At 31.4% G+C, this 111,348-nt stretch overlaps 2 protein-coding genes across 6 annotated transcripts; one reads left to right on the forward strand and one right to left on the reverse strand.

Annotated features, from left to right (window-relative positions):
• Positions 1 to 19,569: 19,569 nt before the first annotated feature.
• On the reverse strand, positions 19,570 to 53,499 carry Agpat1 (1-Acylglycerol-3-phosphate O-acyltransferase 1). The gene is made up of 5 exons (XM_075371568.1): positions 53,315 to 53,499; positions 52,420 to 52,553; positions 42,421 to 42,602; positions 26,286 to 26,451; positions 19,570 to 19,755 (listed from the first exon to the last, which is right to left on the reverse strand). Exons 1-5 carry the CDS (start codon positions 53,497 to 53,499, stop codon positions 19,607 to 19,609), a joined length of 816 nt encoding a protein of 271 aa, XP_075227683.1. The 3' UTR covers positions 19,570 to 19,606.
• A 6,563-nt stretch (positions 53,500 to 60,062) lies between these two features.
• LOC142327992 (protein CutA homolog) lies at positions 60,063 to 109,136 on the forward strand. Of its 5 annotated transcripts, none has more exons than XR_012757137.1 (8): positions 60,063 to 60,180; positions 75,110 to 75,277; positions 85,453 to 85,512; positions 89,708 to 89,753; positions 97,284 to 97,333; positions 98,080 to 98,236; positions 106,956 to 106,998; positions 108,918 to 109,136. XR_012757137.1 is itself a non-coding variant. In XM_075371420.1 (7 exons), exons 2-7 carry the CDS (start codon positions 75,132 to 75,134, stop codon positions 108,972 to 108,974), a joined length of 402 nt encoding a protein of 133 aa, XP_075227535.1. In that variant the 5' UTR covers positions 73,321 to 73,492; positions 75,110 to 75,131; the 3' UTR covers positions 108,975 to 109,136. The 5 variants fall into 5 exon arrangements, 1 of the variants encoding a protein (XP_075227535.1); XR_012757138.1 differs by lacking the exon at positions 60,063 to 60,180 and adding an exon at positions 73,269 to 73,492 and having other exon boundaries at positions 75,188 to 75,277; XR_012757135.1 differs by lacking the exon at positions 60,063 to 60,180 and adding an exon at positions 73,294 to 73,492.
• The last annotated feature ends 2,212 nt before the right edge of the window (positions 109,137 to 111,348 follow it).

A 111,348-nucleotide genomic window follows, 5' to 3' on the forward strand; every position in this document is an offset into this window, starting at 1 on the left:
TTTTTTTATGATGAATATCTAGTTTTTTTTTATTTAAAAATAGTTCATATATTCATTACTCATTTGCTGTGTGATGAAACTCCCTTATAGTACTATTGTATGACAGATGTTAATAAACCACCATTTAGTGATATATATTAAGTGTTTCCCAAAACCCTATTCATACAGAATTCAACATGATTTTATACCGAAGAACATATACTGGAATATCCTATTAAATATGAATAAATTATGATCGATGATCTTGTACATGATATTTTATTAGAAATATTTACTTATTGATTACTTTTGTTAATTTTTGTCATTTATTTTTTTCTTTTGGTATTTGTAATCCACATTTTTAATATTGTACAAAGTATATGGCATTTTAAATGTTTAATATTTTTTGCATAAACTTGATAATTGTCGGGATTTTACCTGACCAACCCAGAGTTTTTTAACCTATCTGAAAATGAAGCTTAAATAAGGACTTATTGTCTTAATCTTTATAGAAAAGTAAAAGTTAAGAACACTGTTAACATGCTTCTTCCAAAGAAGAATGAAGCATTTAAATGCAGTGAATAGAGAATTTTCTGGTTAGGGCTTCTTTTTTTGTGGGATTGCTAAAGAAAATTTTTTATCCATACTTTTTAATGTTTCATAAGTTTTAAGATAAAGATAGGTTCTGTAATATTTTACACACTTTACATTTTGCAGAGAAACCTGAACCCAGCTGTTCCCATAAAACAAACATATAAATGCAGCCGGTAAATTGTCATATTTCACAGAACAATTGTCATACTGACTATACACTTTGTATAGACTAATGCATGTCCAGGAATGTCTTAACAGCCTTCTGAAGTTCTTCATTGGTGGTGAAGTGTTGTCCATCCAGCCATGCCTTCAATTCTCAAAAGAAGTGAAAATTGCTAGGTCTGGAGTATATGGTGGATGGTCGAAAACTTCCCGCTTGAATTGTTTGAGAAGGTCTTGCGTCACATTAGCATGATTCCCAGAGACAAAATAAAGGATGCTGCAACAAAACAAAAATCCAAACATCGTCGCAATATATAGCTCATCCAATTCCACCTGAGCTATATAAGCACCCTATGTGTTTAATTGTTCAAACTTAACCATCCAATGGATTGTGGTACTTATTGACAACTCTCAGATACAACCACAATCCCTATTATCTACAGAGTGCTTATGATCTTTTCGTAAACATTTACAATTGATACAAGTCAGGCCTTCTGACTTCTTTGGACAATCATCACTTTTATGCTCCTCAACACCACAACATAAACAGATTGCCAGCCGATCACAGAACTTAGCCCTTTGACTGAACTGACAACACTTAGAGCATTGTTATACATCAATGTATTCTTTTACTCTGCACGATGAAAAATCCAAGAATACTGGATCGCTCCAATTCTGATCCCACATTCAAGGAACATCCTTACCCCAAAGGGGAAGATCCCACCATGTGATTATTTTGGTCACCATGCCACCCCCTCTGTACCTAACCCTTATGAGCTTTACCAAAGGTCATCTTCTGAAGCCACAGACTGAATAACATCTCTTGATTAACAGCTTGGCCTCCATCAGGATGCCACCGATGTAAACGCCACAAATGACATTTCCATTGGTGTAAGAGTGCATTATTAATAAACATAAAACAAAACCAAAAACAAACTACTCAATCAGAACCGAGTAGAAATAAAATGCTTAAATTTTGAGTATAGCCTTACCAATGAAATAAAACTAACATCACAAGACCAAAACTACGGAGGCCTATCTTGGCAATAAGAAAACACCCAAGCGGTGGTCCCTAACCACCCAGGTAACTCAAACTCCCCATCCTACATGCCCTCTGCAACTTGCTGAAGAAAGTTTGTACAATTTACCATTCGGCCCAGCTTTTCCAGTTAACATTTAAATCTTGCATCATAACTGGTGATGAGAAATGGTTCTACAAGTTTTACATGCAAACAAGTCAACAGTCATCAGAGTGGAGGACAAAAGAGGAGCCAAAACCAAATTTATGGTTTGGTGCATCATGAATTCCAGAGGGACTGAATACTACTTGGAAGAACACTATTGGACAGAGGGAAGAGTACTATTTGGCCTTATTGAAGCATTTGCATAGAAAATCCATCAGATTTGTTGAAGAAAAATTGTGGATTTTACACGATAATGCACGATAGAATGACAATTGTGACCGAATTTAAGTCCAAAAACACAATAAATTCAATACAATCAATCATTATTCACCAGATTTGGCTCTGTGTGACTTCTGTCTGTTCCTGAAGCTAAAATTGCCACTTCAGGGTACTCGTTTTGACTCTATTAAAGCCATGAAGGAGCTGAAGTGCATACTGGTAAGCACCTACTATAAAAAGTGTTCAAAGACTGGAAAAAACATTGGCGTGTGTTTATTGTATCAAATAGGTTTCTACTTTGAAGGCGACAAAATATATATTTATGAATAGATAAAAATTGTGCGTTTTATTTAATAATTTCTGATACTTTTTTGACAATGCAGTATATCATAAAAAAATGAATTTTTTATATAGTTGCATTTTTTTTTTTAATTATAATATGTTTCAGTGGTTTTTTTGTAATTAATTTGTAACTTTTTCTTTTGCGATATGAATGTAATAAGTATACTTAAACTTATTGCTTGTATTAATATCGTAGGAATGAAAGAGTGGTTCTCATTGTGTAAAAATATATTTTATAAAATAAATATCCAAAATGCTCTTTCAAAAATAGCACAAATGAAAAGTATTTGAATAAAATTATAACTCATTGCTTTGATAGAGACAATTTGACCCTTCCAAGTAAGGGTTTTATCATCATCATCAAATGTTGTTACATCAAGAAAATCAGCCTAGCTTGAAAATTTTCTAGGCATCCATAAATGGATTATCAGTAACTGTTCCGTGATTCAAATGAAACCTTATTGTTTGTGTTTTATATGTTAAGGATATTAACAGAATAACTGACATTCACTGTTTCAGAGGTTTATAATTCAATTGCGTAGAAAGTTCTTCATGAAGTGATCTTGAAGTTTATGCCAGTGGCTTTCCTAAAGTCCTTTCACAAGACATAATGAATAGGCTTTGCTTTAATCTTGTTCAGGCATTATAAAACTGAATATATTTTACATAAAATTGTTAAGGAGATGAGATTTGGGTTCCATATTTGTTTTTTGTAATTAAAAATGTGGCAGTATCTTTTGGGATGAAAGAATTCTTGGTGGTTTATTTCATGGAATGTGGTATCACAATCAGATTTTAGCACTATATTTTCATGACATTAAAATTTCAGAACCCTAAAAATGCTCTGTGTAATTTAACTTTTCACGACAATTAAAGGGTCTGATCATCTTTTCTTGTAACTTGGACTTGGCAGTTGGTGAATAACATGAACAAAAATGGCTTGACCCTCAGTGCTTTGACGATGAGTAACAGTCCAATGTGGGAAGGTGGCTCAGTTGACCTGAAATAATTTTACGATAGTGTAATTCAAAAATTGTGAAATGTTTTGACAGTTGCCTTCATTTAGCTGGAGGCAATGAATAGATAAATCATTTTTTTTAGTTTGATCGGTTCATAATTGTAGAATTTATAAATACGAGGGTTATTTTTTTTCAAGGTCCGATCGGTCACGAAGTTAAAATCAGTGAAAATAAAAAAATTTTTATTAACTTGCATAGTTAAGCTATTTCTCTACATAGTCGCCACTCCGATTTAGACATTTGTATTAGCGTGGTACCCACTTTCCAATACCATCGTCATAGAACGGAGCCGCCTGTGTTTTCAGCCATGTTTCTACGCCGGTTTGCAGCTCGATGTCTGTGTCAAAATGTTGTCCTCCTAGCCAGCGTTTCATGTGAGCAAAGAGGTGAAAATCGGATGGAGCCAAGTCCAGGCTGTATGGTGGGTGATCAGACACTTCCCGACGAAAACACTGCAGGAGCTTCTTTGTTACAGCTGCAGTGTGCGGCCAAGCATTGTCATGGGGAAAGACAATGCCTGATGACAACATTCCTCTCTGCTTATTCTGAATTGCCCTTCGTAGATGTTGAAGAGTCACGCAATATGAGGCTGCAGTGATGGTCGTGCCACGTTTCATGAATTCCACCAAGAGAACTCCATTCCGGTCCCAGAACACAGTAGCCATACACTTTCTGTTGGAGAAGGTTCGCTTGAACTTCTTTGGTTTACTGGGAGAATGAGAATGCATCCACTGTTTGGATTGTTCTTTTGTTTCGAAATGGACCCATGTTTCGTCCCCTGTGACAATTTTGTTCAAAAAATCTTCATTGTGGTAGCGCTGGAGAAACATCAGGGAGGTGTCCATTCTCATTGTTTTGTGATGGTCGGACAGCATCTTGGGAACACATCTCGCACACAGTTTGCGGTACTGAAGTCTCTCACTCACAATGGTGTAGAGAGCTGACCTTGAAATTTCAGGAAACGAATCACTCAATTCAGAAATTGTGAACCGACGATTTTCTCGAATTGCCTCATCCACTCGCTCATCGGTTGACACTCGCTTCCTTCCCTGACCCCCTGCATCATGACTTTAGCAGGACGTACAGATACGTCCTGTAAAGTTCCTGCACCGTTGTCGCACTTTGCTGTCACTCATTGAAGTTTCACCGTACACATTACTTATTCGTCGATGAATTTCAGCCGCATTACACACCTCAGCCTGAAGAAATCGAATTACTGCACGCACTTCACACTTGGTGGGAGATGCTTTTGTTGTAGAGATGTTTACGTGCTGCGTGTTCAGAAGTAAACGAACTGACACGGCGTGATTGAAGGCCATACTAGAGATGCTGCGCAAAGGTTCATTCGATTTTTGCGCAGGTTTTTATTTCGCGACCGATCGGACCTTGAAAAAAAACCCTTATAATTACATATCACTATAAACTTAAATACCAGTACATGTTTATACTGTAGCACATGAAATAATGTTGAGGTACATGCAGAATACTTCTAAATTACTTATACACAAGTAACCGTTAACAACAAAAAAGTAAAGAACTTACAGAATTATTCAGTACACAATAAATATAACATATCTTCATGTTTCACTTCCAAATAAATGTTCAATCTGGCTACCTTTTGTAACATGGCAGATGTCGTATGTGTTGTCAATTTCCTACCAAATCCTTTCAGGCATGTCACCATAGATCATATGGTAACAGCTGTTTGTGTTATCCGGTACCACAACTCGTTGACATTGCCTACAAGCAGAGGAATGTAACCCTGGACAGAGAAATCCATTTGAGTTAAATCAGGTGACCAAGTTGGCACTTCGGTATTGAGATACGCAACAGCTGCACGATGATAGTGGTGCTGCGCTATCTTGCTGAAAAATGAATTCTGTGCCCATATCCTGTTGTAATTGTGGCATTAGATAATATTCAAGCATGTCCAGGTATAATGTACCAGTAACAGTTGACTCGGCAAAAAAGAAAGGACTGTAAATTTTGTGACAGCTCACACAAAAAAAAAACATTTACCTTAGGCTAGTCCCGTACATGTTCAATTGTGTGACGTGGTTTCCGCTCACCCGTATCCAAACATTATGTTGATTCGCTTTACCACTAATATGGTAGGTTGCTTTATCACTGAGCATAATTTTATTACGATAATTATCTGCAATCTCAATTTTACACAAAATTCAGTTGGTTTTTCTTTATCACCTTCACTGAAAGCTTGTATCAGTTGTAATTTGTAGTTTAAATTACAGTCAATTACGCAAAACCCTCAATATTGTAACGTTAGAAATATTTAATTCTAAGCAGGCATGTCCTCTTGATTTACCTGGACTATGAGTGAATGTGTACCACACTTGTTCGATTGCCGCTTCAGAAACTGAATGTCTACCCTGACTTGGTCTCCTAAGTGATACTCAGCCTGTTTCAAGAAACAATTATACCGTGCAATAGACTGTCCTAGAGGTGGTTGCTTGCAGTATTTAGTCATGAATTATGTCTGAAAGGTAGTAGCTGATTTGGATTCATGAAACCATAAACAACTTTGCACTCCGTGATGACTGATGGAATTATTAATTTGTGTGTGTCACCTAATGAGAACATTCAGAACTAACTGTATTAGGCGGGAATGAAACTTGAATATATACTATATTTAGTGATACATCAAACAATTCTGTAAGTTGTTTACTTTTTTTATTATTAAACGTTACTTTTGTACGACTAATTTAGAAATACTCTGTACATAGATATAAAAAAAAAAATTACTACAAAATAATCTACGCTTCAAAAGCCAGTAGTGAAAATTGATTACGCATTGAATGACTGGGATGCAGTAGTCATTCTTTAATTAATATTTAACAATTTTTAAAAAAATTTCAAAAGTAATATTGTTCAAAAGAAAATCTTTTGTATTTTAAATTAACTGATGGGGAAATTTTTCAAATGACTGGCTTTTTAGCCAAAGTTAAAGTATTGTTTATTTTATGAAACAATTCGGTGATCTAGTTTGGTGAAGGTGGATATTGTTATTATATAAAATTAAGTGACCATTCTTTCTAACAATAATTGCACGTTCATAAATATAAACACAAGAATAAATTAACATATGTAAATATCAGTTGCCACGATTCCTACTTATTATTACCGAACAGTGATCTGAATCCATTTTTGTATCTTGAAAAATCATTCAAACTTTTTTTTTTTTTTGGGAGCCCTAAGAACTAACATTATGCATTATACAGGAATATACAAGTATGTAGGCATAATAATTATTAAATAATTGATTAAAGTAACAAAAACTAGCTCAGATTTATATCTACCAGGTATCATTAAAATATAACAAAAAATTTCCATTACTTGGGTTGTTAAAAACAGAAAATTAGTTTTCAAAAAAAAAAAATGTTCTTATATTTTGTGATAATAGCCAAGCAATGCAGTTCACTTTAAAAAGTAAGAGTTTAAAATCAACAGGTTGAAATTGTAAACAGTTAAATTTATAAAACTCAAATTTTTGGAGTTGATTTGTAAAGGCATTTCCAGTGATGTATATGTAATATGTTAATTATTCGTATCTGTAAAGAATTATTAACCCTCCTTCCCCAGTTTTAACGCCTAAACATCTAACTGTACAAACAGGTTTATGAATATTGTGGTTTTTTAATAGGTAATTTTTCTTAATGTATACACATGGCTGGTGTAATCTAAGGATTATTCTAATAGAGTCTATATGGAAGGGGTTTTTTTTAAATATTTGCTCTAAATATATGTACTACTTATATTTTTAAGCGCTTGTGTGAAGTTGTCTATGTTAGGTAAGTTATTCTATTACAATTATCCATATTATACAGAGTGTTCCAGGAGGATTCTGCTGAACTTTATAGAAGTATTTCTCATTAAAATAATGAAAAACATTCATATAAATATGGGTCTGAAAACACAATTTCTGCTCCTCTGCTAAAATGAACTCCTGCTGAAATTCTGGAAAGGTAAATTTAGTGGTTTCTTATGGTTTTTGACCTGAAAAATAAAAAAAAATGTGGGTCCCAGAAGTGTATCACCATTATTTTCTATGCAATAGGGTGTAATAAACAAAAAAATTGAGTTGAAAACACAGTTTTTTAGTTTTAGCATATAATAACTTTGTTAAATTGCCAATAAACAAATGAAACGTATTGGTTAAATTGATAGAGAATTTAATTCTGAGATGTATATAAATAAATAATAGCATAGGAAAATAAAATATGTATTCTCTAATGCAGATCAATATGTATGTTTGGTATTGAATATACTGAATTACAATTTTATATTAAAATGAACAGCATTATATTATCAGATAAAGCTGAAAAAACAAATTAAACTTCTAAAACCAAGTAAAATAGCATAAGTTATTGTTACATTACATCAACTGTTCAAAATGTGTATGCCATCAACTTTTTTTTTCTTTCTTGTTTAGCATCCAGGAATCGCCGTCAAGTATTACTTCAGAGGATGATATGTATGAGTGTAAGTGAAGTGTAGTCTTGTACAGTCTCAGGTCGACCATTACTGTGATTTGTGGTTAATTGAAACCCAACCACCAAAGAACACCTATATCCATGCTCTAGTATTCAAACCCTTTCTCATCTGGTCCTCAAAGAGTTTTTACTTGTCATCGAGTTTGGCTAGAATAAGCGGATCAAGAACACCTCAGATGCCAAGGTGAAAATCCTTTACTAATGGAATAAGTAAATTCATAGAAATATGGGACAAGTGCCTAAACAAAACCTATGATTACGTTTTAAAGTAGCATTTAAAGTATCATTGTTAGTGAATAAATAATAATTTTTCTATAGTCAATTATTTCCATTTATTATTGAATGAACAACTTTTAATTTAAAAATTACTAAAGATTATTGATTTCACGATTACAAATTTAAAAAAAATAAATTTTAAATGGCACTACTAATTATTTAAATTCACATATAGAATAGCTTGTTTTCAAAACTAAGCCATACTAATTCTTGGGATCCAAATTTAGGAGTAGATTTGGTGGTTTTATATGAAATGGAACCTGAAAAATTGAAAAAAAAATGTGTCCCAGAACTGTATTTTTAGGTTTCAAGAAATCTTGGGTAACAAAAGATTAGGATCAAAAAACACTTATTTTATGTATGGCATAAAATAACTTTATTTAATGATAATGAACACATAAAAGTTTTAAACAGAACCTGTAGAGAATTTGATTCCGAGTAAAATGGTGTGAATAAAGTTATGTGGTTCACATAAACTTAATACAAATTTTAAATGTTTATTAAAAACAAAATGCAGTTTTTAACTAGTTCCCAAAAGAAATAAGATTTTCAATATTACAAAACAAAAGAAATAAATATTTTATAAAAATAACAAACAAAAGTAATAAAACAGACTTTCAATTAAAAAAACCAATGAAAATGCCCTCTGCCACATCAGATACACCACTTTGCCCAATAAACAATTTTTTCGGTGGCTTACCATGTTTCAGCAGAATTGTTTTATACTAGTTGTACTGCACTGAGGATTCTGTTACCTACCTTTTCTTTTAAATTACACTTTTGTTAGTATACTCCAGATTTTAGTCATGCGACGTTGAAAGCCAGTTTATAGGTCTGTCACGTCCAGCCCACTTGTTTACAAAAGGCACATTAAATTGTTCTCTAACCACTTGAGAAAAGTATACAGTTGCCCAATCATGCTGGAAAATCATCTGCCTTCTTGTCAATTTTGGTGTTTAGTATTTTTAACTTGGGATATTAAAAAAAAACAAAACATTGTGCTGTTGTATTCTATAACACCTGGCAAAGTAAAAGCAGCAGAAAAATAACTGTTACCTGTGCTTCAACATGATTTTCAAAATGGTATTTTTCCTTTTGTGTTTCTATAATGCAAAATGGCATACAGAAAAAAGTAATATTTTTGTATTAATTGATTCTCAGTACTACCTCATGAATACTATTCTATTGTAAGAGTTCTAATTAATTACTTCTCTGTCCAATTTTCTTTGCTCAAATATTTGCTATTTTACTTATTTTTATTTATTCTACATAATAATATGAATATTATTAGCAGTTAGTGAGAAAAAATGCAATTTAAATTATCTAAGGATTTTTCTCTTTGTATGACCACAATTAACTTTATATAACTCTTGTGTATTAGAATTATTAGCCATTTTTTTTGTTTCAGAAAAACACAAAAAGTAAGTGCAGGATAATTTGACAACACTGCTACTAGATATTATTGTACAAAAGTTAAAAATTAAAAAAAAATTTTTCTAGAGTATATGCTGCTTAAAGGTTTTATTCAGACAATTCATTTCATAAGCAGCCTATTGGCATAAGTGATAATAAAAAAATTACTTTTCAACTACCTTTAAAATTAGTATTTAACTTTAAAATGGTAAAAATGTATTAACTTGATTATAAATGTAAGTATTATTCCTGTGTAAATATTCTATTTCACTCCAGATCAAGTTTTATTATCTCCCACACCTTCATACTGTTACACTGTTTCCATCCTGATTTCCCTGTAAAAGAAGATACCTGCCTTGTGATGATCTGGTCACTACACACCCCTTCTATTCCTAGCTCTGATGGTCATTACCGGAGGTTATATAAACCTGATAACACATTACAGTCATCAGTTTGGCCTTTGTCAGGATGCCATCGATGTAAATACTCGGCAGACATTTTCATCAGTGTATTACACAACTTACTATTGCCTTTATGTGGCTTCTTCCAACCATTACCACCTACGATAACTTAACTCAATTATCAAATTAACCGATTCCCAGAAGCACAATCCCTGTGTTTTCTTCTGACACCAAAGATTTCATACAAAAACTGTTTCCATATCTAACTTCTTGCCAATGAAATAATTCATCTCTTTATGTTGTGTTCAGAATAGCACAAGGGTATCTTTTCCATCAACAGTATTTATTACATTTTAATAGGCATAACTCATTCACCATATTCCTGTCCATGTTCAACTTAATCTTCTTTTAACATTTTCCTTAAATTTTTAACATTGAATTATTTCTTGATGTTCAGCCTGCACCTTGCTTTTTAAAAACTTCACCTCTCTCATCTAATCCTTATTGTGTTCTTATATTACATGTATTTTTGCTCCATTTAACTTCTATGTTCATTAAAAGTATATTTTAGAAGCATTATTTTTTTTTTGTTAATGAATGTAATTTTTGATTAGTTAAATAATAAAACAACAGTTTTCTTACTATATTATTATAGTAAAATGAATAAAGTGAATTGTATAAATAAATAAGATATAAAACCCACTTACCAACAAATGCATTCAAGCGCTTTTGGAAACAAATTCCATTTTTTAATATTTTTCTTAAAAAACTAAAACTTTGTTGTCATAAGTAAAATTGTTATGTGAAGTGTATAAAATATATAACAGCGGTTTTCATGTGTTTAAAATTGTGTCGACTTAACATCCTATCATTATGAATGTCTCCATCGTTATGACCACTGTTATATATTTTATACATTTTACATAACAATTTTACTTATGACAACAAAGTTTTAATTTTTTAAGAATAATATAAAAAGATTTGTTGGTAAGTGGGTTTTATATTTTAATTATTTATTGTACAGTCATACCAATGGGCCATGTTTGATAAAATTATTATGGGTTCTCTATTATTAGAAAGCAAACAGATGTCAAAGGCATAAAAAAAGATATTAATTAACCGTAAAGTCTTTTTAATTTAACATTTAACAACATTATTAGATTGTATACAAATAAATTAACAATTACATGAATTAAAAACAAAAAAAAATAAATAATGACTAGTTTTCTGGATATAAATACTTTAAAAGTATTTATACATTATATGCAATGAGATAATGTGTAAATTAATTTAAAAATAAAATAATGTTGTACAAGAGCTAAGTGGGAAACAATATATTTATCATTATATTTACACAAATACGTCAGTGAAGCTGGAAAATTTAAAACTTCTATATTTAAAAAAGTTTTTATTTTATCACACAGTTTTCTTTTTAATAAGATGTCATATACACACTCTTGCAGTCTTATTCAAAAAATCTCTATTACTCGCTGAAACATGGTTGGTGTAACAAATGCAACTCCTTAAATTTTAGTTCCAATAATGTTTGCAGTTACTCAATGTCACACACCTTGCTCTTGAGCAAAACCAATGTTTACTCAATAGTCTAGAAAAAAAATGGTCTAATAATGCTAATGACAAAATTATACACCACTCTTGTGTCCTTCAGATATGTAATGGTTTCTCATGTAATCGAAATGGGTATTCAGCGCTCCAGTATCAACTTTTCTGTTTATTTACATAGCTGTTCAGGTGAAAATAAACTTCATCTAACATAAATAAGCGGCGGATTAAGTTTTCATCACCAATCAAATGCTGTAACATTTTTTGACAAAAATTCATGCAAGCAACCAAAACATTATCTTTTAATTCCTGAATAATTTGTATTTTATAGGGCTTATACTTAAGGCTGTAAACTTAAGTCCTTATATAATATTCAATAGATTGATGGTTCACTGATAGTCAATGATTATGTTTAACCACAGAATCTTTTGGACTACACGCTTCGACAGTTCGAACTCTATCAGTGTTTTCTAGTGTTTTAACACTTTTTGTTGCTGCTTTATGTTTTAAGATTAATGTGGACCTGGTTTCCTGAAACTTTCTAACTCGTAACATTAAGTACCCGCTCATAATGCAGAAAACTGAACCACCAATTGCGAAATAACTTTCATACAGCTGTCACCATTTTTATATAATGATTTAACACTGAAAGGATGATGTCCAACTGACCATAGTTGCATGTTAACTAAATGGCAATACACGATTGAAACACCATCAAGTTCCGTGCCCTCACCCAAACGTCAAATAAATAACCAAGCTTTAAAATTTTTCTGCTTCACTGACATTCCCAATATTACTTTGTAATACTTACACTGATGGAAGGGAAAGAATACAGGATAATTATTACATTAATATATTCAGAAATGTAAGTAATTACAATTACAATCTGCACAAAACCATAAATGAAAATTATTTTGTCTGGTTTGCATACCAATTTTTTTCTACCGCATTTAAATGTATTTAATTTTTAATATTGACCTAATCCTTTTACTGCCAAATTTCCTTTAATACATGAATTATATGTATATGTACAGTATAATTATGGAACAGCAGATGAGAGTGTAATACAAGAGTGTTTAAGCTTATTGTCATGTTATTTTTATGTTCAAAATATTATTCTGTGCCTATGGTAGTCATTTGAATAACCATTTGAGCTATACAAATTTATTTTTCTCATAGAGTAAATATGGTCACAAATTTAAACAGCTTTATACTGTTAAATGTTATTCAGTTATACTCATACTGCAGCCTTGTAAATAAAAAAATTATAAACAGATGTAAATAGAATAAAAATGACAAAAAAAATCCTATTTTCGAAAATAGCACTGTCAGTACATGACAATTAAATTGTACTTAAAGTTTTCCTTAATTTTCTACGGATTCTTTCTAAACAAATCAGTTTTGTTGCAATTAACTGTATTGTACTTGAAAACAATTTCTGAAGCACTCAATAATTAACAATTCATTTATTAATTATTTTTATGATAATTTATTATTAAATATTTTAATTATTGCTATTAAAATAATTAATGAGAGAAATTATTTTTCCATTTCAATAAATAAATATATATAATACAAGCTTCAATTTTCATTTTGCAATCCTCTCAAGAAATTTCAGATTTTGTATGCCCAATATAATTTATTACAATAACTAAATATTCAAACTCAAACAATTTATTTCATTGAATAATTCATAATGTTATTTAATTTAAAGAAATAATTAAGAAAATCTAAGTTTAAGTTATATCATAAATATTTTGTTCTTCTAGAGCTAAATGAAACTTATGTTGCTACAGTGATAACTTATATTGATGAAACTTACATTGATTTTGCTTAGAAGGAGCTTGTAAGTGTATTGCCTATTTCCATAATTTAATTCAGTTCAATAACAGTTTACCAAGGTAGTATTAGCATTACTATAATATTAAGTAGGCTGGTGTCTAATCCATTTGACTGTCACTAACTAGTAAAGCTGATAATACTGTTATGATATCGAAGCACAGGACATGGTATATACTGTAGAGTTAATTAGTTGGTATGTATGATATTATGTAATGTATTACTTAATATTTCTGTAAAGTTAGTGACATCTGTTTTGTTTCAAAAAATTTGAATATATGGTTATGCAGAATCATATACAAGTGAAAAAAAAAAAAAATTGTGTATGCTTAAGACCACATGGAGGAAGTGAAAACTTCTATGGCGATTTTAAACATTTTGAAGTTATATACATATATATCTATATATATTTTATATTAATGATCTTAATATTACGGATGAATAAAAGTTAATAATTAACAGATGTAATGTATATGCTGAAAGATATGTATATTATAGTTACATGAATAACTACACGCATATTGAACAGTTATAAATATATTTAATGTAAATGAAAAAAAATCAAGCACAGAAGCCACACAAAACTGACTGCTGTTTCTCCCTCACTTGGCTCCCTCCTCCCGAGTTTACCCAATGAGCATTTCATATCGGAACCTGACAGATCAGACTTATTCACTACCCAGTAGACTGTCTCCCGCGCACAACTAAACTCAGCTTGCCTGAGTTAACATGAATGACGGTTCAGTTCACAGTCTGACATAATCAATTTTTTCAATGCCCATCCAAAAGTGAGTGGGGGGCCTAAAGAAGTTTTCATTTCAAAAAAACAAGAATTGACAGAGAAAAAGAATATGTAGAAGGGCAGGAACTATATTTATGCAAGAAAGTAGTATGGAATGGAAATAGAGTTTGAGAAAAGGGATATTTACAGTTACACTCATATGTTAAACAATTATAAACTGTGCCGCCTCCTTCCTCAATATACAATCATGTGATATCAATGAAAATTCATAAACATATAGAATGTGAAAAAAAATTCAATTAATTCATACACAAACTTAATATAAACGTTATACTACAATCAATATCCTTCTAATTTGAATATAGTATTTATTATTTTTGTATAAATTTAATTGACTTTATGATTTAAAAAGGAAACATCTATGGTAAATGATAATAAATTTCCAGCTCCAACTTAACATACAAGTGGATTAATTAGAAATCTCATAGGAGGGCCGTAACTTCTGCTGTCAAATTTAACACTTACCTATTCAAAGAACTGGAAGAGCTTACATGCAATTTATTATAATCTATAGCAATGCATACATACTGATTCTATATCGATTGCACTTATTGTAAAAATTATGGGTTCACTTTACTTTATCTGATTTTTTTAGAGATTTCTCAACTTTCTGCATCTAGAGGTCATCGTATCAATAAGATTCCTAACTTTATTCACAGTTTGAATACTTTGCAAATATCTCTTCCTTACTTCTTTTCTTCTTAGCACTAAGATAGTAAAGGAATGTTTCTTTAGAGAATAAATCATTCTCTGCACATGTCCACATAATAATCAACAAGTCTGTTATTCTTTCAAATATATATGGTATAAAAAGTGCTAATTTATTGTTTATATTGTCATTTCTTATACATTCTGATCCTGGATCAGAATGTATAAGAAACCCTACAAGACCTTTAAAAACAATCCATTTCTAAAGCCTTCAGCCTTTCGCAGTTCTAAGAGCTTATTTTCTAATACTTGCTCCATTATTACCTATGGAATTAAGTACCACAGACTTAATTTAAAATGTGGATTTAATTTTCAGTGGTATTTTTCTGGAGTAGAGTAGGAATTCAGTTTCTAAAGAATATTTCATCTTGACTCAAAATTACATGTAATATTAAAGTAACATCATGAATTTAAATCTAATGACACTTGATAGTATTATTTTATCCACGAGAGCAATTGCTAAGTTCAAACATCAATTTTTGTAGAAGTATACCATTTAAATAAAGTGATGATTAATTCTTGTGATGAGGCTATCAATACCGCTTGTTGACAATCTGAATTATCTCAAATTTATCTATTTTTTCAAAACAGGTAAATACCCAAATAACTGTTTTGTAATGAAATGAAGTAATAATAAATTTAATATTAAAAATGAGATCATTAATTTTTTTATACAAAGATTTTGCATAATGCTGACTTAATCAGTATATGAGGGATATCTTGAAAGTAAAGACTGCTGGGAAATTTCTCTCCATAAGGTTGGTGAACCTGTGTCGTTTGTGTTCACGCTAGTAATGTACACACTGCATTGTTATCTGTAAGTTGTGTTGTGGTATCTTTGATTACATGTGTTTTATAAAATGAGTAGGAAAATTGATGTTGCCACCAACTGTGAAATACATGGAGTCATACGTTTTTAAATCATCAAAACGTTAAACCAGCTGAAATTCATAGGCAGTTGGTTTCTGTGTACGGTGTAAGTGTAATGAATGAAAGAAACGTCCAAAAATGGTGTGAAAGTTTTAGAAATAACAAAATTAACATGCACAATAAAGAAAGTTTGGGGTGGTTCTCGATCACCAAGGTTGAAACACATTGATGATGAAATCAGAAAAGATTGTCGCTCAACGATTTCCGACCTTCTTCTTTTTCCTATTTAGCCTCTGGTAATTACTGTTCATATAATACTTAACAGGATGAATGAGGATGATATGTATGAGTGTAGATGAAGTGTAGTCTTGTCCTGTCTCAGTTAGACCATTCCTGAGATGTGTGGTTAATTGAAACCCAACCACCAAAGAACACCAGTATCCACGATTTAGTATTCAAATCCATGTAAAAATAACTGACTTTATTAGGACTTGAACACTGGAACTCTTGACTTCCAAATCAGCTGATTTAGGAATTAATTCAATTGTCACAGGTGATGAAACATGGATTTCATATACATGCCAGAAAGAAAATGGCAGTCAAGTGCATGACATCATCCTCAATCACCAACCAGACCAATAACGATCACGGTTATTTTCATTTGGATACAAATTGATGACCACAGTCTTTTGGGATCGGTTTGGCATACTGATGATTGATTTCATGCCATGTGGAATGTCTATAAATGCAGAAGCCTACTGCAAAACTTTACATAAGTTACGACACACTGTTCTCAAAATCAGCGATGTGGGTGGTTGACCAATAGCGTCATCCTGTTGCACGATAATGCACATCCACATGTTGTGGGTCCGACATGTGATTTATTGATAACATTTGGATGGGAAATTTACGATCACCCACAATATAGTCTGGACTTAGCTCCTTCTGACTATCATTTGTTTGGGAAATTTAAAGAATTTTTGAGTGGTAAGCAATTTGCAGGAGATGATGAACTTAAAGATGCAGTTAATCAGTGGCTAAATAGACTGGCGGCAGAGGAATATGACAAGGGTATATTAAAGCTGGTGTGTCAATATGATAAATATCCTAATTCATATGACGATTATATAGAGAAGTAGTTTAAGAGAAATAAAAAAATATTTATAAAGTTTTCAGAATAAATCTTTTCAATGAAGCGGACTTTATTTTAGAGATAACCTCTCTAATACCTCTCTGATAACCTCTCTGATAACCTCTTCAGATAACCTCTCTGAATTCTAATATGCAGATATATTCTTAAATACATATTACACTATGGATATACTGAGATTATTATAATTTAGACATTAAAGTATAAATATCATGCATGTTTAATGGCCTATACTTTCTGGTTTGTTACTTTTTTATTTACTAAAATTAATTACTAATAGTTTTATTTATTAATTATTCTCAAAATGTTGCAGTTTTTAGTTGCATTCATAAAGTCACATGACCCAAAACTGATCCTATACTTATAAATTTGTTACTACAGGATTCCTAGCAAGGCAGGTGTTTTGCTGAGACTGCATTAGACAAGGAAAATACACTTAGATCATGTCACTCATTGCCCTCTGTTTGTGTCAGTTGTTTCACAACAATAAAAGTAAGCTGTTTTTCACAAACCCAGTGTTTATTTATTGTTTAACATTATTTAAACACTCGTTCTTATTCTGAATACCAGAATTTTTTTATGGCTAATTGTTCCAGTAGTGCAGTATCAAATAAATTTATTATTTTTTTGTTTAATGCTTAGATTTAGTAAAAGAGAAAATGCAGCTAATCATAAATGTCAAATATAACCAGTCATCTGTCAACGTTATAAATAGGTGACAGTTTGCACAACATTCATCAGTCGCTTTTATTTTCTGTATGGGATTTTGTCAAAATATTGGTCTTGCTGTCAGGGTTATTTATAAGGCTATAAAAAAATTCAAGTTACACCCATGTTAAATTAGAATAGTGCAAGAACTCAGAGAACCTAACTTTAATATATGACTTCACTATTGAAGAAGATTCAAATGTTTCATTCAAGATAAGGTGTATGATTTGAATTATGTTTTTTCTCAAATAAAATGAATTACTCCATAGTGTATGGAGCTCTGAGAATCCTCACATTTATCATGAAAGGCCATTCCATTCTCAAAAAGGTGGTATTTGATGCATGATTTCACAATAATGATTCATGAAATTATATAACAACATTAACTGCAGTATGTAATTCAGAAATTATTACAAATTTCACAGCCCTGTTTGAAACTGAAGAGCAGAACTGCTGGTTAAAACAACATGATGCTACATACTAGACTGCCAATTTGACTATGGAATTATGTGAACTATGGTCTCCACGATCCCTGGATTTCTCACAACCAGATTTTATTTACAAGGTCATCTGAAAAGTATTGTTTTCAAGAATGACCCGCACACTTTTGGTGAATCAAAAAAATGATCAAAGACAGCATCTCTAACATCAGTGCAGCAACTCTATGAAAAGTTGTACTGAATACAAAAAAATGAGTTGATACCTTTAACTGATGGTCACAATTGCTATTTTGAACATCTATTGGGACATGTAAATGGAAAAAAATTAAAAATTGAGTCTGCTTAATTTTCTGTATCATAATTAAAACCTCTTGTCATTAAAAATTAAATAAATATAATTTGCTTTTACAAGTGGGTTGGATTGACTTTATGAACACTATATTTACATCTGCATAACAATGAAAAATTAATTTAAAATTATAGGATATATATAATGTATAATTATTACAATAATAATATTATTAATAATTTACTGATGATTTCCAGTAAAAAATCTAGAAAAAAATTAACTGATAAAATTTTGAAACATGAATGAATCAAATGAATATTTATTCCAAGTTATGCATAATAAAATGTACAGTATACTGGAATTGCAGAGTGAATTGAGCACTGGTATTTGGATTAGATTTTGAAGGTTGTTTATGAAGTTTTAAAAGAATGTGTGAGGTTTAAATTGTTTTGGAAATGTCTAATGACAGATCACATACAACCACTATTATATATATTTAGCATACAGATAAATTATTCAGTTTTTGGTCAAAAGCGCTTAACTGGCAAGGGGATTGTGTTTGGATAATTTGAAAATCAAAGCTGGTCAAAATCTGATTGCAATTACAAACAGTAACTTTTTAACAAGAAATTACAATCTAGGTTTTTCTTCTTTCTGTATATATAATGCAGCCTTTTAGATTTTCATAGTTTTTTTTTTTTTACTTCAGTTCTTTATTTGATTGTACCAATAAAAAATATTCTTTGATCAAAATTTTAACTATTTACAATAAAAACTGAGCATAATCTGATAACAAATCAGATTATGTTAACTTTCACTTTTTCATTTGTATCTAGTATATCCTTTCTTAATGATTAATATGAAGTACTTGTAATCTAAACTTAACCGTAGTATATCTAATCTAAAATTTTTATAGTTGAATACAATCAAATTTATGAAGAATCACGATATTAGAAAACTTTTGACTTTTGTTCCTGATTTCCTCAACCACTTCTTTCCAAATTTTGGTCAAAAAGAATATTGCTAATATACATCAACTTACATTATGTTTTTTCTTACAGACAAAAGACAGGGGTTGGAGAAGAACTGGTAAAATTAGGATAGTTAAATTTATACATATCTGTAATCACAGATGTATATTTATAGAAGTAATTTATCTTTTAATGTTTTTGATGTATCATTAAATACATCTACCATAATATTTCTTGTTTTATTCATTAACTCGGGTAAATCAGATGATGTTAGACCTTCTGTTTCGATGGGTGGTAATACTGTTATAACTACTTGTCCTGTAAAAAAAAAAATTTTTCATGAATTCAAAGACATGAAAAAACCGATATTTTACACGGTATGGGAATACATTTTTTAAGAAATTTACTATATTAGTATGTTTATTTCATTAATGGGATTGTAATTTCTTGTAATGTGTATTGTTTTATTGTTGGAATATTTATAAATAAAATAATATTAATAATAAATTCATAGTAATGAAAAGTTATACGACCCTAAATTCATTACTCCATTGAAGTGGAAAATTTGCTTTAGGTAGGCACTAACAAGTGGATCAGTAATGCTTGACCTTGTAGTAATAACATAGATGAAGTAATCCACCAAGATGAAGTAATCTCTTCGTATTTTATCTGTCAGTGACTGGCAATAGGTGTACTATAAAAAGACTATCATGTGATTTACAGTCTTGATGTGGAATTATTCTTGAGTTATTTTAAATCACAATCTTTTTAAAATAGCAGGAAGATTGGTATAGTTTTTCCTCTAACAAACATACTCAACAAGTCAATGACTTAATGTGTAGTTACTCATACAGAAATCTGTATTGTAGATGAATGAAAATGGTCCAGCCGGGCGACAGTGTTAAATGATGAATCTTTAGAATGCATCCCCACATCCTTTGAATGATTACTTCAAAAATCTTTAAGAAGGCTATCTCAACAGATTGGAATGTCATACAGGGGTGTCTGCAAAGTCACCCCTCAATAATGCAACTCAGTAATGCAATTGGTTTATATCAGAACAACTGATATTGCAACACAAAGAACTCCAATGTGTTTTCCACAAGACTACATTACATTCAGAAAAGATCACGGTTTGGTGTGCAATTTTTTGGAAGAGAATAGTGGGTTCGATATTTTTTGACAGAAACAGTAACATTTGAATGCTATCAACAGATAATAACTGATATCATAGCGCTACTAGAAGATGAAAGCGGTTGCTGGTTGCAGCAAGATAATGCAACAGCCCGCACAGCAAATAACACAATGTTGTTGCTAGGCAAGTTCTTTGGGATGAAAGTCATTTTCTTTGGTCTATGATCACCTAAGTTGCCAGATTTATCTTCCACTGAATTATTCTTTGTGGTTATTTAATTTAAATATTTTTTTTTTTTTTTTTTTTTTTTGTTTAACCTCCGAGTCCACAGTTAAGCATTACTTCAGAGGATGAGCTGAATGATTTGTAGCGTGTGTGAAAATGCCATGCCTGACCGGGATTCGAACCCGGGACCTCTGGGTGAAGGGCTAATTGAAATATTGTTCTGAAATAATCCTCACACAATCGATAGTAGTATGTAAACTATACTAATAGTGCTGCAACAATAAAAAAAAGTAGCTTCTAACATAAAAAAATAAGTTGATGCCTGTACAGTTGCAAATGGAGGACATTCTGAACATTTATTATAACAAAATTACTGTAAATTATGAGTTTATTTAATATTTACTTCTTTTTTAAAATTTGATAAAGTTTTTTCATATAATGGTTTCCAATGTATGTTTTTTCCAAATGAGTTACTTACCCGTTTAGTTTTAACTCGATCTGTATTTTAATTTAATTTTCTTATTTATATTAGTTTTGTTTTATTTGTTTCAATATTAAGTATGGTGAAAGAGGTCATTTTCTATAGATAGAAAAACGTTTTTAGTTTTGTTTTTAATGGTAACAAAGCAGTCAGTTGATGTATAGATATACACAATGGCTCAAAATATATGTTATTAATCTCAACAGTAAAACTATTTATACTATTTTCATTGAATAATTAAGAAATTTTAAAATTAAAATTACTATAATAGTAAAACTTAATTACTTGTATGTAGTTATACTTTTGTCAATAGAGTCGACTGTAACATTAAATAATCTAAATACAATATAGAATATTAAAAAAATAATATATAATTAAATAAAACAAAAATTAGAGTGAAACTTTATTGATAAAAATAATAACCAATCTCCTGCTTGTAGTCATATTTCTTTTGATGTAGTTACTCTATGGTACTGTTACAGTTATGCCAGTGTTTTATATATATATCAGTTATAAGAATTAATTTATTCCATATAACATTGTGTGCAATATCTAACATTAAAATCATACAAAGTTGTTCATATGTACATCAAAGGTTTGACAAATTATATATCAAAAAGCTGGTTCACTGAATTTTTTAAAAATCTACTAGATATATTTTTGAATGTAGATGATAATCTTATTTCTGTACGTAAAGAAATGTTTGGTATGTTGTGTTCAATGATAGAGGTTTATACTACAAATTATAATAAACATATGCGTTAATGAATAATAATTTTTCATTCCATAAATTATATTATTATTGTTATTTTTCTTATAGAAACACTTGTTTTGTTGCAGTTTAATTTAGAACATAAGTATCTAATACTGTAATTTTATAAATAATGTTACAGCCAACTCAATTGTGAAAAATGTAAACTACAAGAGGTAGCTCAAATGTAATACTTAATTACTCACAATTCACAAATGAAAACCATACATTTTATTTGCTTCAAAAACTTACATTTATTTTTCCATATAGCAACCACTTACAACTACACACTTCTCCTGATGGTGAGCTGTATTTCTCATTCTGTCAATGAAGAATATCAGCCATCTCATTGATCCACCAAAAATCATGCATGTGGCCAAGCATCATCGGCTATGTGGATTGTTGAATATGATACTCACATATCCTAAGATGTTTTAATGTCTCTGTCGCACAGATTTACAGTTACCCAGCTTCCAGGTAGTCGGTTATATAAGGGGTTCATCCCTGATATTCACTTAACCAACTTCTGATGCACAAAATTTTATTACTTGCCTACTCACAATACTTCAATAGTGTCATTAGCATTTTTCCATTATTGAAAATTCAATTGTTGCATGTTATTTTAAACATCTTGACTTAACAGGTAGTTGACTTTATAATAATGGTGATCGACAGAAAATAAGAGGGTGTGAGTCAACAAGTTTGGAAACGTTAATAGTAGAAAGGGAATGAAACTACTAGATGATGGCATTTGTTGCTTTGTTATTCATTGCAACATCGTTATGTTACATTCCATTGTGCATTACATTTCAACTGTCCCTCGTAAAAAAATATAAATAATAGGCGATAAAGTTTTATTATTTATGCTAAACAAAATATATCCTATAAATCTTAATATATAAATTGACTCCATTTTTAAAAGATTTTAAAGGCAGATCTGCCATATAAAATGGGCTAAAATTAGAACAAGAAATCTTTAGATAAATACATGCATCATCTACTTTAAGTCACTGATGACAGGATCAGTAAACTGTTATCACATTATACACTCCTGACAAAATGCAGTAGTTTTTAAGTTTGGTCCACACATTATACAAATGAATATGAATAACCGTGAATGAAAAGCACACATGTTATGCTTATACATCGGTAGTAGTTAAAAATTAGTGATCATGAGCTTTCTCCCTTGGTTTACTACTAACAGATTATCGATGAATCACAAAAACAATATTAATTACTTTGAGAGATGTCAAGAGAGGAAATGGTGAGCGCTTAGGAGACAGAATTTTGGTTTTTATCAACCCAACTTTACCTCAAAGGGCTCAAATGTGCGTTAAATTATTTCAACATTAAATTTTAATGTTCACTCTGTACATAATATTTCTAATGTTTTTTAAAGACTGCTTATTTCATTTGTATTCATGATTTCTTAGATTATCCTATTTTACTAAATTATTATACGTCTTGTACTTCCTATGTGTAATGGTGGCTATGTTACAGGGATAACTGCTAACAAGGTTTATAAAATTACATATTTCCATTTTGCCTATCATGTATGTTCTTCAGTGTATTGCCTTTATATAATAAAACATATGAATCATGCAGTTAATCATAATATTCGCTCATATAACATGAAGAGCAAGAAATATCCCCATGTTAATTTTATTCTTTATTGTTTAAATAACAACAGGTATTGTGACTCAATTGTAGTTGTTGAAAGAATAAATTTTTGGTGTGTATGAAAAAAGACAAGCCAGATTGAAATTTGAATCCAGAACCTTACAAATGAAAAAAAGAGAAGCTACCACTCCATTTTGGAGGTCGGCAGAGCTTATTTTAATAAATTAAAGAGAATTAAAAAAGTAGATTCTTGGACAGAAGAATTTTATAAAAATTACACACAGATGTAAATATGCATTTTATAACACCATGTAGACTGAAGAAACTTGTTATCTTCTACTTGTAAAAAGGTTGACCCTTTTTTGGTTTACCCTTGTTTGCCACAAGTGTTTGCCCGGTGTATATTCTACAGCACATTTAATTTTTTGTGTAATTTTAATGTATATGAGTTATTTAGTTAGGTATGTTACAATTAAATATAAAACATTATGAAGGATGTTCAAAAATAACATTCATTTCAAATCTATAACTGCAAATAATGATTGGGCCTTCTCAGCCAGATCAGTATGATTCCTCCTCCTGTGTCAAATTGCACTATGTTGACCTCAGTTTAGTTTTACGGCCCAGGGTAATAATACATTAAAATAAGTGTCCCATTTTTAAACATTTACATCAACAGATGAAGGTGAATTCCCTGATCGGTTTTTATGAACCAAAAAATGTAAAACCTCAAAAAATTCATGAATCATCAGTACAAACATATATATTGGATGTCATGGATGTAAGAAATTTGTTGGGTGAAATGTTCAGTAATGTCTGATCATTCATATTGTATGAATACATGTCGGATAACTGGTCTCATAATTAAAAAACAATTTTTCTCAGAGGTGTAATTCTTATTGATCTTTTTAAGTGATAAACAATTATCAGCATTCATCACTATAAAGAGACTCTCACAAACCTTTATCACTCACATAAAAACAAATATCTAGGCGCACTTTTACGTGGAATCTTCTCTATGATAATACATGCTCGCATGTTCTATAAATTGTACGGGTGGGAGTACATGACTCAGCGAAGACTTTCATAAATATAAATACCCAGGTAGGCTAATATTTTTAATTATCAGTGTTGCAAACAAAATCAATTTGTTCACCGTAAGAAAATTTGACATCTAGTACAACATTCGGAAATTTCACTTTATGGGTACAACTAAATACTGTTGTTAATATTAATGGTAATCTATCTATGATTAGCAATGTTCTGTACACCTGAGGGGCAAAATTCTAAGATTTTATCCATTTTTAAAGTTATGCAATCAGGTTCCATAAAGTGAATAATTCTGTTAACATGGAATATTAAAGTCATTTAAAAAAATTATCTTCAGATATAGATACAGTTATGTCAACTTGAAAAGTAGGTGGCATTGAATATTTCAAGATTTTTGAAAAAGCTCATTAATTAGCAATAGGGAAAACAAGGAATGCAGTATCGTACACTACCTTGTTGTGCTCTGTATTCTACATCTTGAAGTGAGAATGTACATGTTACATATGTATTCTTATAAAAAAATTTAATTACCTGTTTACAGTTTGTAAAATATGACTTTAACCGATTGTCTGATAAACTAGCTACTAGGTATTTTATCGGTACAACATAAGTTAAATACTTTACTGAGATTATAACAAATTGAGTATAGAATTCTTTTGTTATCTATACCATTTCAAATCTAAAAACTGGGAAATGACAGTGATAGTAGACAATTTTTTGCTAAAATCATGCTGAAAGTTTGCCATTTTGAAGAAAGTAAATTTTTCATCACTTATTAAATACTTTAAGAAATACAGACAACAAAATTGACCTCTGATTTTGTAAATTAACTTCCTAACCTTTTTCAAGGATGGGAATAGCAACAGAAGTCTTACGATGGCTGAGAAATATTCCATTGTTAAAAAATTTGTAAATTACATTAGTAATAAGATAAATAACATTTACAACTTCTTTTAAAGTATAAGCACTGAACATAGCTGAATGTTTATCTATATGTAAAATACAAATATTACCTTTGTAGGTATGAAAGATGAATGAGTTCATCTGAAATGGATCAACATTGTTGTTGTTGCATGAAATCCTCTAGAATTTATTAAATTCCTTAGCTGCATGAATAGGAAATGAGATATTGGAAGTTGAGTTCTTTTGTATTTTTGGTGAAGTTAACTGACCTGTTTTATTTCCAAATCTGCTTTCACTGTTATTGTTTGTCCAGTGCAGATCATCCTTTAGCAATTACCTCAGTTAAGATATATGAGTGTTATTATTTATTTAACAAATGATATAGATTAAGCGTAAATACAAATAATAATGAAGAGAGACTAAGTACTGTGTTAATAAAAAACTCATTCGTGGTAATTTTAATAAATTATTTATATTTTAAAATTCAAATTGTAATAAACTATAGTAGAGAAATTACCATATATTAATTTTTGGTTCTGTTTACAAGTCAATGGCTATTGCACTTTATTGTTTTTTTTTTTAACTTTATTTTACACCCTTTTTATGTATAAGATGCACTTATAACTAATAAATATGACCAAAGAAAATTATAAAATAAGAAATGATAATAAAAAAGAGTTTACCTGGATTAAATCGTTTTTCAGATTTATGAAGAAAGTAGAACTGTGTAAAAACAACTGGTAAAATAGGCAGCTGAGCATTTATTGCTGTATGAAAAGCACCCTTCTTAAAACTATGTATTTCACCAGTATTTTTTCTTGTCCCTTCTGGGAAAATCCATAATTTCACCTGGCAAAACAAAATATAAAAAAATAATTAGTATGTTTTAAGAGAAAATTAAATAGCAACTACATTTTAATTACTTTTAATTGACAATGTAGCTTTCAAGAGAGCACCAAGCTTTCTAATTTGGACTGAAGGTTCAAATCAAAGAAAAGTGGTGACTTAATGATTAAGTTATCCATTTGTAATGGTTCTCATTTTTATTGATAGTAATAAGCCAGCTATACCAATCAATAAATATAACGCTGACTTTGAAATGAAGCAGAATCTGTAAGTTTAACTCTTACTTCTGAAAGGATAGAGCATATGGCTGAAGAAATGAATTACGGGAAACATCTAACAAAAAAATATAATTTTTTTTTAAGTTACAAAATCAATTTTTTGTGTCATGTTTGTTTTCAAGTATAAATAATATACCACATAAATAAATATTTCTCTAATATTCCTCAAACAATGGTGTTGGTATTAAAATATTGGAGTATGAGGAAAAATAATACTTTTAATACTATCAAATTTAGTGACAAATGAATTTCATGCTGAATGGAGGATAAACAAAATTATTTAATTATAATAATAATTTATTATTTATAATAATTTAATAATAATAAATTATTATTTAATTATTTAATAATTAAATAAAACTAGTAGTATTTTTTAAGTTTTTTAACATAAAATTCTAAAATAAAAATTTTTAAATACAAAAACAAAGGACTAGTTGTAGTCTGTATTTTTTTTCTTTAGCACATTCACATCCAAGTTATAGAATATGAAGCAAAAAATTTTATTACAAAATTAAAAAATCCCTTTCGGCATGCCATAAGGCGGAGATAGATTTCACCGGTGCTACATAGGGGATAAAAAAGATTTCCACCTTAAAGCTAAGAAAAACTTCAAATTTACTCAGTACAACAATAGTTGCATGTAAAAAACATTTTCACATGTTTAGCATATGACAAGCGCCATCTTCTTTCAATTCCAGCAACATTTTGGTTATCCCTTGCTGTAAGGGTTGGTCATATCAAAAATTGTTTCAGAGAAAGGTTTTAGGTAATGTTTAGAGGACTAACAAACACTTTAAACCGATTTGATACTAGGCCCATTAAGGAAGGTATGATTTTTTTGTCTTTGAAACTCCATTTTTTCAATCCCCTGGGCCAGTGGTTAGTGATATAAAAAAAACTTACTCAGTTAAGTTTTAGGCCCTTATCCAAAGAATAGTAGGAACTTTAAATAAATTCAATATTTTACTTAATAAGAAAGTTATAGTGATATTTTGTTTTTTTGAAAAGGCCCCCCATTTCCACCCCCACGGTCCAATTTTGGCCATTAATGAACTCGACTGAGATTTTGGGATTTTTAAGGAACAATTTGAAAGTGATTGGCGCAAAATTACGGCAGTTATCGTATCCTCAAGAAAGTGAAATATATATATGTATATATATACATTTATATATGCATTTTGCATATATATATATATAAATGTATATATAAACTTAAAAACGATGTTTTGGGGTGTGGGGGGATGCAAAATGCGAAGATATGTCAAAATTTTCCAGAAGTTGAATCATGGTACACATTACAATAAGTACCTTTCTTAGGAAATCTACCTAAAAACACACACAAGGTAACATTTTTTTTGGTACATACAAATACACAAAAATTAATTATTAGAAAAAATAAAATGAAATCAAATTTAATACACTACAGTTACAAGGGTTGTTTATAAATTCCAGTTGATTAATAAATTGAAAAAATGTACTACATACAAAGGTTACATAATACTTATATTACATCTTGACATAATTCTCGCCCAAAAGCGTATCATGACACCATCCCAACCCTGAAGGGGAAGAAACCCGCCTAGAGACGTTCTGGTCGCCACACCACCCCTCCCATTCCTAGCCCTGTTGGGCTTTAACGGGAGGTATCATGACATCAATTTGTTTATTCCCTCCTCAAAGAACAGTGCCACCAAAGTACCCCATTCATGGATTCATCACTGCTTCTGAAGTGTTGAGCAATCAGCCAATCTTCAATTTTTGCAAACAGATGAAAATAAGATGGTGCCAAATCAAGGCTGTAAGGGTGTGGATAAAAAATCTGCCAGTTAAATTTGTTTAGGGGACCCTTAACGCAAGCAGTGATGTGACGTCATGCAAAAATACGATCGCTTCATTAGCATCCCTCACCATTAATTAAATCAGTCTCCTGAGTTTTATCCATGCTTTCAATAAACATCTGCGGTTATTGTTGTACCCAGCTTCACAAATTCTGCCAACAAAATTCCTTGGCAAAACACAGTAGCCATAATTTTATTGTTTGCATTTTTTGGGCTTTTTTGATGAATGTGTTTGCATTCATTGTTTGGACTGTTCTTTTGTCTCAATATCAATGAACTGTATCCTTCTCTCATTTCCAGTAACAATATTGTCAAGAAATTCAGTTCCTTTTTTCAGGTATTCCTAAAGAAAAGTTGGTTCTGTTCCTATTCTTTTTGTTGGACATCTGTAAAATTGCTTCAGTATACACTGTTCACAGTATTTACAAAAACCTAATCTGTCTACAAAATTTTGTAAACAATGGGCCTTGAAATTTGAAGAAAACTTTCACTTAGTTCAGAAATTGTGAAGTGGTGTTTATCACGAATGTGATATTCAATTTTCTTTAATAAGTTCATCACTTACAATAAAATGTCATATGTCTTTTTTTCAAAATTGTTTCTTCCTAGCACTGAATTTTCATTTTCATACTTCTATGTTTTCAACTGAATGAACTGCTTTCTATTTTTTCATTATCTGTTTTTATAAAAAAAAATAACCCTGTCTAATGTTTATTACTAGTACAGAGTCTAGTTCAATTATTTGAACTAAATATAGCCTGCTAATAAATTCTACTCATAATTTATTTACTTTTGTTGTTTGAAGTATTGAGCTGATTCAGACATTGATTATTTACCAGGTGAAAAATAAAACATTAAAATAATTAAACTAAAAGGAGAGGCAATGGAACTGAATAGTATTGTTTTTATTAGTAATATTTATTTGTGAAGGCTGCTCATGTCAAATATCCTATTGTTAAATAATTAATTGTATTTCATTGCAACCGAGTTTGTTATACGTGACTTTTACTATAATGAAATATCTCTAAATTATAAGGGTTGTATGAAAAGTAATATACATTTTACAAAAAGAAACTAATAAAAATTTCTAAATAAATCTTTTTATCTTACTTGTATACACCTTAGGTTGTTTTCCAAACAGCCATCCTTAACATTTATGTATATATGTAAAAGGTTTTTTTTTTGTACACCTTGTCATACTTATCTACCACCTGTTCATTCAGAAATGTAGTAACGGCTTTTCTCAGTTCTTCATTTATAAAACATATGTTTCCTAATGAGTTCTTCAATTTTTTGAGAAGTTGAAAATCACTACAAGCCAAGTCTAAGCTTTAGAATAAATGGTCTAAAACTTCCCGATTAAAATAATTAAGGTTCATGTTGTTTGACCAGGAGTATAGGAGTGGGTGTTGTCATGAAGGATCAGAGAGGAGGCATTATCCTCCGCTGCAATCATTTTTTGTAGTAAACACCAGGACTTATTTTATCTTGTTTCTCTACTCAACAACAACTGGACCTTTTCAGTCCCAGAAAACTTCCACAACAATTTTCTGAGTAGAGAGCAACTGCTTAAACTTTCAGAATCTAGGTAATGAAGAAGGGTGATGCTGTTCTCCTGACTGATGTTAACCGGTAAAAAGTAGAAGAACCAAGTTTCATACTAACATAATTAATATTTCAAACTGAGTTTCAAGTGCGAATTCATCTCACATCTTGCATGAGAATACATCAACATGATCTCATCTCATCAACTCAAGATGAGAATTCATCTCAACATGATCATACTGATCATGTTGATCAGTATGAACTTACCTTATATAAATTTTTGTGTACTTGAGAAAAACAATAATAATTTGGTGGATTATAGGGCTAGAAAATCTGAAACTTTTCTCAATTAATTGATATAATGTATTAAATCATCCATGATAGCCAGACACACAGTTTTTTTTTATTGATATGGTTGCTTTCCTTCTCACATTAAATTTTCTACATTAATTTTCAAAATTAGAATTGTAAATTATCTATGACATCATTACAAATATCCTTAACCTGTTAATAAATTTCAAGTAGCAACAAATTTTTTAAATTAAGAAACTGATATCTCAAAACAAATCACTCTTTCAGAATAGAAAATAATAAATAAGTTACGGGATAAGGTGCATCGATGTGGCAAGGTAGTGTGTTAAACAATCAGGCACTATTTTTTGCACAACTTGCGTATTCTCAAATTTTATAAACCAATTTGTTATTTTTAAAATTCAATAAATAGGTAAACTGATTATTTATTTGTTTTGTTATTACTGTTTTTCTATGATAGTAAGAATGGTGAGGTCAAATTCAAGGAGACACACATTCTAATTTAACATGATCTAAATGGTTTTTTTTTTAAAGTAAATGGTCAGTTACGAGAATTTAATTAATTGCTTCACAGCAATTTAGATGTACTTTGTACAAGAACTCTTTAGATACATCATTTTTGACTAAATTTTTGTAAGAATTAAACTCCTACTCTAAGCATTATCTCATTTCTCAATAAAATAAATAAATGATAGCAGGGTGAGTAATAGCATAAGCAGATATTCTAAACCATGCATTAAAAAAAAAAAAATAAAACAAAAAACATATTAACTGATAAATTCTAAAGCTAGTAATATCTTAAATCTAACTTTTAAACAACTATTAATCAGTTAGTCAGAAAACTGAAATAAAAAAATAATAAATACCTACTACATTATAAATAACTGCTGATTTAAGAAGTAATTCCAAATAATAACTGTAAAAAAAAAGTTTTAAATAAGTACTGTTTAACAAATAAAAAATAAAACAAAATAAAAAATAAATAAAAATCTATATTACAATAGAAATCCATCAGCTTGGCAACTTCTTATGTACTGTACTGTCAACAAATCTTTAGGAAACCTAATTTAATACACTTTGCACAACATCTTACATTCTTCAGAACTATGTGGTTTAAATTCCTCCTACATTATTTCTACTACTACTGAAATCGTTCAGTAATATAGATCTATGTTTACTGTTACAAATGCAGCAGAGAATCTTACTTAACTGAAACCCATGTTAGTCAAACAAAAAAAAGAAACTTGCGCGGTTCTGCACAAGAAGACCAACTTTTCATCTCCTGACACCCCATTACTTTGCAATCAGAAACGCACTAAATTTTCAGGATACAATGCACTACATATGTTTGAATAACCAGTAGATCCTATATACAAGCATCAAATTTCAACTCGCTCACCACTGTGACTCACTGCATGAGTTCATATGAAAAATACACCACACAGTTAACATAACCTTACTTTTGTTTTTTTTTACTTTAAATTTAACGTAACTCAAGAATGACCAAACAATTTTCATCAAATTTTTACATATAAAACTTAAAAAGATTTTACCCCAATTTCTGCTCCTCTGCTGAAATGAAGTCTTACTGAAATTCTAGGAAGGTAAATTAATGAGCCAATTTCTTATGGTTTTTGACCTGAAGAATTTAAAAAAATGGGTCCCAGAAGTGTATCACCATTATTTTCTATGAAATAGGGTAAAATTGAGTTGAAAACACAGTTTTTTAGTTTTAGTGTATAACTTTGTTAAATTGCCAATAAACAAATAAAACATATTGATTAAATCGATAGAGAATTTAATTCTGAGAAGATTTATATAAATAAAGTAAATAAATAATAGCGTAAGAAAATATTGTATTCTTTAATGCAGATCAGTACATTTGATATTGAATATACTGAATTACATTTTTACACTAAAATGAACAGCCTTATATTATTGGATAAAGTTGTAAAAATAAACTAAACTTCTAAAACCAAATAAAAATGCAAAAATTATTGTTACATTACATCAGCTGTTGTGTAATGGTAGGCAAAATGCCTACCATTAACCTGAAAACACTTTTCAGCATAGCGAGTTACAGATGCGATAGCATTTTTGGTTGGTTTTGATTTTCTCAGTAGCCTATGTGATTTGAAAAAAATTCATTTCCAATTTCTGATTTTTGTGCATACAATAACACTTTCATATATCCTCATAAAAAAAAAAATCCAAGGGATTCATGTCAGGTGATCTAGCTGGCTATAGTTGAGGTCCTCCTCGACCGATCCAGCAGTTAGGAAATGTTTCATTCAAATAATGAATAACAGGACCATAAAAATGGGTCGGTGCACCATTGTGTAACAAATACGTATCAGTTCTTGTACTAAATGGAACATCCTCAAAAAGTACCAACAGCTCTTCTTGAAGAAAGTTCAGGTAACAGTTACCTTTGAGTCTACCATTGAAAATGTGAGGTCTGATAAGTACATTACTTGTTATCCCACTCCAGAGATTTAATGAAAAACAGTGCTGGAAATTAGTTTCAATGGTTTTAAAAGGAGTGTCATATTTCGAAAAATGTTTATTTTGTGTACTGCTTATCCCAACTCTCATAAATGTTGCTTCATCTGTAAATAATATCAGCGATGGAAGAACATTGTAATTCAGCCACAGATTATAATTACCTTCTTCAAGACACTGAACTGGTTGAGGATGATATGGATAGAGGTCTTTATTGTGTAATGTCCACCATATACTGTTAAGTGTAATCCCCAAATGTGGTGGGAAATAATTGCACTAATAATTATGAAATAACATCATAATACTACAGGCAGACAAATAATTTTGACCAATTAAAAAAAAAAAGAAACTTACCCACTTGTTTCCTACATGTTTCAAGACCTTAAAACTACTTTTTAAATTTTTTATTTAAGCAGTTTACCTGTGGGGGCTATTTTTATGATTGTAGGGGCTTACAGAAAAAATTATAACTAAAAAAACTATCGGTCCAGGAAGAATAAAACAAAAAGATATTTAATCATATTTTCTCAGGGTAAAATATTGGTCCAGTGGTTTATTTACTTATCGCTCTACTTTCTATGAGAAAATTACCAATAAAGTTGAACATTAAAAATGGTGAAATTCACTTTTGGTAATTTTTTTCAAGAGGCAGGAATTACTTTTATTTATTTGATTTTTATTTTTTATTTATTTTTTTATATGTAGGTATATATTAGTAGTTTTGCCATAAATAATGTTAATGGTGATATACTTATTCCTAATTTTTTATGAATTTTTAAACTAATTTAAAAACAAAATTCAAATTTTGGCTTCAAATAACTCTGATGGAGCTGGTGATAAAAATCTCAAATTTGCACAACTTACAAGATAGATGCTTATGGCATCTAAAAAAAATTATTATTATATATTATTTATTATGGCAAATAAAAAAAATTGTTGTATATTGTACCAATAAAAAAGTTATTACCTCTCAAATATTATGAAAAAACTGTTAAAAGCAATACCATTTTGACTCGCTAAATAAGTGCTTCAAGCGGGTTTCTTGTCTTCTTTGCACTTTACATTTTTTATATTTAGCCCCTATGTTGTTGAAGTTGATATTTTCAATATTTTTAAAATATTTTTTTAAAAATTATTAATGATAGGTTGTAATTTAATGATAATTTAACCAATACCAGTAACCTAACACAATTTTGATTCAAAAATGCTTGTAAAACTTACCCAAATTGAGATTTCAATGAGTAGCCTACATCTTTTTTCAAGAATTCTTGAGAATTCTGAGAAAAAATACTTTTGAAATAGTTAACACAAAGAGATTTTCCAGGAACTAAATTTAAATTTGGAAAAACTATCTCGGGGTGAACTTTACCGATGCAGATCGGTAAAGTTCATTGGACATCTGCATCGGTGGCATCTCTGCGGGGCCTGGACTGAAAGCTGTGGTGCGCAATCAGTTCGAGGGCGAGAAGATGTCCTCCGTTAAAGCCACTACTGGCTAGGAACGGAGGGGGTGGTGTAGCGACCGGACACGCTACGAGGTGGGATCTTCTCCCCTCGGGGGATGGGGGGGGGAAATCGAGATGTTGTAGCAGGTGTTCGGATGAGGCCTACAGCGAAGGCAAAAGCTGAGTTCATAAATCACTGATGTAAATGTCTACCAAAGCATTTACATCGGTGGCATCCCAATGAGGCCAGGCCTATTACTATGAGATGTAAAAAGTCAGAGGGCAAAAGACGACTCAAAGTCAAAGACGGCAAAAGCCCATCAGCGCTAGGAACAGGGGTGGTGGGGTGGTGACTGGAAGCATCACAAGGCAGGTGTCTTCCCCTATGGGGTTGGGATGTTGTAGTAGCTGAAAGTTGGAAAAGTTTCAAGGTTAGTAAATCACTTGGGGTAAAGTTGATGTAGAACATTGTATTGTACAAAATATGTGAGAAGTTTTCATCTAATACCAATTATATTTTGTAAATAAAAAACTTTGTTTGAAAACCACTTTGGATTCAATGAGAGTATAAAAATTAATTGGTTGTTTAAATTATATTAAAAAACATTAAAGAAATAAAATAAATTTTTTGAATTGACAATATTATTTGATTAACTCTGAAGGTAAAAAAATAAAGGCATAATCTTATTGCTTACATTGTAATCTGTGTTATAAGTTATTCATATGTATTTATTATTTACACAACTTTTTTGGGTATTTTCTGTTTCTCTCCCACAGTGTTTTTTTTTTTTTAAGAATAACTATTTAAACTCATTAAAAAAATAATAATTGTTATTTTATAGTAAATTACTTACATATTGATATTAAAAATTAGATGTAATAAGTTTTTAACAAAAATTTTAAGTTTAGAGTTTATGGAATATCACTTTTTTAAAATTCACAGCCACTTTTTTTCCATTTTTTTCTTCCAAATCAGTGGGTATTTGCAGAGAAATTATAAATATAATCTAACCAAACTACGCTCACTTCGCTCGATAGTGCAGGTTAGCAAGCAAGCAAGGTAGCGTAGGTTAAGTTTAGTTAGATTATATTTATAGTTTCTTTGCAAATACCCACTGATTTGAAAGAAAAAATATAAACTATAATATTTAATACATAATGTAAATAAACCATTGTGGGGGTAAATAAGACATGTGGGGGAAAATGAGCTTAGACAAACAAAAAAGGTGTATCTACAATGGTGGACATACCATAATGATTTTCATTAAGAAATTTCCAAGATATCATTGAGGTTGTTGAAAACTGTCCTGCGTTCCAGTCACTTTCATTCGAGATTTTTTAAGAGAAAACTACCTACTTTTTTCTACCTTTTTGCATATGAGCCTATACGCTTATTTACATTATACATACGAGTTTGTGGACATAGACCTTATGATTTAACACCTTTATCCAACCACAAGTGTCTGAGACAGGGGAGAAATTCTGTTTTCATATCCTAACATCTCTACATGACCTTGATCTCTATATTACTCAGTAGCTTATCCTCCACTACCTTTCTCCACAACAAACCTGTTTTCATGTAGTCTGAGGGCAATATTTGACAGTGGTTTATCATTGTGTGAAACTCACCCAGTCTTATAACCAGATATTTCTGTGTGCATTTGTTACGTGCTGGTCTGTCATACTGGATCTTTCTGCATACGTTATATCTTGTATTTATTAATTGTGTATTTATAAGTATAAATGTTTTATTGTTTCTTTAAAGAGTGTGTAATTAATAATACATCCTGTAAACACATTTTGTAAATAGCGTGGACGTATATATCTTGTAAATAGTGTGGGCATATATATTTTGTAAAGTGTCAACATGTAAATTTAGTAAAAAATTTTATTAATAGTGTGGACAAATGTGGACCGTCCAAGTACCAGTAGGCAGGTTGCATTTGATGACAAAAACTATGAAGAAGGCATAAACTTAATGTTTGAAGAATTGGAAGTAGATGATAATGCCTCAGAAATAAGTGAGTCCGTGGACGATTTCGACATTGACCCAGATTATATGTTGTATGATGAAGTGTTAAGTGTTCTTTGTAAGATACAAAGGACAAGGACAGTGAAACAGGGCTTGAAGATGCTGGAAGGAGTGGCGAGTTGGACAACGAAATTGTACTAGTTGATAAGAAGTTGCCAGAATATGTTTCAGGCCAAATGAAAAATAATGAGTGTGGACCATGTTATCCTTGGTGTACAGATAAGCCAAGGATGAGTGCCATAGGTGAACACCAACATACACCATCATTAGAGGATGGTGTATGTTGGTGTTCACCTATGGGCTTGACTGGAATAGCAAAAAGATTAGGAAACAAGCTTGAAAAGATAGAAATATGGAATGATGTGCTGTTTGATCTTAACGTAATTAATTAAACAGTTATACACGCAAATGTAAAAGTTGTAGCAGTAAGAAATATATTACTCATGCTTTAATCGGCTTATTGTTTTTGTCCTCTGTTTTAAAATCTAACCATGAAACCACTACATCCATGTTTGATAGTTATCAATAATAGGCGATTTTTCAATGTTTCTATGCAATAAAGTGCTTTGAAATTTTACTCTCATGTTTGAGATTTGACGATACTCAATCCCAACATTTAAGGAAAGCTTGTGATAAAACAGCTGCAATATCAGAAATTTTTACCAATGTGATTGAAAACTCTAAACAGATGTACAGTTTATCAGAAAAAGTAACTGATTAGATATTAGTCCCATTTAGAGGTAGGTACAGTTTCTGAATGTATATTTCGAGGAAACCGCAAAATTATGGCATAAAAATTATGTACTTGGCAGTCGCCAAAACATCCTTCTAATAAAATGCCTATATTTATAGGGGAAAGGATGATGGAATATGACTTACTCCTGAAGAGTACAACTTCAGCAAACCAACTCAAGCCACTGTTACGCTGTGCAAACCAATCAAAGGAAGTTACCGTAACATCACAGCAGTTTGGTTTACAAGTATGGAGGTTACGAACTAGCTTGAAAAAGGGGGCATAACTTATTTAGGCATCATGAGGAAAGATAAAAAGGAGATACCTGTTGAATTCCTTTCCGGTTTGGACCAACCTCTAAATTTAGCTCATTTCAGGTTCAACATTGATATCATTTGTTCCAAAGAAAACGAGCAGTGGTTTTTAATTTCCATAATGCATAATAGCATTGAAATAAATGAAGAAAAGAACATGCTGGAATTTGTAAATTATTATAACACCACAAAATGTGGTGTAGATATTTTGGATATGAAGTATACCATGTACGCACCAAACAGGAGTACCAGGTGCTGGCCCTTGGTGGTTTTTTACAGACTTGTTAGCATTGCAAGTGTAGACACAAATTTTGTATATGTGCTACATCAACACAGAAATTATGACAAGATTTCAATTCACTAAAAATCTTGCCAAGGCACTTGTTGAACTCCATCTAAGAAGGAAACTGGAAATACCAAATCTTCAAAGGGACACAAGGGATCTCATAATGAAAATGCTTGGTGAAGACCAGAAACAAGGACATCATGGAGAGCTCTGTGATAAGATGCCCACGAGAAAAACCTGTGGAAAATTTCCTTCAATTAAGAAAAGGAAAACACAGTATAAATGTGTCAATTGTCAAATCCCCATCTGCCTTGAATGTAGAGAGAAAATCTGTAATGCACATGCATTAGACTGCAAGTAAAGACTGAAAACATTGGACCAATAACTAGGCACTTTGAAAATTGCATAGTTTATTATTTTATAGGTTATAAAACATTTATATTTTTTTATGTTCTTTTCATATAAATGCTCAATAAAGTGTTTTCAAAGATAAAAAATAAAATGTTTTTGAATAAAAAAAAAATATTTGAAGATTTTGATAAATATTAACAAAAATATAATACTATCATTTATTATTTTTTCTGCCTATTGAACCTATGTAATTAGCTGTAAATAAAACCATTTTGTCAAAAAGTGTTTTAAAATTCTTACACCAAAAAACCCTCTTTTTAAAAATGAATTGGTTTTATATTTTTATTTTACTAATAAAAAATAATTTAAAACAATTTAAAGCAGTCTAATTAGGTGCTTAAAAACATAATTAGTTATTTAGATAATATTTTAGCACTGCAAAGTGGGACAAAAAAAAGATATAAAAAAGAATAGTTACACCGGCCCCAAAGACTGGTGTTCCTATTGGAAAATTATTATTAATTCTGTTAGAGATTTACAGAATTTTTTCAACATTGAGGCTTTCTGCCAGCTACTTATCTTTCAGTCACCTTTCTGTAGTTACACATGGAGTGTAAAAACAATATTCTCTACTTATATTTAAATTTTAAACTTTACCCCAAGTTATTTACCACCTTTGAAACTTTTCAAACTTTCACCCACTACACAACAGTTTCGATCTTCCACACTGCTTTCTACGATGAATTATTTACAATCAATGTAAGTATTTTTACTCTTTTTGACAATTTTTATCTATAGACTTAGTAAAAAAAATACCCTTATCTCTTGGACTATCTTGTGATAAAATTTAAAAAAAATTATGAAACATATTTTAAAACAGTAAGACTACTGGTATGGAGATAATTTGCTTTCAATGAACTGAATTTTATTAAAAAATGTTCTAATGAATTAGAGTGAAAAATCCTAAACATGGATAGTAAATGAAAGCAAAAAAACGTTAACGTTCATAAAACAAATTTATATACATATTACTCTAAAACAGCTAAGGTGAATAAAAACATTGTTTTTTATAATGTGAATTTCTGAAAAAAAAATTAATCTTTTCTTATAATTAAATATTTATATTATTATTATTTCTACTTTTATTTCCCTATGCTTCAGGAGATTTGAATTTTATTGAAGAATACAAACATAAAATGTTTATTGTATTACAGATTTCATACAAATTACTTATACATCTTTCATTCCTTTTGCCAAATTGCTGAACTTCTATTCTATAATATCTAACTACAGACTATTGTCAGTATCTAAATAAATTACTTAATACAATTAATGAGTTAAACAAATCTTAAAAAAATATATATTCTAGATGTAAAATTTCTATTACGCTAATGTTATTTTAAAGTTTAGGTTTACTGATTGAATTTTACTTACCTTGAAATTTGTATTTAACAGAGTTACAATAAAAATAATAAATAATACAATCTAAAACTTGCCAAATTTCAACTATGTTAAATTTAAAAAAAATTCTAACCTTACTTTTAATTAGATTTCTTTACGAGAAACATTTTTTAAAATAAGAATATGATATAGAATTCAATCTAAGTTCTCCATAAGGTTATTTTATGAAGTATGCTAAATACGAGGCATGGCTATTAAACAACATGACTAATGCTGCTGCAGAAGAACTGCACTTACACCAAATTCATACGACCGACAGCTTTGTAGCATGAAGCCTTCTTTTTTGATTGTTGCCATTTGTTTCTGTAGATATATTAGTCTGGCCGTGGCTTTCGTTTGGATAACACCTGTTTCTTGTTTTGCCAAAAAAATGATGTGTTTTATTAGAGCAAAGAATTGTCGTGAAATTTTATATGAAACTTGGAAAAACCATTACTGAAACTTATCTTTTATTAAAAAAAGTATATGACAATGAATGTTTATCATGTGTATGGCTTTTTGAGTGGTTTAAGCGTTTCCAAGATGGCCGAAAAGACATTGAAGATGATGTTGACCTGGGTCACCCTTCCACGTCAAAAACAGATAAAAATATTACAAAAATTGGCAATCTGATCTGATTTGACCATTGGTTAACTATTTGTGTGATGCTGAAACTGTAGGAATTGACAAAGAATGTGCAAGGCAATTATTATATAACAATTTTAACATGCAAAAAGTGTGCGTGAAAATGGTTTTTGTTTTGACACTTTGAATGCCATTGAAAATGACCTTAAGTTTTTGGAAAGAATGATAATATGCGATGAATCTTGGTTTTTCACTTATGATGCAGAAACTAAGCATCAATCCGTGGATTGAAAGGCCCCCCAACTTCACCGACAGCTAAAAAAGCTCGAATGAGTAAATGAAAATTTAAAGCGATGATGATTGATTTTTTTATATTCATGGGATTGTGTACCTTCATTGGGTTCCTGAAGGTCAAACTATTAATCAACATTAATACCTTTTGGTCCTTGCTCAACTCCTTGAAAAAATAAGAAAAAAACAACCTGAACTGTGGAAGAACAAGCGATGGGTTCTTCATCAGGACAACGCACCGGCTCACACTGCCAGTGCTGCAATGTCTATCAAGACATTGCTAGCAAAGTATAACATCCCAGTGTTAGACCACCTCTGTCTTATTCACATGACGTGGCACCATGTGACTTTTATCTGTTTCCCAAGGTCAAATCTGCAAAGGAACAAGATTTCAAACTGTTGAAGATGTGAAAAAAGCGGCACGTGTCATGAAAGTGCTCACAGAAGAAAACTTCCGGCACTATTTTGAACAACGGAAAATTCACATGGAGTGTTGTAGGGATAGAGGAGGGGTGCTTATTGAAAGGGATAATAACTAAATATGTATAAATTTAAAATAAAATATTTTACAGCATTAGTCTTGTTATTTAACAGTCACACCTTATAAACAATTTGTCCACTTTTTATCTGGGCTGTTTCAATGTGGTTTTACTAATTTTTGTACTGTTTTATAGTTTTGTAGTGTCTTCATGTATAAGATATTTTATAATTAATTTATTTTATTTTATTTTCTATAACTTTACAGCAAAAAAAAAATTAATGAGGGTGATGTATATATATATTATTAGAAGCGGTTTTAGAAAATAAAAATACAAACATATTAGCTGATGGAGTAGAACTCTGAAACAGTGAGAGGGCATGTACAAAAATAGTTTATTTTAGTATTTTTTTTATTATATTCCATTTCCATCTTTTAATCAGAAAGTTTCAAGTTTGAATCTTGGTTATTTATTACATACTACAAATTAGAATTCTTAATTCTTGCTAGTAGTTTGGTGTCAAGATGGCCATCAGCTGTAAAAAGAAGGGATGGATAATGAAAGAGATGATCTACCCTACCTACAGATTATGAAATGGAATGAGACAAGATAAGTCAAAGTAGCCCTTTAAGGACCCTTCAATGATGTTAATACTCATTAACACTTTTTAAAGAAATAATTATCTCACCAGGGTTGGAATCAGTAATTATCGTAGTCAAGTTCTTTTTTAATATTATGGATAATAATTTATTCAGTTCCTCATAACAGTTAAGACTGGTAATCGAATTTATAACGATTTTTTGTAATCTAAATTTGTTTTATTCTTTTTTTTTTTAAATACTTTTCCATGGGGTTATTAAATGTTTCAATACATGTTTCTCTAGTTATTTGTAAACCAAATCAATTAAACTAACACACATCAGGCAAAATGATAAATTATCACAAACAGGATACATCATCCTTTTCACCTCCATCTCTTTTTCTTTATCCTTGATCCCTTCTTCCCAGTTATCGGTTCTGTGGGTACACGTCTTAATGTTTTACCTACTAGGACTTCCTCACTGAAGAGTCTGTGCAGACCATAACATTCGGTGAGGGGCTGCCTGTGAGCTGACCCAACCTTTAAGCACTAGTTTCCTACTTTCAGCTGAACATGTTTTCCATCCCCTTACAATCAAATAGCTTAATTCTGACACATTTCTCTTCGTGTAAGATATGTATTTACAAGTGAGAACTAAAAGTAAGTAAAGTTAAAATAAAAGTAAAAAGGTAGAGATAAATTAAATAAAGGTATGATACTGTAAAAGTATACTTCATTTTACTTTAATCATGTCACTGAATCTATATGAATCAAATAGATAAAAAGTTCAGCTTTCTGAGAGAAAAGTAACCTTTCTAGAGTGGATCACAGGTAAAGAATAGAGGAATTAAAAAATATAAACATGTTACAAAAATATAACTGTATAGTTACAGAATGAATAAGAAAAGATTTCCAAATAAATTCCTGAGAGATTAGTCACAGACATATTACTTATAAATACCTTATCCTGTTTTAATTTGTCTATTGAATGATTAATTGCATCCTTTGCGGTTTCAGAATTGAGTCTATCAATAAAGATCAGTCCGCATAACCATGCAGCAAGACCAAATGGCCAAGCATAAAGCAATTCCTTTTTTGCAACAACAGTACACTTTTGCATCACTGGCCAAATTTCAAACATACCTGAAATAAAATAAATACAAAGGATACATAAGATCAAATTGGGGTTTCAGAACAATTTATTTTAAGTTTACATACTGAATTATTAAATATGTGTTAAATAAATCAACATCACACACAATCATTTTAGCATTTTACAAATGTTTATTCAGAAAATATTTTGAGGCTGTTGCTGGTATCGTTTCAACTATCTATGCACCCCAAAAGATTTCTTGATGGTCAGAAGTTTGACAGTAACAGTAAGAAAATATCAAGAAACATTACAAGTCAGTGTTGATGGCCAGCCTTCGCGCATCTCAGCCTTTTAATCCAGAGGCCCTGGGTTTGAATCCTGGTCAGGCATGGCATTTTCACAAAAATATCCATTTCATTTCAACCTCTGAAGTAATACCTAATGGTAGTCTTGGAGAATAAAAAAAAGTCAATGTTGGTGGAATTTTATAAACAGGGTATACTAAAATTTTTGCCAAGATATATGAGTGAAATAAATAGATAATTGTATTATTATTATTGATATGCAACTTTTTTTATTTTTCTTGTTTCATTTTTTATCAGTACCCTGCAGACATGTATTTCATTCACATGTAATACTAATCTCTTAAGGTACTTTTTTTTTAACACCCCAAAGGCAATTGGTCTTCGCCACCAAGCGCACAACATGGTCACCTCAGAATGTCGTGGCAGCAGTCTCTGCCCTCCCTGTCTGGGCCCCTTTTGCAAGGGGCTCACCCATCAGGATCCCCCCAGCCTCAACAGAACACACTGACCTCCCTTCAGACAGCTGATGCATTCCTCCACTGGAGGGCTACTGTTCCTATCCCTAACCTACTAGCTACCATCACACTTTTCACGTGCCAGGAATTCCCCTGCGACCCTATCACACCTTGAGGGTCCTTCATACCATCACCGGGGAGCACCGACCCACTCACTCTTGCATATGAACGGATCAGTACACTCTAGGCATGAAGGCTACCTCTTTTGCCCTGATCGTCGCCACGTTTCACCCCATATTCTCTTAAAGTACTTGTAGTTAAAGAATCTTACATGTTTTCAAGTGTTCTGAAAACATTTATGGAGGAATAAAAGGGAAAAAAACTGGAATAAAAAAAAATAATTTAATAGTTAAAACATTATATGTTTTTCCTTGGCAACCAGTGATCATGAATTTAGTAGCAAACTGGGGGTAGGAACAATGGTGTTAAAATTGAATATTTTCATAAAAAAACTTTTGAATTTGATTTACTAACTAAAATATCTGTCATCTAAACACTTTTTAAAAATGTTTAAATACTATTTCTTACCTTTAATGATTTAATTTTTACAAATACTGCATATGGAGCTCCTCTTGGGGCTGTTGAGAAGGATACTCTCTCTTTTTTCAGTTTAGCCTCCAGAACCACTGTAAGGTATTACTTCAGAGCATGATATGTATGAATGTAAATAAAGTGTAGTCTTATACAGTTGCAGGTCGACCATTCCTGAGATTATGGTTAACTGAAACCCAACCGTAAAAGAAAACCGGTACCACAATCTAGTATTCAAATTCATATAAAAGTAACTGCCTTTACTAGGATCTGAACCTTAGAACTCTTGACTTCAAAATCAGCTGATTTGCAATGACGAGTTCACCACTAGACCAACCCGGTGGGTTTTAGAGGGGGATACTGGTGGTATTACTATTCTATCTGAAATTTTTAAATCTTCTTACCACAAAAAGATGCGCTCAGTCAAGCTTCAAACTTCATCAGTAAACCAAATTTTATTTGGAATTAACTATGTTTGTACTAAGGAACTGCTGATGTAAAACATGTGGAATAACTATGCAAAATTAAAACAGAACATTACAAACTGGTTTCATTTGTTAAAAAATGAAAAACATAAATCTATTTTCATTTAATTTGTGATGCATTAAGAAAAAGTGTTAAAAATTTAACTAGTTTTAGATTAATAAATTAATTAATTTGGTATTGTATTAAATTTTGTATAATAATTTTATTTTATCCATAATTTTATTTTACCCAGAAGAAGTGAAGCAAGTAGGTTTGTCAAGGTTCATAGCAAAACTTTATTTCAATATAAACTGGCTTACATAGGTTCTAAATAATGGAGTGCTAAAATTATACTTACATTTAGTAATTAGCCACCAGAGAGTTTATTTAAATAAATATGATAAAAATATATCTGATGGCCAATTAGAATCAAGAAGTGAATGTGTTATCGGAGTGAAAATTCAATATTATATACTTGTACTGTGAAAACATTTGCTAAATGATTAAACATTGGTCAAGTATGGAAATGTACTACTTTGGTAAAACAAGTATTTATAAAAAATAAGTCTATATTATTGAATTTTCTATTTCCAGAATCTTAAAGATAAGCGATTAAAAATACTAACCTAATAAAATCAAATGAAAAGTCAATGAACTAGAATTTTTAAACAAAAAATAAGTGAACAAAACTAATATACTGTTAATTTGAATGTGTAGTAAGTTACTGATACTGTTTATAATTATTTTTCAATATTTAGCATAGATATAAAAGAAATAAACATTTTTTGTAAAAACTTTATTGCTGCATCCCTCAAACTATTTGATAATAAATATTATGAATTAAGTCTACAGTGTAAACTTTACAGCTTAATTTATTTTCTTTAGTGTAACAAGCAAATAAACAAAATTCTACATTATATGACTTTGTATTTACTATAGACATCTACTAATTGTATTTTCAGCTCAGAATCTCAATTTATCTCATTACAGTTCACATATTGTGTTATCATAATAACAATGTGTACATTTGTGTTAAAATCTGTGCTGTGCTTCTTTAAAATGTGTGTTTTGTTTAAAAAACACATTTGTTTAAATACATTAATTTGTGGGAATATTTTACACAGACTTAAACAAGTATCTATGAATACCAACTTTCATTATATCAGTGTTTTTTCATTCAGTTACAGTTATAAATAAATATATATTATTATTATTATTATTATTATGCTTTTACGGCCAACATGGGACAATTTTAGTTAGATCTTTTCTGGGAAAAGCATGTTATTTTACTCTTCCGAGCTGCCCAGTATTTCTTCATCCGTTCAGATCTTGCTTTCTTTTCTTCATCTGTAAACAGCCTCCCTCTTCGTTGTATTTTGTCGTTTGTCTGTCTTTTGTTTAAATCTAATGTAATATTTTGTTTAAATCTAATATATATATATATACAGAGAGAGAGAGAGTGCCACCTCCCTAATAATATTGAGACTAAATTAGGCACAACAAGATGCATCTTACAGTGTTTTTTGGAGTGTAGAAACATTAGTCACTTCATTGTCATCTTTATCTTAATTATTGCTGATATCTTCATCCTTCTTTTATTGAATTGTATAATTTTTTCTTTGCTGACTATTATTATTATCTTCACATTTGCAACATGGATTTAAATTTGGAACTCAAAGCATGTATTAATTGATAAAGAATACTGGAAGAGAATGCAGAAGAGGAACAGTTTGGTTTCAAGATAAGAAGAGGAGCCAGAAATACCATCGGGCTATTAAGGATGGTTAGAGAGATTACGAAAAAGGAAGAGGAATGAGTCTGTCTCGTAGATTTAGAGAAGGGATTTGTTAGTCAGACGGGAGATAATGAGTGAGATTATTAAAGAGAAAAAAGTAGAAAGGAAAGATAGATGGCTAATTAAAGAATTATATATCAAACAATCATCAGCAATGAAAGTAAGTAAAAATATGACTGACTAAGTTGGTCTAAGTTAATGGAGAAAAGTGTTGCCTCTCACTGACACTGTTAAACACTACATTTTTGAAAATATGATAAGGAATACATTAGAAGAGAAGAAGGGATAAGGATAGAAGGACAAAAAAATAAAAAGCATAAAGTTTGCCAATATACTAATTCTAGCTGCTGCTTCAAAGATTATTAACAACCCTGGGGGAAGGAATGGAAGGGTGTAGGATAAAAACTGTTTGTACATGAAGTGTGTAAATAATGAAAGTTTAATATGCTAGATTGTAAACCAATTGATATACTAATTGATAAAAATGTTAAATTTTATTTATTAAAACAAGATAGATCTGAAAGCCTGGAAATAAAAGTACAAGGCCATCAAATAATTGGTAGTCTGATATACGCAGCAACAGGTTCAAGGTCAGACATACGTTGTCCTATTACTATTTTGAGTTTTCAAAATGCTGCAAGTGAACTATTGTATAAACCAATGATATGTATTTTTTGTTTTATTAAAAGTTCTTTGAATTTGAGTTTAGTTCACAAACGGATTGAAACTGATGCAATTCTAGGACAGGTGGATGCTGATAGGGGTAGTGATTGTGATAGAAAATCTACAACTAGTTTCTGCTTTAAAATTCTTGATATTTAGTGTCTTGGTGCTGCAAAAAGCAGCAGTGTGTTTCATTATCAAGTATCGAAGCCAAATATGAGGCGCTAAGTACAGCAACTAGTGACGGTTTTTGGTTAAGACTTACTTTATTTGATTTTGGCGTTTTTAAAATACATGAAAATCTGTCTTGATTTATAAGGACAATCAGTCGATGATTAAAGTTGCAAACAGTCCTGAAAATCATACTTGAATGAAACATATAGATATAAGATATCACCTCATCTGAGAAAAAATGTCTCTACCATTACAGTAAGGTATATTAAAACAAGTGACCAAGTTGCAAATTTATTTAATAAGGCACTAGGCAAAGAAATTGTAAAATTTAGAGATGTGTTAATACTTTCATAATATATCATTCATTCGATTTCCTTTTACATACACAGTTTTGAATAATTTCATTTACGGGTGTGTTGAAAGTTGGCAATAAAATTATGATATATGTGTACAGAATGTCGATGTTGGCAAGCTCGATATATTGTTTTGTAAGAGTTGCTTTTGTTTGATGGTTGATGGCTAAAAAGGTTTTTTACATTATTGCATTCTGTTATATAAGATTAATTAAATGTTGATACCAAATTAAATATATATGTACAGTTCATTTCATTTTCAATAACAATTAATTTAAAAAAAATTGCAAATCAAAATAATGTTTTTTGGGGTACTATTTACAAAATTAATTCAATCAAATCTGTTATTAAAGTTTGATGTTATGACAAATTAAGAAAAATATGTTTGTTATTGTTTCAATCCATGGGAAAGTAAGGTATAAAATTAAATAGTGTCGTATTAAGATATTGTAATTATGTCACTTAACTATTATTATAAGAACATATTTCTTAAATCAATTTTTATTTGGATTGAATTTTGTATCTAATACTGTAAAATCCAACAACAGAATGACAGCTGGAAGACAGTTACAAAGAACAAACAACATTAAAACTGGTCTAGCATGGACTCAAACTATCAACTTTATGTAAAGGAAGACAGGTACTAGACAGTAACCTTCAATTACTCTTCCTTTCTCTTGAGGAACTGTCTATTTCTGAGTTTTTTCTTTTAAATTTTAGTATCCTTGTTTCTCTTTTAATCCATCCAGCATTCCTAACCTCCTGCTTTCTCTTTCACTCAATTTATCCTTCAATTATTATTTTTTTAATAGTCATGTCTTATGATGTGGCCTATCCAATTAGCCTTTCTTCTTTGTATTGCATTAATCTTAATCCTTTCACTCCTTTCAGTACTCCTTACTACTTTCACTTATATTTGTCAAGACCTGATCATTAGTTATTCTCTCTCAGCAGTTGATACCTAGCATTTTCCTCCCTAGCTGCATTTCAAAACTTTTAAGATATTGAGTTTCATTTTCCTTTATTGTCCATGTTGCCACACTCCAAACAAAACATCTTGCAAATCTCTTCCTCAGATCAATAGGTATACTTTTTGTTGTAAGCAGATACCATTTGCAATTCTGCTTCTAATTTTCTCTGTCCAACTTCCATCAAACTTAACTATGCTTCATGTATTTAAAACTACCAACCAGTTCCAATTGTTTTCTCCTCAACAGCAATCTTTGTTGCACCGTATTCTTTCAATATTATCCTCTTTACTTTGGATTTATCAGTGTTTATTCTCATTCTTTATTTTTCTTCTATCTTGCTTATTTTATCCATCATTTGTTATAGCCATTATTACTTAGTCATCTGCAAATTTAATTGTCTTTATTTTCTCTCCGCCTACTGTCCCATAATCAGCTTGCTGTAAGTCATCCAAAGCTTTTTCAATTAGTTGGTCTCCATAAATATTAAAAAGGAATGCAACATTGCTGCCAACTATATGTATGAAACTTTGTTTAAATCTGTCATTCTTTCTATCAAAATTCTCACACAACCTACTGCATCCCTATTTCTCTTTCCCATTCTAAAATCAAACTGCATATCATCCAACATTCTACCTTCCCTCTACCCTATTCAATACTATTCTTGTTAATGCTTTTGCGACATGGGACTTTACTGGACAGAAAAAAACCAAAGGTGTAGTCTCATAGATTTTATTTCCAATTTTTGTCAATCTACCTGTTGCACCCTGAGGCTGTTAACACCTCTTCTGGTAACTCATTACAGTCTGTAGTTTTCTTGCATCTTAGCTTATTAATTGAATTTTTTACTTCTGCTTTTAAAATGATTGGGTCCTTCATTTCTTCATCACATTCTTCTTCGTCATTGATATGTAAATTTTCATGGTTATTTAATGAATCATACAATTTTCCTGTGTACTTCTTCCAAATAATTTTTCCGTCTTTATGTCTGATACTATTTCTCCTTGCTTATCCATTATTCCTTTCTTATTTATTTTCTTTATCTGTACTTTACTCAATTTTCTTGTTCTATTAAACATTTATTCAGCCTTTGCTTGTTTCTCCAACGATTATATCTCTTCACACAGTTCATACATCAATTCTTCCTTGGCCTTTTGTGATTCTCCCCTTATTTCATTGCTTTATTGATTTACTCTTGTATATTTTCCCTTCGTTGTTATTAGCACTTTTCCATTCCTTCTTTCATCTATTTTGTTTAGAATTTTATCTGTTATCAATTCTTAGCTTTTCAGTTTACCTCTGCATTTTCCTAATTCTTCATCAAGGTTTTCTTTGGAATCACTTGCACAGCTTTTCTTATAAATTATATATCGCCTAATATACCTTTTATAATAATAACAAATAACAAAATAACGTAATATCAGAAAATGCTTGCTGAGGAGATGGAGATGAACTGTCACTTGCAGCTTGTAATCACTTTTCTATACAATCATTGTATCATCACAAACTCTAGAAAGTTAAGAGAAACTCCTTGTCCAAGATGCACTCCAGAGTTAACTCTACCTTGCCCGATAGACATTAGCTCATCCAGATATATATTAAATAATATCAGTGACATCAAACAATCTTGTCGAAGACCCTTGTTAATCCTCAACTCCCTAACTTCCTTCCCATCTCCCGCACCAGTCATAATAATTATTTTGGAATATAAACTGACAGCAGAAGTTACAAGATGTTTGGGGTAGCCATTACCCCAAACATCAACTGCAACATATACATAACATTGATCATCAGTCTTAAAAAATTGTCATTTTTAAATTAGCAATCCATAAAAAAAATTGTAAAGAAACTGAACCGTAAAAAGAACTAAACTGAACAACTTGTCATATATTTATCCATAGATAAAAAGATACATACACAACACACAATAATTGAATCAACTTTCACAAATTATCTTGTAGAAACAGGAAAGACGTTTCAAAATGTGCAAATTTTACACTTACCAAATAAAAAGCAAATTCTTAATATGCTTAAACAACATATATATTTACCAAATCAATTAATTTGAAATAAACCAACATATTAAATGATCAGACACAATGCAGTTCGATTATATTTTATTTCGCTACATATTAAAGAGGTTTTCAAACTTAAATTAATATTAAAAATAGTACCACCAGTTTGATTCTACAAGTTAGTCATTGTTTCTGTATGCAACTATCATGCGTCTTTATAAAATTTAAGTTTGGCCTATTCTTGATTATTGTGCCGTGACAGATAATGATAACGTGATAGAGACTATAACATCAGACATAGAACCTGTTCAAAAAAGACTACTCCAAGCTTTAAATTTCCATGGTTTTACTCTCCCAACTGAAAGTTATGAAGATACATATAAGAAATGGGGAATTAATACATTTAAAACAGCATGGTATATATGAACTAGTTATGCCCATAAATTTGTGAATGCTTCCATTACTGGCATCATTAGCAATATTAGTTTTAATATCCCATACGTCATTCTAGAAGACAATAACTGTTTAAATGGTTTGCTTAAACAAGACTGAATCCTTTGGAAAGATGTACTGATAAACTAAATCAGTATGATAATTTAATTAACATTTTTCTGACAAATTAGAAGGAAATTAGGGCAGATATTACTTTAATACATTAAATTTGATTTTTATTTGAATGTTTTTATACATTATTGTGACCTTTGTGTATTGTTTTTAATATTCTAATGAAGATTTGCTTAAGTGGTAGAATTTAAGATTGATTTTTTGTTTTACTTTATATTAGGCTTAGAACTGTCACAGTTAATCCCACTACCAACTTAGCCTAAAATAGTTTTCAAACATATCTTTATAATTTTAATATTAAAGATGATCCTGTTTTTATGCATCACTTATTAAGTAAAATGCATTTATTAAAGTATTACACTATTCTGTGCATTTCTTCACGCACTTAGATGAGGTCATACTGCTTCCCTGTTAAGTAAGATATATCTTCATGGAAGTTGTGATGGCTGTAAGGGGTGATGTAGCGGCCATTCAAAAAAATTACTGATATTATTACAGAAGAGAATCCAGATAATTGCTCAGTTCTCAGGAAGAGAAACAATTTCCATGGAAATTGTTTTAAATGTGAATTATTTATAATATTTTATAATGCTATCAAAGTTCATTATGCTTTTTAAGAAATTAATATTCTGAATGATCAATTACCTGCAGGTAATACTACTATCTACCGGAGCTGGTTACAAGAGGTAGTACATGGACAGGACTAAATAAAATCTGCATAATTTAAAATTATAATTTCTAGTTTTCTTAACTGCAAGAAGGAGTTTTGAAAATCTTAAATAAAATCTGCATAATTTAAAATTATAAATTTCTAGTTTTCTTAACTACAAGGAGTTTTGAAAATCTTCCATCAAGTTTAACATTTGCTTAGTGAAAAGTCTTATTATCTATTAAATATTTTTTAACAAAATCAACAAAAAAAACAAACAGTTAAAGCAGAACTACCAGACATGAGTATAAGTGAAATAAAGATCCATATTGGATGGAATATGACAGAATCACTTTCTGTCATATTCCATTCAGTATGTTTACCTAGAAAACAAAAAAATAAAATAAAATATTTTATAATTTTATTTTTTATAAATACTTGTTCCCACCGAGTTGAAAAAATTATTATAACCCATTATTCCACAACACAGAGAAGAACAACAATCCATTGGTATAAAATATATTTTAAGTCTTTCTCATAGAATATTGATGTTCAAAATACAATGACTCCCTCAGGTGAACTAAGGAAGGTGTCACTTGTAGGTGTGAGTATCATGTTCATTCCATACATTTGACATGTTCATATGTAGCCATTTATTTGGATCTGTGAGAACAAAAAGAATTCATTTCATTCCTCACCTTCCCTAGAAAACCTAACACTGGATGCTTTATATTCTTGAGAAATGTTCTTTCCTTTACAGGAATGACTCCAGTAACCTAAAATGTTAAGTTACAGCACCAACGTATTAAGAGCACTTAACATATCAGTAATAATAATAATAATATATATTAATAGATAAAAAGTAATTACCCAATATATCCAGTGAACTCTGATGGTTTGCCACGATTACACATGCCTGATCTTTTTCCAGATGTTCTTTACCTTGCAACTCCCAATGTAACCCAAGTAACCGTGATATGTGGCAACATAAAAAGGACGCTAATCTATTTTAAAAAAAAGAAATCAATATTACACCAATTTTATACTCTAAAAATATATTAAAATTATGATATTTTGTTCTGACACTAACACTTCTTTCCTACAGTTTCTAAAATTGAACAGATACCTCAAACACCATTTAATGATTTTTCATCATAGAAGGATTAAGGAAAACCCCCATTATTGAAAAATGCCTGGCAAATGTTTAATTTGAATGCTTGAAAAATCCATTTTGGTATCCGTACGAACTAGAAATAATAAAAAAAATTAATGTAGGCTAATACTAATTTTAATGCACATAAATATTCCAAGTTAACCCGATTTATTTTTTAGGCTAGGTAAAACTAATTAGTCAGTAAGAACTTGCAAAAAACTGCAACGAATTGTAGTAAAATTATTAACCAACTACTTCAGATAAAAAATACTGATTGATATGTTAAAAGAATGTTTGTGGGATCTGAATATATATTTTATTTTATAAATTTAAAGACACCAAAAAATTAATTTTTTCACTTTAATCATACACAATAATCATTTATTCTGATGCATTAAAGGGTAAATATTATTCTCATGAATTTAATATAAATAATTACTTTGTGACCTACATTCTCAAATTCATAATTAACGAATATAATTTGTTTATATATTCATTCAGGGGATAAGTTTTGAAAACAAATAACGTACTTTACACTTTTTAATTTTATGAATAAAAGTTCAAACTATAATAATTATCTGTTAACGGCTATTAAAAAAATTTAATTCTTACATTAAATTTTTAACATCCCTCGGTCGCCACATCATAATTGGTATAACAACAACTGAAGTTATCATAATAATACCGTAATAAAGGAAAAATTTAAAGTAATATCTGAACATTTTGCTACTTTCATAAAGTATGGGTAAAGTCAAAATAAACGACACTATAAAACATTCTGTAAATGCAGACGCCATAGCTGGCGCTCATTGACAGATGTTAGGAGGGTTGAAACGTGGTTGAAGGGTTATAATAATAAGTATTTGTGACCCATTTAATACTCCGAAAGTAAATGAAAACAAAAGCTACGGAAAAATGTCACGAGTTAATTTAGCAATTAACCGTAAGTTACAATAACAAGTAAATTGGGGTTTCATGAAGATTTACGTTCATAAATAAAGTCTAACTGCTTAAAATATTACATGTTGTCAAATAAGTAAAAATGCAAATTGAATAAATATTACTGTTTAATTTCGATTTTATGGTTTCAGGAAATTTAATGATTACCCACAAAATCAATAGAATTTTTAACCTTTTCATGTCATTCAGCAATTATGCTTTGCAGGCTATTTGTCGATAATTATATTCATAATATTACTATTGTTCTGCGAAGATTTATTTAGTTAACGCCAACTCTAGATTAAAACTCCTGCGGTCATTTCAATCCGATTAAGTGCTATTCAACTTTAATCCAGTGAGAGTCCGGATTTCTACTCATTTCCGTATGCAGACAATTCGTACTGTTGCAAAATGATAATAGCTTCTCTCTAAAAGAGAAACACTGGCATAAGTAGACGTTCCTTTAAGTATCGTGTAATATTTTTGTGCGTCTAGATGATCAAACTATTTTCGTTTGAAAACAAACATAGATATTTTAGATGAAAGATGGCCTATATATAATTTGGTTTAAAACGTCACACACGCTTAGCCTTCAGTATTCAATATAATTTTTTATGTGTACTCTTCTCGGAAGTTTGACCTAAAATACTGAAGCTACTACAAAAAAAAAGAACGGGTCGTGAGGTAATTTACAGTCAAGTGAAAATTCTTAACATTTCCTTCCCTTTATATTTACGATCTGCTAACTTTATAAGAAATAAATCATCATTTATTCCTAAAAATAATAATATTCAACTGCATCAAACTGAACAGCAAAACTTACTCATTAAGCAGTATAATTAGCCACAAGAAAAGTTTTTGTTACCGTTTTTACTGTTGATAATTTACCGATCTAAAAGACCTTTCAGTTTAATTTAAAATTAAATTTGCTTTTACAAAGCGTTGATTAATTTTTAATCAATACAGAAAAGATAAACTGATTTTTTTTGCAACTAGTTAAGTACACTTCAATAACGTATTCAGTTCAAATACAGTACATCGCAACATTGTATATCCGAATCTGTGACTCACAATACTCCGCAATGGAGTCTGAGAAAATGGATGTACGTACAGTCCGTGAAATCAAGCTATTATTTTCTCTGGACACTTTGGCTTATTGAAAGTCACATATGCGACACGGAAGGTACAACTTCTCCGTTGTGTCATGTATTCAGTCGTTGACACGCTACAACTCCTTGTTCATAGAGTTCTTCGACGATTTTTTCCTTAGTGCAGCTCAAAAACTCCCTGCACACGACTACTCCTTTTGAGGTATTTAGCGTACTATGCGGTTCAACCTCAATGTCCATGTCTCCAATCTTCTCGACTTGGAGACATGGACATGCATGACCCAGCCCGGCATCACTGGTCCTGCCTGGGTTCCACCAATCAGTTGCCTCCCGCAGATTTAACCCTAACTGGGGAGTAAGGTACCGCCTGACCCGTTCTACCGACGACCAAGACTCGCACATAGCAGTAAGGGATCCGATACCCTTACCCATAGGATAATCCCTGCCAAGGGCCGAATTGACTGACTCACGTTGAACGGGGCAAGACTTCGGCAGAGCAAGCTCACATCAGCTCACTCCCAACTCCGATTCCACTACCATCGGGGGGATAAGCACTCCCCACTCACATACCGCTCAACGTAAGCAAAAACAGAACACTATTATACCTCTCACCTCCGTCATTGTCATCATTATAATTACAATAATCATAATTGTCATCATCATATGACTGGTATTAATTGGATGTAGTTATGTAAGAGGGTACCAACTCTAAAAAGCTAGGTTTCCAAGGTAGCCTCTTTTACACCTTTGTGTAAACTTTTAAAACTTTTTAAACCTTTGTGTTATAAATTCCTGACAAAACTGTCAACTACCTTACACACTATTTTTAATCAAAAATGTCATATATTTTTAATATATATACATAAAATACTTTAGATCATTGTAATTTATGAATTATTTCTAAAAATTGGCTATTGGTTCTTCATGCAAAATGTTTTAACTTTTGTTCTGGTGAATCACACTATAGAATTCGTTGTAAACTAGAATCATCAAGTTAGTCAAACTTGATGTCTAACACGTGTCTTTACATTTTGATTATGCCTGAAGTGATGATGTAATTATGAATTTTAAATTTGAGAATAATAGTAAATAGATCTTGTTGAACAATAAGTCCACTAATAGTGTATCATTAAGAAATAGACCATTTGTAGTTTTGGCTGAACCATCAAAAACAACTTGAATTTTAGTCATCAAACTGGAGGTTTAAATACGCATGATGAGGTAAATAAAATACATTTGACATATACATTTGAAGTGTAGACATATGACCTAAATCTAAGTATTTCTTGATAAAGGTGGAATACCACCTAGAGTTAAGGCTAGAGTTATTTTTTAACTTACAGTCTAAAGATAGAAATCTACATTTAGCATTGGCATAAGAATCGGCAAGTTCAATGTCATCAGATTTGCGAGGTAACAAAACAACGAACCTGTCATCTTCATTGTGGAAAGTGTTATCAGAAAAATGTTTTTTGCATGCTGAGTGTTTAGTGATTGAAACATGAAATGAATAGTGTCTTGTGGATTGCATATATTATGTGGCTTTGCGCCGTATATTTAAATTGCCTAAAAATATTCATCAGATCTAGAGCAATGATAATGAAATTTTAGACCGGGTGTTTCTATTTCTGCGTCGGTCTTATACATAAAATCTGATATTGTTGCGTACAGTTTTTGTATTGGGAACATTTATAATGTTTGCTTTTCAATAGAAAATAAATTTTTTAAAAGATCTAGAAATTTTTTACAATAAAATATAGATAATCATCTAACTTACACAATAAACACTGAATAACTTTAGATTTTGAATAATAGGAAAAGGAAAAAATAATAACTATGATAAGAGAGGTAACTGATAATTATTAACAAAGTGTAGACAAGGTACATCTAGAAGTAAGAACTGTTAGCACAAATTGCCAGTCTACTGCTAGTGTCAAGGCCACACATGCATATTTATTTCTACTGTTGAATGAAGTGTTCCTAAATTTTATTTATGTTCATGATGAAACATGATTTCATATCATGTTTAAACAATCTTCCACTTGCAAATTATTTGTATCAGGTTTTCGAACATAAGATTTTCAACCTCATAATATTCACCATCAAATTTGAGAAATAGATAAATATTATGAAATTTAAAAGCAAGTACTTTTAGAAATTGAAGCTTGTTTTAATTTCTGAAAGTTACAGAACACAATGTGTAGCAAAGATCTTTCTCTGTTCTGGTACTGTACTGCTGTATAGAACACAAATGCAATGTATAGAAGTTGCTCAACTCATTTCAACCATACATAGTATAAAATGTACTTTACAGTGAATGTTATGTCAAGCACGAATGACCACCAGCATAAATAAATAAAATAACCTTAAAATATATTACTTCTCCCACTATGGAGGTGATAGATTCAGATTATTATTATTAAGTCAGCATAAAATTAAGGGTTAATATTTTGTATAAAGTTGATTATAATTTAATTACTTTCAAGTCAAAATTTAAAGAATTTGAGAAAAAAATACTACATTTTTTGTTTGTGCATAGCAATGCACAACAGCATACTATAGGAGTTGTTCAACTCATTTTGCTGGGAACAATTCAGTTACTACTATAAGGGGCTGGACTTAGCGCTGAGTGATTTTCCTCTGTTTATGCACCCCAAGAAATTTCTTGAAGGCCAGAAGTTTGACAGCGATAATAAAACATCAAGAAATATTTCAAGTCAGTGTTGATGGAATTCTTTGGACAGGGTATCTTAAAATTTGTGGCAAGATGTATGTGTAAAATAAATAAATATTTGTAATTTTTCTTTAGATATAATCTTTCATTTTCTCATTTCATTTATTATTAATAATCTATTAATATTAATCTCCCTTTTTATTTTTACTAATAATAATAATAACAAGAAATACTTATCTCTTAGGGCAGTTAAAGAATTTTATTTCAGGTGTTTTTCTTTGGAGGAACAAAGAAGAAGAAATAAAGTAGTATAGTTGTTTTTCTTTTAATTTAATAATTATTTATAACATATGTTGTTTCTTGGCAACCAGTGATTGTTTTAAATCTAGTAGCAAATTTGGGAAGGAGCAGTTAATGTGTTAAAATTGAATATTTTCTTTAGGAAAAAAAACTTTGGAATTGGATTTATTAACTAAAATATTATCTGTCATCTAAAACAGTTCCTAAAAATGTTTAAATACTATTTGTTACTTTTAATGATTGTTGTAATTTTTACAAATACTGCATATGGAAATGCATTGGCTGCAGCGCCAGCAGCAACTACAGCAGCAGCGGCTGGTGGTGCTGGTGGTGGTGATGCTAGCACAAAAGGAAAAGGAGGTGCTCAGTCATTGTATCAAACTTCACCAGTTAACATTTTATTTGGAATTGTTGTGTTCATACTTAGGAACTGCTGAGGTAAAATGTTTGGACTAATTATGCAAAATTAAAACATTACATTATGGACTAGTTTTTTTTTGTTAAAAAATGAAAAAATTATAAATTGTGTAGTTAAAGACATTTTATTCATTTAATTTGTGATGCATTAAGAAAAGTGTTATAAATTTGTCTAGTTTTACGTTAATAAATGTATTAATTTGGTATTATATTTAATTTTGTATTTTATTTGAACCATAACTGTGACAAGAAATGGAACAAGTTTGTTGAGCCCTAGTTCTTAGCCACCAGGGAGTTGTATTTTTAAAAATACAACTTAAAAATACCTTAAAAGTAGTACAATAAAAACACATGAAGTAGAATTTTTAAACAATGAGAAACAGTATTAACCTACTGTTAAATTTTGATTGTTTGGTAAGTTATTGATACTATTTGTTTTTCAAAATTTAGCCTAGATCTAAAGAAATCTCTAAATTTAGGGGTGCAGCAATATTTTTAAAATGTAAGAAATAAGTCTAAAATATAAACTCCTTAGCTTAATTTTTCTTTAACGTAGTAAGCAAACAAACCAAATTCTAAATCATGTTTGTACTGTTGACATCTATTAATTGTAATTTACAGCTAAAAATTTCAGATGTGTGTGGTTGTATAATATCAAATACAATATCTTACTTCTGTGTCAAGACTTAAAATACAGCTAGCTGATCAGGTCAGGTAGTGTGCTGTGAAATGCCACTGACATATTTAGCCTTTAGCAGTCCTCACAGTTCAGTTTGATCCAGCTTTAATGATAGCCATGGTAGAATCAAGCTGAACTTTTTGAAACCACAGGAAATAGACCAGTTGAATTCCACTTTTTGATAAAAAAAAACCCTGACTGAAAAGTTAAACAACCACTGCATGTGCTATAGCCCAAAAATTTGACTTTTCTACAGAAAAGATGCATTTTAACTATCACTACAAAAGCAGAAAAAACATTCATTTAGTTGACCATCATGAAAATGTTGAATGAAATTAAAATGTTAAGTATAAGATTTTATAAAATATTCATTGAACATTTAATAAATGTGAAGATATGTTGTATGTAAAATTTCAAATGCATATATTTTAAGCTGTATGGTATATATAATTGAAAATTGAATGTGGGAAAAAGTTATAGTTTACCCTATTCAAATTACTAAGAGTATAGTTGGAATTATGAACTCTAAATTGATTTAAATTGTAAAACAATGTATTCCACAATTCTTTTTATTTAAATTACTAAGAGTATAGTTGGAATTATGAACTCTAAATTGATTTAAATTTTAAATTGTAAAACAATGTATTCCACAATTCTTTTTATTTAAATTTTAAAGTTAATTTATATATTTAAATGACAATTCTACTAAAAACCTAAATTAATACAGTAAAACATAAAACTTTAAACTAAGGCTACTATGCTATTAATTTATTTGCAAAAATAAATTTACAAAATAAAATTGGAGACTCTTGTAACTGTCCTTATGCTTTATTAAACAGCAATTATGTAACAATATTAAGTTACAATTATTCAATAATAAAAAGAAAAATGGAAACCTAAAGTTAGATATTTAAAAAAATTCATTTTTGTAAATTGACTTTAAACAAATTTTATACCTAAAACTAATTTATTTAATCCTTTGTGATGTTAACTTGTTTGGCTATTAATGGTCTGTTTCTCTATAGAAACAAAACATGGATTTATACTTTTTCTTAACCCTTTCACTACCATAGGGACTTGGATTGTCCCAGAGCTGGATCAAACTGTACTGATGGGACATATTCTTGGATTTGCTTAATTGTATATCCCATTGGTATAGACAGTTCATGAAATGAAATCATCTGATTCTTCTTTCAATTATCATGAGATGGCAGCACATCCTTGCATCTTACCCAGTGACCAGCTGTTGGCTATTTGCTGCCAATTATTACCATATTGAGGTTATGTAAATGGTGTTACAAGTTGTTTTACAAAAGACTAAACATATAGTGAGAACATACAAGCAAAGCTCCATTATTTGGTAAGTCCAACTTTTTTATAATCTAATTTTTACTTCTCTGGGATGTATTTGTCCCAATAGTATTACGATTGTACAAATGTCCCGGTGGTACTGAAATGACCTAGATATTTACACAACAAATATTGTTTACTTTTCTTTCATTTCCCCTTTTTACTTGCATTACCTTCTTTTTTTACTATTGTGTTGCCATTATATCGCATAATCTTTATTTAAATTTATCCTCAATAAATTTTAATTTTTTATTTTTTCCACACCTTTTATTTTATTACAATATTAAAACAATATTTTGTCAGAAATACGATGAGTAAACACATTTTTTCTTCAAGAGAGATAATGGACCAGCATGAAGTCAGTGAAGGTTGATGAATCTTTATTTAGAGAGTCTGAACTAGATTGGTCAGCTAATTCTTCTGATTCAGAAGACGATGTCAACAAAATAAATAGTTGAAGTTATGAAAGTTGAAGGTAATGTAAATCCACCTACTAATAACAATATTAATAATGATATAACTGGTCAGAATAACGAAAATTTTTTGTGGCATTATTGACATTACACCAAGGTTCAAACAAAGGATGAAAGTAACAGAAAATGGACTAACTGCAATATTGTATAATATCACTAGGGCATCACATGAATTCTTTCTGGGAATGTTTCCAAAAAGCTTGTTTATGTACATTGCACACTGTACAAATCAGAGTAGTTACTAAGGCAAAAGACAGGAAAATACATTCCTTATACAGATTTCTATGAAATAATGTTGGTTACTGTAGTGATAATGGTTGTCATACAATCATGTACCAAAGCTTTCAGACTATTGGTCTAGCAATATTTCTGTAGAAAATGAAGCCATAAAAGGCAATAGCAAGAAACTGGAGTCAGATAATGCTTTCAAAATTAAATCAATGAACCTCAGAAACCAGCTCAATGTTCAAAGACAATACTACATTGATGAAATGGTTTCATGCTTGAAGCATACCTTTTCAAAAGCTAGGAGTCCTTTCCAGAGCATTGACGAGTCAATGGCTAAATTCAAGGGCAAATCTGTATTGAAGCAGTATATGCCTTATAAACCCATAAAACGAGGAATTAAAATTTGGGAAAGATTGGATTCTCCCACTGGGTATACATATGACCTAAATATATACTCTGGAAAGGATAAGGAAGCATCAAAAGATATGACTCTTGGTGAAAAAGTTCTTGTGACAGATTTTTTACTAGTGTACAGATGCTAGAAATAAGACTAGACTAACCATGTCTACTTGCAATTCAAATAGAAAAAGAATATAAGTTGAAAAAAGTGAATATGAATTTAGAATTTCTGATTCTGGAGTGTTAGCTGCTAGATGGCAAGACAGTAAGGAAGTTGTTATAAACAATTGTCATTACCCTGAAATTGGAAAAGAAATTCGTAAACAAAAAGATTGTAATAAACTTGAGATAACCTACCCTGAATCAATTAATTTTTACAATAGAGTAATGGGAGGAGTAGATCTTATATGATTTCAATTGAAAATCGACAAAACTGTGGAAGAAAGTTTTTTATAAACTATTGATGGTAGCCACTGTAAATTCATGGATATTATTTAACGAAGTGAAATGTAAAATGTTCCACTAATATAGTTTCTTGTTCCATTAGCTGAACAATTGAATGGCTGCAGGAAAAGAAAATTACAAAATAAAACGTAAGCTTACACCCGGTAGCCCTTCAAATATTTTTTAGATGTTAGCTAATGTAGGTGATAATTTACCTGAAGGGAAGACTAGAAGATGTGCTAGGTGCTCAAAAAATAAAAAGGAAACTGTGCCAACTGCCATTGTGCAAAAATTGTTTCAGGTTGTATCTTCATGGAAAAAACTAATATTTTTCAGCATTTCTTGTATTTTATTCAGTTTCTTATTTTTAATATTATCAATTTTGTATTTTTTATATTTCTTTATGTACTTCTCTAATATTTTTAATTTATTGATTTTTGACCAGATTGTGGTTTAACAAAATTTAAAATTTTTAAAATTTTGTGATTAAGATTGTATGAAAATTTTTTTATAAATTTTATGATAAAAAACACAGCAACAATTTTTTTTCTGTGAATAACTTTAGTATAGATATAATACGTACATAACATTGTATATTATATAATTGTAAAATAGTTTCAAAATTTTGTGATTTATAAGATGGTTTTCAAAATTTTTTTATAAATTTTATGATAAAACAGCAACAATTTTTTTTCTGTGAATAACTTTAGTATAGATACAATACGTACATAACATTGTATAATTATATAATTGTAAAATAGTTTCAAAATTTTGTGATTTATAAGATGGTTTTCAAAATTTTTTTATAGATTTTATGATAAAACATAGCAACAATTTTATTTCTGTGAATAACTTTGGATGTACATAACATTGTTAAAATGATTGTGACAATAAAGTTTCATAATTAAATTTTATGATTTGTCTATTATAGCACTACCAGTGGGACCTATGTGTCCCACCCCCCCTTCCTATTTACATTATTTTTTCATATTATTGTGTATTTATATGTTTATAAAGAAAATAACCCAAATTATCTTATGAAATTTATAAAAAATTGGTAGCGAAAGGGATGGTAAATATAATTTTATTCTTCTGTAGACAAGACAGATGGACAGTCAAGTTGTATAGGTAACTTGTACCCTGTAATAAATAGTAATTGAAAAATTCTTAATTTGTTCAAGAATTGATTAAATTGTATTTAAATTGTAATCAAAATAAAAAAGACTTGTAATGGAAGGGGTGGATAGTGTCAAAATTTTTGAAATGCTATGCAGCACAAGCCTGTATCAACACATAACATCAATTTAAATAAGAGATTATTTCTAAAGTTGTTAAATGGTTGTTAGATATTTATTAAACATTTTTTTTACCAAATTAAAAGCATTGGTGACTTACTTCATTTGAAAAGTTTATATTCTTAAATTTCAACAAATTTGATTTATCTGTGTTTGCATGAGCACGCACGTGTGAAAAAAATTGATAGTAAAGTTAATTGCTGTGGTATCTTCATACTGACTTTTCATTCACATTACAGTATTACAGTCAAACTTTCAGCTAAGAGTTGTGCAAATGCTTATATTAAATTTTCTCTCTGCCTTTGTTAATAGATTAACAAATGAATACTCTATTTATTTGAATAGAATATTTATACATCAAAAGTAAGCCAATAAGCAATAATTATGTAATTATTGCTTAATCTTTCGATTTTGTCATACATTTAGAGAATTCAACATTAAGTTATTTAATTCGATAATATTTATTTTTATATATAAAAAAATCTATATAAAATTTTTTTATATATAAAAAATTGGTTGGATTAAGCTTATACAGACATACAGTTGTATAAGGCAACTATGAGTTAATTGAAATGAAATGGAGGATTTTAAAAGTGAGCTAAAATTTTTTTTTACATCCTGGGTTATATTCCACAAAAGTAAAAATATCAAATTGCCAATTTTACCATAAATCACTGTAAGTTATATCCTTTAGGTTTCCATAATTAATTTGGGCACTTGTAGATAAGAAAGTAACATTTTACAAATTGCACAGAAGTATAAGTTGCTGCATAATAAAAGTATTTAAATTCTCAGAATCCCCTCATAAGTAATAGGTGAGAATCTTGCACTTAGATAAACAGGTGTAAATATTTTATAAAAATGCCCATTTGTAATGAAACAAATTATATTTTTACAATAAACACTTTTATTGATATGCAGGACTGCATTCACACTTTTGAGCGCTACACCTAAAACTGTAAATGGAGACATGTTCAGGCCACATGACATTTTTCGATTTATTGTAATACTTAACCTATCTGAAGTGTGAGAAATATACATTTTAAAGTTTTACCTGATTTTAAATTATTCAAACAAAATATTACAATTTGTTTTTATTGTTACAAAGAAATAAGAAAAATACAAGAGAAAAAACCAAATAAAAAATTGATTACATTTATACATTGATTTTGGCTGACAAAAAACAGATGAGGCACTTGTTTACTCATTTTCAAAGCATATTTTCTGTCAAAACGTGTTGTCAGAGATTCATAGCACATAGTACACTGCCCTCTTTTTGCCATGGTTGCTGTGAGTTTGATTCTGCGTTGGAATGGACGTAGATGCTGTAGAATGAGGAACTTGCTGGAGGATGGCCAGCGCAATTGATTCTTTGGAAGTTGTAGACATTTTGGGCTCACCCATCATTATATATGTTAACAACTGCTGTATTGGTTAAAAGCTTGAAAGCAACTTTCCTAAACCACTTTGGCCCTTGGCCAAAGTGCCCTTGGCGCAGTGTGTTACAATAGGAAGATGATTGATCAGATACATCTATGTAGCCTTTAGCGGCATTGTAATATACTATTGTCAAAGGTTTCATTGATGTCATAGCAGTTACCTCAACCATTTCTGGTACTGGTACATCCTTAGTGGTTAGGAATAACATATTGCGTTTGTCTATCCATTTCCCAATTATGATGTTCCCTGAGAGTGCCCACTAAATGGGTTTTCCTTTCTAGAAGTTTTTCAGCCAAGTCAATACTACTGTAAAAATTGTCAGTGTACAATGTTCTTCCCTAATTCAATAATGGTGCCATAAGTAGTATTTTTTAGTTTTTGTCAATTCACCAGGTGGCTCAATCTTCTTTTCCAGCATAAACTTTGGTGCACCATGTTTATAACCACTGACCAAACAAAGTTTGAAAACTTTTATGCTATATCTATGGCGCTTGCTGGGTATATATTGACAAAATTTTAGACAACCCCTGAACAGAATTATCAATTCACCAATGGTAACTTTTTCACTTGGCTCATACATCTTCTTGAACTTCTCATTTAGAACAGTTAGTAAATGTTCAATTTTATGTAGTCTGCCGGGTGGGCATTGTTCATTGTAAGAAAAATGTATAAATTTCAAGAGCAATGCAAATATGTTCCTACTCATTTATCTACTGACCTCATTTTTATATAACATATTATTTGACCAATTGTCTTTCAAAGAGGGTTTTTTGTCTAACCCCATACAGATAAACAAGGCTTCAAATAAATGAATTTCATAATCAGTTTGTCATACCAAGTGTTTAATCTACTGCCAGGGGGTTATCTACTATGTTGTTATTCTTTTAACGATGTACTGATTTGCATACAGATTTGTGTTTGCAACAATAATTTCCAAAATGCCTTTATAAATAAATTGAAGAAATCAACTGGACTTCTATTGGTATTTTCTAACAAATAATGGCAGTGTATAGAAATAGCATTCCTCTTATCACAATGAAAATCTGAGAGATTACTTGTAGAGTTTGACCGTTCCGTTTGAATCCCATCTCCAGCACTCGTACCTGGTTGTTCACCATCGTCTGATGTATCGTCTTGTACCTCAAGTTCATCCTCTGTAAAAATGAAAATGAAACCTACTACTATAACCTTATAAACATTTTTATATAAGTATAACAAATTTTTATTTAATAAGTTTTTATATTAAATAATTTTATCAAAATTTCATATAAAAAGTAACAAAAATAAAAAAGTTAACTTACCACCCCCACCACTTGAAAAGTCTGTTTCATCCTCTTGAAGAATTTTCTGTAATTGTTCATCTGTATAATATCTCCGATCATGAGCCATAGCAAACACAATGTACAAGAAAATCTACTAAAGTCATTCAATATCTACTTATAAAACACCTTTTACAACAGCAGTCTCTTAACACCATTTAGTCAGTGATATGTTTGTGAGGCTATGCTGCAACCTGGTGAGAAAAAATCTAAGTGCCAAAAATGCAGTGTTACAGTAGGAGACCACTAGAGTTAGACTGAACATAGTAATAACATGTAGGATGCGTATCAGGGCTACACAAGAGCAAAAAACAAGACCATTAACTGTGTATCAGTTATACAAACAGTGTTTGGGCCATACTAAAAATGTATCAAGATTGATATGCATGGCGCTCAAAATATTAATTACTTGAATTCTTTGTGACAGTTGTCCCATTCAACTAAAATAGTTAATTCCCTGGTTCAGTTTTTCAACAACTGCAGTGTCGGAATGGTCTTTATTAACCATTACTTCAATATCATGATCATTTTTATTGAGCTGATTTCTAAGTTATCGCCTTCTTCATTTGTTATACAATGTAAAGCATTTAGAAATCTGGCGCCCAAAGGGGAGCTTTATCCATAGATAATTAAACACAGGAATTTCCCTTACAGAATCTGTAAAGCATTTTTGACCTTGCAGACTTGTGGGCTCTGTTAAAATTTTCAAACCAAAGGGTCATCTAGATTATCTGTTGTAGAAAGAAGAAGCCACTCTTTTAGGGGATAAAAGAATCTGGGACTGGTCAACCCCTTGCTTCCATTTATTTATTTAATAGGCTTTTCTTAGTACCTCTTGTCACACATTTCCAGTCAAGTTGACACTAACATAATAAAATAAAAAATCTGATCCATAAACTATCATACAATTAATTGAACGATGATCATTATGGTCCACATATTGACATCATTTAACATTTTGTATCATCCACTTTGAATGTTACATTGTATGAAGTTCATTTGTCAAAAAATTAAACCCTTTGGATACTGAATTTTTACATCCTTGCAGGACTGGGTGGAGTCTTTAAAGGAGATTTATTATCTGTTTGGAAGAATTTTGAATTTTAACTTAAGTTTTCACTGTTATCATAAATCAATTACAACATTCTGTATATGAAAGGTAACTGCAATGTAACACATGGTTACTCATATCTCGCAAATGAAAAAAGATGATCAATTAAAATAAATACAGCAGAAAAATTCATTTGTAAAATTTTCCTTTTTTTTCTGTGTTTCCATTTATAGCTACAGATTTCTTCCATCAGTGAATCTGTTTTCTCAATCCATCAATTAAGAATACTGTTGGTCTTTAATTGAGGAAAGAAGTGAAAATTGCCGGGCACCAATTCTGGTGAGTATGACGGGTGTGAAATAGGTTCGGATTTCAACTTTACAACAGCCTCAGTGGATGCATACAATGTATGTGGCCAAGCATTATCATGTTACATAATTATCAGCTCCATAGAATATTGAACTCGATACATGTCTACTAAGGTCTGACATCTCTGCTGAGGTCTAAGGTCTACAAGAGGTGTAACATCTTCATGTAAAACACAGAATTTACTCAACTCAGCTTCCAGGTAGTCAGTCATTACACGTGTATAGAATCCCAGAATACCGTCAAGAGAATTTTTTTCAGAAGTTTGGGTTTTATGTTTTTGATTGTGGCAAATCTTAGTGCTGGTATTCTGTGCTCTGTTGTTTTTCTTCTGGATCGTGATAAGGTACCCATCACCCATCACAACATTAAAAAGGAAATCATCACTCTCATCACAATATCATTTCAGAGACTGTTGTTTACTTTCTGTGAGCTTTGTGGCACTCATGCAAACAGGTTTTACAGTAGTCTAGATGTGCAATAATGCGTCTTTCTTTTTCCTGTTTAGCCTCCGGTAACTACCATTTAGATAATACTTCAGAGGATGATATGTATGAGTATAAATGAAGTGTAGTCTTGTACATTCTCAGTTCGACCATTCCTGAGATGTGTGGTTAATTACAACCCAACCACCAAAGAACACCGGTATCCACGATCTAGTATTCAAATCCATGTAAAAATAGCTAGCTTTACTAGGACTTGAACGCTGAAACTCTTGACTTCCAAATCAGCTGATTTGGGAAGAAGACGCGTTCACCACTAGACCAACCCGGTGGGTCGCAATAATGCGTCTAACTCATTGTTTCAATTTGCTTGTGAGTGGTGATGTGTTATTGTGTGATGTGACTGTCATTTTAGCCAATGGTGTGAGCCAGGTTGGTTTCTATCTTCTTTAAAAGGAGGTGGGTAAGTTGTTTATAACTCACCCAACTCCTTTTGGAGCTTCTCTTCAGGTGCAGAAACTTGTTGACTGCTTGAGGTTCATCCTCAAATATTCACATTTTTATTGCCCATCTGCTTATAATACTTCAATCAACAATTTCTTCAACATAGGTGATCACTATTACTAGAGTTATCTTTGCTGTTGAAAATTCAATCATTGCATGTTATTTTAGATGCATTATAATAGCAAGTGTATTCGACTCCATAATAATGGTGACTGATAGAGAATGAAACTGTGTTGATCAATGAATTTTGAAACGAGTAGGGAAATGAAACTACAAAATGGCAGCACTGTTTATTTTGTGCAGTATTTTGTTCTCTCCTTAAGTTCCAGTGTGCATTACATTTCACATGCCCCTTGTATGGTAAGTTAGCCAACCCAGTACTGAAGGCCTTGGTGCGGGAATTACAAATATTTTACTAATATCACAATATTTGTTTCAGCTGGTTTATTTTTACTAGAAAACAAACCAGTTGTCAATGCTTTCATCTGAGATAAGACTTGATCAGTGCTGGACTGATAAAGAGTTTTACTGTTCACAAGTAGTGTTTTTTTTTTTCAGTCTCGACTATTTTTGATGCAGTTCTCAAAGATTCCGTATCTAGTGTCATTCATTTCATTTCAGAAAACCCCCTACATCCTACATTCCTAACAATTTGTTTTACATTTCCAAATGTTGCCTGCTTACACAATTTTTCCCTTCTACCTGTTCCTCCAATATTAAAGCAACTATTCCAGGATGCCTTAATATGTGGCGTGTAAGTCTGTCTCTTCTTTTAACTATATTTATTCAAATGCTTCTTTCTTCATCAATTTGCCACAACACCTCTACATTATCTGGTTTTTAACATTCTCCTACAGCACCATACTTCAAAAGCTTCTAATCTTTTCTTCTTAGGTACTCGAATCGCCCAAGGTTCACTTCTACATAAAGCTATACTCCAAATATATACTTTCAAAAATGTTTTCCTGACATTTCAATTAATTTTTTATGTAAACAAATTATGTTTCTGACCAGAGGCTCATTTCGCCTGTGCTACTTGGCAATTTATATTGCTCCTGCTTCATCTAACTTTAGTAATTCTACTTCACAAATAACAAAATTCTTCTACCTCTGTAATCTTTTCTCTTACTATTTTTATATTCAGTGGTCAATCAACATTATTTCTATTACATTTCATTACTTTTGTTTTGTTCTCGTTTATTTTCATGTGGTAATTCTTGCAAGGGACTTCATTCATGCTGTTCATTGTTTCTTCTAAATCTTTTTTACTCTCAGCTAGAATTACTATATCATCAGGAAATCTAGCATATTTATCTTTTCACCTTGTACTGTTATTCCAGATATAAATTGTTCTTTAAAACCATTAACTGCTAGTACTACGTACAGATTATAAAGTAACAGAGATAGGAACATCCTCATCGAACTCCCTTTTTTACTACGGCTTCTTTCTTATGTTCTTCAATTATTACTGTAAATTATTATGGTTCCTGTAAATGTTAGCACTTGTTCTTCTATCTCTGTACTTAAAACCTAATTTTTTAAAATGCTGAACATTTTATTTCAGTCTACATTATCGAATACCTTTTCTAGGTCTATAAATGCAAGTATGTTGGTTTGTTTTACTTTAATCTTCCTTCCACTATATCTGAGTGCTAAAATTGCTTCCTTTGTCCCTATAGTTTTCCTGAAACCAAATTGGTCTTCTCCTACACTTCTTCCACTCTCCTCTCAATTCTTCTGTACAGACTTCTAGTTAGATAACTACCTTCTAGTTAAGATTTTTGATGCGTGACTAGTTAAGCTAATTGTTCTGTATTCTTCACATTCATTTGCTTCTGCTTTCTTTGGTATCATGATTATAACACTCTTTTTGAAGTCTGACAGAACTTCCCCTTTTTTGTAAATATTACACACCAGTTTGTATAATCTATCTATAGCTTCCTCACCTGCACTGCACAGTAATTCTGTAGTATTCTGTCTATTCCAGGAGCCTTTCTGCCATTCAAATCTTTTAATGTTCTCTTAAATTCTGATCTCAGTATTGTTCCTTCTTCTTCGACTTCCTCTTCTTCCTCTATAAACCATCTTCTACTTCATTTCCTCTATATAACTCTTTAATATATTCCACCCACATATCAACCTTTTCATTCATATTATAAATCGGTGTACCATCTTTGTTTAATACATTATTAGATTTTAATTTATGTACCATAAAATTTTCCTTAATTTTCTTGTATACTCCATCTATTTTACCAATGATCATTTCTCTTTCCCCTTCAATACACTTCTCTTTAATCCACTAGTTTGCAGTTCCTGTTTATAGCATTTCTTAATTGTCAATAGTTCCTTTTATTTTCTGCATTCATCAATCAGCTGCAATATATCTTCTGACATCCAAGATTTTGTACCAGTTCTATTTATTCCGCCTAAGTTTGCTTCTGCTGATTTAAGAATTTTCTTTTTAGCATTCTCCCATTCTTCTGCTATATTTTCTACCTTATTATTTTACTCAGACCTCTTGCAAAGACATCCTCAAAATCTTCTTTACCTCCATTTCCTCATGTTTCTCTAAATTCCGCCAATTCAGCTGATACCTTTTCCTCAGGTTTTTAATCCCCAATCTATATTTCATTATCACTAAATTATAGTTGCTATCAATGTCTGTTCCAGGGTAAGCTTTGCAGTTGATTAGTTGATTTCTAAATCTTTGTTTAACTATGATATAATCTATCTGATACCTTCCACTATCACCTAGCTTTTTCATGTGTATATTCTTCTATTATGATTTTTAAACTGAGTGTTGGCAATTACTAACTTATTATTTGTGCAAAACTCAATGAGTTGGTCCCTTGTTTCATTCCTTTTACCCAGCCCATATTCACCCACAATATTTCCTTCCTTGTCTTTTCCAGTGCTTGCATTCCAATCTCCAACTATTATTAAATTCTCATCCCCTTTTATGTGTTTTATTCCTTCATCAATTTCTTCGTACACACACTCTACCTCATTCATGATGGGCTCTTGTAAGCATATAGACGTTAACAATCATTGTCGTCTTAGGTTTTGATTTTATCACTATTGCAATGATTCTGTCGCTATGCATTTTGAAATATTCTACTCTCTTCCCTATCTTCTTGTTCATTACAAAACCTACTCCTACCTGTCCTTTATTTGAAGCTGTATTGATTATTCTAAAATCACCTAACCAAAAGTCATTTTCCTCTTCCCACCAAAACTTGCTAATTCTTACGACATTATATTTAATCTATCCATTTCCCTCTGTAAATTTTCTAACCTACCAGCCTTTTTTAGACTTCTAACATTGCATGTTCCAACTCATAGAAGGTTATTTTTTAATTTTCTGATGACTCCTTTCTTAGTAGTCCCCACCCGGAGATCCAAACGGGGGATAGTTTACCTTAGAAATATTTTACCCAGGGAAGGTGTCTCCATCTTCCTTACATGAAAATACAGTAACATTTTTTTGGAAAAAACCAACTGTAGTTTTCCATTGCTTTCCCTTAACAACTACTGAAAGAGCTGCTGCCCTCTTTCAGGAATCATTCCTTAGTTTGGCTCTCAACAGATACCTCTCTGATATAGTTGCACCTTCAGTCCAGCTACTGTGTATTACTGAGCACTCAAGCCCTCTCACCATCGCAAGGTCTCATGATTCATAGAGGGAATACAAGTAGTATATCACTTGCTAAAGGTCTGGCTGATGGAATAGTTATGACAAAGGATACCATTTGTATCAGGTCCCCACAGTTTTGGATATTTTTGTACGTCCCGCAGGCAGCTGAGGTAGAAAGGTTTGTTCAACTTGACATTGTAGAAGCTCTGTGGACCTAGCTCTCTGGTCATTGTTTTGGTAATGACAATGTTCTATTTCAACCGTAGTTGCAGTTTAATAACAATTATACTTTTTTGTCTACTTTTGTAAATTCAAGATGTTAACGCATTGTGAATTCGAAATATTGGACAACACGCGGTAGACGTAAATGCAATCTTCTCTACTTGAGAGCTGGGAGGTCATTGCAGAATTATATGTTGAAATGCACCTCTACAACGCTAATATCGCCCTTAGTTCTTTACCAATATAGGCAATCCACAGCAACTTTAATGCGTCTGTTGATAACAAAGGTGACAACTTCTTCAGACTTTTCCTAGGTGTCTTACCAATAAATCAAGCTCTTTACTTCCCTTTAAAATTGAGAACCTTAGAAAAAGCGATTACATTTCTACCAAGAAAATACTGAGTAATACGTAAAATTGAAAAGAAAATCAACAAGTTATATTTACTTAAGGAAATCGGACCTCATAAAGGTCTGTTTAAATAAGCTAATACTTCAATCTCATGAAGTGAAAAATTTATTATTAGAGAACAAGCCATAACTAACTACTGTACTAAGCCATATCAAGACGTAGGATTAATACAAAGGCATAAGTTGTAATACAGCTTAGGGGGTCTGCGAGTAACTATTCCAATCATGCAAGCGGTTCTAGTCAAAAGTTTTGACGCTTATTTATTATCCTTGGTACGTTACAAATGACAAATCAAAAAGACTTGCATGTGTGTAAAATTTCAAAAATTTTTACTTTCCTACTAAACAACAGCGAAAAGGTCCAACTAAAAGGTCCAACAACTACTGGTCCACGATGAAGAGCATTAAATATCTGACATTCCGTTAATAAACAGTGAACAACTCTACTATTAAGTCGAGTTGTTCCTAATAAAGGGAAAATAAATATATTTTAGGTCAAATAAATGTATTTCACTTTATTCTATTCAAGTTAATGTCTCATCAATTCTTCACAGTCCAAATCTGAAAATTATTTTGTACGTCGAGAGTTGTCAAGTAATTCCTCATATAATTTTGAATAAAAATAATAGTGAAAATAATCCTAGAAAATTCACGAGAGTTTGAGAAAAACAGACATAGAACTATGTTCTAGCAAAAAAGGAATTATTTAATTTAGAAGAATTCATTATCTTGTAAAAATAAAATACTACTAATTAATTGTAATGATATGCTTGCAAACTAGTATAATTCAAAAGCAAATTAGTATTAATATAAAAGTACAGTATTACAATTTATATAATTAATTTATGAAAAGTATATCGCAAAATTTAATTTATTAAAAGTGTATCACTGAAATGTATATGTATATACTGTATGTTACGTTAGTAGAATGGTTCCATTGATTCAGTTAGAATAGTCAATTTATATCGTACAGGTTATGCTTGGTCTGGTCTGTAGAAATTCTCACTGCTGTCTTCAAATGCTGTAATCGTGGAATTGGAGATTTAATTTATCTTTCTACTATTACTGTCTAACTTGGTTTATTGTTGTTATAAGGTAAAATATTAATTTAATTAACTTTTATTTACGGAATTGAAAATTTTTTCATTAGAATGTACTGTGTGTTGAATTTTCTGATTATATTTTTCAGCACTAAACGATTGATGTTAACGTGAAAATGACTTAAGTTGGAATCTTTTTGTTCTCTGTGATTGTTATACGTTTATGCCGATAGTGTCACGAGAAACGATACTCTCTTTTTCCTGTTTAGCCTCCGGTAACTACCTTTTAGATAATTATTTTCACAGACCCGTATTAGATTTCTGTTCATTTTTGCGAAACCATCTTAAATTAAAATTTAAAGTTCTTAAGAGTAATATAATTTTGATTTGTTTACAAAGTGTTTTAAATTGTAGCAGGATGAAAATAGATGTATACTTATTTTTATTCCAGAATTCGTAGGTTCATTGGAATAACTCATACAAATATAAGACAATAATATCGTTAGTTTTGAATATTGATTGATTTAACATTTTAATTAATCATTTTATGAGCGTACTTACTGGAGTGTGCTTAAAAGTCTTTTAACATTGAGTTTTAAAAAGGTAGTAACCGTAATTTGTATTCCTGTGTATGAGTTTTGCATTTTTCAGAAGGTTTATGTTACCCTTTTAAAGTTAAAGTTCAGAAAAATATTTTTGACAGAATTACATTCAAGATACATTTTGGGATAAAATTAGTGCTCCACAAAAATTTTCTCACCCTTAAGTAAAAAAAAAATTATCAAAACAGTAAACTTCACGCTTTTATAAAAGTTGATAGTTCTCAATACCATTTCTTTGTAAAGTTACTCAAAACATAAGCAAGTTAAAAGCCATGAAGTTAGAAATGTACCGAAACTGGTGGATGAACTCATTAAATATAGAAATTCAAAATATAGTGAATGTAGAAAATTATATATTAATGTAAAAAAAATGAAATAATAGGAATGCAAAGTAATAATGGAGGATCGGATGATTAAGAGATCTAATGAGGTGGAGAAAAATGTGATTAATGGAAAGGTAGATGCACAGATAAAAAATTAGAGAAGATTTTGGGGAAATAAAGACAAAATGTATTAATATCAGAGATGCGAGGACAATCATTGTTGCAAAGAAAAGAAAGAGGTAAGAGGTGGTTTATCTTTTGAACAAATATGAAAAATTTTCTGACAAAGTATTATAGAAGAAATAAACATCGATGGTATCAGTAGAATACTATACTGTGATTTGAATTTGATAGGGTTCTGAAAAATTTAAATAAGAATAAGCAGGAAGAATTGATGATATGCTATCTGAATCTACTTGCCACGTGAGAAACAAGTCTCAGTAAGCTGGGTTATTTTGTAGTCAAATAGATTGTTTGTTACAAGGTATATTAGATAGACCAGTTCAGTTTCAGAAAGAATATGCTTAAAGAAAGTCTATTCTGGCCTGCAGATTAAGTTTAGAAAGCAGGTTAAATTAAATAATTGTTAATTATTTAAGGTTAATTAGGAAGTTAAATCCTATAAATATTTTGTTGATTATTATATGTATTTAATATCATGTACTTAAGCAACTTGTAGCCCTACTTTCTTGTAAATATCTTGTGAAAGATAAATTTAATCTATTAAGTTTAATTTTGTTGTTTCAGTTAGAAACACGTCATTTTATTTATGACTGTTTCACTCAGTTTGTTTATGGGTGTTTGTTTGTTGTCTTTATTTACAAGACGAACTATATCATCGATGATCGAGGCAGGTGCATTTTCTGCTGCCTATGTTACGGTACCAGATGAAGAAGTTGCAAAAAAAATTGCGCAGTAAGTAATTTAATTAATTAAATAATTTTTTTTATTTTGACTGAAAATTAGTCAAGTTAATGTGACAGTAATTTAACAACTTTCTCTGGATTCTACAGAAAATTAGTAAATTGATTTAATTTGACTTCAGTAGAGATTTTGTATTACCTCAGAGGTTTAAATTGAAATTACTAAATTGCATATCTTGTATGACCAAAAGAAATTACAAAAGTAATGAGGAATATTGAAAAAAATTGTGTACAAAATGTTCCGTTAAGGTTAAGTAACTTTTAAACTGAAACAGGAAAACGAGATTATTGCCAATGAAATGAGGAAATTATATGAATAATTAATGAGGAAATAAAATAGTATAAATGAAATGAAATTGGAAATGTTTACCAATGTAAAATATAATGATATAATAAAATGACCTCATTGTTCAACTGTAAATGTGTGTTTGGGGATAACACATAAATTTTAATTTTAACACCCATCAAGTAGATTAGTTTATCATTTTAAAGGTCTTGTTTATATATTCATTGCTTTTTCAGAAGTAAGTTTAAGGTGATAATACTGATATCAATTCATAACCACTCGGTATTCATAAAACAACAGGATTGCAAATAATATAATAATGCTCTTTTGCGCTCCATGTTACCCTTTTTATTTATTACTATCTTTCATCACTGTGTTTCAAGAGCTCATTATACTGAACATTTTGATCAAAGTCCCCAGTTTCTAGTGCATATTAAAATATATTTTATATTGTATTTATTAGAAAAAAATTTTTCTTGTATATTTTCAAATCAAATTTTGTTTTTTAATATTTGATATTTATATTATTTACATGTGTATAAAACAAGGTTGGTCAGAAGTAACTCCCAAATTCCCTACTCCTGTAGTTAAAATGCTAGTAGATCAAGATATATGTAAAGAATACCCTACAATTGCATATCATTCCCTACATTTGTATTCATGGCATGGAGTGGTAAGTAATGTGCATTCATTATTGACATGTATTTTTAGAGATGGCAATTCTGTCATCACAAGACAATGATTATCTAATATTTATTTTGGAATAAGTTAAAAATTTCTGCATTTCCTGACATAAAGACCATATTGTTATAGGCAACAAATTTTAGAGCTGCCACTTACCAGTGAACTGTGTTATGCTATTGAGTGATGATGCTTATTTTCATTATCAGTTTGAGTTAATAAATAGAATTTTCAGAATTTGCAGAAAATAATCTTTATCGTCCTTATTCACTATCCTGATCAGAGGCACTTCCTTTGTGGATTGAATCGTCCTCTTCTATTTTCATTATCCTTTATTACTTCTACCTTGGACAAGTGTGATTCAGATCATCCCAACCCTAGGGGAAGGCACCCGTCTTGTTGTGATGGTTCCAGTCACCCCCCCCCCCCCAACCACCGCAAGTTCGTAGCCCTGATGGACTTTAACGGGAGTCGTCTTTCACCCTCTAACTCATAGTAATAAGCCAGGCCTCATTGGGATGTCACCAATGTAAATGCCTCAGTAAACATTTACATCAGTGATTTTCAAACTCAGCTTTTGCCTTTGCTGTAGGCCTCGTCTGTACATCTTAAATGTCCTACATCGTTGCCCTCTGAACTAGCTAACCGAGTTCACGGAAGCACGAACCCGCGTGTAGTTCTACCTTTAATTTGAGCCAATTTCTAGTAAATGACTCAAAATACGAGGCAATTTAACAAAAACATACCATTAGAAGTGTTGTTCACAACAACAAAATTTAGTCCTAGTTCCCTTAGTGAACTCGATTTCAGTTCATAACCCTGACTAGGTTTCATTATGGACTCCGGCCTGGTCGACCAGGAATAGGCGGACAGACCTCTTACTCCCACTCAGCTCCATCGCAGAGTCCTGCATGACATTTACTTAATGTCAACCATCGTCATGATGCCACTACACCTCATGGCTGCATGGGATCCATTACCTCAGCAGTGCAGTTGCCATTCTGCCGACAGCTAAACAGTCACAATAATCACCACAAATTTAATATAACTGTGGCTCGATGCCAGCACACCTACCCTAGGCCAATCAACTGCTCAGGCAGTCCCTAGCCAACCGGGCATGCTACTCTATACACCTTCAGCCATCCTGCTCAGGGTGAGGAAGCGAAGGAAGCCAGCCACAATTGTCCATTCTCTGTGAGTCTGTGAGTTGACTTGCAGATCAAAGAAGGAGTCCACTCTCTCAAGTTCCCTAACAACTCTGGTACTTTCAGCTTTGTACCAGGGACAAACATATAGGACATGGTCCACAGTATCATCGACTCTACACTCCGGAGAAAAGCCGGAGTCAACCAAACCAAACCAAACGTAACCAAATTATTCCTAAAGGCACCATGTCCTGAAAGGAATTGACTTGTGTTCCGATTGAGGAAGACCCAACTATTGCTTGCAGCTCTTTAACATTTGGAAAGATACCATGAGTGTACTGACCAGTAGAAGAATCGTCTCACCTAGCTTGCTAGGTAAGAGTCAAAATCTTGGTCTTCAATTTCTTGCATACGCCCAGAAGTAAGAAGGCCTTCCTTCTTGGAGATGTACCACTTGCTACGTTCCATAGCTTAAATATCAAGGGGTTTAATGCCGGTGATAACAGAAACTTTCTCTCGAGAGATAGTTCTGTAGCCACCGACAACAGCTAACAATAGAAGATGCTGGGCTTGCAAAAGAATATCCCTATAACATTGGAATTGTAAACGATGAGTCCAGACAGGTACAACATTATGGCCTCACAGACACCTTTGTAAAGAATATGCATGGTACGATATTCAACCTCCAATCGATATGGATAACTCTACGGACGCCAAAGAAGGCATCAATGCCCTTCTTCGCAACAAACTGAAGGTGCTCCTTAAATTGATGCCTCTCATCAAGGATGACCCCCAGATACTTCTGAACAGTAACATACCTAATTGGAAGGCTCTATGACAACCCGCGGATGATGGGTTGATGCTAGACGACCTTTAAGAAGCATCATAGTGGCTTTCTCTGCACTGAAAACCATCTTATGGTGAAGACTCCACAACCTTAGAACCTTATATGCCTGAGTGGCTCTGAGCTCTATCTTGGCACGTGATGCAGCAGCCACTGGGCATCCGCAGTCGCATGAGAGAGTCGAACTCAACAACCCAGATGAGTGGACCTAGAACACTGCTCTGTGTACAATCTTTAGACAGGGTCTTTCTTACATTCGAACCACCATCATGAAGGACAATGGTTTTATCGCTGAAATAGCTCAAGTGAGTTCTAATCTCATCTAGCTTGCATCCACACTGCTGAAGTTGAAGCAAGGCAGAAGGCCACCAAAAGTTATTGAAAGTCCCGGATGTATCCAAAAAAACACCAAGTACATATTTGCACTCACTGGATGAAGCCAAATGCATCACCCTAAGAATTGCGTCCTCCGTGCCCTTGCCGGGATGGAAACCATACTGGTCATGTGGTCCATTAGCATGTGGTTAAAAGTTAACCTACTATTGATGCGGAGATACAAGACCTTCTTGAAAACCTTACCTACTACAGGCAAGAGCATCAGATGATGGTAAGAAGAACTTACAGTGGGATCCTTGTCACCACATTTGAAGAGCAATTTCAACACACCACGTTTCCAACATGCTGGGAAATACCAGCAAAAAGCATTCTATTAAAAACCTTAGTCAAAGGACCAAGAATTACCTGGCAGTGTGTGAACAAGGAGCTCCACTGTGGTACCATCATATCCGGGGGCTTTATTCCTAGCCAGGCTACAAATTACTTGGCGGACTTCCACCTCGGTAATTTCAGAAGACAAATTCTCTGAGCAAAAACCAACAACTTCCCTGCGTACACATTGATGATATGAGGTCTCACCAACCTCAGTATCTTCTGGAAGCAGATTGTTCATCAGAAGAGAAAGGACACGATCTTTATCTATAACAAATCCATCCTGGGTCAAGAGAGCTGAAGAAGAATGTCTTTTTTGTGCTTATGACTAAGTACTCTATAGATAACACCCCATGGGTGTTTGTTTCCCTGCTCTTGTACAAAAGAGTGCCAGGAATCACGCTTAGAAGTCCTAACCTTATGAAAATACTTGGTTCTCCTCTGACGATAATCTGTAATCAGAACTGCATGCCGATTAGAATCACCCTTATGCTTTGCGGCTCTCCTGAGCCATCCTACAGTCCGCTTCATCGCGGTCAAATCCCGAGTCCACCAACCAGAATGGTTGGGTCTCTCTCAACCCGTGCTTCTGGGAATCAGCTGCTCAATGATCTTAACTACCGCAGAAGAAAAATTCTCTGCCAGGTCATCTAAAGGGACCTCATCCAGACTTTGAGCAAAGACTCGAAGCCTGACTGCAAGAATGTTTGAAAGCATGCCTGTGCAGGAAGCACCCCTGCTGAACAGGAACGTTCCCCCTAAAGACATCGCGCAGCTCACCTACCAATCCAATGATTGCTCTTGCAATCATCCTACCAGTTAACCCTACCAGTTAAGAATCCTACCAGGGATATCCTTATCAATGGTAACATCGATGTTGGTACCATGGATGGCCCTTCACAAACCAACTGCATTGATGAAGGTACACAATTAGTTGGCTACATTAATAACATCAAAATGATGCTGTGCGATGAAACCTTCGATTAATTCTTCATCCGTGATCTCACTGTGCCAAAGAAGCAATTTGGCATTCACATCAACTCCTGTAAGAATAGGACGACCTGCTACCAACCTAACAATCCTATCCCATCTTTCCAAGTGTTGTGCAGTTAGATCCCTATACTGAAAGTACAAACTAACGACAAGTAGGTCCAAACCATCCATGGCAAGCTTAACAGAGACGTAATGCGTGTCAGAGGCCTGCGTATGAAGACACTATCTATAGACTTCCTGCACAGTACGGCGGATTTGCTGTCAGCAGCAAAAACTTCTTCCAGCATGGAAAATCTGGGAGATCACCCTTGACCATGTACGGGTGTTGTAGAAGAACAACATCGAAGCTCTGTTTACGGCAAGTTCACCTAATCGAACTTGGACTGCATAGGCACCCTGGTCAATTAAGCTGACCAAACCTAACTATCAAGGGAGTTGAAATAAATCTCAACTGTCCTCTTGTAACAACCACACTATTCCCAGAGTGCCTATGACTCTTACGCAACCTTTTATAGTTGATGCAAGTTGGAGCCTCTTTTTTTCTGACTACAGTCATCGTGCTTGTGGCCCTCTTCACCACAATGTGCACAGACCGTCGCATACTTACAAAATTTGGCCCTGTGGTCGAAGCAACAACATTTGAAGCATCGCAACACGTCAAGGAGTACCTTGACGTGGCAGGATGTGAAATCCAAAAAGACTCTCCCCTTAGATGAGAACTTCTGGAAGAGACCAGCACCTACCTTGAACACACCATGATACCATGCAGCATCATGGTTACCAGTCTTGGAAGACCAATCTACACTCATAAATGGTAACGCGGGACGTACAACCATGCTTGGAGTCAACCTTGACCTCAAGCTTCCTAACCGCCAGCGAGTTCTTGATGACTTGGACAGCCTCCTTGTTGTCCACTACAATCACTAGATCCTTGTTGGTCTTTTTGATATCCCTAATGCAAAGGCCTTTCCGGCTGTCATGAAGGGCAGCCTGGAAATCCTTTTTCAACTCCACACTTGTTTTAGATGCGTTCTCTGGCTATTGACAAAAAGAACCTCAGGTTTTTTTTGGCCTGGCTGGCTTCATATTTCTACTGAACAACCTCAGCATAGCGCCTGGGCTGTGCTGGGGCTGGAACATCACGAAGTTGGCTCTTTAATTGTTAGAACTAGGCGCGGGGTCTTCTTTCGCGGTTAGGTTTCTAGCTTAGTTCCTGCGGGTGACATGGTAGCTATAGGTGTCAGTTGTCTTCTTCGGAAGGCATAAATCTAAATCTACTATCGGGGTGAATTTACCAATGTGGATATCCCTCGGGGCATGTGATCAGTGGCATCTCAACGAGGTCTTAGCTACTTTCTGGAAACCTTTAGTGGCTGAAGATTCCCTACGCTGAATGGACCTACAAGAACTCTCTCTGTTTATCTTCTACATTCTGGAATGGGCAAACCCACAAATGTGATAACTGCCTGCAGCGAGCACTGGCAGCCGGAGACCTTAAGTATTCTCCTGTCACTCTTCGTACCTCTTGGCCGCTACTGAATTGATTCGAAAACCACAGATTACGGCCCTCATTCTGAAAAGAACACAAGCAGGACTAGGGAGTATTCTCTTGCTCGTTACAGAGACTTACGACCAGGAATCGTTGACATCTTTCAGCCGCGATGAGGCAGGTCCACATTGATAAATCATCACCTTCATCTTCCAAAAAAAGTGGATGACAAGTCTTAAAATAAGTGCTGACTGTGATAACAGCTGAGATCCAAAAACCCTGACACTGTTGGAGGGTACACACACAACCAGACAGCCCAAAAATAGATGAAAATAAACCACAGCTCACAGATCTTTGGACGCACTCAAGGAGACCAGAGATTTGTGAATCAGATCAGCCACCACGAATCCATATAAGCACAATGCTGGTGGCATCTTTTGTTAGCCAATGGGACAGCATATTCTTCAATAAGGAAAGCTCAGCTAGTCAGGGGTCTTGTTAGTCTATGGAACTGTTCAAGGACTCTGCTTTTAATTAGGAAGTAGCACAAAAAACCAAAGTAGGGGTTGGGATTCCTTCTGGGTGAAGCCTCCTACTGTTTCTTTATAGATTGTTCAAATGTCGTGGTCTCAGGAATACATTTTACTATTTCTTTATTACATCTTTAAATGTTATCATAACAAGAAAGTTCAGTTCTCATAATTATGAAGTATCCCTCCAGGAATAATTATTAAATCTGTTACTTTATCAATAATATTCATCAGAAGGCATCTAAACGTAACAATAACTGAAGTTGTTATAACTGATTGATTACTAGTTCATTATCTTTTTGTGTGAACCATAATTAAAATTTTTCAGTTATTTCTGCTGATATCATTTTTAAAATAATGAATTGGATCTAAATGAATTGTGGTCTGTGGGCTATTATGCCTAAGATTACAATGATATTGGCTTTTTTATTCATTTACATATGTTCATACTAGAAACAGACTTTTTTTTATTCACTGTACATCAAAAGGTATAGTATCATAATATACTAGATTTAATCATTGTTACTGGCCGGATGAAGTTTTGTTTTCGTAGTTGTAAAGTATATTGTGAAAATGCAATAATTTTTTATCACTGATGTACTTTTGGAATCTATTTAGCTAATGACATTACTGCCCCAGAACTTAACTGTTACGATGTATCATTGGTTACAAATCTGTGCTCAATTTTAGCTGCATAAAAATGTTGCCAGCTTATGGGAGGCAGAATACATAGATTTAAAATGAACATGCAGTAAGTAATAATCGTTAGAGGTTAATGTAGAAAAAGGTTTGGGTGGAAGTGGATGGAGACAGAGGTAGCAAAGGACCTGCTGTCAGGCAGATGATGATAAACCGTAACTAAATTAATCATGCAAACAATAAAACATTAAAATAAAAAATGCTTCAGATACATTTAAGAAGTTAATGTCAAACAAGTAAAAAAGAACTTAATAAACAAAAAGTAAACAAAAGTAAAATAAAAAAAAGTTACTTAATTAAAAAAGGGATAAATGAATGTGAAAAAAGTAACTAGTGGTGGCAATTGCACTATGCAATTTATATGATATACAGTATGATGCAGTTTGTGTGATTTATTGGAATTCTAAGGATTCCAAAGGAGGTGCTTTCACTTTCAGTAACAGGAAGTCCTTGTAATGGAAAAATCTGAAAGATTTAATGATAATAAAAAATTATTCTCAATTTTTATATTCCTCATTCAAGAAAAAATAAGAAATATTTTTAGAGAATGATCTATTTGTCTAAAATTATCAAGGTTCTAATTCTTTATACACAAAAGTAATAGTTAAAAAAATAATAATTAACAATTAAAATAACCTATTTTAAATTCTATTAAAACTTCATAATGATAAGCAATGAAAAAGAAATTTCTCTTGGTTTATCAAAATTTTCCTCGTTTACTCTTTGAGTTTCCATGTGAAATATTCATCCATTTCTCACTGATTGAAATACTTTGTGTTGTTTCAATATTGTTAATAATTTAATTGTTTTAACAATTTTTATTATTAAAATTAATCATTTATAATATATTTTAGATACAATAAGAAAATTGTTGAAGAATGTTCTTGCTCTTTATTTATATTTCTATAATTTTTAGATTAGAAAAAAAAATTTTGAACAAATCTTTTTGTTCTTTATTTGGTTATATAAATTTTTTCAATTAAATTGAGTATTTAAACCTGAACCTGAATTTTCATTTATGACCTAGTTATTTAATACCACTTTTGGTAGTAGAAGCTACAGTTAATATTTCAGCTTGATTTGTCAAGCCATTAGTAAAATATCACAAGTTAAACCCAAATCTGAATATTCTTTTGTGACCTAGATATTTAAAACACCACTGTGGGTAGTAAAAGCAACAGTTTGAAAGATCAGTTTGATTGGTCAAGCAGTTTCTAAGATATCACTGTGACATTTATATAAACATTCAGAAGAATTTAGAAAATTTTTAATAAAAAAAAAGAAGAAGCTTTAAAGCTATTCTTCAAGTCATTTTTTTCTGACTTCTCACTGAGATACGTAGCTTCAAAGACATGCTTCATATTTCACTCTTACATGCTATAAACATGTACAGGAACCAAACAGCAACAGTAACAATTGAAGAACATAAGAAAGAAGCCGTAATAAGAAAGGGAGTCTGACAAGGATGTTCCCTATCTCCGTTACTTTTTAATCTTTACATGGAACTAGCAGTTAATGATGTTAAAGAACAATTTAGATTCGGAGTAACAGTACAAGGTGAAAAGATAAAGATGCTATGATTTGCTGATGATATAGTAATTCTAGCCGAGAGTAAAAAGGATTTAGAAGAAGCAATGAACAGCATAGATGAAGTCCTACGCAAGAACTATCGCGTGAAAATAAACAAGAACAAAACAAAAGTAATGAAATGTAGTAGAAATAACAAAGATTGACCGCTGAATGTGAAAATAGGAGGAGAAAAGATTATGGAGGTAGAAGAATTTTGTTATTTGGGAAGTAGAATTACTAAAGATGGACGAAGCAGGAGCTATATAAAATGCCGAATAGCACAAGCTAAACGAGCCTTCAGTAAGAAATATAATCTGTTTACATCAAAAATTAATTATTTTTGAAAATATTTTTGAAAGTGTATGTTTGATTAGAAGCTTTTGAAATGCAGTGCTATAGGAGAATGTTAAAAATCAGATGAGTGGATAAAGTGACAAATGAAGAGGTATTGCGGCAAATAGATGAAGAAAGAAGCGTTTGGAAAAATATAGTTAAAAGAAGAGACAGACTTATAGGCCACATACTAAGGCATCCTGGAATAGTCGCTTTAATATTGGAAGGACAGGTAGAAGGGAAAAATTGTGTAGGCAGGCCACGTCTGGAATATGTAAAACAAATTGTTAGGGATGTAGGATGTAGAGGGTATACTGAAATGAAACGACTAGCACTAGATAGGGAATCTTGGAGAGCTGCATCAAACCAGTCAAATGACTGAAGACAAAAAAAAAACATGCTATAAAAACTTTTGACTGAAAAAAGTAATTAAATTTATTGTTTCTGGTGTAACAGAAATATGACATGCTTCATGTCATATTTTCTTTACAGTAAATAGCTAGCTGTACATGCAGTACTGTACATAAAGTACATGCATTATTTGCTTTACAGTATAGCTGTTCTTTTTTTAAATAATTAGGCCTTCTGATTGTCTATACGACAAAATCTAATTATATCTTATTATGAGGTTATATTCCAAGATCAATTGAATACATTAAAATATAGTTTTGGAATTTCACAACCTAATTCCTTTTTCTGTAGGTTAGTACATTTTCAATGAAATGCTGTTTATTGTGAAAAATTTGTTAATCTTCTGAAGTTTTATTAGCACTGGTTTTATAATACTATGACTGCCATTGGGTTTTTTATTGTTTAAAAGATTTTTGAGAATAAATTTACTTTTCTTATTCACTGTATAATAATGTTTTTATGCTTGATTTTTCTTTCAGTGGTGTAGTGTCTGCAAAGTTAGCTGCTTGTGTTAATATAATACCAAAAATAACTTCAGTGTAAGTATACTAAGTAATTGTCTTAATTTGTCTTGCATTTCATAGTTTTGTCTTGTACGTATTAGTTTTGTATTTTTTTGTGAATTTAAATGAATGTTTCATAGAAGAATTTATTGCGATAAGAATTAATATAGAAATCACAAATCATTATAATGATGAATGATAATTCAAGATGAAAATAAAAAACAGATGAAAATAAAAATGGCAATAAGAGGGATAGGAGTAGTGCACATTAAAATGTAACAAGAAAAAAGTCACACAAAGTAGGTGCTCTCATCTTATAGTTTCATTCCCCTTTTTGAAACTAAGATTCTAAAAGCTTTTGTCCAACGCCCTATCGTTTTTTATGAGTCAGCATTGTTTTAGAGTAAAAGTAAATGCTAGTGACATTAATTGTCGTCTAATAGTCTTGTATGGCGATGAAGCTGTTGATTGAAGTACTGTGACTACAGTATATGGGAATTTAAATTTTGTGAATCAGAAGCTGATAAAGCAAACATTTAGGGTGTACCTTGCAATAATGAGAAGCACTAAAAGGAGGTAGATAAATCAATTCAGATAACCGTCACATCACTACCCTGATAGGCATATTGAAAGAACTAGTAATACATGTTATTACATAATTGGGCTACTGAAAAATCTGTTTGCAGTGGGTGCTATGCAGACTAGCAGAAAATAACAAACAATGAAAGGAGTGTTATGAATAGCTTCTGGAATATTATTGTGTTGCAGGAGATGATTTATTTTTCAGTATTGAAGTAACTGAAAAATACTCCTTACTGAAGTAAGGAGTATTATTTTTTAAGTAACTGAAGACAATTCAAAAATTCATTACAATCTAGAAGAAAAATGGCAGAGCGTGGAATATTGGCAGTATGGTTTACCACAATCAAAAAAATTCGAAACATAATCTGCAAAAAGGTTTTTTTTGACATTGTTCTGGGATTTGAAACACTTTTATATGATTGACTATCTAGAAGCCAGATCAACTGTAAATTCTGTGATTCATAGAGATGTTAAAGCACTAGGAGATAGATATGTTATAATTCACAATTCACAATAATGCTCACTATATTGCAACACAATAATGTTCACATATGTTTAATGCCAAGGCTCTTGCAAGGTTGAAATTTGAACATATTCCATACTCGCCAGATTTGCCATATGACTGTCACTTCTTTCAGCAATTAAAGAGGGATATTAAGGATATTCGTTTTACTATGGATGGTGAACTGAAGGACACAGTGAGGTGATGGATCAAGGAAAGACTGTAAGCATTCTTCTTTGATGAAAATGTAGGTTTTTGCAACAAATAAAATGATTTCTTTCATCTGTGAGTTATGAATGTGCATTATAGTTATAGTATATGTATATAGTAATATATCAGCCCCCCCCCCCCCCCCTGTAGTTAACACTTTTCTATGTTACTTATTACCAGAAAATTTATAATTTATCCCAAGATTTCATGAATGATTGATTTCTTACCGCATCCATGAATTTCCAGTCCTCAGAACCTTAAAATTTTGGAAATTATTCAGTCCCCGAAGAGAAATAAGTCTTCTACAGATGATGTAATTACTGAACTGGTTCTAAAGCAGATTTCTTGGGAATTGATATTGCTTTAAGTCATAGTTATAAATTGAGCTTAGGTTTTACATATACCTTGAACATTTTCAAAGAAGTAGTTATTATTAAATCAAATCTTTCTTAAGAGGGTTATTTTTTTTTTCAAGATCCGATCGGTCGCGAAATAAAAACCCACAAAAAATCAGATGAACCTTTGCGCATATGTGTTTCACAGTGTCTCTAGTATGGTCTTCAATCATGCCGCATCACTTCGTTTAATTCTGAACACGCAGCTAGCACGTAAACATGTCTACAACAATAGCATCTGCCAAGTGTGAAGTGAGTGCTGAAATTCGATTTCTTCAGGCTGAGGGGTGTAATGCAGCTGAAATTCATCGACGAATAAGTAATGTGTACGTGAAACCTCAATGAGTGACAGACAGCAAAGTGTGACAACGGTGCAGGAACTTTAAAGCAGGATGTACAGATGTTCATGATGCAGACTGTCAGGGAAGGAAGCGAGTGTCAACCGATGATCTCGTTGAGCGAGTGGATGAGGCAATTCGAGAATCGTCGGTTCACAATTTCTGAATTGAGTGATTCGTTTCCTGAAATTTCAAGGTCAGCTCTCTACACCATTGTGAGTGAGAGACTTCAGTACTGCAAACTGTGTGCGAGATGGGTTCCCAAGATGCTGTCCGACCATCACAAAACAATGAGAATGGACGCCTTCCTAACATTGCTCCAGTGCTACCACAATGAAGGAGAAGATTTTTTGAACAAAATTGTCACAGGGGACGAGACATGGGTCCATTTCAAAACTGAAGAAACAAAAGAACAATCCAAACAGTGGATGCTTTCTCATTCTCCCAGTAAACCAAAGAAGTTCAAGCGAACCTTCTCCAACAGAAAGTGTATGGCTACTGTGTTCTGGGACCGGAATGGAGTTCTCTTGGTGGAATTCATGGAACGCGGCACGACCATCACTGCAGCCTCATACTGCGTGACTCTTCAACATTTACAAAGGGCAATTCAGAATAAGCAGAGAGGAATGTTGTCATCAGGCATTGTCTTTTTCCATGAAAATGCTCGGCCGCACACTGCAGCTGTAACAAAGAAGCTCCTGCGACGTTTTTGTCAGGAAGTGTTTGATCACCCACCATACAGCTCGGACTTGGCTCCATCCGATTTTCACCTCTTTGCTCACATGAAATGCTGACTAGGAGGACAACATTTTGGCACAGACATCGAGCTGCAGACCGGTGTAGAAACATGGCTGAAAACACAGGCGGCTCTGTTCTATGACGAGGGTATTGGAAAGTTGGTACCACTCTACGACAAATGTCTAAATTGAAGTGGCGACTATGTAGATAAATAGCATAACTATGTAAGTACTTGTTACAAATTAAAAAAAATTTTATTTTCACTGTGGTTTTAATTTCATGACCGATCGGACTCTGAAAAAAATCACCCTCGTATTTGAATTAATTTCACGACTTCAAATTTTTCTAAAGATTTTGAAACAGTTCAGTTTTTTGTGATCTTGAAACAGTTCAGTTTTTGAGATTTTGAAACAGTTCATCCAATTAGGTATGAGAATGTACAGGCTCATTTCTTGACCAAATTAAAGATAAAATTTTTGTTAATGATATGTATTAGCTGTGGTTGCTTGATTCTGTTACTGCATTAGCTGAACAAATCCATTTCTTTTTGCCCTTATTCCTTCACAGATAATAATAACTTATTTGATTTTGTTTGGGCTGCTATTGTAAATATGAGCTTGTGGATCAGTTATAATAGTCTTAAATACAAGTAAGAGAAAGTACTTATACTTTTCTTTAACTCTTTTAATTTCCTTGAACCATTAAAATATCATTCACCTAATTGAAATTTGAATGCTTTTAAAATAGTCTGTCAAGTTCATAGGATCACACTTATGAGGGTTTAACATTTATGGTAAACTATTATCATATGATTACCACATTATGTTTTAAACTTGAGGTATTAGTTGTTTGAATGCATGCATAATTTTTATTTTTACATCCCACTCTTCATTCAATAATATTTTTCTTATATTCCAAAGGGTCTTTTAATAGTTTTAAAATTTCTGTGTTGGAATCTCTCAAGTTTGTGAAATGGACCTGCCACTTTCTTCCATTTCTTTTTGATCTGTACTCCTCACACATTTGGGAGTCTTGATAATAGACACTCAATGCTTGTGTGTTACACCCTCAGGATGTCTTTACAAAATAACATATGGCGGATATTATTTCATTTGGTTGTGTGTTCCTACACTTAATACTTATGTGTAGAATCCTATCGTTCTAAACAATCAGTTTTCTCTGTATTTCTTGTTATTATTCTCTCAAGCCAAGCTTTTTCATTTATCTTTTCACAGGCTACCTTTCTCGTATTTAAACACTTATACATAATTGTAGAAACAGTAAGGGGGACAATACCTTATGCCCTGTCTTAACCTTGTGATTTAATCAAACTATAGATTTTAACTTATTCCATTGTTTTTTTATAATTCACCTTTGTTACATTATTTTGATAGTTCTTATAATATTTATGTTTAATTATTAGTGAAATATTTATAATAATATTGTTTTCTTCCCTTTTTTTTTAGTTATGAATGGGAAGGAAAGATTAATGAAGACTCTGAATATTTACTGGTAATAATTTTTTTAAACACTTGTTTTTTATTTTACCAACTGTCAGTTTAACTCTTCCTGAGATGTTGAACTTATGAGATTTGATTATTAATTTCACTAACTTTTGCATATGGGTATTGTTATATTACCTTTTGCTATATTTTTGTATGGGTGTTGTAATCCAATTAATTAGTTGCAGTATCTTAGAAATGGATCTTCAATATCAAAGAACAACTGATGGAATTGCTGCTATCCATTACTGATTAGTTCTGTATTTTGCTAGATCTTGATCAAGTGTGGTAAACGTTAGATTTACTGTATTATGGATTAGAATCCCTTGATAATTATTTATTTCAGCTATTGGAGTTCAGTCTTTTATATATATATATATATATATATATATATATATATATATAATTGAAGAATTGTATGTATAAGTTGCAAAGTAATTATGAGGACTTAATTAGTATAAAAACCTGAAATGTCACTTGTCTGGCATTATTCTGGAACCAAGAGATAAAATTATATTTTTAATTTTAAAAAGTTAGAGTTTTGTTATATTTTATGTTACACTTGCACATGATTTTATGATAGAATTTTTATAATTATAATAAACCTACATTAGAGTATAATACAGTTCTATGTGTATTAATACAGCTGTATATGTCAAAGTTTTACAATTCCTGGTCCCTTGAAATTGGGGCTTTCCCAATTACTTTTGCATTTATGTTGAGGTATTTTCTGTTCTTCATGTGTAGAAGACAGCGAGAATGATATCACTTACTTTGCCAAACTTATTACGTACTCATATTGGAATTGATGTTTGTTTATTCAACCGCATATGCATCTATCAATTCCAGTTTTATGTGCGATACAAATAAAACACTTTGCATTCACTTAAAATTAAAATGTTTTGATGAATTAGTGTTTCCAAAAAAGGAAAAAATTATTTCAGATATAAGCAAGATCAACTTCATTGATGATTTTGAATGATTCAGTAACCTAAAAATTTGTAATCGATAAACTACATAAAAGTTAATAAGTTTGTTAACATCGATGGAAATCTGCAAGTGGAAAAAATGGACTTATTTTTTAGTCCAATACCATAAAAATGATGAAAATTGTGATGAGAAGTACTTGAAGACAAGATTAAGGCGACCAAAGATTACAATGTACATTGAAGTGGTTCAACAAGGAATCACTATAAAGGAGTTATTTGAATTGATTAATAATGAATTCAGGTTAAGATAATACAGTGTATTTTTCATTTGTAAAACCAATTTATCCAGTGCAAAAAATGGAACATAAACCTGTAATAAATTTCTTTCTTAAACGCGTTAAAAAAATACTTCATCCAATTGTTAAGGGCATTAGATTAATTTAAAAAAAAAATAAATAATGAAATAAAAAATAACTGTTCTTGAAAATTAAAAATTTTCAAAAATAGCTTTCCTTAAAAATGCTTTTTTTTGAGCTCTCGCTATTATTTTGAACAAGTAATATCTCCTTGAGTGTGCATTCTGTTTTTTAAGGCAATACTGTTCATTAAACAATTAAATGGAAATAATATATCTTACTTAATGAATCTCAATAACTAGCATCTCTTCAGCTTTTAAGATATTGCTCATATTCATGCCACTTTGCACATGATTGCATTAATTATGGTATGTAAGCATGTTATTCAAAGTATATTAATTTTCTGAAGTAATAATGCTAGAACTGATGTTCATTCAGTTCAGCAGTGAATGAACAGTTTTGCTATACTGTATTTCAATTAATGCTTAAGTTGTAGAGCTACTTTGTTGACTAATCCATCAATTTCTTTTATTTGCAGAATGTGGGGAAATAGTAAAAGGGAATATACAGAATATATTATAAAAAGTCATCTGATATTTCACTAGTATGTCCAACATCAGTACAAGAAAAACATTCCTGTACACATAGGTCTGGAAACACCTTTCTATGGGTCTGTCCATCTACAATTTTTTGTTTCTTAAATAGAAATTTATATCTCCAGAATAGATTGAGCTACTTTAATGAAATTTTATATTTATTTTTAAACTAATATTCACTACATAAATAACTAAATAAATTTCAAAATGAGAACCACCGCAATTTTTTACTCCATAGTTTTAATTAGCGTTAAACATGTTGAGTTTTGTACCTACAAACTGCAATTTGTGGACAGCAACATTTAAAGAAATGGTAACAGAAAATGCGGCAGAATTCATCGAATGCTTGTGAAAGCTTACAGTGAGCATGGTCTTGGGAAATCACAATGCTTTGAGTGGTTTAAAAAATTCAAAAGAGACAATTTTGACGTGAGAAATGAAGAATGTGAAGACCACTTAAAAAGTTTGAAGACAGCAAATTGCAAGCATTGTTGGTTGAGGATGATGGTCAAACGTAACAAAAACAAGTATATCAATTAAATGTAACATGAGAAGCAATCTCCATATGTTTGAAAGCCATGGGAAAGATCCAGAAGATGGAAAAATGGGTTCCATATGAACTGAATGAAAGACAGCTAGAAAACTGAAAAACCATTTGTGAAATGCTGCTTGCCAGATACAAAAGAAACTCATTTCTCCATTGAATTGTGACAGGTAATGCAAAGTGGATGTATTTCAAAAATCGTAAGCATAAAAGATCATGGGTAACTCCAGGCAAACCATTGACATTGATTTCAATGCCAAATCGCTATGGAAAGAAGGCAATGCTCTGTGTTTGGTGGGATCAGAAGGGTGTGATCTATTATGAGCTGCTAAAACCTGGTGAAACCATTAATACTGAATGCTATCAACAACAATGATTGATTTGAATCAAGCATTGCGTGAGAAATGACCATATCAGAAAAGGCAACACAAAGTGATTTTACTTCATGATGGTGCACCATCACACACAGCAAAACCAGTCAAGGAAACAATTGTGGCTTCAGTTAGGAAATAGTTTGGCATGTGGCTTACTCAACAGACTTGGCTCTGTCCAACTGCTATTTATTTGCATCAATGGGACACGCACTTGCTGAGCAGCGCCTCACTTCTTGTGAAAATATATGAAAATGGCCCGATGACTGGTTTGCCTCAAAAAAGCTACAGTTTTTTTTTTGTACAGCATTCATAAATTGTCAGAGAGATGGGAAAAATAATAGCTAGCAATGGACAGTATTTTGAATAAAATATTTTTTATCATTTTTATACAAAAAACATGTATTTTCTATATAAAAATTCCAGTTTCATATTTACACACCTGGTAAATTTATACTGGACCTGGGTGACTGGTGTCACACCATTTGAATATAACATTTAAAAAATAGTTTTTGTTAATTGCATCAGAAAAAAAATGAAAACTTACAAGATGGGGTATCTTGCAGTGCACCAATGGAAATGTGAATACTGAAGAACGGGGCACTTGAAACAAACACAAAAATTACATACATTAAAAGCAAATACTGCAACTAACACTCTTTAAGTAGCTCAGTTCGTTTTAGATGTACTTACTTTTTTGTTTAAAAATGCAGAACAGTAGGCTGACATAAAAGTGTTTCCAGACTTATATTTATAAGAAATTTTTTGTTTTATTGATATCATGATGTTTTACTAAAATATTGGATGACTTTTTTTGTACAACTGTAGATAGGGCCCTTCCAAACACAGACATACTTTGTAACTGCTACAAAGTTTTTCTCTCATTCTTTCCTGAATTTAGTTTTTTTTTGTCTTCAGTCATTTGACTGGTTTGATGCCAAGATTCCCATCCCAGTTCCAACAATCCCTATCTAGTGCCAGTAGTTTCATTTCAGTATACATCCTACATCTCTAACAATTTGTTTTACATATTGCAAATGTAGTTTGCCTGCACAATTTTTCCTATCTCCCTGTCCCTCCAATATCAAAGTGACTATTCCAGGATGCGTTAAGATGTGGCCTTTAAGTCTGTCTCTTCTTTTAGCTATATTTTCCAAATGCTTATCTCTTCATCAATTCACTAGCATTCTTATACTTTCTACGCTCACCATCAGTTGCAATATATCCTCTGATACAATTTGGCCATTTATTATTGGCAATTGCACATAGCTGTGTAAATTGTAAAATTACCCCCTCCAAAATGAGGAGTATGCATGCATCTTCACCTAGGAGAAAAACTCAGTCAGCTACAGAGATGGTACTGACAGTCATAATTATTGAAAATCTTCTCCAGTTGCATGATTTTTTAGGGGAGCATATTTACAGTTTGATATAAATAGAAAACATTTATGTTATAAAATACACAGTATAAATACCCAATATAAACACAATTACATGGTAATTCACGTCTTACTTTTGCTGTACATGCACTGATATTGACAGTACAAACCTCTTTGTGGAATGAAATATGCACATATTACTATTGCTAACCTCTAACGAATGCGTTAAAGCAAACTGTCCATAGCCTCGTGCCGAGTGTCTGTGTAAAATTCAATTTCCAAAATCGAACAGCCAAAGTATATACAAGGTTTTTTACCAGTTTTAAGTTTGATTCTGTTGAATTAAGAATTTCCTTTTTAACATTCTCCCATTCTTCTTCTTCTTCTTCATTTTCTACCGTATCTAGTTTACTCAGACCTCTTGCAATCTCATCCTCAAAATTCCTTTTTACCTCCACTTCCTCAAGTTTCTCTAAATTCCACCGATTCATCTGATATAGATGAATTACGGTCGCTATCAATGTCTGCTACAGGGTAAGCTTTGCAGTGGATGATTTGATTTCTAAATCTTTGGTGCTGGCAATTACTAAATTATACTTCGTGCAAAACTAAATCTGTCCCCTGTTTCATTCCTTTTGCCCAGCCCTTATTCACCCACAATATTTCCTTCTTTGCCTTTTCCAATGCTTGCATTCCAATCTCCAACTATAATTAAATTTTTATCCCCTTTTACCTGTTTAATTTCTTCATCAATTTCTTTGTATACATACTCTACCTCATCATCATCATCATCATGGGAACTTGTAGGCATATAGATGTTAACAATTGTTGGCTTAGGTTTTAATTTTATCCTGATTATAATGATTCTATTGCTAAGCTTTTTGATATACTCTACTCTCTTTCCTATCTTCTTCTTCATTACAAAACCTACTGTGCCTGTCCTTTATTTGAAGCTGTGTTAATTATTCTAAAATCACCTAACCAAAAAAAGTCGTTTTCCTCTCTCCACCGAACCTCGCTAATTCCTACAATGTCTACATATAACCTATTCATTTCCCTCTTTAAATTTTCTAAGCTACCAACCTTTTTTAGACTTCTAACATTTCACGGTCCAACTTGTAGAATGTTATTTTTTGATCTGATTTTGTCTTCCTTCGAAGTCACCACCTGGAGATCTGAACGGGGGACTAGTTTACCTCCAGAATTTAGTATAAATTAATTAATACTCATCATAGCAGCTTTGGATTCATCAGTGTTCCTTTTTCAAAAAGGAGCTTTGTTAAATATATTTTAAAGGATAGTTTTTACCAGAAAAAATTAAGTAGATGTTACCTGATAATAACAAAGAATGGTAACAAATATCTGTTTGAAATAACTTCATTTCAGATTGCCTTGTTATTAATTTTATTGGTAGAACAGAAAGCATAAGAAAAGATAAACAAAATAACATTAGAGAAATAGAGCTACTAGAAAAATAATTGTTGCACAAAATCCATTGAATTCATGTACGAGTTTTATTTTTTGTTGGTATAAATTAAATAAAATACAAAATATGCCAATAAATAGATTTTCATCAGAAGATGGATCTAGCTCACGTCTTAGATTTTATATAAGGGATGGAATTTTTCACCACGCTACAAAGAATTCATCTCATCCTCTGCGATAATCGCTTAACTGCGGACCTGGAGGTTAAACAAAAAAAAAAGAGTTGTAGGGAAATTTTGAAAACGAATTAATGGCTTAAATTTTTATCCCTTTAACATTTTTAAAGAAGAATAAAATATAACATTTTAGAAAGATGGAGGAAATAAGAATAAAGTAAGATAAAGTAAGGAATGAGGAATCAATGAACAGGATTAAAGAAGAAAGAACACTTATGTGGTAAGTACATAAAAGAAAAGGGAACTGTTCTGGACATTTAGTTAAAGGAAGTGGAATCTTGACAACTGGATTGTAAAGATAAAAAAAAAGTGAGGAGGAAGAAGAAGTATAAGGTGAAGATTGGAAATTACAAGAGGACAAAGTTGAAGGCATGAGACAAAATGGATGGAAACAGTGGATGTGTAAGGGACCTGTGCTACACAGAACACATTTTCATTTTTTTTTTTGTCTTCAGTTATTTGACTGGATTGATGCAGCTCTCCAAGATTCCCTATCTAGTGTTAGTCGTTTCATTTCAGTATACCCTCTACATCCTACATCCCTAACAATTTGTTTTACATATTCCAAACGTGGCCTGCCTACACAATTTTTTCCTTCTACCTGTCCTTCCAATATTAAAGCGACTATTCCAGGATGCCTTAGTATGTGGCCTATAAGTCTGTCTCTTCTTTTAACTATATTTTTCCAAATGCTTCTTTCTTCATCTATTTGCCGCAATACCTCTTCATTTGTCACTTTATCCACCCGTCTGATTTTTAACATTCTCCTATAGCACCGCATTTCAAAAGCTTCTAATCTTTTCTTCTCAGATACTCCGATCGTCCAAGTTTCACTTCCATATAAAGCGACACTCCAAACATACACTTTCAAAAATCTTTTCCTGACATTTAAATTAATTTTTGATGTAAACAAATTATATTTCTTACTGAAGGCTCGTTTAGCTTATGCTATTCAGCATTTTATATCGCTCCTGCTTCGTCCATCTTTAGTAATTCTACTTCCCAAATAACAAAATTCTTCTACCTCCATAATCTTTTCTCCTTCTATTTTCACATTCAGTGGTCCATCTTTGTTATTTCTACTACATTTCATTACTTTTGTTTTGTTCTTGTTTATTTTTATGCGATAGTTCTTGCGTAGGACTTCATCTATGCCATTCATTGTTTCTTCTAAATCCTTTTTACTCTCGGCTAGAATTACTATATAATCAGCAAATCGTAGCATCTTTATCTTTTCACTTTGTACTGTTACTCCGAATCTAAATTGTTCTTTAACATCATTAACTGCTAGTTCCATGTAAAGATTAAAAAGTAACAGAGATAGCGAACATCCTTGTCAGACTCCCTTTCTTATTACGGCTTCTTTCTTATGTTCTTCAATTCTTACTATTGCTGTTTGGTTCCTGTACATTTTCATTTTATGATGAACATTTTCAATAGAATTGAAACAAATAAAGAAATTATCAGAAAATCATTTTTTGCTAGTAGAGGCTACCGTAATAAGAGTTAAAGTGAAAAACAGAATTTATTTTTTGATGATAAAATGTGCATGACAAGATTTATAAATCATAAAATAATAACAAAAATTTCAGGCCCATCAGTTTTATTAATTAAAAATTTGAAATGTTTAAAGAAAAATAGAAAAATGTCTTGTTTTTTTGTTAATTTAACTATTTTTAATGTGTTTTTTATTTTTTTTTTCAGATGTTAAAGACAAGAACGTCAAAAGTTGATGCTCTTACAAAATTTGTCAAGTACGTATGCTGTTGTTTATTTGTAGTTATTTTGATAATTTTTTTTATTTACTAAATATTATTAAGAAATATTGCTGTTTTTTTATAAATTCTATATTGTAAAGTGTTATTTTATAAATATTTGTACTTCATAAGTTGATTAACTTAGGCAATTTAAAGATATAATTCCAAACAAAATTATATTTTTTGTTTTTCTTACTTTTTATCTAGCTGCTCCTGCCAAATCAAATCTCATGGTCAGAAAGATGATTAATCTAAGCAGTTAGTATAATATTTTTTAAGTAATATCTTGGAACCCACTGGGTTGGTCTAGTGGTGAATGTGTCTTCCCAAATCACCTGATTGGAAGTCGAGAGTTCCAGCGTTCAAGTCCTAGTAAAGCCAGCTATTTTTACACGGACTTGAATACTAGATCGTGGATACCGGTGTTCTTTGGTGGTTGGGTTTCTATTAACCACACATCTCAGGTATGGTCGAACTGAGAATGTACAAGACTACACTTCATTCACACTCATTCATCCTCTGAAGTATTATCTAAACGGTAGTTACCGGAGGCTAAACAGGAAAAAAAAAATGGTAATATGTAATATCTTGAAATATCGCCATTAATTGAATCAAAAAGACTGAAGTCCATTAGTAATTTTTAAAAGTAATGAAATTCACTAAGAAATATTGTTAAGTGCATACCTTTGATAATTTATTGCCTTAATTGAGAGGTTATAATAAAATTTTGCATTATGTGCTAGGAGGTATGACTGTCCAGAAGAGAACTCGACCATGAGCTTGGCTTTTTGTTCAACTCTCGATATGAAAGAAGAGTCCTTGGATAGTTTCATTGGCTTCCAGGTCATTACCTCCAGTAAGCATCAGTAAAGAAGTGGCTGTCCTGCTGACTATCAAAAGGTACTGGCACGCTAGCACAGATGGAACCCAGACAGCTGACTTGACTGAAGGAATAAAGGATAACAAAAAGGGAGGAAAGAGGAAAAGAATAGTCAGCACTCAGAGTGATTGTCTCTGATCAGAGTAGAGAACCATCTTGCCCAAAATCATTACATACTGTTTCATCTAATCAATTGCAATTTTGTTTGTATCAAATTGGATATGATATTACAGTGTCACAGAAATTTAGCTGATGTAGTTTTCTTCTGCTTTTAAGATCATAAAGAAAGATGATATTTGATATATTTCATTAATACATTTATTGCAGAATGATAATTTTATTAATAAACAAAAACAATTACAAGAGTTATTAAAACTAAATATTAAATTAAAACTGAGTATTAAAACTAAATTTGTTCATTTTACATTGAGTACCAGGTCTAAGCGGGTTACAGTTGATGATATTGATTTTAAATGTAAACCTTGTCTTTTGGATAATAATTTTTGTGGTAACTGTATCCGAATAGAGCGAGTTGACCAACTAAAATATTTGGGTGTTATAATTGATGAGAGTATCAACTGGAAGGCTCATATAACTAATACGAAGGGTTACGTGAATTCAGCGCTTAGGAAATTCTATTATCTTAAATATATTTGTCCAATTTCTGTCCTTAAAACACTATGTTATTCAATTATTAATTCAAAATTGCAATACGGCATTTGCTGTTGGGGAGGTACCGTATATTTCTACTCTCAATCCTGTTGTGATTGCTCAAAAGAAGATTGTAAGAATTATGACTAAAGTAAATAGATTTGAACCATCCTTCCCACTGTTTCAAAGATTGCAAATCTTACCATGAAGGTATATTTATGTTTATCGAGTTTTGCAGATATTCTATATTAGAGGAGGTTATATGAGGGGTAATAATAGTATTTATTCAGGCAGGCTACAAGCACAGAACCACGTAGCTATTCCATTTCCGAAAAACGAGGCTTATAAACGCTTCTTCATTTATTGTGCCCCAAAGTTGTTTAATAAGCTTCCAGTTTCTATAACATCCGCAAATTCTCTACCAATCTTCTCCAAAAGGCTGAGACTATGGCTTTTGACGTTGCAGGATATTCAATTTCTTTTTAATTAACAAACTAAATTTTTCATTTTTTATTGAGTGACACTAATTTATTAGTCATTGAATAATTGTAATTAAGTTATGTGTAAACATTGAAGGTAAAGTTCTATTACGAGTAATTTTCTTAGGTTATAAATAATTATTAAATGAATCTTTGTGTTTTTATTAGAGAAACTTGTTAGTATCCGTCTCAACTGATTATTTTAAGAACTGATGGTGACCTCAACACAGCTATGCGCTAAGGAGGCACCTATCCTTAGTACATATACTTTTATTTTTTAAGTAATTAACAGTAATAAATAATAAAGCATTAATCTAAGTTTTTTTTGTTAGTCTCTTAAACTGTGTTTTTTTTGTTTTTAGATTTTTTTTATAGATCAGATCTAAGAATTTAATGTTAATTTTTAAGAATTATTATTATTATTATTATTAGTTATTTTATGATTATTGTGAATGATTGAATTATGTACTGAATTACCTGTAATATTCCACTCGGTAAAAATTGTAATTCTGGAACAATTCTCATTGTTTTATTAAATGAATATAGAATACAGACTCAATGTTTGGGTAGCTGTTAAATTTTTTCACTGTGCAATAAGTTCAAAATATATATTAGCTAAGAAAAGTATTAAGAATGTAAAATTAACTTTTATATAAAAATTTTATTATATAGTATACTAACTCCCCATCACTGCTGCACCTTTCTTCTCCTTTTCCTGTTTTAGCCTCTGGGAATTATTGTTCAGGTATTTCAGAGGATGAATGAGGATGGTATGTACAAGTGTAAATGAAGTGCAGCCTTGTACAGTCTCAGTTCGACCATTCCTGAAATGTGTGGTTAATTGAAACCCAACCACCAAAGAACACCAATATCCACGATCTAGTATTCAAATTTGTATAAAAGTAACTGCCTTTAGTAGGACTTGAACGCTTGACTTCCAAATCGGCTTATTTGGGAAGACGCATTCACCACTAGACTAACCTGGTGGGTTTTCGCAGCTTCATCTGCACTATATGGTTACTTGCGTTTCCCATAATGGTCAATTTTATTATTTTATGTTCTTTAGTCAAGTGTAATAGGAAATGGGTGTAGCCAGACACACTTACAATTATGGGGGCAGTGGCTGTGTTGGTTAAGCCACAGTGCCATATACCTTAGAATCTCTTAAAAAAATCATAATTAAAAAAGCCTTAAAATGGTTTTTAAGTATTTATCTGAAGAGTATTTCCAAGCAGCCCAAATCTATTGAATCTAGTTTGCTATTTTCAGGATTGGGAAAATTAACAATCATTTTTCAAATTTTTTTACTTTTCTTCTTCCCTTTTCAAAGCCGGATTTCAAAAATCTAGAAATTAGTTTTTTGACATGAAGATTACACACTCACCAAAATTGATTTCTTCATTTGTTACCGAGAAATTAGAAAAATAACAGTTTTAAAAAAAATAAAAAATCTATTTTAAAACACTTAAGCTCTAAATTTCAAAAACTGTAGAAATCAATTTTTAGTATTCATATTAAGATTACACACTCAAAAATTAAATTGATATCTACATCTGTTACTGAAAAATAAAAATAAAAAATGTTATTGTTACTTCATTTTAACTCAGAATTTCAAAGTGGATTTTCTTAGTATTGACTTAGACCATAAGGAGAAAGTGTATACAAATTATACAAATTTTCATCAATTTATTTTCAATAGTTTTGCTGGATTTCAGTGGTTTTTGTTGACTTTGTCAACTCACATGTTATGTTCTATGTATATATATATTTTTTTTTCCATTTTTTTATCTGTATAGATATATATATTTTTTAAATCACTTCTTTTAATAACCACACTCCTCTGTACCAATACAAATTAATTTATATTTAATAGATCAACCTAAGTACAGAGTAATTGAAATGGATAACTTATCAAAAAATTAAAATTAAAAATTTTTTATCTCTTCAGTTATTTGACTGGTTTGATGCAGCTCTCCAAGATTTCCTCTCTAGTGGTAGTTGTTTCATTTCAGTATACCCCGTACATCCTACATCCCTAACAATTTGTTTTACATATTCCAAATGTTGCCTGCCTGCACAATTTTTTCCTTCTACCTGTCCCTCCAATATTAAAGCGACTATTCCAAGATGCCTTAATATGTGGCCTATAAGTCTGCCTCTTCTTTTAACTATATTTTTCCAAATGCTTCTTTCTTCATTAGTTTGCCTCTTCATTTGTCACTTTATCCACCCATCTGATTTTTAACATTTTCCTGTAGCACCACATTTCAAAAGCTTCTAATCTTTTCTTCTCAGGTACTTCGATTGCAAGTTTCACTTCCATATAAAGCTATGCTCGAAACAAATACTTTCAAAAATCTTTTCCTGACGTTTAAATTAATTTTTGATGTAAACAAATTATATTTCTGACTGAAGGCTTATTCGCCTGTGCTGTTCGGCATGTTATGTCGCTCCTGCTTCGTCCATCTTTAGTAATTCTACTTTCTAAATAATGAAATTCTTCTACCTCCATAATCTTTAATCTTAATAATCTTATTTCCCTATTTTTGCATTAAGTGGTCCATTTTTGTTATTTCAACTACATTTCATTACTTTCATTTTGTTCTTGTTTATTTTCATGCGGGAGGAGTTCTTGCGTAGGACTTCATCCGTGCTGTTCATTGTTTCTTTTAAATCTTTTTTACTCTCAGCTAGAATTACTATATCATTAGCAAATCTAGTATCTTTATCTTTACACCTTGCACTGTACTCCGGATCTAAATTTTTCTTTAACATCATTAACTGCTAGTTCTATATAAAGATTAAAAAGTAACGGGGATAAGGAACATCCTTGTCGGACTTCCTTTCTTATTATGGCTTCTTTCTTATGTTCTTCAGTTATTACTGTTGCTGTTTGGTTCCTTTAAATGTTAGCAATTGTTCTTCTATCTCTGTATTTGAACCCTAGTTTTTTAAAATGCTGAACATTTTATTCCAGTCTAGGTTATCAAACGCCTTTTCTAGGTCTGTAAATGCCAAGTATATTGGTTTGTTTTTCTTTAATCTTCCTTCTACTATACATTTAAGTGCTAAAATTGCTTCCATTGTCCTTATACTTTTCCTGAAACCAAATTGGTCTTCTCCCAACACTTCTTCCACTCTCTCAATTCTTCTGTACAGAATTCTAGTTAAGATTTTTGATGCACGACTAGTAAGCTAATTGTTCTGTATTCTTCACATTTGTCTGCTCCTGCTCTGTTTGGCATCATGACTATAACACTCATTTTGAAGTGACAGAACTTCCCCCTTTTTGTAAATATTACTTATCAGTTTGTATAAACTATCAATCGCTTCCTCACCTGCACTGCGCAGTAATTCTGCAGGTATTCCGTCTATTCCAGGAGCCTTTCTGCCATTCAAATCCTTTAATGCTCTTTTAAATTCAGATCTCAGTATTGTTTGTTTCTCCCCTTTCATCCTCTTTGATCTCTTCTTCTTCCTCTATAACACCATTTTCTAATTCATTTCCTCCATATAACTCTTCAGTATATTTCACCCACCTATCAACTTCTTTCGTATTATAAATTGGTGTATCATCTTTGTTTAATACATTATTAGATTTTAATTTATGTACCACAAAATTTTCCTTAACTTTCCTGTATGCTCAGTCTATTTTACCAATGTTCACTTCTCTTTCTACTTCTGATCACTTTCTTTAATCCACTCTTCTTTCGCTAGTCTGCAGTTCCTGTTTATAGTATTTCTTGACTGTTGATAGTTCCTTTTACTTTCTTCAGCACTAGCATTCTTATATTTTCTACATTCATTCATCAGCTTCAATATATCCTCTGGAATCCAAAGTTTTCTAACAGTTCTCTTTGTTCCGCCTAAGTTTGCTTCTGCTGATTTAAGAATTTCCTTTTTGACATTCTCCCATTCTTCTACATTTTCTACGTTATCTTTTTTACTCAGACCTCTTCCGATGTCCTCAAGCTTTTCTAAATTCCACTGATTCATCTGATACCTATTGTTCAGGATTTTAAACCCCAATCTACATTTCATTATTACTAAATTATTATCAATGTCTGCTCCAGGGTAAGCTTTGCAGTTGACAAGTTGATTTCTAAATCTTTGCTTAACTATGATATAATCTATTTGATACTTTTCACTATCACCTGGCTTTTTCCTGTGTATATTCTTCTATTGTGATTTTTAAACTGGGTGTTGGCAATTACTAAATTATATTTTATGCAAATCTCTAAGTTGGTCCCCTCTTTCATTCCTTTTACCCAGCCCATATTCACCCACTATATTTCCTTCCTTGCCTTTTCCAATGCTTGCATTCCAATCTCCAACTATTATTAAATTTTCATCCCCTTTTATGTGTTTAATTGCTTCATCAATTTCTTCGTATACACACTGTACCTCATCATCATCATCATGGCACTTGTATTCATATAGACATTAACAATCATTGTCTGTTTAGGTTTTGATTTTATCACTATTACAATGATTCTATCGCTATGCATTTTGAAATGCTCTACTCTCTTCCCTATCTTCTTGTTCATCACGAAACCTACTCCTGCCTGCCCGTTATTTGACGCTAAGTTAATTATTCTAAAATCACCTGACCAAAAGTCGTTTTTTTCTTCCCACCGGACCTCGCTAATTCCTACTATATCTACATTTATCCTAACCATTTCCATCTTTAAATTTTCTAACCTACCAACCTTTTTTAGACTTATAACATTCCACTCTCAGACTCGTAGAATGTTATTTTTTAATTTTCTGGTGGCCCTTTCCTTTGAAGTCCCCACCCGGAGATCTGAACGGGGGCTAGTTTACCTCCGGAATATTTTACCAAGGAAGGTGCCTCCATCATTTTTATCTAAAATAAAGATAAAAATTAAAAACTACTTAAGTAAAGTAAATTATATGGTAATCCTTCCACTGAATTTATTTTGTTTATATTGATTTCATATTGTGAACATATGTAAAAATCTTTACATTTTAATTTTTTAATAATTTTCATCTTCTTTTGATTATAATTAAAAAAAATTAATGTAAATAAAAGTTTTTTATAATTTTTGTATAAGCTTTTAAAGTAAGATAAAATTTTAATTTAATTTAAACGTATTGCAAATATATGATGTTTTTGAAAGTATCTAAATATTTTTTGTAGTGTTTTGATTTTCTGGTAGTAGAATGTTTGACTTTTCTAATTGCTAGTACTGGAAATTGCTAGTATAATTGTTCGTGAGATAAACAGTCTGATCTTAAATCAACACCAGTGTATTTGAATGTTTGGCCTTGCGCTTTATTGATTGATATAGCAAATGAAGGTTTTATAGGGAATTGCAGCCTCTTGAATTGAAATGGTAAGTCTGTTGGGATCATTGGGATGCTTTACGTAACCTTGGAGGGTTAAGGTTTCATAGTAAAATAATTGGAACTCCCATTTTAAGATTGAAACATAAGCTGGAAAACCTTTAGGATTAACAGAATTCAAAATTGTTGGAGGATAGTGGACTGCATCTTCAGTTTTGATTACAGAATGTACAGATCGATATTCCTTGCTATGCCCTTCAACTTTTTCTAAAATCATATTAATAATTTGAAAAGCAGAAATATTTTGAGGAGTTATGATAGATCTTTTGCAAAGTCACATGTACAGTTTTTGGCATTTTATGCACAACGTACCAGTGTTTTCATCAACATAAATCTAACCATCATTGTGAGGAAGAGGAGGCATTTTCAGTGTTTAGTAGTTGTAAGGGTAAGTTAGCATTGCCACCCCCAAGATAAACTCACATTAATTCTTAAGTTAATAGTGAGGAGAGATTTCCATAAGGTAGTGATGATTTATCATTCATCTCATCCTCTGAAGCAATACCTAATGGTGGTCCAGGAGTTAAAAAAAAAGTTATACCACCCATTAATTTACTGCATGACCTAATATCTTGAAGGATTCGATCAATGACTTCAATATAAGCCCGATGACTCACTGTAAGTTTAGAATCTTGCAAAATTTGTACAGTTGTCTTTCCAGTGATTATCATTTTCCAATAAGCTCTAAGTGCAGCGCAAACAGCTTTATATGTTTGGTGTAGCACGCCATCAACAGTTTTCAAGTAATCAAAAGATGTAGGTCCTTTAACATTATGCAATAATGTACATAGATGAAAGTATTCACTTTGGTTTGGATGAATTGTATATACTCTACTCTACAGAACAGCATCCTTTTTTGATTCTAAGAAACCCTTCGATATCGGTTCTGTTTTTCTTCTGCTAACTTATTATTTTAGGAATAGTATCGAGGAACTTTAGTTAGTAACATTTACTTAGCGAAGTCATCGGACAGACAAACCTCAAAACAAGCAATAAGAAGTGGTCTTCTTATCAATATGGACTCTCAATGACTTTGAGATTTTGTTCAGTGAAACAAATACATTGATAGTTTTCTAAGTGAGCTCTTGAGTGAACAATGGGGGGGATAATGTAGATGTATTGAATAGTCAAAAAATCAGCACTCAGCCTGACATGTATATGTTTATCTACCATTAATGAACTGATCAATTCATCTCTTTGATTTTCAACCAAAAAGTTGTTGATCAGAATCTTTGGTAATATGTTTTCAGATGCATCAAATTGTTTGCATGGAGTAGCAAAATTCAGTATTTATGTGGGCAGTAAAGCAACATGACAATAATTGGCGATCTGGGATGATCCATTTATTATCAATATCAATTATGTTACCTTGTATGTTTAAAGTTCTCGTATAACCTCCATCCTCTGGACTTCTCCTGTGATAAGTCAGCTAACAGTCATCTGCAGTTGGAGTGTTGCAAATGTACATTTGAGGATACCTTTTAGAACATTTTCCATTTATTATGCTTAGTAATGACCTATTTATATTACCACATGGTCCATGACACATATGTTTACAATGTCATATATTAATGGGTCAACATTTTTATATGGCAGTTGAGCAGATATAATAAGATCAATTCTGTCAGGTTTAGTTACTACCGTACCAATATGTGACGAGGTAAGCCTCATTTTTGCCACTCAGCACTAGTGCATAGCAGTTGACCGACCAAATGTTTATTTTCTATTAATAAGGTCTAGGAGTTTTTACCATTTTCAAATGGAAAATTCTGGATATAATATTGTCTATATCAGTAGATTTTTGACCAGTGAATAGTTCATTTTTTATATCTAGCCATTCAGGATTGGATGTAAGAGTTATAAATAAATCTGGACACCCATGTTTACTAATGTATGTATGCAGTGGAAAGTCTGACATACTACATAAGGAGTCAGTGAAACATTGTCTTTTTAACGTGTTTTTTTATTGTTGTTTTTAATATTTTTTTGAGATGAAGTATATCTATAAACCTTCTCAGTTATGACAAGAATCATGGGTAAAAATTTGGTTGCGAGTGATTGGGTAGTTTTTTGTTTATCCCAAAGAAAAAAACACCTTTCCTCTATATAATAGTATAGATTATTATATAATATCTCAAATAATATTAATATATATTTAGTATAATATATTATATAATTTATATTATATATAATATGATATTATATTTTTATACTATATTAATTGTGCCTTTTTTATTCTCAGGGAGAACCATCCTTACAAAGTTTGTGAAGTAATCTCCTTACCAGTGAGTATAAATAAATTTAAATGAAATTTTGTTGTTTTTTTATATTATTACTAATATATTGCTTTTGAATAAGAAGGAAACTGGTCACAATCTGCTATCTCTCTCTGTTACTGATTATGAATTACGTAACAGTTGATGGCTACATCATAATGCTTTTCTAGTTTTCTGGCGGGTGTGATTTTCTATTAACTGCAATAAGGAAGGCTTATCAGAAGGAGAAGATTATCAATAAAAAAAAAACAGCTTAGGAAATGACTATCTTACTAATCAACTGTTGACTGTCATACCAAGACCATGGATTATATACCTTTCTTTACTCATGTATTTGATTTTCATGACAAACAATTCATTTTCACTGTAATGATTGAAAACAAAAACATTTCAATTTTTTAGCTGATTTCTTTCTTTATATTTTTTCTTATTTATTCTTGAATTAGTTTGAAAAATAGAATTTTGGATGGTACAGATGTTGCTGATGATACAAAAAGCATAGCGAGCAGCAGTATAAAATGTCTAGTTACAGTAAAAACTTATTTTTTTAAATCATGATTATCCAGATTACCTTAATTATGGTTACCTCATTTGGACATTGAATATCATTTGGAGGCCCATTTTTGTACCTTGAAAACTTGATGTGATTTTTTAAAACTCAAGCAAGAGATGATATTAAACATCAGATGGTAATATACATTAGCTTAGTAAATATTTAATGATTGTGACAAGCTTAGCATTTTATAAGTTAATTCAAAACAAATAAAAAGAGAATCATCAAAATCATTTATTATCTATTCTGCTATAGGAGTCTGTTAAAAAAGTAATACTCTATGTACTATACAGTGTTATTTATGAACAGTTAAGCATATTGCAATAAATTTATATAGTTACAAAACTTTTTCAACAGTCATCTATATATAGTGATACAGCCTTCTCATACAAAATGTCTGTACTTTTTTTAAAGAATTAATCTATTTTTTATACTTGCTTAGCGATGTAGATAAACATATGTATGATACTATGTACTGTATGACTAATTTCATACAAGCAGTCGTGTAGTACAAGTAAGTGGAAGTAAGAACGCTTTGTTATTGTATAGTTAAATAATTGCAAAAAGATTTTTCCTGATAAATTGATATCCTTGGATATATTTGAGTATAAACACCAAAATGGATATACATATTGATTAAAGTGAGTAAACTAACTGTAACAAAATGAAACATAGGAATGCGATATACCTAAATTCAATCATAATGATATGATTTTAGTGCAGGTTATATACCCTTTTTTTTTAACATTTCCTAAATAAATAAATAATGCTTATGAGATTATAGATAGAGTTAAAAAGTGTGTTAATAATATAAAAAAAGGAGTTATGCAAATTTTAAAAGTCAATGATTTAAGCCACTACAAGTTCTGAAATTATTCAGTTACATAAGTTCAAGAATCTATTGTCTTTCTTTTAGTTTGGTTATGTTTTTATATGTTTTACCCTTCTAGAGTTAAAAAATCTTCAGCAAGTCAGCTTAATTAACATAAAATTTTTGGTTGCGTTAACTTTTTATCCCTATATTGCTTGAATGTAGATAATTTTCAAAGATTCTGAGGCTCAAATCCTAGTAAAAGTTAGTTGCCTTTATACAGATTTGAATACTAGACAGTGGATATCTTTGGTGTTCAGGGTTCAATTAACCACACATTTCAGGAAATGTCAGCTTAAGTCAATACTATACCTCATTTACATGTCATACATATCGTCCTCATCTGATTGAGCCAGTTTTGGGGGGGGGGGGTTGCTTATTGTTCACTAGTTGAACAGATTGCAATGTACACATTAGGAAAACAATTAAATATTGCTTGAATAAAGCCAGATGTGAAACCATCGTATCCAAAATGTTTACTATCCAATTAATTTTCTTTTGCAGATCCAAAATGGTAATCCAGATTACTTTAAATGGATATCTGATGTCGTACCAGCTTAATTCTACATTACTTTAAATGGATATCTGATGTCGTACCAGCTTAATTCTACATTGACTTGCAGTAATTAGTTTTAAGTTCTACAGTTTATTATTTTAGGTAGCAATTACTGATAAACAGACTGACTAAAAATTAGTGTTAAATAAATTCATTTTTAATAATAATTCAGGAGAAATTATTTCACTAATATTTTTTTTCTTTCATTCTTTACTTTGTTGTTTTTCTTTCATATGATATGTATGTCAAAAGCAAGGACCGTTAAAAAAAAAGTGATCGTCAACGGTGTACAACAAACTGTACATGTCTGATAACTGTAACAAGTTCATTAGATATTTGTCTGTTTTGTTAGCAGTCTGGTTTTTTTCCTCTGACAGCAAGTGATAATTAACAATCCTACCAGCTGTGAAGTCTCTTCTGTGATCAATGATTTTCCAGTATAGAAGTTTCTAATGCTGCATGAACATTGTGAATTGTATAAAACTGAAAGATTTTATAGACTTTTACAACTCATAAAGGTGTGGTTTGTTCTGATTTTACTATAAAATCTGCCCTTACTAAAAATATTGCTGTAATGTTCAAAAGAAGTGAACTACTGGCAAATTGTTTTTAACATTATACACATACGTATGGTTGATAACATGACAGCAGTCTCTGCCTGTCTGAATGTTCAGAACAGCAGTGACTAAGTTGTGGGCTATCATTGAAATGTCCTATTATATTTATTGTATTAGAAATATATACAAAAACTACCATTTTAGGTATGTATTGAAAAAATAGTTTTATTACTGTGTGTAATATTTTAATCCTTTGTGTAATATAAAAGTAGTTCATAAAAAATGAATGAATTATCCATAGGGATCATGCCAGAGAATGATCAGATTTTTATAGCAACAAAGTTCCCTAGCCCTAGAGCAGCATGATTGTTAAGAAAGCATTGATAAAAGTTAAGTGCCGTACATGAAGTTGCGTTTTAAAATAGAAATTTTACAGTTAAATTTCACTTTAAATTGTTCTATGCACATGGATTATTTTAGAGGTATTATTGAGGTTTCATTTCCTATCATGGATCATTTAATACTATGGTTTAACCTTGTAGGTGATCTTTTTTTTTGCAGTTCCCCAGAATCTGAAAGTCAGTAAGTCCTAAGAATAGAGGTATTTCCTTATGTTTGAAGCCTGCCTTGAAATGAACTAATAAAATATATTAACTAATAAATATAATAAAACTATATTGACTAATAAAATATTTTATCATACATGTGAAACTGGATGTGTGGCGATCTAGTCATTTGAAGGCTTTTTCCTACTTAACTATTTTTAACATTCTAAATTTTAATAAAAATATGGTATAAGATTTTACCTGTTCATTCTCTGTAATACAGTTTATGTAGTGCTTATCTAATTTTTGCAAATTATTGTTAATCTGTATAATTCAGAATTAATAAGTTGTGTTTAATATTGAAATGTTATTAATATTAAAGTGCATAACAAGATTTTTAAATTGCACTTCAGGATAAAATAAATACAAATTATCAATCAGTATTTTTTATATTTTGCAGTGCATATTTATAAATAAATATTAGTTTTAAGCATTTTGTCATGCTTAAAAAAAATTAATTCCTTATTTTGCCTATAATAAATCTAGTACATTTTGTTTTTTAATTTTTTTTTTTAGAATAAGTTAAAACTGTTAACCATGTCCAGAATTGAATGGGGGAAGTGGAAGCTTCCATTTTTATGTCACATTGATTCTGTAAAGTATCCTGTGTATTTGAAAATGTATTTTAACAGTTAAAAAAATTTCAACTTTTAACTTTTAATTTGGTTAAGTTGTCACTGAAAATAACTACCTACCCAAATCTTTTATAACAAGTCTAAATGGTTTTAAGAGGGACTTTATAAATGAATGCTTTTCTAAAAATAAAATATCAGTTGCTCAGTTATTACAATAATTTCCTTTTATCAAAAGAAATTGTAATTCCCCATTGGTGGTTCAGTAAGTACTAAGTACTCACTAAGAATGCCTTTTAAACATTCTACCGTCAGATCGTCTTCTGTGTTCCTTAGTCTAAATAGAAGTTGAAAAATGTAACAAAAGAAGGTTCAATTCTATTATTTTGTTTCTCTAAAATATTTTTGTAATACCGGTTGTTGGTTTGGTGCACTTAATTCCTTTCTATTCTTAATCTCTTCATAACTTGCATCCTCAGTTATCTGTGATATGTAGTCTTAATTTTCATATTACTTATTCCCTAAGCTGACTTCTATAAAAAATTCAACTGACTTCAAATTCAATATGGTTGCCGTAATGCGGTCCAAAAATCTTTCTTTTTACTTATTCTACCATAAACTCATTTCTTCATTTTATAATCCACC

The sequence above is a fragment of the Lycorma delicatula genome, chromosome 7 (genome assembly GCF_047948215.1).
Source record: "Lycorma delicatula isolate Av1 chromosome 7, ASM4794821v1, whole genome shotgun sequence".
Classification (NCBI taxonomy): domain Eukaryota; kingdom Metazoa; phylum Arthropoda; class Insecta; order Hemiptera; family Fulgoridae; genus Lycorma; species Lycorma delicatula.

Coding starts and splice junctions, on each gene's coding strand:
- Agpat1 (XM_075371568.1), bottom strand. CDS start 53,499: ATGGCGTCTGCATTTACAGAATGTTTTATAGTGTCGTTTATTTTGACT. Junction 26,452..42,420: donor ACAAATTAAAACAGGATAAG/GTATTTATAAGT, acceptor TTGTTTTGCCAG/GTGAAATTATGGATTTTCCC. Junction 19,756..26,285: donor TGAAAAACGATTTAATCCAG/GTAAACTCTTTT, acceptor TTTTTTTTACAG/GACAAGTAGTTATAACAGTA.
- LOC142327992 (XM_075371420.1), top strand. CDS start 75,132: ATGACTGTTTCACTCAGTTTGTTTATGGGTGTTTGTTTGTTGTCTTTA. Junction 85,513..89,707: donor ATACCAAAAATAACTTCAGT/GTAAGTATACTA, acceptor CTTTTTTTTTAG/TTATGAATGGGAAGGAAAGA. Junction 97,334..106,955: donor GCTCTTACAAAATTTGTCAA/GTACGTATGCTG, acceptor TTTTATTCTCAG/GGAGAACCATCCTTACAAAG.